This window comes from Pristis pectinata, chromosome 8 (genome assembly GCF_009764475.1).
Source record: "Pristis pectinata isolate sPriPec2 chromosome 8, sPriPec2.1.pri, whole genome shotgun sequence".
NCBI classification, from domain to species: Eukaryota; Metazoa; Chordata; class Chondrichthyes; order Rhinopristiformes; family Pristidae; genus Pristis; species Pristis pectinata.
In genome coordinates this window covers 77,444,785-77,553,056 of record NC_067412.1, presented here as the reverse complement: position 1 = coordinate 77,553,056, position 108,272 = coordinate 77,444,785, and the positions used below count along the sequence as shown (strand labels likewise).

Below are 108,272 nucleotides of genomic sequence, written 5' to 3'. Positions count from 1 at the left end.
AAAGACAAGAAGTGCTGATTGAGTTTTCTGAGGGCTAAACTTCAACTCAATAGTCAGAAGAATATTGCGGACTCCACTTGTGAATCAACAAGAACCACTTTTTTCATATCTGCTTACATTTACTTGCAAACAAAGCCTTTGGTAGTTATGATTTTATTGAGGACAGGTGCCTTGACAACACATTGACAGAAGCTTGTTAGTTAAAAGTTATCTTCTCAATTAGGTTTGAAGCCATTTTGATTTTTTTCCCATATTTCACCACTCTCCCCTTCTAATTCCATTTCCTTCTGTGTCTGCTCATGGGAAAGGTGTGCTGTTCTTACACAATGGCACTTTCAAACTCCCAACCATCTGAATTCTGGCTTTGCTTGTGTGACTGGCAAGAAAATGAGTGTTGGAATCAATTAGGTGGATCGTGGTCTTGCTGAATGATGGTTCAAATGGGCCCTATGACCTCTTGCTGCAACTGTTTCTTACATATTTATTTGGCCTTTGAGCTCTACAAGGAATAGGTGTGGGAAACCGCTGTGTAGTCTTTTGACCCTGTTGCAAAATTCAATAAGATAATTAATTAGACTTGATACTTAAATATGCAGAGAAATACTAGTACAACAAATTAATCCAGTACATGGTATTTTTCTCTGGAGGATATTTTTAAAAACATACCATCTTTTTTTCACCAGACACCAACATCTCTTTCTTTATTTAATTTCTCTACATTCTGCCCCTACATTGGCTTGACCTCTTTCCCAAGTATTTTTCTCTAATTTTGTTTACTTCATTTTAGTTTTGTTTCTTCTGCCAACTTTGAAATTATGTAGATATTTGCATCTAGCTCATTATAGAATGTAGTCTTAATACTGATTGCTGTGAGGAACACACTGTACTTTTCCTTCTGCTCTGAAATAACTAGTCACCTTTACCTTGTTTTACTCCTTAGGATTAAATGGATATATAACAGCTGTAATTTCACTAACTTGTCTACTGCATGGTACTTCGTCAAACTTTTAGGACGTCTATTTGCACCTTGTTATCTCAACTGAAGTGCTGATTTTCATTTATCAACACATTTTTCCAAATACCAATTAATTTAGTCCTGTATTGTTTCTGATGGGTTCAACACGACTGGCATTAGGCTGACTGACTTGTTTATTGCATTCCTTTTGATCTTTAAGAAATCTTATTGAGTGTAACATTTCCACTCCCAATACACCCTAATATTCAAGGAAGATAGATAGATTCTGATTAAAGTCTCTGCAACTGCTCCCTTTTGCTAACAAAGAAACCATCCAACCCCAATGTGATCGCTCTCTACCTATATGGCCAAATTGCCACGCTGGCTGTATCCTCTTTGGTGGAGATGGTAGCAAAGTACTTATTCAAATTACTGTTGTAGATGTCACATGAAGATTGCTTTGGTCTGTAGATTGTAGGCACTGGCAAGTTGAGATCATTTTACTATTAAGGGAATTTGATTTCCCTTTAAATTTACTCCAGTAACCTTTTATTTTTTAAAAAATCAGAAAACACTGGAAATACGCAGGAGGTCAGGTCAGGCCACGCCTGTGGAAAGAGAAACAGTCAATGTATGGTCAAAGATCCTTTATCAGAACGGGGGAGACAAAAGAAGCTTGTTAAACTGCAGGGAGAATGGGGGAGGGGGGTGTCTCTGATTGGGTAAAACTGGGGTGACCGTGGGGCTAAACTGTAAACAAGGTTACCTGGTCACTAGGTGAATGGGCGCAGTCAGTGAGAACGTTGACAAAAGAATGTAGAAGGGGGATGATGAAATAAAGGGATACTGCTTCAGTTTGATTTTTTCACCCTCTGGGAGTGGAGGAAATGCCCACCCTCACCTGCCAGGTATGCCTTCCTGCTCTGCATTTCACAGCTCCTACATTCTTTAGTCTATATTCTTTTGTCAAGCTTTGGATGCACTTTTTGTCAGTCCCCTGTGTATAGTCTCTACCCAAACCACTACCATCATCATTTGTCCAACAATTTTTAATTTCAATTCACCCAGGCCTGGTCCCTTTACGATTTAATTTCTTTCAGTTATATATTTACACTTTGGTCTTAATCATTTTCCATAACAATGCTAAAGCTGATATTTTGTAATCACTGTATCTTTCTTGCCAAACTACCAACATCAGTACACGGTACTTGCAGAATATCCAATGCTAAAGAGCATTCACGGAATCATGAGCTCTCAACCACATTTCCTCAAGTTCCTGCATGTCCTGCAGTACAGAACAAAGATAGAGTTCCCTGATACTGACCTTCCACCCCACCAGCCTTCACATTCAATGTATTATCCTACACAATTACTACTTGCTCCAACATGATTTCACAACCAGTTGTATTTCCCTCCTCCCCTTTCTGCATTTTGCAGGGACCAGTAACTCCCTGATCTGCTCTTCCAATCCCAGTCACCACTCACCATCCCACAGCATCCAACACTTGTCCCTCCATCTGGAGACCCAAATCACACCAGGTGAAGCAGTGATTCACTTGCACTTCTAATCTCGTCAAAATGTGACCTCCTATACATTGGAGAAGCCAAAAGCAAATTCCAATCCCATTGGGGAGGGAGGGGAGGTGCAAGACAATAGACTTTATGGAGATTAGTAAAAATAGATCAATCCCACTCCTACTGCGACCGTTTGTCTTGGTAAATACAGGACATAAAAGGACAATCCATTATTCTGAAATAAAGTCTTCTCTTAGAGGAATTCTCTATCCCATTGAGTTGTTTCAGGTTCTTCCTGGGAGGAGAAATCTTCTTAGCATCTATTGTGTCAAACTTCCTTAAAAACTTGTGGATAATTAAGATAGCCTCTCATTCTTCTAAATTCCAATGAGTATGGGTAGACCTGTTCAGCCTTTCCTCTTAAGAGAAGCCTTTCATCCCACAAATGAACTTCATGAACCTTTTCTGAATTCTCTCAATGCAGGTGTCTCTCTGCTTAGTAAGGAGACCAAAAGTGTAGGCAGTGATCTCGGTGTGCTTTCACCAGTACTCTGTTACATTTGCAGTATGACTTCTCTACTTTTCAACTGTTACCTTAGCAATAAAGGCCAAATTCTATTTGCCTTTACTTGTACTGCGTGTTGCTTCATGCATGAGATCCTTCTAGACATCAGCATTTTGTAGTCTCACCTCATTTAAGCAATTTTGCTTCTCTATTTTTCCCTACAACTTCAGATTTCTCCACACTGCAGTCCAAATGTCAAATGTTTGCCACTCACTTAATCTAGCTATATTCCTATGTCCTGATCATAGCTTGCTTCCCTATCTGACTTTGTATCACCAATAAATTTGGCTACAAGACAGCCTGTCCCTACATTGTTGTCAATCTAGATTGCATAGTAACCAAACCCTAGCCAACCTCTTTACATGCAAATAAATTCTGAGCACTTTGCTTGCACTCCTCCAAAGTATCATCACCCACCCACGAAATTCAGCACTGAAAACCAGTTTGATAATACTACACATCAAAAGGTTCCTGCAAGTTACTTTTGTTAACTAACCTGTATCCCTTTACAGAAGCTATGAGTTATTGATAGAAGAAGCAGAAATGCTGAGCATTTTTAAATGGTGACAGACTGACAAGTGTTAATGCTCAATGTCTTTGTAAATGCCACTGAAAGCTGACCTGGCGATACCACAGATTGTTTGGAAGGCCTTTATTTCCAGAGAATTTGAGTACAATTTGCCTTCATTACTAGAGTACAAGGGCCTATTGAAGTCAGTGGTGGAGGGAGTGCTGCAAAGATTCAATAGGCTGATGGCTGGGCAGGTCTGTCGTACAAAGGGAGATTAAATAAACTGGTCTAAAGTTTATTATTGCAACTCATTAACCTTGAACAGGTCACTCTTGCTCCAGAAATGCAAATTCTTCCTTCCTGCACCAGTTGTCCAGCCAGACAATCATTAGCTTTATCCTGCTATTCAAATGGTTGCATTTTAAACCTCCTCTGTAGCTGTTGAAACTGTAGGGTCTCAAACATTTTCTTGCTGTAGCAGCAATGCATACTCCCTCTAATAACCAGAAACTATTCTGCAACTTCTTAGCCATGTCCTTTACCCTGACATTAGGGAGGTATCACCTCATACTGAATTTAAATTGGGATTTGCAGGAACTCCAGTCTACATACAGTCATAGATTTGTATAACACAAAGATAGGTCCTTTGGCCCATCATTTCCATGCCAACCTTTTTACCCATCTACACAAATCCTATTTGCTTGCATTAGGTCTGTATCCTTCTATGCCTTGCTTTTTCAAGTGTCTGTCTAAGTTTCTCTTAAGTGTAGTGACTGTATCTGATTCCACCATCTCTTCGGGCAATGAGTTCCAGATATCAACCACTCTGTGTAAAATAGAAATCTCACTTGGATCCCCTTTAAAACTCCTTCCTCTCACCTTAAACCTATGCCCTCGTGTTTTCTACATCCTTACCAAGGAAATAAGATTCTGACCACCTATCCTAGCTATACTTCTTATATTTTTATATACTTCCATCGTCACCCCTTTGCTCCAGGGAAAACGAGCCCAGCCTATTTAATCTCTCCCTGTAACTAAAGTGATCCAGTCCTGGTGAATCTCCTCTGCATTCTCTCCAGCACAATCGCATCTTTCCTCCAGTATGGCAACCAGAACAGCAGACAATACTCCAAGTGCGGTGAATCCACATACTATTCAATCCCCAATTATGGCTGCATTTCTGCACTTCGACATCACCTCTTTTATTTATCTCACGATGCTGTTAATGTGTTATAGACTCCTATGAGGCATAATCGAATTCAATCCCCTAGAAATCAGCACTGAAGAACTGACTGAGAATGGCGCACTCCAGAGGATTATTTTAAGTCTGTAAGGCTAAGTCTGATTATTTGTAAGGCTGAATCTTTGTCTCAGCAGTTCGGATCGAGTATTCTTCATGTAGAAGCCAGAAGATTTGTACATCTTCAAATTGAAATAATTTAAAATTGGTTTTGTGTTTATAATTGTTACAGCATCATCACTAAGAGCAGGAAGCATTAATAAGCAACATCACATGCAGCCATAAATCAGTTCAATAGCCTAACTCGTGATCATGTTGACATCATCAACACAGCAGGTAACAGTGCGAGCACAAAATGTGGCATCAACCAGCAAGGACACTATTCATATGTTTCATTTTGCTGAAGGTTCAAACTGTTGCACTTATCATTATGATACGTCTTTAATCGTTTCTAAATCTATTGGAGATCTTTTTATTTAAAAAAAACGATGCTTAGATCAGGGCATTGTATACGCCAAGACTTCTCATTCCAGCTTGTTGCAAATACCTGCTTCCTAGAGGGGCGCGTGATTGCTTTAGTCGCGACATCGTAATGTGATTGGATAATGGAAGAAATTCTCGTGTTTAATTGGTTCATTAACCATTGATTGATTGGCTGGGCTTGTAACGCCGATTGTTCCAGGGACATTGTCACTTACCTATTGGTTAAGAAGGAGATCGCTCACAGAAGACTCCGCCGCTGATTGGCTATTCTGCCCATCTGAGAGCTGCGCCAGAAGCCGATTGGTGGAGGTTGTCGGTGCGCTCACCGATCACGTGTGGTCCTGCGGCGCTGTAGTTGAGGCGGCGAAGCTCTGGGGTGAGGTGTTGTTGTCTCTCCGTCTTCGGCCATGCAGCGACGGGCCGTTTCCCAGCTCGCCTTCCTTGTCCTCGCAGGTGAGTGGCTGCCCGCACGTTCCGGCCAGGAGCTGTCGCCGTGCCCGGCGGCCTTGAGACCGGAGGCGGCGTCGCTCTGGTCCCGAGGTGCTGCAGGCCTGACAGTTGCCCTCTTAAGTTTTCTTTAATTTGTCTGCCGAGCCTGGTTGAAGTGACCTTTCTGCATGCGCTTCCATTCCACGCCATCCTTTTCCTAGTGGTAGGTGGTGGGCGCTCTCTGCGGTCAAAAGTCCTGAGATACTGCACATATCTTGGGACCAGTGATGACTGGGCATTGATCCCGCGAATGTTTGGTATTTCCAGCACTTGCTTTCGTATATCTCGGTTCCAGCGCCTCGGCGCTCTGGGCTCGTTTCACTTTCTCTACCTTCTGTAATTTTATCACTAAATGTATCTTGGGCTAAATAACTGCACCACGTTGAGATGAATAGTGAGCCCCAAATCTGGATAAAGTTGGAAAAATTGGACGCACTGGATATGAATATGCCCCGATGCTTTTGTAAAAGTATTTATACTGACTTTTTTATTGTAACTTGCAATAAAAGGAGAGTAAGATTAAACTTGCCCAATTTTATCTGAGACTGTCCTGATCCTTAAAATCTGAGGAACAGGCATTTGACGTGCATTTTCCTGGTTTTGATGAAAAAGATAACAATGGTTTAAGTTTGTTTTAGAGCTGCTCATTAGCTAGTGGTCTGTGTTGGGGATTTTGGCATAGGGCAAAGTTGTTGCCTGTTTCCCATTTGTAGTTTAAATTTAGCCAACTGATATTTGTAATTAACCTTAACTCAAAATTACTGGAACTTATGGTACCATATGCTGCCTTAACTCCATACTGACAGAAGGAAATGATGAATCTTTGGAAGTGATAGCATATTCTATGAAGATAGGTTTTTGAAATATGGGAGAATGTATTAGATTGATACACTGCATTTTGATTCCTATAGATATTGGTTTTATGAGCAAGGCCCATTTTGTTTTGTTATAAAGTAAGCATTGTCATTTCTGTCAAACTTAAGTGTTTTTTTCTTTAGTCTGTTTGATATACTTAAATTTAGACATTTCAAGTAGGCTGTGATATTTGTTACTGTTTGCTTACTGTTAGATTTACTGTTTATGATTCTGTACCTGTGTTCAAGGGCTTTGTGTCCTCTGGAATCAGGAAGCTATGCTTTAAATTTGAAACACAATTTGTACAATCTGTTGTGCTTAAACCTTTTATGGTTAACACATCATTCAAATGTGTGGCTACTGGAGGTGCAGTTTCAATTGTTTGTCTTAAAGTTCTTATTTCTGGCATATCTACTTGATTTTCACTTCAACTTTTGTCTTGAATATCAAGTTGTGCACATTTTGTTTAATTGTTTTGGAAATTATCAGTATTTCCTGGGTCACACATGTCATTTCTGGGCTTTAATGTTTTTGATCATTTTGATTTATAATCTGCCTTTAGTTTGTATTTGCACCATTGACCAAGTCTTAAATGCAGCAGGGTTCTAGGATTTTGGAACAGTGTCACTTGTGATACTTGATCATTAACCTGGCATCTTAACTAGCTCACTTGTAAAAACTACTGTAACCTTAGATTGGCACAAGTGTCCCATCAGTGGGATTCTTGAGATGTGGCTAATTATTTAATCTGGATGCATGTTGCATTTCAAAAATGATGTTTACACTAACTTGGTATATGATGGACATTCCTGTTTGTTCTTTTATGGGTCTGTGATTCATCATTTGGCAAGTACAGCAGAAGTGTCATCTACTAGATTTTACCTTGCAGTAATTGTTGGAACAAACTAGAGTCCCATATTTAAGCAGGAATTGCATTGAAAAGTTGAATTGTTTTCCTTGCTGGAGTCTGCATAGGATCTGGCTCTGACTGGCGTTGTCATTGTGCCAAGGTTTGCTATTGGGATTCTCGGGTTGGATCTAGCACAGGATCTGTCTCCATTGATTGTAAATGGGGATTGTGTGCAAAGATTTGAAGGGAATGGCCAATTTAAATTATTTTGTTTTGATGTAGTGTATTTAGTAGTGTTTGCTTTAATTTGGGGCAGTGTTCATCCAGAATAAAGAAACATCCTTTGGCACACTGAGTCTGTCAGTCATTATCCATCAATACCATTTCTTCTGTCCATATCCCATTCACTTCCCCACCCCAGCCTATGCACTAGAGCCATATACAATGGCCAGTTAACATACCAGCTCTTCTTTTGGCTTGTGGGAGGAGACTAGAGCACCCAGAGTAAATCTGGTCATAGAATGTGTGAACTCGACAAAGAGCAGCAGAGGTGAGGATTGAACCCAGGTTGTTGCTACTTTGAGGTAGCAGCTCTCTATGTTTAAATATTTGCCAGACACTTCACTTAAGGAGCATCTCCATTCATAAACTGGTGAAGGAGTTGACACCTATTATTGCTGGAAATGCTTGACTGGACCAAAGTATCCAAACCTGACTATTGGCAATATTTTGAATATTTTTTGTTATGACCAAAATGCAATGCTACAAAAATTCTTGGAATCTAAAAATGCACAAAGGACCTTGATGCGTAAGATGAGTTTGTGGATTGACTGACATTGAATGGTTGTTCCATGGTAACCAAATGAACTTCTTATTTTCAGGATTTTTACTAACTGAAGCAGTGGAGATTGAAGTCCATGACAAGGATAACAAAACCTGCATATATGCCACTTTATCAGTCAACTTCACTGTCCTTTATGAAGTAAATGGAACAATGGTATGTCATATAATTTTCCATATGATTGCAACAGTAAGATTGGAGCATTAAATTCATTTATTGTGCAATTTCAGTTGACACTGTTGATTTTCAAGGCCTCTGTTTTTGGATGAGTTAAAAGGTTTGATCTAGGAATTGGGCTCCTATTTGCTTGCCAGCAATTTAGATGTTTGATAGCAACAATGTTGGGCTTGATTGTAATGGTCTCTAGACAACACAAATCACTTGAGTGATTAGTATTGACTACTGAAACTTTAAACTACGAGCAATAAGGGGAAGCAAATGTTTAACTGGATATCATGTATTTAGTGTAATCAGTGGAACAAAACTGCTTGCTGCAAGTCATTTAGCAGCATTAAAAGTAAACTATATTACGTTAACTGCAGTAGCTACTGAGATGCAGGGAATGAGTGCTGGTTACTTATTATCTTTTGGAAATGTGGCAATTGAGGTATATTGTTAGGAATGGCCATTCAGATTTCTGACTTGAGAATACATTGCTTAATGAAGCCAATTGTTTTTTCCTTTTGTTCTAGTTAATTGCATTATCTAAGCAGTCGTGTGATACTTAAAATTGCCCTATTTAAAGAGAAGAAACTAGAATCTTCTGAAATCCTTGCTAAGTACTAGCAAAGCTTCAAATTATCACTAAAAGTTGGATATCTGTCAATCTATTTTGTGTTTTTTCCATTAAATATGTCAAATGGAGGCTGCATTGCTCAACTAGGGCAAATGTACACCTTCTGTGTATATGTAGGGATCTATCCTGGGTACATTCTTCCTGTGGACTATGGTTGGATGGCAGTAGAATAGATGAGGACTGTAGGGACTGCGTGCCTAGATCAATTTAAAATATCCCCAATGATTTGCCTATCAGGATCAGTCCTGTTTGGCAAGGGGCGGGGGGGGGGGGGGGGGGGGGGGGGGGTGGGGGGGGGGGGGAGGAGGGGGAGGAAGAGGGTGTAGGGGGGAATATAGCAATCACTATTTGGCTAATCCTGAAGACTTTTCTCTTCATATTTTAAACTTGCTTTATTTTCAATGCACAAAATTTAATAGGAGCTGCTCTGAAAATTCCAGACTAAATCTGATTTGCAATGTATTCCCAGTTGTGTGCCAAAAGTGTAAGCTATTTGTCCACAACTGCATCCTGATGTTCAATTAGCTCATTGGTTTACATTCAACTCTAGACACTTCATGTACAATCCTTAAAACTAAAGGTTTACCTGGTACTTATTCAGAACCACTGAGCACTTCAGGATAGGTAGCAGTTGAGCTGAAAATTGATCCATCCAGTCATTGTCAAGCTCTTCACTTGTATAAATGTTTAAATTTCAAACTTTTCTGAGAACTTGCAGGTAATCCCAGCTGTAGATATGGAGTTTGTGCCAATGTGTCCTAGTTTATTGCTTGTCCAGCAGAGCCATTGTGGGCATAACTGATCGTACCATCCACATGCCTATCTAATTCCGATTTTTGTTTACTTTATTCAGAAAAATGCTACCTTTCAATTACCTAATTCATTGTCTTCAAATGGAAGTGTATGTGGTGATAATAATTCAGCTCCCTTGTTAAAAATGGACTTTGGACATGGTCATTCCTTGAGCTTAAATTTCTCCCATTCTGCTGGAATATTTAGAGGAGATGTATTGACTTTCACGTACAACACGAGTGATGCAACACTGTTTCCGGGAGCAAAAAACACAAGTATGATTTTTATTTTTACCTTGTATAGTGGGTTGAACAATAAGTCTAGCAATAAATGCTCTTAACCAGGAGAGCATATTTGGCAATCTGTTGCCTAACTATTTCAGGAAGGTTAACAGTACTGGGTAAATGGTATGATTGAAGAAGATGCTAAATATGTTTAATACTCTAGGATTAGTGGAATATCTATAGATTATCTGAAGATGTGTTATGCCTTGTACTGTATCTGTTCTTGCCTTTTGCATTAATACATAGGTTATTTCTGTGGCTCCTCCTTTGGGACTCAGATGTGGGCTATCAGCTCCAAGGAATTTCTGGTTTTAAGAATTTAGTTACTATTTGATTTGTTGTGAAGACAAATTTTTCCTTAACACCTCACTATTTCTTTACTCCACATTTTAATTTCTCCTGTTGTCCCTATGGGAAATGCATGTGTTGCTGTTGCTTAGTTGAAGTTTGTAATCATTTATTTGCTAATGCATCTTTTTCCACTCATCCCTTTTGGTCATTTGTTGCTGCTTAATAAATCTCCCAATCCTCTGGCAGAATTTTTTTTTACAAGCTTCCTTTTTCATCCAAAGCTATCTTTTAACTTAGTTACATTACTGAGGCAGGCTCAGTAGTGTAACAGTTAGCATAATGCTTTACAGTGCCAGTTCAATTCGGGCTGCTATCTGTAAGGAGTTTGTATGTTTTCCATGTCTGTGTGAGTTTCCTCCTGGTGCTCTGGTTTCCTCCCACATTCCAAAGATGTACGGGATAGGAAGTTGTGGGCATGCTATGTTGGCGCCAGAAGCATGGCAACACTTGCGGGCTGCCCCCAGAAGACTCAACGCAAAAGATGTATTTCACTGTTTTGATGTACGTGTGACTGATAAAGATATCTTGCATTAATGTTTTTTCCAGTGGACACATTGGAGCATTGAAATAGCCATCTTTCATACAACCAAGCCCATGTGCCTTAATTTGGTCTAAGAGCAATTGGGGGTGGGGGGGGGTGGGGGGGGAAGAAAGGCAGTTATCATGGTCAAACCAATACTATATAGAATGACAATCTGCATGGCATTTTGACCTTGCATTGTGAATTGGTCGCTAAGTTTGCCTACAAATCCATTAGGCAATGAAGGGTGTACTTGAGGAGATCTTGAGTTTGTTTTCTACCTAAAAATGCTTTAGTTTTTTGACCATATTTTGATAACTTGAGTGTGACATCCTAAGATTTGGCAACATTTTTAATTGAAGTTTATTACTTTCAAAAGTGTGGGTTGTACCTGGCATACTGTTTCCTTAAAAGTCTGAGTTGGCACATGACCATTCTGTCATTGAGGCTGAATTGCACTGTGTACAAATGATTATAGAATCATCTGCTTGAGTATTCCTTCTACATGGAAGGGTACCATGAAGCAGTAACACTGTTCCATTGTTTTATTCCTAGAGCTGCTTGGTCTTGGAATGCTTGATCATTAGTTGCTGTGATTAATGCAGGATAGACCTATTTTGCATTTCATGAATGTTGAGATGCATACTTCTGCTAAAACACAAATTTAAGTCCATTTCCAATGCCTTTCATTACCTCCATTTCAGTGGTATCTCTATTTTATCTTCATAGGTGTAAACAAAGTAGCTGTGGATTCCCTAATGGAGGCTGCACCACTTAACACAATTTACACATGTAGAAGTGCTAAAGCTATTGCAAGCAAGGCAGTAATCATGGTTTTATATGATGTTGGCATTCAAGCCTTTGTGGAGAATGGAACAATTAGCAAAAATGGTGAGAAATGCTCCATTTAATTGTCATATTTTAAATGTCTTCTGTACACAATGCCAGGTTTGAGTTCTATTTTGTTTATAATAGCTCAAGAATTTGTGCTGGGATATTGATTTGAGTTGACACCTAATGCCAATCTTGACCATTAGTTGGCCAGTTCATGCTGCCCACCTCCCCCACCCCCAAAACCATAGCTGCAGTCTGAGGTTATTGGGCACATCCACAGAGAATAAAAGCTGTTCTGTCCCAGACTTGCTATCTTAGCCCACCTGGTTCCAATCTGAAATGTGGTCATTCTAGTTTCTTAGGATTTAATAACTCCATTATTTGCATTTCCAGCTACATGGTGGATGGTGTGCATTTCAATTTATTACTTGAAGGTCTGTTTGGAAACCCTTGCTGCATAATCTATTTCAAAGTGGTAAAGTTAAGAACTTCAATTTCTCTGCTTTTTTTTCCCTTGTAAAAGGTAATTGGACAGCAAGGATTAGAAGGCTGCTTGTAGAGCTGGTGAACCACATTTGATGTGACCCAACCAAATACCTGGTTTGGGTCAATGGTACAGGTTGGGATGAAATGCTTGATATTGATGCATGTCCTCAGTTCTTGATTAATGTTTAGTTTCATCCTTGGGCTCAAATGTGCTGTCAACCTGTATATTTAGGTATATGGCCAGGTCTAGAAAAACATTACATGCACTTTGGATGGGTTTGGTCATCCTGTAGCTGAGTTTTTTGTGAACCCAATTGGACCTCCAAGATGGACCATGTAGTGAATTATTGCCTGAACTACCTAATTTACTTTACAAGTAGTGAGAATCTCTTTCCTTCCCAGAATCCATCTGCAAGGCAGACATGCCTACTACAATGGCACCTCTTACAACATGGACAGCCTCAACCATGACCCCAACTAAACCATCACCACCATCACTGCCAGCAGTGGGCAACTACACACTCAAAAATGGTAGTGATTTTTGTCTTCTTGCCAATATGGCACTACAGCTGAATCTTACCTATACAGATGATAACCAGGTATTTTTTTTTTCTTGCATTGTTCGTTACAATTTTCTTTTTGTGCATTACAAGCAAATAACTTTTCCCTCTTCCATCACCCAACCTATTTCAGACACGAGTGATTAATATTGATTCCAATTCTACAGCAAGTGGACACTGTGGGCATCAAGATGCAGCTCTTGTGCTAGAAGATGCAAGCACAACTATTCTATTTCATTTCATTGTGGTAAGTGTTCAATTTCAAGGGGAGAATGGTTGAATGCTAGATGTCTTGAGTTGTTCTAGACTGGGATATGTTGATCAAGCTTTCCTAGGGTTCAGGAAGCAGCAAGACTTGGCAGTGGTGTAAGAAAACAATGGACTGGTGGTTCCCAGTTAACTTGGTTTGGGACTTAAAAGGGGAAGGGCCAAAATGTTAGAATTCCATTTTTAATTTTAAGCATAACTTCAGTGCATCTTCAGTGAAAAGATATAATATGACTGTAATTATTGCATTAACTTTGTCGTGGGTAGTTAACCACATTCCAGCATTACAACCTGTTTTTCATGGGTAGTACTTTTTTGCTAAATGGCAACTGTCATCTTGCCCCAGCTTGGAACATTTGATGCATTCGTACCCACAATTAGTTCAGTTTTACTGGTGTAAATGTAAGATTGATATTGAGATTTTCTAGGTCTGTATGGTGTCTTTATAATCCTTATGTTCTCCTGAAACTTGTCAGCATTTTTGCATACTTGTGTAATATTTTGTTGCAGGAGCAATCAAAGTTCTTCCTAAAGGAGGTGAAAACTAATATAAGCCTGGTTGTAAATGGTTCAAGTAAGTATTGTCTATTGCAGTAGTTGAAGGTAAGCTTGGCAAGGTTATCAGTTTGACCATCCAGAGATATTTCATCTTGATGGGAAGGGTGACTGAGATGAAGTGGCTTTCTTTCAGATGAAAGGTTATGGATCTAAAATGTTTACTTATTTTTCATAACTTCTACCTGATCTTGGACATTTTTACTAATGTGTAATGTTGCATATGATTCTACTTATCAAGAGGTTAGGCAGAGGCGGTCTGAAACTGTTTGACACAAGCGCCAATGCTCAAATACCCCTTTTGGATGTGTTCAAATTTGAGTCTTAAGTAAAATTCCAATCTGGAATTGGTTTTGGTTAATTTTTATACTTTGATTAGGTTAACTTTTTATTTTCCTTTCCAGCAATCTTACTTCACAGCAACAATAGTAGCCTGAGATACTGGCAGGCATCTGTTGGAAGTTCATATATGTGCCAAAAGGAGCAAAGGCTGAGGGTGACTGACAAATTGGTTATTAATGCATTTAATGTGTGGGTCCAACCATTTGAGCTGAAGTCTGGAACCTTTTCCAGAGGTAAGTGGTTTTTGTGTATGTTAACTGTAAATGCTACCTTTTGCAATCTGTCCCTATCGCTGGGTAGCAGCATCTTGTTCCCGTTCAATGTGAATGCTAAAAATGATAGTGTATCTGGTTAATATGAAACAGACAAAGAGTTTGTCTTCGCTCTTTACCTTCCAGTGCCACATGATAACATTTGTCATCTTGAGTTTACTCAATGCCACATTTGGTATTTATGAAGTGCTGAGCTTCTGGAATCCCCTTTACCAGCAAATAGTTGAGCCTTAAACCCAGCTAATTTGGGAATTAATGTCGAACTCGGTACCAGAAAGATTACAGATGATATTGGTGGTATTGATTTAAGTGCAAATTCCATCATGGAGATGCCATATTTTCTCATTTGTGACACAAGGCAAGTCAGCCCATCAAGACTATACGCGCTTGGAGCATTCCTGTTGGGCTCATTTTCCCTCACTTTTTTTATTCCAAAATAAACTTTATTCATCATAAAACAAACTATATACAGCAATAAAACAGGGCAAACCTTTACATTCGTGTACGGATCAATCATTAGTGTTACCTTTTTACATTTAAAAAACAGCACCAATGCCACTCGTGGCTCTGCTTTGGTAACCCCACTTATTTACCTCTTGGCTCTTCTTATGCCCACCAGCTCTCCTAGTTGCCCGTCCCTTGCATGCAGGGCAATTTATAGTAGCCTCCTTTCAGTGTGGGTGGGAAAAATAGCTTGGCAGATGTTTAACCAACTAGGCTGAACAAACAGCAGTGTCAATATTCTAGCCAGTTGTAAAGTAAAATTAAAAAAAAATTGTCCTTGCACCAATAAACTTTTTAGCAAATGAGAACTTGTATATAGCTGCTGTTTTCCTCCACAGTGTCTGGTAATTCATATTTTTGTTTAATCCACAGCTGAAGAGTGTTCTCTCGATGATGACAGCATTCTTATTCCTATTATAGTTGGCGCAGCTCTGGCTGTCTTAATTGTGATTGTTGTAATTGCTTATGTGATTGGTAGAAGAAAAAGCTACGCTGGATACCAGACACTCTAGATTTTGTCTTGGTTTGCCAAATATTTGGTGATATGATTACATGATGGCTATTTAGTAGGTGGAAGTCCTTGCCCCTTCTACTTAAAAATTGCACTATGCCCTTGCCAAGTCTCCAGGGCTAATGAGCTTGCACCTGTACTACATTTTAGAGATGAAATGTTGAAAGTACATTGCTGGCATTGAAGGATGAAAATTTTTGGTTTAGACTTCATGGCATTACTACAAGGAAATGACTGTTTAGTCCAGTATAGAAATTTGTCTTGGTGACTGCCTATTGAGATTAACATTTATGAATGACTAATACTTGCCAGCAATGATTCTAACATTTCTTCCAATTTAATGAATATAAAATCTAAAACTGAATGTTATACAATCAGTTCTAATTTAGCTTGTTTGGATGTACTGTGGAAAATGTATAAATGTTAATAATGTTTGTGTATATAAGTTTGGAATTTAGCAAAAATGTTTATAGGGACAGCTGTTAGGTGCCTTGAACTGTAGAAACTTTTCCAAGTTTGTAATGTGTTCTAATTGGCATGTGTAAACGTTATCTAATATTAACCACTGATCTTTTTCTAATTTGGCAATCTGGAGTTTTTTCACTGCACTCTAGACATAGTGAAATTTTGGCTTTTATCTTGGTATTATAGCTTGGATAAATTACAATCACTTCCTGGAGTTCTTTTTTATGTAAAGTTTAACTTGCATTTATAATAAAGAATTCTCTGTAAGCTTGTACAATTTTTGGGCTGAGGCTGTAAATTTTACACTTCAATAGGAAGCAACATCCAGACAGCCTGAGCATTTTGGGCATAACTGGAATACACTAATTACATTTTATTGTTTCTACTCATGTATGTGGTTATTGCTAGCAAAGCCATCCATTAATGGAAAGACTTGTCACTTAACAACAATATGCCAACCATATTATCCCAGATTTTTAACTTCAAGATGCCATTCTGTGGATTTGGTTCAATTCCATGCATCACTAGTTTAATAGTCATTAGTATTATTTTGTCATATGAAGGTGATCCCTCTGTTATTGGGGGTGGGGGGGCTGGTGGTGGTGTTCCTTGGAAAAACCCATTTATGCATGCATTAAATGCAAATTGGGAAATTTGATTTCTTTTGTTCAAATTCACTGAATTTTACTCCTTATCTCCTTTGGGTAGTGATTTTTGATTTCTGTTAAGGCAAATTTTCCTAACCCTGAATGACCTTAACACTGGGTTCTAAGTTTGGTCTTACTCTGTGATAATGTCATTCTTTTGCCTCTGAGACTAGGTGTGTTTGACTTCACAAATCACATGTACTAAGTTTTCCAGGTCACTGTAAAACTTGCCAGAGCTGCTGATCTTGTAGCATTTAGAAAGGAGCAATAAAAGTTAATGTCCATAATCTAACTTGGATTTTTCTGAAACTTCATTTAGTTGCTGTTCAGTTAAGATGTACAGGTAGGTTAATTTGGGGGTTTAAAATGGGCGGGGTGGACTCGTTGGGCCGGAAGGGCCTGTTACCATGCTGTAAATATAAAAAAAAATCCACCAAATTTTAAGATGCAACTGTTGTAGCTGTTTCATCTATTGAAGTTTCCTAAAATGCTGTCAGTTTTGTTTGGGCTTCAATTTCAAATCCAGCTCAATTTTGTTTTGCTCAGTAACAGATTTAGACATCTAAATGCTGGGACCCAGCTCTGGTATTGATTTGACAGACCTGAACTGAAGAAACAAGTTGCTGCAGTTCACATTAAGATTAAATTTTGATATGGGTTAATCTGTTGAATGTTGTATTAGTAAGAATTGTTATGGATCCAAATTCAAAGAAAAGGGTTGTTGGTCCATTAAATAGGATGCACATGTAGGCTAGTCATTGTATAAGCTCTCAATAGTGCCTTTTTTGGTAGACTGCTTTCCAAATCTAAAGTTGCAAGTGTCTAATTCTGGGGGATGGAAAAACCCCATGTTTAAGCAAATGGATTTTATTAGATTGGTGTTGATTTACCCTTCAGGCTTTTTGCATGTATCTGAAGAGTAAATCAATTGCATGCAAATCTCTAGCCTCAAGTTTTCTGTGTACTTTTTTAAGTACAGTTCAGCACATTGTATTTTCCTCCACCAATTTCAGCTCTGCCTTAATTATACATTTAAATCCAGTCAGATCTAATGGATATCCTTTCTATTGGAACTAATTTCCAGTATTGACAAATGAGATTGCCCATGGTGGTATATTGAACCAAGTGTAGTATTAATTGCATTAGTACCAATAGGCCAGTGATGTTGCATTCCAAGATGCTATACTAACAACTTTAAACTTCCCAACATTGAGATCAATTGCTGCTTTTCAAAAAAGTGTAGGAATATAGAAATCGGACATGTTCATTTCACTTTATTTCGAAGCACTTGATATTTAAGTCTGCTTATTTTAATTTGGGTCCTGTGGGTTTCTTTCTAGTTTCGGGTTGCTGATTTCACTAACTTTTACCAAATTTCTTAACCCAACTGAAGGTTGCAAAGCAAATGAAAACTGCATCATGCTGATTGCAAATGGTGCAGTGTTGGGAGCTCTGATTTTTGTAGTGATGATTTGCATTGGTCATGAATCAAATGAATGGATATGAACACTTTTAAACTTTCAGCTTTGTGATTGCTGAGCAATGGAACAATAAGCTGTACAATGAACCCATGCTAACTTTGATCGTTTCCATTGGGAGATTAAGTGTGCCTTTGGTTTACCTTTTACAAACTTCTATTGTCTTTGTTTTGTAAGCATGTAGAAATTTGCAAATTGCTTTAGATGGACAGCTAGTGAAATGAACAAACCTCCATGTGTGGTCCATTTCTTCAGGGCTAATGGTATAATTACCTAATTGACTTGCGCAAGGGATTGATTTTTGAACTTGTTTTCCTCTGTTATTGCTTTCAGAAGTATAATGTCAAACCAGCCTAACTTGCAGTTGCCAGATAAAATGTGTATGGTTTTTGTTGCATTAAACAATAACGTTTGGATGGAGTAGAATAAAATCCTAAACAACTTGGTTGTAGGCTTCCACAATTTCTTGTGGTTTTAAATAAGCAGCACAAACCAATGAAAATGGAAGGCCATTAGTGGGGATTGCAGGTGCACTGGAATCTTCATTCTGGTCCCTCCTGCTTTTGTCACTGCTATTGCTCTATGCAGAATGCACTTTGACCATCAAGGCAATTAGTTACCAAGTCTTTAATATGAAGATGAAATTAATGCATTGAGGCTTACAATAAAATTACACTGCAGTCTTGACTGCAAATCTTGATGACCAACTTCAATCTACTTCGTTTTGTGTAATGACTTTGCCTTGTTTATGGTGCCCTGCTGCACTTCAAGTTTGTCTTAAATCTACAGCATTGCATTTCTGTAAATCTGAAACTGTTCTTGAGGGTTTTTCATGAAGATGGAATGGAGCCATCTATTTGCTGGATGTTTCCAGTGTAGTGATTTGCATGCTTTAAAAGATTTTGTGCTGTTTTCATGGTCGTCATTTTCCATTTCCAATCTCAAGTTACAACATCACTAACGTGTAATTAAACTTTATAGGAATTAATATATGATTGGACTAGTGGTTTGTTCATATTAACTGCACCTCAAAGTTTTGTAATTACCAAGTTCTTGTGGATATTTGTGATCATGAAGTCAAACTTGTATTTTAAAGGGCATTTTAGTTTCTGCACTTACTGTAATCCTTCAACAAACATCTACATCATCACAGCTGAAGAATGTCTTTTTTCTGACAGGGATTTCCAATGCCAATTGCTTCTGAAACTGCATTGGGCCTGTTAATAATTGCCATTGTCTCGTGTAATTAGTAACAGTCCAGATAATTTGAGATTTGTCCAATCAGTGTATCACATCTCTTCTGTATGCTCTATGGCTCCTCCTGTACAATATTCCCAGTTTGTGGTGAGGGAGGGCAGCACAAAGAAATTGAGAGTTGGCTAACCTAATTAGTGCACAACAATTTGTGTATGATCATTTATTTAACACAATTCCTTATCACTAGTGATTTGTCACATTACAGATTCAAGAGTGGTCCAAATATACCTAATGGGTTATTCAGTATTGTTTAATATTTACCACCTCAAGGTGCAAAATTAGAAATACAGAAATTGGCTTTATGCCATTGGCATTAAGCAATAAATGGAAAATCAACATGCCCCATGTCCAATGTTTGGAATTTTGTATTAGGCTTGCACTCAGTTTGTAATTCATCTATTCCCCAATGTTCACAACTGCTATTGTATGCATCCTTAAAAGGAACATGTTAAAACATCTTTCAATAAAGAAAAAAACAGCTGTGCAGAAGGGAGTGTGAACAAGACTTTGTGCAGTCCATAACTGGCAGTTATACCTGTTCAAGGTAAAATGAAGGCTAGCCAGGTATGTCAAATGGTCAACTGGAGGTAAGGTGAAAAGGTGAGTTGTGCAGATTTGGTAAAAGCAATATTAAGTTTCCAATTGGCAGTTGGTCTATTTTTGGGCTATTGCCAAGGAAAAAGCTGAAGTTAGTGGCCATGGAGAAATTTGCAGCAGGAATAAAATGGATTTCCTCTTTCCAGTATTGGATAGCGGAAGGAAATCCATTTGTGCAGTAGTGGGTCATCTAAATGGAATATTTAACAGAGTAAAAGTGCTAGATTTGAGATGCATTTTTTAAGCAGGATTAGCAATTGATGTATAACTTGAAGCTGATTTTTAGCAAACCATACGTTAGGATTGATCAACTTTTCCAAAGTACAGCCATGTGGAAGTACTGAGTGAAATGTGGCTTAAGTTTGGCTATACTATCTCCACAGCTGAATAATTCATACTTTAAGAACTTTGCCATTGGTATGTAATTCTTCAGGTAAACTGCTTTTAGTTAAGATGCTATGAAGTACTTATCTGAGAACAGATGTGTAAAGGTGGAGGATTAGCTGATTTAGCAACCATATTTTCCTTTATTTCCACCCCCCCCCCCCCATCTGAATTTTTTTTTCCCCTGGCAAAAAGGAACTCATGAAATACCCTGGTAGTTTTCAAAACAAACCTATTCTTTCATTAAATGGGGAAGATGTTGCTTCCCTACAACAACTGGAAAGAAATTAACTTTACAGCCATTTGCAGCCAAATAAAAGCTCATCAGAATTACGTGCAGTAAGATGTAGTTGTGAAGGGTTTTAAGCTTTTTGCCTTGTAATTCTATAATAGTTGTTTCATTGTTCCAATTTCCCACACACCCAAAGGCCCCTAAATTGGCTTGAGTTTAATGTCAACAAGTAACTTTTTGTCATGCTATAATCTCCAATTCTGGATCATTTTACCACAGCAGACTAAATTCTTAAGGCTTTGGAGTTGAAATTAGTGTATAGGTCAACTATTAATCTCAATTTGTCAAAGAAAGATTTGCCAAAATCCTCCTAGTCTTCTGCACTAACACTTTTGAATTCTCTAATTGTGGCATTTGGATATGCTTGTTCTCTAACATATTAGAGATGAATGACTATTATCCTAATTAAGTTTCATCTATATCATTGACCTGCTTTTCACTGTAACCTCTTTTTGCCACAAGCCAGCTTCTTTTGACCTAGTGGTCCAAATCTAATGCTACATCCACTTGCTCATGAAGTGCATACCCAAATTTACTAAAACCTCAAACTGGCTTATGCTGAGCTCTGTGGTTTGCTTTTTAAGTTCCAGCTATTCTTCAAGTCTCAAGTATTTGGACTAAAAGGATTTTGACATGGTTCAAAGCAGTACTCAAACAATCTTCAACTGCTTCCATATTTTCCTCCAGCTTGGGGAAATATGCTGATAATTAGTGTTCAGTGTTTGCAACTCAAAGCAAAGCTTTTTTTCCCCCAAGACTGGGACAATATGGCATGGGTATGTAAGCAGCAAATAACACTACTGCCAATGTGTTTAGTGATGACTTTCCACTACATTATTCCCCATCTCCCTAAATGTGCAACAACAACTTTTTCCAGAGGACTGCACCTGCCACAAACCATCTGCCAAGAACAGTTCAAAGGTTAGGTAATCTGTTGCTAGTGACTCGGCATCTGATTCTCCTAAAGCCTCTACCATCTGAGGCAGGAATCTTGATCACTGTCACCAAAGAAATAGCCCATGTGATTGGCACCCCTGCAATGTGATTGTTTACTATTGTGCACTATCTTCAAGCTGTACTTTAACAAATTACCAAGGTGCCAAGCATACAACCTTTACTGGCTGGAAGAATCAAGGGAGAGATCCAGTTATAGTCCATGTTGATATCAACATGGTGTGAACTTAAGACATGTGGTCTAAAAAGGCAGAACAATAAAGCTGATAACCTCTGAATTGCCACCTTTGGCCATCTGCAAATTGCTAAATGATAAAAGGTTGCAATTTTAGATTTAGCCATGTGCAATGAGACAAGATTAATAAATTGTAGGATTAAAATGGTAGGATTGCATGTTCAGTTTGGAAGTGGGAAAAAATTAGGTGTCTATAATTTGCCTTTTAGGCAATTAGAGTTTAAGGGGAATTGTGAAAATAGATCAAAAGACAATTGCAAACAGTGCCAAACATTTGAGAATATTTTCAATTTCATTGAGAAATTGCTACAAATAAAATGGTCCATACATGGTTAAGGATATCAAATTGTTTATTTTTATTTTCAATGTTGCAAAGGATAGTGGTGGGCCAGAAGAATGGGAAGATATTAAAAACTAGCAAAGGATTTCTATATTTCATAGAGAAAATAGATTAAGAGCAAGTTATCAGAAATACAGAACTTTTACATGTATATGAAATGGGAGCAGGCAAGCTGAGACTGGTAATTAATAATAGAAAATAAGAAATTTTCAGATTTTGAATAAGTATTTTATATTTATTGTCCTGGCAGGAGTCAGGCAAACTTAACAGAACCATGAACCTTTTAAAAGAAGTGGCTGCAGAGAAAGTGATTGACTTGGTTTAGTTCAAGTCCCCTGGATATTGGAACAGTCCCTTTTTAATTGCTGAGGGAGGGAGGAGGAGAAAGAGGAAACACAGTAATGACCAGATTCAAGGTAGGAGGGTGATAGAAAACAAGAATATCCAAGCCAGTTAACCTAATACCTGTCACCAGGAAAATGTAGGAACCCATTATGAAGATGGTGGTAGCAGTTCATTTACAAAATATTAATGGAAGCAAACAATTATTTTAAGAAAGGAAAATTGTTTGCCAAATTAAGAATCTAATGAGTAGGTTGGATAAAGGGGCATAAAATGTTTTTGGATTTTCAAAAGCTGTTCAGTAGGATGTCACAAGATGAGGTCAGGGCAATGTGGATGATCTATTAGCATGGACAGAAGATTGGCTAACCAGCAAGAGTAGAGATGAATGAATCATTTCAGGTTAGCAAGGTCTAACTAGTGAGATGTCACAAGAATTGGTGGTGGGGCTTCAATTATTTACATGCTATATTTTAATGACTTCAATATAGGGACCAAATTTGCAAACAATACAAAGGTCAATACAAAAGATAAATGGGAAAACAATCTGCAAAGACATTAGGCAAATTGAGTGTTCAAAGATTTAGCAGATTGAGTAATGTGTTGGAAATGAGATTATTCACTTTGGGAAGGGTAGAAATGCTGAATGTTGCTTAATTCAAGGCTACAGAATGCGGCTTAAGTGTGAACTTGTATGTAAAACACATTAACAGGTTCAGCAGGTAATTAGGCAAATTAAATGTTGGCCTTTATTGGAAATGGAATGGAGTATAAAGGTAGGGAAATTACCCTGGAGAGAGAATAGAGGATATTCACCAGGCTGTTGCCTCAAATGGAAGACCTTCATTTCAGGGAGAGATTGTTTCTCTGGAACAGGAGGCTGAGGGTTAACCTGGTAGAAGTATAGAGAGGCATAAGGTTGATAATCAATCTCTCTTCTCTCCTTTCCCCCCCCCCCCCCCCCCCCCAAACATGGTAGGATTATCAAAGAAGTCTGAACAGTTTTATGGTAGAAGTTGAAGATTTAAAGGGGATCTTGGGGTAAGTTTTTTTGCACAAAGAGTGGTTAATCTCTGGAAAGTGGTATTAGAAGAGATGGTGGAATCAGACATTTACACAAACACTTAAATAGGCAAGGCATAGAAGGATATGGTCCTAATGCAGGAAAATGAGAAAATGGTAGATGGGCAAAAAAGTTGGCATGGATGTGCTGGGCTGAAGGGCCTGTTTCTGTGCTCTACAACTGTACAGGGCGTTACAGTCATAGTCTTACAACATACAGATGGACTCTTTGGTCCAATATGTCTGTACCAGCCATCAAGCCTTCTGTGCCTTAAGTGTTCATCTAAATACTTAAATGTGAGAGTACATACCACTCCCCTCCCAGGCAGTGAGTTCCAGGTTTCAATCATCCACTGGGTTGATCTTGTTTTCCCTCAAGTCCCTAATCACAGACACTTCTGCTAAGATGGAAAACTTCCCACTATCTATTATGCCCCTTTAGCATACCTCAGTCAAGTCCTCCTTCAGCCTTGTCCTCTCCAAAGAAAACGAGCCCAGCCTATCTAGTCTCTCCTTGGTGTTGAAACACTTCATCCCAGGCAATATTCTCTGCACCCTCTCCAGTGCAATTACATCTTACCTATAGCATTGTGATCAATATTCCTATAGTATAGTTCCTATAGTACTGTACTCCAGCTGTGGCCTATCTAATTCTATACAGTTGTACTATTATTTTCCCCCTGCTTTTAGTCTGGTCTGGCTATTGAATCTTCCAGCATGTGCTCCAGGTTACTGTTCTCTTTATACAACCCCTGATTTATCTTGACATCCAGAGTTGCCTTGCCCTTCATCATTATAGGAATATACTGACTCTGAATACTCTCATTGATTACCTCCTACTGATCGTCTGCAAGTAACTGCTGCTGGTCCACTTTTGCCAGATCGTGTTTTAATTGGTCTTCCCCCTAAATCAGGCCCTTAACGCCTTCCCCTAATTCAGGCCTTTAATGTCTAGTCCATCCTTTATATAAGCTGGAATGCTGAGTTGCCACTGCCCGTTTTTCAAACACTTCCCCGTGATATTGTTTCCATCATATTCCCTTATCTTCATCATTGCACTCTGTACCCCAGCCTTTCTGGTCAGACTCTTACGTTAAAATGGATGTAGTCCAGTTTTGCGTTCCTCCCACTTGCATTCCTAATTAGTGAGACCCCGCAATGGGAATGTTGCATACGGATTTGGTCTCCTTATTTACGGAGAAGGACCACTAGGTTCACTCCTGAAATGAAAGACTTGTCTTTGAGGAATAGTTGAGCAACTTGTGCCTATGTTAATTGGAGTTCAGAAGAATGAGAAGTGACCCTATTGAAATGTGGGATTCTGAGGTGGTGACAAAGATAGGTGAGATGTTTCCTCTTGTAGGAGAATCTAGGGCACTTTCAGAATAAGGGTTCCTCCGTTTCAAACGGAATGAGGAACAATTTCTTCTCACAAAAGCGTGACAAAGTTGGAAATCTCTGCCTCGAGTCGTAGAGACCAAATTGTTGAATATAGTTGAGGCCAGGATAGACAGGTTTTATTTGGCTTCCATTGGAATGAGGGTTTAGGGAAGGACTGGAAAGTGGATTTGGGCATAGATCGAATCGGGCCTCCGTCTATTCCTTGTGTCCCTCTTACGCATTGCCACCATTATCTATCAGTTAACTATTGATTTTGAGCCCAATGTGGATAACTAAGCCTTTGCTCTTCAAACCTGAACCCCTGTCATTCAAGTCAACCGTTCTGTAGTTCAGTTTCCATCACTTAGAGCAAAACGATTAGGGTGAAATATCATCCGCTTGGAATGTTAACTTTTAATGCGTTCTCCACAGATGCCGCCTGAACTACTGAGTAAATGCAGTACTTTCCATTTTTATTAATAATACGTTCTCGCTAATACATTTCTTTCCCATTTTGAAATAGATATAATTGCAATAACTATTATGCATCTCTATTCAAATAGAAAATTATTCATTATCCACTTGTCATTATGTAAGCGCTCAGCCACATGCGCATGCGTGATTCCACCTAGTGCAAAGAAATTGGACAAGACGCGAGCCAACTATTCCCTTTTACTATTGGATGGTTTAACTGCCACTCTAAAAGGGGCGTGTGAATATCCTTTCCCCATTGGTTGGGAGGTTTTCTTGCAGCCACCACTCCTTGCTCTGTCCGTGTCGTTTCATTATATGATTGTCAGTCGCTGTGCGAAAGGCTCCACCCATATGTCGAGCATGTACTTCGCAACAAACGTAATTAAAAACAGACGGGAGTCTACCCATTTGAAAGTGCATAAGTATAGTAATCTGACCTATCTTGTCTGTGTGGGAAGCAACGCATCGTATTATTAAAAGGAAGTGGCAGAAGAAGTGAATTCTGAACTTACAATCGCTTTTGGTGGGGGGGAAATGAGACAAAATTGCAGTGTGCCTGCATTCTTGAACAAGTTATGGACCTTGGTGGAAGACCCAGGGACGGATGATCTAATCTCCTGGAGTCGAGTAAGTAATACAGGTTGATAGTATGGATTGTATACTAATGGTTGTAAACCAGATTAGACTTTTTAATCAACAGTTTATAATATCTGATTTTTAGTTCATCATAAAATAATGCACGGAAAACGGCGTGACTTGGGGCTCAAAATGTTTTAATGTAAACATCTTACGGTTTCGGAATGCCAGTGAATTATCTGTTGATAGATAAGGTTTTAGACTGTTAATTATGCTTCTGTAATTTCGGTTTTAGATTTGTTCCCTTCACATTTGTACTGCTCAATATTTACATATATCGGGGGGAAAAAGTATAACGTGCCTCTGAAGTAGGAATATTTCTTCTTGACGGTGAGAGTATGCGACACGAAAAAATACATATTTTCAGTTTTTGAAGCAAGTCTAGTTTTATTCTTCGCGAAAATGATTTTTTTCAGAATATTTATTGCATCAGAATTTTACTATTCCTATCACCTACTACTGAGATCGCGAATCAACATTGCAAGTAGAACATATAGTAAGAACTCAAGTTGAATATGTTTGTTTTTTATCAATATTGTTAACGGGGGTGCACACCCGTTGCACAGTCCAGGCCTTTGGGTAGCTCCCAAACCTGTGTCGCACTTAAAATAAAACATTGCAATGTAATTCCTGACGTGTGGCGTAGAAAGAATATAAATGCGGTGGGTATTGCAGAGTTTAGAAACAGTTCGTTGAACCAGTCCGTTTTATTATTTATTTATTCATGAATTATTTGCCTTCCTCTGTCTACAATAAGGGTGTCTCTCAAAAAAAACAGATGGATCGACTGGGGTGAAGGTCCCTGTCTCCACGTGGGCGCTGCCTACTGCCACGCCCCCGGTTCCTGGTTGGCTACTGGGTTGCCGCTGCTCTGTGCTGATTAGGTGGCAGGTATTTTTAGAACCAGACGTGCTCTCCGTGTCGGGGCGGTGATTGGCTGTCGTGCAGTGTTTTGTTCAGGCACTCTGCTGAGCACGTGTGTGGTGGGGCAGGGAGGGGAGGCAGGAGCAACATGGCCTCCTTTCCGAAAAGGAGGTGTTGGAGTGTGTGCTTTGTTTTTATTTTGAAAACAAACTTTATGTATGTGCACACACGCACACAAGAGAAACAGTGCAAAAACTTTTTTTTGCATTCTTAATGTCATTTGGCCAATACATTCAGTCGTGTTAACAGTTGTGTAAACCATAGCACCAGTGCTACTCATGTGGTCCCCATGGGGTGATGCACCCTTTCAGTGTTGGAGCGGCTTCCCCACCTGGTTCAGCTCCTTCATGTCTGCTGGTGGAAGAACTCTAGGCTGTGGTGCTTCCTCAGAGCCTTTTGCATTGGCTGCGCCAAGCTTAAGTGCATCCCTCAGCATGTACTCCTGCAGCCTGGAATGTGCCATTCAGCAGCATTCTCTTATGGACATCTTATTGTGCTGGAAGACCAACAGGTTTCAAGTGTGTGCTTTATATGTCCGTGCAAGGGATGTGGACCTTGCTGTAATTGCAACTGAATGAGTGATTTAAGAGTCAACTACTTTGGTAGGTCTGAATCATATACAAGTCGGACTGGATAAAAGTAGATTAAAAGTTGAAAACCTTGCAGATGATAAATCTGAAACGAAAACAGAAAATAATGGAAATCTTCAGCAGGGCAGGGATCATCTGTGCAGAGGAAACAGTAATGTTTCAGGTTGATAATCTTGCAGTTCCTATGAAAGACCATCTTGGTATTGGTTTATTATTGTCACATACTGAGGTACAGTGGAAAAACTTGCATACTGTTTGTACAGATCAATTCACTACACAGTGCATTGAGGTAGTACAGGGTAAAGACAATAAGAGTACAGATTAAAGTGTCACAGCTACAGGGAAGTGCATTGCAGGTAGACAGTAAGGTGCAAGGTCATAACAAGGTAGATTGTGAGGTCAAGAGTCTACCTCATATAAGGCAACCGTTCAATAGTCTTATCACTGTGGGTTAGAAGCTGTCCTTGAGCCTAGTGGTCTGTGTCCTCAGACTCCTGTGTCTTCTGCCTGATGGGAGAGGAGAGAAGAGAATGACCTGGGTGGGTGTGGTCTTTGATTATTCTGGCTGCATCGTGAGGCAGCGAGAAGTATAGACATGGAGGGGAGGCTGGTTTCCATGATGTGCTGGGCTGTGTCCACAACTCTCTGCAGTTTCTTGAGGTCCTGGGCAGAGCGGTTGCCATACCAAGCCATGATGCATCTAGATAGGATGCTTTCTATGGTGCATCTATAAAAATTGGTGAGCGTCAAAGGGGACATGCTGAATTTCTTTAGCCTCCTGAAGAATTAGAGGTGCTGGTGAGCTTTCTTGGCTGTGATGTCTGTGGTTGGACCAGGACAGGCTATTGGTGATGTTCACTCCTTGGAAATTGATCTCAACACCATTGATGTAGATAGGTGTATGTACACTGCCCCCTTTCCTGAAGTCAATGACCAGCTCATCTTCCCACTGATATTACCTGACCTGAATATTTCAGGGATGGTAGATTTCCATCTCTGAAGGATATTAGTGAACTAGATCAGTTCATGATTACTTTTAAGGAAACCAACTTTTTTAAATTTACAAATTTTATTTAATTACTTGAATTTTAATTCCCCAGCTGGCCAATTTTAATAAATGGATGCAACAAAGATGAATAAAACTTGCATGTATGGGGAAATGAAACTAGAATGATCTGTGTAGTGCCAAGCAGGAGAAAGAGGTAGTTAAATGGCAAAAGTGATTTGAGTGGGAGCAGAGCAGAGGTGCAGTGAGAGAAATGAGACATAAGAGGTGTAGACTGTACAGATAGCTAAAGGGGATTGGTTTACAAAAAGTCTGAGAAATTGCAAGGCCTTGCAGTCTGGTGGAAGAAAAAATATGCACACTCACTGTTAGTGATTTGACTGGGAAGTTTGTGGCTGGGGTGGATGGCCCAATCCCAAAACATTCCACACCCCTTCCCTCAGATGTTTTCTTGGTTTAAATTTGGCCAGTTGTTATGGTCTGTTGATTTATTAAACTATATCAAATGCCCCATATGAATCACTCCATGTGACTATTCTGTCTACAGAAACATAATTCTCTAGATACAGATGTTGAAAGAAACTACATTTTCTTTTATTAGTATGTGGAGAGTTACAGTGATAAATCACATTTCTAATTTAAATTTGGACATCTCAGAACACTATTTATTGTGTCTGTATTTTTCATACCAATCAAGCTCAATGCAACACACTTTATGGTTTTATGTTTGTATGACTCCTTTATGCTGTTCTAAGGATATAAAATTGAACTCCTAGCTGTTTGTTTAGATGGTAATTTAAGATAAATAATGGTTTTTAGTTTCTTGACTGTTAGTTATCCTTCAAATAACCCATAACTGTTCATTTAACGGGACTGCAGTAAGTTTTTAAAGGGAGAACAAGAAATATCACCTGGTGAGCTAGATGCCTAAGAGTCAAGACTTCTCAAATAGCAGATTATTGAAACTTTACTGTAGCTCAAAAATTCAGCTACCTAGTCTTCACAGTGACCACCGATCTTTTGAAGGATGAAAAAAAATCAATGTTCACATCAGAAAAGCTGCTACTGTCTTTGGCAGACAAACTAATGAACATGGAGCAACACCAGGCTCACCATCAAGATCAACATGCTAGTGACAAAAGCTTACACACTTAGTATCCTCATGTATGCCATGGAAACATGGGCAACTGAGGCACACCCAGAGTAAAAATCAATCAGTTTCCGCTATTGCTGCTTACACTGCATACTTAAAATAAAGTGGCAATGTAGAGACACCATTGCAGAGGTTCTTCAGTGCACAGATCTGCTACATGCAGCAGGCTTAGTAAAACAGAAATGATTATGCTGGTTAGGCCATCTGAGCAAATAAGATGGTGGCCAGATTCCCAAGGGTGTGCTGTGCAAAGTCTTCAGAGGGAACAAGAGCAACAGGATATCACAAGCTTTGCTGTAAGGTTACCTGCTAGAGATATACGAAGGTATTGGAATTAATTGTGAACAATAGGGAACCCTGATAAATGATTGGAACAAATGGTGTCATCTCCAGTGGGTCATCAAAGTCCATGACACAACCTGGCTCCAACAAAGAGAAAAAAGTTGCAAGAAGCACATGGTTTTTGAATTACCTAATTATGCCACATATGCTTGCAACCACTGCCATAGAACATGCAAATATTGGATTGGCATGTTTAATCACATAAAACATTTCAACCCAGCTCACAGACGGTTTGCAATATCCACTACCTTCTGCAGATTCATAAACTGTGAAGTGGTTTCGGTTGTACTGAGGGCCTGGCACATACTAATTAAATCCAGATCCTTTCCTTCACTTTCATGCTCTTAATGTTTTGAATATTCATTTTATGAATTGCCCTTTCTATAATAAAGGTAATTTTGCTGTTCAAATCTGGTAATAAACTCATTGGCATCCAAATTCTAAGATACTGACTGCTATATATTGAGAGTACCTAATTTAACAATCTACTGCATTAATAATGATGCTTTTCTATACACTGAACGTTGAACAATACTTGTTCAGTTGAATAATGGCCATTGTTGGAGTGGTCAATGTTAGAGTGGGACCTTGAGGCCTTGGCTTAAGAGGCTTCGGTGAGAAGAGGCGGAGGAAGTGAGTAGAGGCTAAGGTGAGGTTCTGGTAAGGTCTCTTTATTTCTTTGTTATCGCATAGTTAGAGCAGTGGGAATGACAGGGCCGTAGTATGCTCCTTTTGCAGGATGTGGGAAGTCAGGGAGTCCTCCAGCGTCCCTTATGACTACACCTACACCTGTGAGAAGTGCATCTGGCTGCAGCTCCTTGCAGACTGTGTTAAGGAACTGGAGCTGAATGAACTCCGGATCATTTGGGAAACTAAGGAAATGGTAGACAGGAGTTATCAGGAGGCAGTCACACATAATTTGCAGGATGCAGGTAGCTGGGTGACTGTCAGGAGAGGGAAAGGGAATAGGCAGTCAGTGCAGGGCACCCCTGTGGCCGTTCCTCTCGATAACAAGTATATCATATTGGATACTGTATTGGGGGGGGATGAACTACCAGGGGAAAGCCACAGTGGCTAGGTCTGTGGCTCAGAAGGGAAGGGGGGAGAAGAGGAGTACAGTAGTGATAGGGCATTCATTGGTTGGGGGAACAGATAGGAAATTCTGTGGACGAGAAGGAGATTCCCAGATGGTATGTTGCCTTTCAGGTACCAGAGTCAGAGAATTCTCAGATCGAGTCCACAGCATTTTTAAGGGGGAAGGTGAGCAGCCAGAAGTCATGGTACATGTTGATCTGCATAACGATATGACAATGATGTAGATAGGAAGAGGGATGAGGTCCTGAAAAGGGAATAGAGGGAGTTAGGAAGAAAGCTAAAAAGCAGGACCTCAAGGGTAGCAATCTCTGGATTGCTGCCAGTGCCATGTGCCAGTGAGGGTAAGAATAGGAAGATGAATGTGTGGCTGAAGTGTTGGTGCAGGGCTTCAGATTTGTGGATCATTGGGATCTCTTCTGGGGAAGGGATGGGTGAGATGGCCTTGGTGAGTACGATTAAGGAAAACCTCAAGGTGTATGTGAGGAACAGGAGGATGACAGGAGGAACAGGGTAGGACCACTCGGGGATAAAGGGGGAAACGTCCCTGGAAGGGGGTGGGGGGGAAGTGGCATTGCTAATCAGAGATAGTATCACAGCTGCAGAAAGGGAGGACGTCATGATGTGGTGGAGGGATCGTCTACAGAGTCAGTGTGGGTGGAAGTCAGAAACAGGAAGGGAGCAATCACTCTATTGGGAGTATTCTATAAACCCCCCAGTAGCCACTAGGACACTGAGAAGATAAGTAGGCAGATTTTAGGAAGGTGCAAAAATAACAGGGTTGTTGTCATGGGTGACTTCAACTTCCCTAATATTGATTGGCACCTCCTTAGTGCAAAAGGTTTAGATGGGGCAGAATTTGTTAGGTGTGTTCAGGAAGGATTCCTAACACAGTATGTGGACGGGCCGACTAGATGAGAGGCCATACTGGATCTAGTACTAGGCAATGAACCTGGTCAGGTGACAGACCTCTCAGTGGGCGAGCATTTCTGAGATAGTGACCACAACTCCCTGACCTTTTGCATAGCCCTGGACAGAGATAGGAGCAGGTGATATGGGAGAGTTTTTAATTGGGGGAGGGCTAATTACAATAGTATTAGGTAGGAACTTGGGAGCGTAAATTGGGATCACATGCTTTCAGGGAAATGCACAGCAGAAATGTGGAGGCTGTTTAGGGAACAGATAGGTTTGTCCCACTGAGACAGAGAAAGGATGGTGGAATAAAGGAACCACGGTTGACAAGAGAGGTGAAACATTTAGTCAAGAGGGAGAAGGAAGGAAAGCATACTTAAGGTTTAGGAAGCAAAAATCAGGCAGGGCTCTTGAGAATTATAAGGCATCCAGGAAGGAGCTTAAGAAGGGACTTAGAGCTGGAAGGGGACATGAGAAGGCATTGGCAACTAGGATCAAGGAAAACCTCAAGGTGTATGTAAGGAACAGGAGGATGACTCGACTGAGAGTAGGACTGCTCAGGGATAAAGGGGGAAACATGCCTGGAGGTAGGGGAGGTCCTTAATGAATACTTTGCTTCACTGTTCACTAGGGAGAGAGGCTTTGATGAATGTGAAGTCAGTGTAGAATAGGCTAATGTGCTAGAGCATGTTGAGGTTAAGAAAGAGGCAGTGTTGGAGCTTCTGAAAAAGATTAGGATAGATTGGGGGCATAGTGGACAATGAGGAAGGCTATCAAAGCCTGCAAAGTGATCTGGACCAGCTGGGAAAATGGGCTGAAAAATGGCAGATGGAATTTAATGCAGACAAGTGTGAGGTGATGCACTTTGGGAGGACAAACTAGGGTAAGACTTATACAGTGAATGGTAGGGCACTGAGGTGTGTGGTAGAACAAAGGGATCTGGGAATACAGATCCATAATTCCTTGAAAGTGGCATCGCAGGTAGATAGGGTCATAAAGAGAGCTTTTGCACATTGGCCTTCATAAATCAGGGCATTGAGTACAGGAGTTGGAATGTTATGTGAAGTTGTATAAGACATTGGTGAGGCCAAATTTAGAGTATTGTGTGCAGTTCTGGTCACCTACCTACAGAAAAGATATCAATCAGCTTGAAAGAGTGCAGAGAAAGGTTACATGGATGTTGCCGGGACTTGAGCACCTGAGTTACAGAGATAGGTTGAACAGATTTAAGGCTTTATTTCCTGGAGCGCAGGAGAATGAGGGGGATCTTGTAGAAGCATACAAAATTATGAGGGGTATAGATAGGGTGAATGCATGCAGGGTTTTTCCCCTTGGGTTGGGTGAGACTAGAACTAGAGGTCATAGGTTTAGGGTGAAAGGTGAAATATTTAAGGGGAATCTGAGGGGGAGCTATTTCACTCAGAGGGTGGTGTGAATGGTGGAATGAGCTGCCAGCAGAAGTGGTGGATGCGGGTTCAGTTGTAACATTTAAGAGAAGTTTGGATAGGTGCATGAATGAGAGAGGTATGGAGGGCTATTGTCCAGGTGCAGGCAGATGGGACTGGGCAGAAAACCAAGCCAGCATTGCTGCAGTGCTCTATGACTATAAGTCCCCAGGGCTGGATGGGATATAACCCAGGTTACTGCAGGAAGCGAGGGAAAAGATTGCTGGGGTGTTGACAATGATAATTATGTCCTCCCTGGCCATAGGAGTGGTACCAGAGGATTGGAGGATGGCATATGTTGTTGTTTAACAAAGGTAATAGGGATAATCCTGGGAATTATAGACCAGTGAGTCTTACATAAGTGGTGGGCAAACTATTGGAGAGGATTCTTAGGGACAGGATTTGCGACCATTTGGAGAAGCATAGTCAGTATGGTTTTGTGAGGGGCAGGTCGTGCCTCACAAGCCTAATTTGAATTTTTCGAGGAGGTGATAAAACAAATTGATGAAGGTAGAGTGGTGGACTTTAGTAAGACCTTTGACAAGGTTCCCCATGGTAGGCTCATCCAGAAAGTCCTGAGGCATGGCATCCATGGAGACTTGGCTGCGTGGATTCGGAATTGGTTTCCCCACAGAAGGTAGAGGGTGGGAGTAGATGAAGAGTATTCTGCCTAGAGATTGGTGACCAGTGGTGTTCCGCAGGGATCTGTTCTGGGACCCCTGCTCTTTGTGATTTTTATAAATGATTTGGCTGAGGAAGTGGAGGGATGTCTTGGTAAGTTTGCAGATGACACGAAGGTTGGAGGTGTTGTGGAGAGTGTAGAAGGTTGTCATAGGTTACAATGGGATATAGACAGGATGCAGAGTTGGGTGGAGAGGTGGTAGATGGAGTTCAATCTGGACAAGTGTGAAGTGATACACTTTGGAAGATTGAACTTGAAGGTAGAGTACAAGGTTAATGGCAGGATTCTTAGCAGTGTGGAGGAACAGAGGGATCTTGGGGTCCAAGTCCATAGATTCCTCAAAGATGCCATGCAAATTGATAGAGGCCGTATGGTGTGCTGGCCTTCATTAGTCAGGGGATTGAGTTCAAGAGCCGCGAGGTAATGTTGTAACTCTATAAGACTCCAGTTAGACCACACTTGGGAGTATTGTGTTCAGTTCTGGTCGCCTCATTATAGGAAGGATGTGGAAGCTTTAGAGAGGGTGCAGAGGAGATTTACCAGGATTAGAGAACATGCCTTATGAGAAAAGGTTGAGTGAGCTAGGGCTTTTCTCTTTGGAGTGACGCAGGATGAGAGGCGACTTGATAGAGGTGTATAAGATTATGAGGGGCATAGATAGAGTGGATAGCCAGCACCTTTTCCCCAGGGTGGCAATGGCCAGTACCAGAACACATCAGTTTAAGGTCAGAGGAGGAAAGTTTAGAGGAGACGTCAGGTAGGTTTTTTTACACAGAGTGGTGGGTGCCTGGAACGCACTGCTGGGATGGTGGTAGAGGTTGATACAATAGGGACATTTAAAAGGTTCTTGGATAGGCATATGGATGTAAGAAAAATAGAGGGTTATGGGCTGTGTAGGAAGGAAGGGTTAGATTGATCATACAGTAGGTTTATCTAAGCTGAAGAGCCTGTACTGTGCTGTACTGTTCTATGTTCTAATTAGCTGAAAATGACAACTAGTTTGGGCCTACGTGCGCTGTGTCTATTGCATTTGTGCAATTAAGGTTGTCAAAAGTGTTATTTGCAGCTGTACTGTATTTCCTGTTTCTATCCATCAGTTCTTGGATGTACAGCCATTCCTTCTGGAATTGCTGTCAGTTCAGCAGGGAATGAAATAAGGTGACTCAAAACTGCAACGTTGACATGAAATTGTAGCCTACTAATACAGTTTGTCGCTCCGAATTTGAAATGCCTGAGTAAATTTATATTACAGTATTATTAATGCCCAGGCAAGAAATAATCAAAATTATACCACATTCAAAATGCATGTATTGTGGCTGCTGGAAATCTGAAAAAAAAACAACATGCTGCAAATATTTTGATATTTGTACATCAGTGGAGAGAGGAATATAGGATTAATCCAGTTTCAACAAAGAGTAAGAAGGCTTGAAGGAATGTTAAGCCTACCCTCTTCTCTACAAAGACTGACTAACCTCCTGAATGTTTCCATAATCTTCAAAAGGATTCAATGTTAGTTTAGATTTTCATTTTTCCACTATTGCATATGATCATATGGAATCACTAACACCAAACAGAAAATTAAATCTTCTTTAAAGGGTACTTTTTTTTAATTCACAGGACATGGGCCTCACTGCCATTGACAACATTTGTCATCCATCCCTAATTGTTCTTGAACTGATTGCCTTGCTAGACCATTTTAGAGGACATTTAAGAGGCAACTACATTTCTGGAGGTCTTTCCTAAGGTACATTGGTAAACAGATGGGTTTTTACTATTGTCCCACACATTACTTTTTTTAAAAAATTAATTTAAATTCTCAGCTGCCATTGCAGGATTTGAATTCAATCTCTGGATCATGTCCTGGTCTGGATCACTGGTACCTTAAGCACCACACTTCCTTATTGTAAGTTATTGTTCCACATATGTCTCAATTCCAGGATACCCTAATGGATACACCAAGTTGGGTGCAGCAATGGGGAACCATTGAGTGTTCAGGCCATGTTCTGAAGTTTTTAGCAGAGGGCCAAAGGTTTGTTCCTTGGCTGGAGATGACAGGAGTTTGTACATTGTTGGAACAAAAAATGTGCCACCTGTACTCATTCTGAAGGCCAGGTCTGAGGGGACCAGCTGCTCTTCTTTGTGTGTGTGTGAGAGTGAGATTTTCAGGGTGGAGGGGCAGTGACTGAGATTGCAATTGTCATTATGTTTTTGGGGATTGGACTGGCAGAATCATTGTTCAGAGGATCACATTTCTGAAGTGACATGGAAAAAATTAGAAATTATTGTACGTTACTCCAGGAAAAAATTGTTTTCTGCTGTGACTAGCATGGATGCAAACTGCAGCATTAAAACAGAAGAAAATCATAGTTGGGACTTTATTTACAGAATTTTGTGTGTATTGATAAGGAACAATGATACTGTGAAGACCAATAATATAGAATCACACGGTTACTTTATAGGGGTGGTCACTGCTTCAACAAGCACTGAATGACTGGTTCTTAAAGTCTCATAAATTCTAATGGATTTCCCCAGGACTTTGAGGAGTTAATACTAAATGACTTTTTCTTTTTGAGCAAAGTTAGAGGACAGGGAGGTAATTGGTCTCATTCACTTGGTCAGGAAAGTCTTGAGATTAATTGAGAAGAGATAATGCAGAGCAGAGGGTAGTGTGGAAGGGGACAGGGAGGGTGGGGACAGATAAAAGGAGGTGACTAATATGGGGAAGTTTTCTCTAATGGATCCCCATAAAATCAAAGGACTATGTCAACGAGGTAGCGTGGTGGGGATGGAGGGAGACCTTCCATGTTAAAAGAAACAAACAAGACATGGCACGTAGCACGTTACATCAAGACAATTTGCAGTCTGGCTGCTGAATCCTTTGAATGATTTTGAAAGTACTGCCACCCAATGATAGTGTGGGGAAACTGCATGCAAACAAAGATGCTGATTTGAGTTTGGAATTAATTTTCAATGTGATCTTGTTCAATGGGCCTTTTAACATAGGGCAGTAGGTGCTGATATATGGCTGGCAGTTTCATAAGAATGAGGTGACAGCTGACAATTCACTAACTTGCAGGACGAAGTCAGGACTAAGCTGGAGGTGAGATGCTTGCTTATCTCACCTCCCGCCTTGCTGCTGGACTTGGCACTGAGTCCCGTCACAAAGTACAAATGCCCTGAGTTGAAGGACTGGAGGTACTTCGTATCTGTCCCCTGGCTTTGTGTCTGGGATTTGTAGCACGGGGGTTACTGACCTTCATGGGAAAGATAATTGTAGTGAAGTGGTTTGTCTTTATTTTATTTTGCTTAATCTTCATGTCTGTAATTAACTTCCAACACTTAGTGTTTTAACTTAATTATTTTACAAATTTTATTATTTATATCCTGTTGAACATTTTTTTAACCACCTTATATTGAATGCCATGAATCCTTAAGTGCTGCTTGTCTTAACCAGATACAATTGTGGTAGTGCACACAAATTCACTAATTTCATAGTTGTACCCTAAAAATAAAGTGAGATACTTTGTAAAAGTGTCTTGCTATAGCATAGTATATTCTGTGTCTAAATCTTTTTTTGCATCATATCCATTCCATTTAATTTGCATATGCCTCTAAAGTCAAAGTCGAGTTTATTGTCATATGCATACACAAATTTTACAAAAGTTGTACACAATTTTGACAAGAAAGAAAACAATTAGAACAAAAAAACATCCATTGTAGTGCAAAGTGGTCATGGTGTTGGTAAACTGTATTGATTAGGGTTGTGCAGGTTGGCTCAAGAACCATGATGTATTGGGCTGAGTCCACTACTCCCTGCAGCTTCTTACCAGTGAATTTCAATGGATTTTGATGTGGGATTTCTCCAAAAGCATCATGAACCAGGCTTTCAGTTACTTCAGGACTACAAAAATTGAACAGATAAAGAAGCACATAATATTAATGCAGCTAATTGTATGAACTTTATAGGCTCGGTTTTGTCCACGGGATGTAGTTTACATGAAATTGGTGTACCCTCTGATTAAGCATATATCCACAATCTAATGTACATCAAGCTGGTAACTGGATTTTTGAAAAAGCCAAACATAAAAAGTAAAAGCAGGATTGGGCTGTTTGCTCCTGTGTACCTGCTTCATGAATGAAACTAGCTGATTCTACTTGCTGTCCAGTTCCCTGTCTGATCCCCAAGGTACCACCGATACTATCTGCACAAAATCCTTCACATCCACAGCAGGATAAACCAACCAGTATTGGTGTCCTCTCCCAGACCAACATCACCAGCACGGAGGTGCTAATTACGCTCGTCAGCTCTGATTGGCTGGTTACATCATTTGTATGTCTAGCACCAGGCTTCTGAAAAAGGCATTCTATTCCAAGTCCCATCATGGCAGGAGAGTACCAGGATGATGAAATGCTTCAATGATGTTCTCCAGTCCTCCTTGGAAAAAATTGTAACATCCCCACTGCCCCTGACCCATGACCACTCATAATAGAGAAGGACGTTCATGGATGGCACCGCAAATCCCGAGTCCCTCCAAGGAAACCCAGTGAAAACAGAGGAAGGAGTGCATCAGCTCTCAAACTATCCAGATGACATCTTGACTTCCATCTGTTCCTGTCCATATGCCAAAGCTAGCTGAACACACAATGTAAAATTTTCTCTTCACTGCTGCTCTTTGGACAAATTGTTTGCTTATACACATAGCAGCTTGGGTGTCTTTATTCGTTCCATCGTGTACTATCTGAATTGAATCACACAGCTTGCTGTCTTGCAGCACATGTCTGTGTTACCCCAGTTGGGAGCTTAGCAGCCAGTGCTCTGTGTTACAGTTCAGGCTTGGCATCTAAATTTCAGACTTTTATCAAGCAACATGTCTCAGTTTCTTCTCTCATCCACTCGCTAAGATACTGGTGGATAGCAGTTGTTGATACTACAAGCAAAAGTTTATTTGTTAAAAACAACTTGCAGAAGGCCAGGCAGGGTTTCTCTGCAGTGTACTTACTCCACAGAAGCAGGTAGCTACTGGCATGTTCCACTTCAAGACAACGTATTAATAACACAGAGAACAGTTGGTCACATGCTACAATTCTTAAACTAGTACCAACCAGAGTTACATACAAGCATCTACCGTGAAATGGAGGGGTTGCGTTCTTAGAAAACTATCTGTATTGCGCTTTTTTTCTAATGCAAAACACAATTCCCATTGAATCCCAGGAGTTGGTGGTGTGTTTCTGCATGATGTTTTTCTCTTAACAGTAATGATGAATACTGCAGCTGCTTCAGGGGTAGGGGTGGGGGTGGGGGGGCACTTAAAGAGATTTGCTTGGAAACTGACAAGGAAAGCTCTGAAGTGGCCAACAGCTGCGTCTGAAGATGTAAGAGAATGCAGATGCTTATCAACTCCCAGCCTTCAGTTTGAATGGAGTCACACACTTTTAAACACATATCAAATATAGGTAAGACAATTTAAGGATACAACTGAAAAAAGACAGTGGTTGTTTAGGTTTACGATTTGCACTTAAAGTTGCTGGCCTGATTCAGATGTCTTGAGGGTAAATAATATGGAAAACTCCTGGGTAGTGGTGAACCACTAGACAGCAAAGTGCACCTTAAAAAAAAAGCAACGTTACCTGTGCATGCATCAAGAAATGCGAGTTGTAATATATAAAACCAGACAAAATTTATTGTTTCTTTTGCAGTTTGTGATTACTTAATTTTTTCCCCACATAAATTCTATAAGAGCGATTTTACTCCATAGCTTAGATTTTTGGGCAGTGATTTGTGAATTCCATTAGGGTGAACTTTCATTACCTGAATGGCCGTAATGTGAGGTTTACAGTGTGTGACACAATCACATACAAGTAGCAAAGAAATGTTGAACCTGAAATGTATGACTTGATATGTCGAAGTGGAGTGCCTTCTGTGGGAATTGGATTTGGTATCTGTGATGAGATTATTGACTTGGTGTGAGTATGATTGCTAATCAACATGATTTATTCTCGCAGAATGGCGCCTGTTTTCAAGTGTCCAATGAAAGGCGCTTCGCTAAGGAGATCCTTCCCATGTACTTCAAGCACAATAATATGGCAAGCTTTGTCAGACAACTCAACATGTGTAAGTCCATTATATTATGTTGTTGGTGTGGGAAGGGGCTGTAATGAGGATTAATTTTTTTAAAACTAAAAACTGGAATACATTTTCCTTAATCTTGAAAGTTTCTTTAATCCCATGCAACAAAACAATTGAATTTAACAGGAAGATTATGGGCTTAATGATGACACTTGATGGAGGTTGATTCCATTGCTGTTGGCTTTCTACCAAGTGGTCAACAGTGCTGTTTGTTAACACTGCGCTTATCAGAAGGCCATTGAACCTATACTGGTTGTTTAGAAAGCTGGAATGGTCAATGTGCTGAAGGAAGACATGAATACATGTTGGAAAGTCACATTCACATGATCAAAGGATTACATTTGGGCAAGTGCATATATTGAGCAGTATTCAGCTTTTGCATTTAATACTGAGAGAGGGAAAAGCTGTCTGGAGGAAGTGCTGGATTAGGATAGTTGTTCAGAGCAAGCAGCAGGGAAACCAAGGATATAAACTAACTAAATTCAGGAGAGAATGAAACCAAGAGAATGGGCCAAAAGCTGGCAAATGGGGCATCTTGGTTGGCATGGACCAGTTGGGCCGAAGTGCCTGTTTCTTTGCTCTGACTCTATGAAAACAGGAGGATAAGAACTAGAGAGAGTGGAGAATGATTATGAGTGCTGAGGCCTTGGCCGTTTTGGGATGTTATTTGGAATCATTGTGAAAGGCACAGAGTTGAAAAAGGAATAATCATGGTGTAGTGTCTCATCTACTTATACACAAGCTGCAACGTAAACACAAAGAACACGGCATGTTTCACTAGGACAAAAATACGGGAGCTGCACAGAAACATCGGGCTGTATGAGAGCACCTGTGTAGATGGACAGAACTGGGACCGTTGGAATTAGCTGAAGAGCAGGATTCTAACAGTAAGACCAAGGAATTTGATCTGAATGCTCTTATCAAATTTGTTTCTTTTCGGAAATTTGTTTGCCAAGGTTAGTAACCTCACCCTCGTATAGTGGGGGTATTGCAGGTGTATGAGATCTGGAGGTCTGAAACTGGCTTAGAACCTTTGCATTAGGGGATGCAGTACTGTTGCAGCTTAATGCGAGTCCTACTTTATTAAAGAAAAGCGTAGTCTGAAGCTGTAACTTGGAGTAAGAAAATTGTTTATTGACTGTTTAATGTTACCACTTTAGGACCATTGGTGTTTAAGAATATCAATAGCTAAGAGGGTAGGTAAATGAACTGTTGCTGCAACACATGTAGTTTGCAGGAAGTGGAGGCATGTAGAACTGAATCTGATCCTGTTTAATACTTCATTCATACTTTCCATTGAAAGCAATTAGCCGTGGGAGTAACAAGAAAAATGGCAGATAATTGAAACAGGAAGTGCCAGAAATGCAGGAAGAACCTGATGTTAGTGTTACAGGTGAATCAGAACTGTAATGATGAAAAGTCATCAACCTGCAACATTACCTTTGTTTCCCTCTCCACATATGCTGCCTGACCTGCTGAATATTTCTGGCATTCTATGTTTTTACTTCAGCTGTGGGATTAATCGTTTCAATTCCTTTTCCTTTTGTGGTTTCTCTTCACCTTCCTCCACTCACTGCCCCTTCTCCCTGAGCTGGGTGGTGTGGGAAGGGTCATGACTTAAAAAAAACTTTTATCATCAGCATTTTTAAATTTCTTTAATTCTTTTATAACAGATGGCTTTCACAAAGTGGTTCACATAGGTGTAGGCCTACCCCGAGAGTTGGATGATGTAATCGAGTTTCAACACCCACATTTCAGACAAGGAGAGCCTCAGTTACTGGACAACATTAAAAGGAAGGTGAGTGTTGCTCATTGGTGGGTTATGGTTAACTCTGAACTTTTTTTTAATGTAGATCAGTTTACTGTCAAATAGCATTATGGGTATATTACAGCTTTCTGATCTCAACTTTGATTTCCACAGTTTCAGATAATCAGCCATTTGACTCCTGTATCGCACATTTCCAGCATTCTTTTCTCCTCCTCTGGTAAACCCTAATTACATTCATCTTGTCCCTATTTACAACTCCCCCAGATGCACCTTTTGTTATTCATCTGCCAGTTTTTCAGCAATGTGTGTCATTCAGTTTCTCCTGGTTTCCACTCTTCCTTCGACCTTCCCATTTTCTATGCAAATTGGAAATATTAAAAACTAAACAAGTTTTAAGTCTGATGAAAGGTTTACCAACCTGATTTGTTAATTCCGTTTCACTTTTCAAAAATGCTGCCTGGCCTGCTGAGTGTTTCCAGCATTTTCTGTTTTTATTTCAAATTTCCGGCAACATTGAAGTGAAGCCAAATATAAATCAACATTGTATTGCTTGCATGAAAAGATGAGTAATCATAGGTCATTTGTTAGTTAATTTCAATTTATTTCTTATCACTATTTCTAATATGACAAATAGCAAACTTACTATTCACTTCACAAACTGGCAATTCCTGAGACTAGCTAACAGTTGCATTTTATGTCCAGCCTACTATCTACCTCTTGATTTCAGTGGGGATTGTAGGCCTCTGAATGCCATTTTACTTTAATGTTTTTGAATAGCTTCTAAATGTTTTGTATTTTTAATAATTTTTGTATCATTAACTTGCTGTGTATTCATGTATTTTAATAGTTTTTAAATATCTCTGCCACTTTTAAGAGCATCTAAGCTTCTTAAAATCAACAACTATGCAAAACATCCAATTTTCCTTCAGTCAAAGGTGTTCTCGGGTTGTGGCCTCTGCACTGTGCGCCTGAAACCATGCAAAGTATAACCTGGTGGCAGGCAGGACCTGCACAATATGATCCATTAGTGTATTATATATCTTGCATTACATATTCCAAATGAAGGTTGTTTAAGCAAATTAGAAAAGAACAAATTTCACTAGATTGTGAAACAGCAAAGGGCTTTATAAACCTTCTGCAATTCATAGCAAATCTAGATTAATTGATCTATTGTGTCATTGCATGTGAGCAATCAGGACTATATATAATGCTTAGTTTGAGTGCTTAGGGATAAAAGGCTCACGTCGACCAGGGCATGCAGATGTAATCTTGTGTCCATTTTAAAGTCATGGATTTTGTCTTTAATACAGCCTACTTTAATTTTGTATCATTGTTTATAGTATTATAACAAAATGTGTGCGGGGATGTAAAGTATGATGGAGGGTAAAATTTTCTCAGGCCAAGCTGAGAGAAGGCAAAGTGAGGTGCTACTAAACTACCGTTGGCAGATTGGGATGTACATATGGCTTAAGAGAGAAAAAGAAACATCAGCTAAAGGCAGCATTGTACCTAGTGGAAGAGCACATTGTTTTAATCATTTGTACGAAGTGTGGCCAGTTTGCAATCTGGTCAGCATCTAGTTAGATAACACCGCTGATAGTGTAGTAGGTATGAAAGGACCACCTTCATAGATGTTAACTGGACAGTAGAAGGGGCGATTCTGCATTCCTCTCTCTCCTTGGACAGAGAGAGGAAAGTTCATTAGAGTCTTGCTCCTGATTTCTGCTAGAAAATGAACAAACATTGATACTGGGTATGGACAAATCAGGCTTGCACTGCTTCCACAGTGGACAGATAGTCTACTGGCACTGAGGTTTTCAGTGTATTAATGGCCATTTGAACAAGGTACTTGTAGAACCATATAGCAGCATTAGCCACACCTTTAGTTGTGGGGCAAGGGAGAAAATAGAAAATGGGTACATTTAAGCCTGCCACGGTGATGCAGCAGTTGACACTGTTGCCTCACAACTCTAGGTGCTTCCTGATCTCGGATGCTATCTGTGTGGAATTTATATGTTCTTCCTGTCAACATGTGGGTTTCCGCCAAGTGCTTCCTGTTTTCTCCCACATCTTAAAGACCTACTGCTAGGTTAATTGGCTACTGAAAGTTACCTCTTACTGTAGGTTAATGGCAAAAGAATCAAAGGGGAGTTGATGCGCACATTAAAGAAAATAAGCTGCTGGGTTTCAGGGAAGTTAGAGGGGAAATGGGACCTGATCAGTCAAATGGCCTCCTTTTGTGTTGTAATAAGTAATCAAAGGGGACTGTAAGTACCCTGATAAAGATTAAAGCATAAATGAACAAAGTGAAAGCATAACTTGCAAAATCTCCAGTTAGTGTACAGTAACCAGCTTGATCCACAATACCATTGTTTGGAATTTTAGATGCACAGACAACTAAAGCAGTAGAAGCAAATTCATAACATGTGACTTTTGTCCTTGAAATTTAAGGTTTCTGTAAGCCGAGTTGACGATCTTAAACTGAAACAGCAAGAGGTGTTGAAAATCCTGTCAGAGGTTCGTCAGATGAAAGGAAAACATGACTTGGCTGATGGCATGATTCTGGCAATTAAAAGGTTTACATTTTAAAATTTTGATAGTTTCTGACGTAAAGTATAAGTGTTGATTGTCTTTTAAGGAACTGAACTGTCTGCAGATGGGATTTCCCAGCATAAGTAGAATAGTCCTTTTTGCTTTTCCTTTGTAATATGGATACAAGAATTATGAAATATATGGTGCATCCTCAGTCCTGTTTGACCCTATCTCTGGGTTCAGCAGCCGATGGTTCTAGAGCCATTTAAGGCTCTTTGTGAAACAATATGTGACTCCCAGTCCTTTGTAGCACTGTAAGAGCAGCTTCTGTCCTGTTTGAATCCAGGCCATGCTAACTGCTTGAGTTGCAGGTTTGACAACATTTCCTGGTGAACTATAGGATTGTCCCAAATCCTATAATGGAGCAATCCTTGAGGTTGTCAGGCACAAGCATATGGAAGCCAGGAGGAACACTGGAGCCCAGAGAGTGGTGGTAGGACTTTCCTCTCTGCTTCTTCAAACCCTACTATGCACCCAGGTCCCTGGGGCCCACCCAATGCCAGACCTGCATCCCGCGACCACAGATTCTAAGGCCAAGACTTCATTCTTCATTTTAGTCAATAAAAAAACAAAAATGAGCAAAAGAAAGTCTTAATTGCAGGAAATACAAATGTAAAGTAACAGTTAAGCTCAAAACAGGATGGTTGCTTATCCCTCTTGCATGGGTGCTTCCCACTGAAATGCTTAGCAAGCTAGTATTGCCAGAGGTTTGACATTTCACGGTGACAAGGCCTCAAAGAAATATGCAACTCTGAATATATTACGTTTTAGTCTATGTATTTTGGGTAAGTTGATGGAGGATGGTTAAATGAGGCTTGCAATGCGGACTTGTCTGTTTTCACAGGGAAAATGAGGCATTGTGGAAGGAGCTATCAACCCTGAAACAGAAGCAGCTCCAGCAGCACAAAGTTATTCGGAAGGTGCGTCATTGTTTGTATTAACTAAATGATGTTAGCTCGTTTACTACTCGATCCAGTACTCAGTTGTACTTTTATATTGAAAGGAAGTTTTATAGGTGTGTGCAACCAGTCTGCTTTTGTGTGAGACCTTTTTTTTTGTACATTTAATAAGTTTTCAGTGTTGTAATATTTCATCCTGCACTGTTTTGACCAGAAACTGAAATGGACTAGTACAAAATTCCCATAGCAGTTAGAGTTGGCTAGAGGCAGGGTATCTAATAGTGAATGAACGCCTTATCTAGTTTCGCAAAGCCCTGTAGAAGGTGCAAGTTGGGAGTGAGATGGAATATTCCTCTCTTGGCTGGTTGCAGTGCCAACACTCAAAAAAAAAAGGACATAGCTGCCTGCTTATTTGGCATTTTAGCCACTGGCTTAAGTACACATTTACCTCCATCAATGATGTACCATATCTATCATAAATACTATGGGATCTACTGCACCAACTCACCAAGGCTAATTTGGTAGCATCTCCTAAATCTGTGATTGATACCATTTAGAATGTCTGAGACAGAAAATAATATGAACAGCATCAGCTCTAAGTTCTCCAGCTAGGCACTTCATTCTTGACTTGTACACACATTGTTTTTCTTTTACTGTTGTGGTGTCACAGTTGTGGAACCCATTATCTAATAATGTTGTGAGCACACCTTCAAATTATAGACTTAAGCTGTTTAAGAAGGCAGTCCACCAACATCATTCCCTTGAGAGTAATTAGGGATGGGCAATAAATGTTAGTCCTGGCTGCAATTAAGGTCAGTCATGAGCCTGTGCTGTGTTCACCTGGGTTTCTATAATAAACTTCTCTGCTTGGGCTTTGGCAACAGGAGTTGGGGCAGAAGTTGCTGTCCAATGTCTCCTGGTTGGTAAATGTACCTCTGCAGAGTTTGAAGTTGACTGTGATGCCAAACAAGGTTCAAAGCTTTTTGAATGTTTGCTACCTATGCTCAACATGAAGAGTGACCACTCGAATGAGGGTCAGAAAGGGGTCTGGCATCTGTGAAATCATATCCCAAAATGTCATTGTTTTCACTGGTGGATGAGGGGTGAAAGCGAAGTCGAGTTTATATCCACATAAGGATTGTTGCAAAGCATATGAAATGCGTTCTATTAATATTAATGATATTACAAGCATTTTCAAGTCTCTTTTTATACCAACCCTTCATGTTCTTTGACCATTTAAAAGTACACCACTTCACTTTTTTTTACCAAAGTCAATGACTTCTCTTTACAACATTTCATTTCATTTACCATGTCTCTGCCTATTCATTGGAGAAGCTGGCATAGTCCTCCTTGGAGCAGAGAAGGCTAAGGGAAGATTTCAGGGTAATGTTCAAAATTATGGATTTATTTGGCAAATATATATTTGGCAAAGTCTAGGGAGAAATGAGGAAAAATTCAGTTGTGATTCATTGTGGTCTGAACTACTTAAAAAGGTGGAAGCAATAACTTTCAAAAGGGAGGGAGAATTTGCTGAGCTCTGGGGGCAAGCAAGAGACTGAAGCTTAATGGGCAGCTCTTAGAGATCTGGCACAGACATCTTTTTGTGCTATGTGACTGTAATATATTCATATTCCCCATGTATTCTTATCTGCAGATCATCCACTTTATTGCTACTATGGTACAGTCAAACAGCATGCCTGGAATCAAGAGAAAAATGTGAGTATTGTTACACTGGATTCTTGTTTGCTGGTGTTGAAGTTGTGAATTTTTAAAAATTCACAGGCAGAAAGGGAGGTGAGGACTGAACGTGTTCCTTGGTCTGCTTTTTGTCCCCTTCTTGACTGACTGTTGTCAGAGAACAGATAGCTGTTCCTTTTAGGCCGCCTCCACCATAAGTGCTGTGTGCCTAGGGAACTGGAGGGTCAAAGGTACCTTTTAACCTTTCCTCCTGTCCTGTGCTTACCTGTCTTGTGCTTTATCACCTTTGCTCTTGCAGAGGCAGTGATTCTGTTGTTGAAGTGTGCGTTCACAATCTCAGCTTTGGCATCGCTGCATAGTTAGTGTGTGATGGCAGAGTTTTGAACCGTGGGTGGTAATCGTAGTCAAGCCTGATTCATTTCTCCCTGACGTCCAAAGGTATGAGGGGGTCATTGGAAAGCTGTTGTATCCCTGACTCTCTTTCTTCCTAACATAGAGACCTGGAGGCCAATTGCTATAAGACTGTGCCATCTTACTCACATTTCAAGAACTGAATCTGGGACTTCTGTTTGAATGAGTTCCATATTGGGCCCCACACATTTAGATATCATGGAACCTTAACCTCTTCTTTTTCATGTTGGTTTAATGAACAAAAAACTATTATGCAAAAGATTGTGAAATGCAGATTTAATATTCCATTGTTCAGTCTGTTTCTTGAATAAACATATATATGTTCTCATACTCACTGAAAGGTTGCACAATTTTTTTGAAATTCATTTTTTGGGATCTGGATGTCACTGGAAAATCCATAAATGGCCGCATCTAACTACACTTAGGAAAGTGGTGGTGAACTGCATTCTTGAACCACTGCAATCCTTCTGGTGAAGGTGCACCCACATAGTGTTAATGGGGAGGGAGTTCCAGGATTTGAACCCAGTAACAATGATGGAATGTAGATATATTTCCAGGTCAGAAAAATGCGTGTCTTGGAGGGGAACATGCAGGTGGTGGTGTTCCTGTTCACCCGAAGCCCTTGGTCTTGTGGAGGTCGCAGGTTTGGGAAGTGCTTATGAGACTAGGCAAATGATTGCATTGCATTGTGCAGCTGATGCACATTGCAACCTCTGTCCACCATTGATAGAGGGGTTACCAATCAAGTGAACTGCTTTGTCCCGGAGTTTGTTGAGTTTCTTGAGAGTTAATTGACAGACTTTCGGTATTCAGGAGGGTGCCCAAGCTCTGACCTGCTTTTGTTGGGTAGATGCCAAATTGTAACTACTTGGATAGCTTGTCTAGAGTCGCAGCTGGTTCTGAAGTGCAAGTCTTCAGTGCTACAATGAGATGTGGTCTGGCCCCGTAGCCTTTACTGTATCCAGTGTTCTAAACTCGTGATATCATGTGCAAAGAATTGAATTGGCTGAAGTGGTTGCTGTGATGGTGGGGATCTAAAGAGAGAGTTGAGATGGAGTACTAATTCAACAATTCTGACTGATCTATATATTAATGGTTTTAAAACAACATTGTAGTTCACTTTAATGCTGTTTATGAAAGTCCCATACCATGAAGGTTTTCAAGTTCATAACACTACATCATGGCTTTGTCAAGGGCATAACACTAAGTCAGCATGGCTTTGTCAAGGGCAGGTCCTGTCTTATGAGCCTGATTGAATTTTTTGAGGATGTGACGAAGCACATCGATGAAGGGAGAGCAGTAGATGTAGCGTATATGGATTTCAGCAAGGCGTTTGATAAGGTACCCCATGCAAGGCTTATGGAGAAGGTGAGGAGATATGGGATCCAAGGGGACATTGCAGGGTGGATCCAGAACTGGCTGGCCCACAGAAGGCAAAGAGTGGTTGTTGAAGGGTCATATTCTGAGTGGAGGTCATTGACCAGTGGTGTACCTCAGGGATCTGTACTGGGACCCTTACTCTTTGTAATTTTTATAAACGACCTGAATGAGGAAATGGAGGGGTGGGTTAGTAAGGTTGCGAATGACACGAAGGTTGGGGGTGTTGTGGATAGTTTGGAGGGCTGTCAGAGGTTACATAGGGATATAGATAGGATGCAGAGTTGGGCTGAGAAGTGGCAGATGCAGTTCAACCCAGATAAGTGTGAAATGGTTCATTTTGGTAGGTCAAATATGTTGGCAGAATATAGTCTTAATGGTAGGACTCTTGGCAGTGTGGAGGATCAGAGGGATCTTGGGGTCCGAGTCCATAGGACGTTCAAAGTGGCTGCGCAGGTTGACTCTGTGGTTAAGAAGGCATGTGGTGCATTGTTCTTCATCAATCGGGGAATTGAATTTAGGAGCTGAGAGGTATTGTTGCAGCTATATAGGACCCTGGTCAGACCCCACTTGGAGTATTGTGCTCAGTTCTGGTGGCCTCACTACAGGAAAGATGTGGAAGCCATAGATAGGGTGCAGAGGAGATTTACAAGGATGCTGCCTGGATTGCAGAGCATACCTTATGAAAGCAGGTTGAGGGAACTCGGCCTTTTCTCCTTGGAGAGATGGAGGATGAGGGGGGACCTGATAGAGTTGTATAAGATGATGAGAGGTATTGATAGGGTAGATAGTCAGAGGCTTTTCCCCAGGGCTGAATTGGTGGCCACAAGAGGACATAGGTTTAAGGTGCTGGGGAGTAGATATAGAGGAGATGTCTGGGGTAAGTTTTTTACTCAGACAGTGGTGAGTGCGTGGAATGGGCTGCCGGAAATGGTGGTGGAGGTGGATACGATAGGGTCTTTCAAGAGACTGTTAGATAGGTACATGGAGCTGAGTAAAATAGAGGGCTATGGGTAAGCCTAGTAATTTCTAGGGCAGGGACATGTTCAGTACAGCTTTGTGGGCCAAAGGGCCTGAATTGTGCTGTAGTTTTTCTATGTTTCTACCACACTTGAATTCATTTAAATATGGTGCTACTGACATTTAGTTTTACAGCCAGCTCTTAAGGGAACATAATATAGGCATCCCTGTGTTACAACAGCTTGGGTACGGAAATCTACTCTTACAGAGTTCACATATCGCTGGTAAAACATCTGAGATATGGAATAAAAAATATGGAATTTGTGTGGGGGGAAATAAATCAAGTAAATAAACACACCATTTTCTTTTCAACTTGCATTCCTTGATATATGCACAGTTGATGTGGCTTCATGTTATGGAAAGTCATGACTCGGGTGCCCTCCCAATGCCAAGGATTGCCTGTACAAATAAGACTCTTCCTGCTACAGGGGAGTGTGGCTATTTAATGATTGCGTATTGCAGTGACAGAAGGGCTCCCAGGGATTCAGAAGGACCTTGAACAGGTTGGTAGAAATAGAATGTTCTTTGTGCAGGGTGATCATGGAAACCCTCCAACGCAGACAGAAGGTTGGCAGGAAGTCTTGTACATGAGTTTAACCTATGACTGCAAGGAAATACCCAAGCTTACTTTGCCTGCTCCTTTGGGTTTAAAGAAGAATGGATGAAGTATTCTCTTGAATATGCAGTTTGGATGACCTTCTTAATGCAGCAGCAAGCAGCAAATTGTGAAATGTTGCAGAATTTAGGAGTTACTGTCCGGAAGGATCCTAAGGCTAGGAAGCTAGGTGTGACTGTGATCTTGACCTCCATGGGCAGATTAGTCCAGACATACACAGGCTCGGTTTGAGATTACAAGGAGACATTGTTCGTCCTTGCAGTGATCTCATTAAGGACGATAGTATGTTTGTGTTCTGGTTCTTTCTGCAACATGATTTCATGTAACAGGATGGTAAAAACTTGAATAATGAGGACGTTTTCATACCAATGAGAGTAAAAATCACAGTGGTGACAAATTTTGTATCAGGCACTACTGTTGATATTTGGAAGAATTCAATGATGGGAGCATGGGTGCTTTCGCAAGAGAAAATCCCACCAAAAAGTCAGGAGTTTGAATTTCTCAGTGGGTGATAAGATGCCCGGAAGAGGAGCAATGTTACTCTGCCCTGGGTTTCAATGTGCAGTACTTATTTTGCAGTTGTGCAAGGAATTTTTCTTTCTTTTTCAATCTTTTTATTAATTTTCAAATTAATACAGATTAATACATATAAAATTGGTAATTATACACGTAATACAAAGAGATCGGGAGGATAATCATGCCATATATAGTCATAAAGAATAAAAAATATATGCTAGGCCCCACGGTTTCTTGGTAAATGAATATATTACAAAAAGAAAGTCAAAAGGAGAAAGAAAAAGATTTATTATATAAGTAAAGGAATTTTGAAGTCAGTGCATTTTGCAGTTCTATATTCCAGAAAAAGGATATTATCAGGGCTTGCTAATGATTATTAAGTAATTTTGATTGTGTTAATGTAATCCACTTCATACAAATTGTCATCTTGTATCTCCAGTAAATTGTTGCAATTTATTCCTTTAGGCCCCTGATGATTGGTACTTCTGGATTACCTCATTCCTATGCCAAGTATAGTAGGCCCATCACTATGGATTCCAGTCAGGATGGCACAGCAGTACATGGTATTCCGGTAGGTTAAAAGTGATTTGTTTGTTAAGGAATTGAGGTGAAACAGCTGGGCCTATATAGAGGAGTGCAGTCAGTAAGTGGAGGTGAAGTGTTATTAAGGTTGGGCTTTAAAACACTGGAGATAGTACAGGAAACCGAGGCAGTTGAAGAGTTTCTTCCATTTTGAGCTTTTGCTAAAGAATAGGTTAGGATATGATTTCAGAACTGTTTGATGCAAAAAGATAGAAAAAGTAAGCTGTGATATTTGCACATAAGATGATGAATTGAGAGGCTTAAACAGGAAGGGGTTATTATATGACAATTTACCCTGAATTCCCCGTGATCTATTTAGTTTGATTTTTGACCTGTGATTAGTAAGAATCAAACGGTACAGCAACCAAAAGAATTCCTGAAAGGAAGAAATGAGAGGTAGGTCTGTTCTGTGTGCTTAGAAGAAAAACCCTTTTTCAAAATACTCCAAAAAGACAGTAAACGAATATATTTGATACAATTGATGCCTGTGCTGTGTCCTGAAATGTCTTTCAGGCTCCTCGAATCAGTGGCTGTGTGACTCACTCCCTGTTATGTAAACATTCCCCCACTTTCATATCTTGTCACGAAGGAATAATATATTGATGTTTATTTGCCCTGCTGATCATCTTTAATGCTAGAATCATTGATAGTCTCTGAAATATTTTATCATTGATAGTGCATCGACCTTGCTCCTCTTCAGCTTGTCTCACAGGCTGTTCTCTGCTCTTTATACTGTGGGTGGAAGAGGTTCAGTGCCTTTTCTGAAGTTTTTTGTTCCATTGCCCATTCTGTACATGGCATGTAGAAGTGCTGAATTTTTGTTCTTTCTCCAAGTTTGTGTTTTCTCACCCCACAGCACCCCCACCCCACTGCCCTAATACCACCGAGGAAGAATGATGAATACTGTCGACTGAGAGGTTGAGGGTAGAAGGGGGAAGAGAATTTGGAGGAAGTAGGAAAATGTAAAGGTGAACTTGGGGTAAATAGTAGAGAAACCTTGTTAACTGGGAAAGGAAAGTGAATTAATAATCAAATGTAACTCTGAAGGGTATCGCTCCATATTTCCATAAGGATGGGTGGTTTCCCATCAAGAAAATTGGGCAGGTTGGCAATTCCTGTTCCTTTTCCCCCTGTGGTTGATCAAGCTTGAATATTAGTGCTGTGGATTTATGGCTTAGGATAAGTCAGATGAGCTAATGGAAGGACGTGTGTGGAATGAAGAGATTAATGCACTTTGGTTAATATGTTCAGAAATGTGAAACCTGTGAGAAAAGCAGTGTTTATCCTGGAGGCGTTATCATCTCTGAAATCACACATTTGATTGGAAGTCCGGATCATTCTTCTGAAGAACAGCACAGGTAGGAGCCGGTGTCAGATTCAACTCTTCCACTGTGTTTAAGAGCTTAGCCGTTATATATTTTTTATCGTTGAAAAGCAGCATCTCCCTATAGCAGTCTTCTTGGATGGACCTTTCAGGTACAGATATCTCCAAAAACTGTTTCCTGGCTAATTATTCAACGGTCCTTTTGTTGCTTTCTGATGGCAAATTAGTGGCTTGACCTTGTACAATGAGCTCATCTTGTCTGGCACCTGTTAAATTACCAACCACCATCTGGATGGGATCCCCTCACTCCCAACCAGAAGCTGTCTTCTGTGACTTCCAGTGGTTAAGGTTGTCCTAACATAATAAACCTCCAGAAAGAAGTTACATTATCAACATAATGTCTTGAATGCTTTAGCAATGCTTGATGTCTCGGGCTGGAGTGATATACAAGCAGCAAACTCCATACGCTTGTCGTCCAGCTTAAAATAAATGTCCTCTTCCATCCCTTTCATCTGTGAAACTCTGACTGCTGTGGTGATTTTAGTTCGTTGAGCTAAATTTAACTTTTGATGTAAATCCTAACAATAATTGTAAAATGGTGAGAAGTATTGAAAACTGACATGTCTTTTGGTTATCTTTTATCATTGCTCTCTAATTAGTCAGACCACTGCAAATAATTTGCACTTTTTCACAAATTTATCAAACTACTAAGATTGGAACAGTTCTACTGGATCACATAACCTCTGTTCTAATGAAAGGAGTTGCTGCATTGCTTCATAATTGATGCCTGCCCATTTCTGGCTTCATAAAGAAATGAACGTGTGTATCGTGTTGATTCCTGGAGTTGTTGCTCTTTATGTGTTTTATTTATGCCTGTCTGTTTTACTATCTATAGTTTTGAGAGTGGAAAGCCAAGAACTGCTGAAACACTGTTCAGTACGGATACAGACAACCTGGTTGCCACTTCCAGCACAGTGACTTCACCATTTACATCACATGACCTGTATGACACACTTCCTGGATGAAAACTGTCAAATGACCACAGAAGAGAATTCTGGACCGGTGAGATTTTGCTTGAAATTAATCTGAAGAAATTAATGATTAGTTATTCTCCCTCTCCACGTTGTGCATGGCTTTAGAAGGAGTAGTGCTAATGGTCAGTTCCAACCTTCTAACTTTATTTATCTGATCGAAGGTCACACACACCACAGGACAAAATCCCTTCTGCTGGGAACTGGGGTAGTGGAAGTTTGTCCCCATACCCACCTCAAATGCAGTGCATCCATTGGGAATAAAATGCAAGAAACAAAATAAAGAGGAAACCTGACTTGTAACTTAGCTGGCCCTGTGACACTAAATAATCTCCTATTTAGTGGCATACTGTGATCTCAAGACTGGGAATGTCTCTTTAATAAAGTGAATTATTTTAATGATCTTTTTCTGCGTTTCGGAAAAGATTGATTAATAGCTGGAACTGGTCACTTTGAATTGATCATTTAATTCTATTTTATTCTTCCTTTTCACTCTAGGGGTGAAATAATCGACCATTTGGATATGATTGACAACAGTTTGGCTCAGATGCATTCCTCACTCAGCAACAATCGATTAAACATTAATTTGGATTTACTCAAAGCTGTGAGTTGAAATCGAATTTATCTTTTCTAGGGGCAATGTAAAATCTAGATCTGTATAGCCATTGAGTTATAGTGATCTACGACAAGGAAATGGGCCCCTTGTCCCACCAAGTCCACACCAACCATCAAGCATCCATTTACACTGATGCTACACTAAACCCATTTTGTTTTCCACACCTCAGATTCTCCAGCTACCTTTACACCCACCTACACATAATGGACACCTAACTCACCAAGTTGCAAATGTTGGCACATGGGGGGAAATCGGAGCACCCAGTGGAAACCCATGTGGTGGTAGGGAGAACACACAGACTGCACCAGAGAATATGGGCACACATGTAATTTCTCCATTTCAACTTAAAACTGGCCTAAGTATGGTTTTCCCATGAGGGCAAGTCATGTGTTTCCCCCACTTTTGTCTATAAGAGGGGATTGTTTTATTGATAACTCTTGCGCTTCCTTGGTGGAGATTATAAATAGGCTCTTGTTATGGCTCTTTTGGTTCGATGTTGTGCACCGAAACCATACAGATCAGCTGGTTCCAGGTCTGCTGACCACCTGCTCAGTTAGATGTTCTCAGTAATGTCAGCATTTGGTCACTAAACTTTGGTATCTGCAACTCTGGATTGGAGAGAGGAACTCATTTCAGCCTCGATTCCCACTGCTGATCATTAGCATTTCGCCTTTGCTGGAAAATGGATTCGACCCAAATTAGATCTGGATGTGATGATCTCCATTCTAGACCATGTTGCCTGTACTTAACTGGCCTGTTTCTAACGATGACAGTCACAACCGTTGTGATGTGTTTAACAATATTAGTGGTACTGCACCTCAAGAGTCAGCATTTTCCAGCAAGGGGAGAGAAGGAGAAAATTGGCAAAAAAAAAAATTGCCATTATGATCGCTCTTTTAATGGCAAAATTTCAGGTCTAATTCTCTTTCAATAAATATATTTTTGGAATGACAGGCAAATAGGGAGAAATAATGCATGCATTTGCAAGATGAAGTGCAAGTGCTTACACAGAGATCACAAAGAATCAATGCAGGATTAATGTCTACTTTGAAAAGGGAATGTAACCACTGGCACCAGCCTTGCATCAAAATGTCATTAGTTTTTGATAATTTGACAGTTTTGTGCTTATTCATCAAGTGAAAAGAATTTGTTTTTGTTTGGGGCAGTGGGAGACTTACATATTGAGTGTTCTTAAGAATGGGCTTTTTCTTTTTAACTTTAAAGTCTTTCCATCAAGGCCACATTAGAATTTTTAACACTTCAGCAAATTTGCCAATTTTTGCACAAAGCAATTTTTATGTCAGAATTTGCAGAGTCTGAGGAAAAGTTAATTAGTTGTCTTTGCTTTTGTCCCATGAATTGTTAAAAATTAATCTGCATATGCCTCATGGAAAATAAATGGCATTTTATGTTCATATTTAACAGCATTTTAAATAACCTGATCAAGAGTAATCAATTAGAAGTGTTGAATTCTAGCATGCCTAAAATATGCACAATACCCTCAAACTCACTTTGTGCAAAGCACTCGAGTTATAAGATCTTTTACTTTTTAGACAAGGACCACAAGAGGCATTAGGCCACATTGGTAAGAGTGGAGTGTGCCTTCAGTAAATCAGTTACACTTTTGATTACTTCTTTTTTCTCAGCTCTACAACCCATCAGTTGGAGGATTAGTAACAACATTTCCTGAAGTAGGACTGGACACCAGCAAGGTACTTAGCTCATGGCAAATGATATCATTATAAGCAGCTAGCCTTTTTTTTCAGCTGGTTGCAAAAAGTCAGGAGAGAGCAGATTGTTGCCCTTTAGCTGTATATTTGCATGTTTTGTACATTTTGGACATATTTCCATTTCATGGAATCTCATACCAATTTTGAGAACCATCTTGGGGGTGAAACTAGGCTTTGTAGCAACTATCTTATGGGCAATCAAGGAGTATTAAATTATCAATCTGACATTTGCATTGTAAGGGCACAATTCTAGTAGGAAGTGCGCCACACTACATAGTTACAAAGAGGCTAACAGCTGCAGGTGTCATACAGATGGTGCAGATCATGAATCCAGTCAGTATGTAATACATATTTCAAGCCAACATTGCCACTTTGGAGCTCCATGCTCTGGTTGACAGCTTCTCTTAACCCTGTACAGCTGTGTATGCTTCATTGGCTTGAACAGTACCCACACCTGGGCTATTAAAAAGGAATTCAACAATTTACAGGTTAGTTATTGATTTATTTCTTCTGACGCTGGAATTTTGAGTTTCCCATATGATTTAAGTATCAGTAGTCAGACAGTGGTCTGGCTGATGCAGGAGTGAGTTTTTGGTGAATTAAATGCTTGTGCACAAACTATATTTTTTCTGAACATGGGTAGGCTAGTGGGTCTTCCTCCTGGCATTCAGCACGACTTGGAGAATAAATGCAGCCTGTCCAGAGCAGGACAAGATGCTGAAGGGGAGTGGGATGGGCGGGGGTTGGGGTGGGGAGAGACGCACTTTCAGGAATTCTCTTCACCATAATGGCCAGCATTGTCTCCTCCATTGAGTAGGTACTTTCTCCCTGCTGCCTCCTGTTGGGATGGCTTGCTGCTCCAAGACAAAGATGGGTGCATTAGTGAGTGTCACGCAGTATGTTTGGGTGATGCACCTATCATGATTGAATAGTTGTTGCTGTGATGCAGTATGCTTGGGTGATGTGGCTGCCATGGGTGAGTAGTTGCAGTGTGTGCGAGTTATGAGATGTGGGTATGAGACTAACAATGGTGTGAAGTATATGAAGGAGAGATAAAGCATATGAGTATATTGTATGAATCTGTTTAATCAGATTGTTGTTAGGTAAGTGAAAGTACTGTAGTTAATTGAGTTGTGAGTGAGGCACTTAAAGATGCAGTCCCACCTTAAGAACTTGTGTGAGATCACTGAACATCTTCCTGGGTTGCATCTAGGTGCCTGGCTACAGACTGGCAAATATCCCTGCACCTGTCAATGCCACTGCCTCTGAGCATGGGACTGGTGGGCTGTCAGGATGCACAGGACATCTTCCTTACTTTTTCATTCCACTGCCAGAGAGCATTTCAAATTCCCATAATCAGCCATTGTTGAATCTTCCACGGCACCACATTCTGAATGATCTCAGCACCACTGGCAGCCACAGTGTTCAGGTTAAGTTTCAGTAATTCTGGACACTAATTGTATTGGGCATCCTATTGCTGCAGGCAGTCAGTTAACAATGCTGGGAGCACTGGTGCATGCAGTGACCATGGAACTAATGGTATGCATTGTAAACCTTGTGCTCATTTTCAAGGTTGACTGATTTAACCCATCCTTGTCCTTTTAAATAGTTTTATTTTACACTTGTGTTGCAGTTTATCCAGTGGCTATTTGAGATGTTCACCTGCTGTCAAAGGATATGCAGATTTGTAAAAGTATGTTATCTGAAAGTAGTTAATCCCATATTGAAAATTAGAGAGACATCTTTTGGCTTGAAAATAGTGTTGGGAGCAGGTTACTTTTCTGAACAGCATGGCAATTGGAATTCTACAGTTTTGTCAATTTTAGGTTAGCAGATGGAAAATTTGGCCTTAATTTTGTTTTTAATCTACAAAACAGTATCATTCACAAGAACACTAAGTGTCAGTGGGTTCAGGAGTGGGAAAACATTTTCTCTAATAATATGAATTATGTAATTGATACTGTTCATGCCTTATCTTATTAAAGATTAAGAGTTGCAGCTAAGTATTACATGTTCTTGCAGGGGGCAAATGGACAAAAAGATAGTAATGCACAAGAGGAACAAGATTATACAGAATTGCAGACCAAACAAGGTAAGCTGCTCTTGTTTATTTTGTGATTAAATCTTAGAATTAGTAAACTAATAATGGAAGAACATAGAAAAATGCCTACTTATTGGCTATGCAGAAATAGGAGTGAAATACCAGCTCAGTTTGGAGCATTGGGAAGTATCTGGGTGCACTGTGATCATTTGTTTCTAAGGAGCTGATAGTATAAGATTGTTTAGTAATTTGTTTGTCTGCTCTGTAAATCTTTCTCTCCTTCCTTACTCTTCTCCCTCACTCATCTTTACAGGTGAAGCTGAAAGTCAAGATAGCAACACCCTGCCTTTCTCAAAGGAGGAAGCTGAGGGAACGGATGAGACCGATATGTTACCAACCTTGCTGGAACTGGCAGAAGAGGCTAGTGATGTCACGTTTTTCCCCAGCGAGATCTCCATTTTTGACAGTGACACTTGAAACCAAGGATCCAAGCTGATCTACAACCAAATGGCGTCCAGCTTTTGCTGAGATGGGTGTATTCTTTTGAAACAGTAGAACATTGCGTTACTGCTGTAAATCAGAATTTCCTCATTAATGGGCAGTGGATTTCTAGGCACAGTGTGTTCCTTTAGCTTGGGCTTAATGAAGTTAGACTAGTGAGTAGTATTATCCACAAGTCAGTATCCTTAAAGTGATCTTGCATTTCTTTTCTTTTTTGACATAAGCTAACATAATTAGAAAAGAGACTGCTGTGCAATTAAATGGACAGGTCTGCTTTGGGCTGACAAACTGGCCTCCTTGTGTAACATTTCCATTTCTCTCTTCCATAAAGTATTTGAGTCAAGCTGTCACTAAGTAGAAGCAGAGGTATTGATGAACTGAAGGTCTGATTGACTGCGCTTTGCCATCAGCCTGGTAAAGCAGAGCTGTTTCAGTGGAGATCATTCAGGAGAGGGTAGGAGAATATAGGGATATGTTTATTACTAGGCTTTCTTTATTTTCCATTGAAGCTGCTCGTTTTGAATAGACATCAGACATGGGTTTGCTACTGTGCACAGTTGTGTGATTATTAATATTTAGCATCAGCTGAATCCAACAAGAACTTCATAAAAGTTGTGTCTGCACAGTCCACTGACAGAACAAGCCTTGGATATTTGATTATTTAGGTATTTACTCATTATTAGTTCCAGTCCTGCTCCTGATCTGGTTTATTCCCCGACAGTTTCCAAAAGGGTTTAATTTGCAGTTTCTGGCCTTTATTTTCTTTGTTGCATCATATAAGGTACCTGGGAATTTTTTAGTAGCAGGATAGATTCCACCTGAAGCAGGTTGATTGCTACGGAATGGTCAATAGAAGTAGAGAATTAAAAGAAAGATGCAAGGACTACCCAGGAGGTTGGTCAGCATCAGTGCAGAGTTTGATATAGAAGTTCTAAACAAAATATGAGCTTCGCTGAGGCCTGCTGTTGATTTTTCATTTTTTATGTTGAATTCAGAGCAATTTTTGAAAGAAAATTGCAAAATGCAGCTCCATGTGTCTTAGGTTTTTTTTAATTAGTCCCACCTTTTGTTGTAACATCCCACTCCTTGCATTTCTCTGGTTTCTCCACACAAATCACAATACAATTCCATTTTGCATTTCCAATTCTTATATAATTGCGTTCTTATTTACAAGTTCTGGAGGCTGAACTACATCCAGCCAACTTCAAAAACTCCAAACAATTCTTCTGGCTATGAATAGGTATTAACTGGTGTTCATGTTATCGTTACATAGAATTAAATGTGGCAACGTCTTTCATCATTTAATTACTTTTAAAATTTGTAATTCCTGGCTTTGACTTTTTACATGTCCTGCCATCCTCTCCCATAGGTTATAAGGTGCTTGAGTAGGTTTTCACATGTGCTGGCAGCACTCTGATAAGTTTCCAGCAGGAATCACTGGAGAATGATCAGCAACAGAAAGCCCAAGGCCATATTTCCAGAGCTCTTCTACCACTCTCAACTTAACTCGCTACTGCCAGGGTTGTGTGGCAGTTTAGTTCCTCTGCTGTCAAATGGCATATATTTTACTCCAAAGCTATGAACAGGCCTAATGCAAGATCTATTGTCAGTAGAGCTTGTAGGTCAGGAAGGACTGGTCTGCAGATGTATAGTCCAGTTTCTCTAAAGCTAGGGGTGCAGCCCTACAACTTAAAGTGCTCATATTTTGCACAGGCAGCTGGGCTACCCCCAGAACACCCTATGCAAAAAAGATGCATTTCACTGTGTGTTTCGATGTACATGTGACTCATAAAGATATCTTGTGTAAATTGCTAAATTGGCGATTAATTTTAATACAGGTAAATATGAAGTGATTCATTCAGTACATTGTAGGAGAGGCAGTACAGACTAAATGGCATAGGACTTAAAAGGTGTGTAGGAACAGATGGAACTGAGTGTGTATGTATATAAATCCTTAAGTAGTAGGACAAGTTGAGAGAGTGATTAGTAAAGAATATGAGATACTGCCTTCATAAATAGAAGCATAGGTTACAAAAATCAGGGGGATTACAGTGAACCTGTCTGAAACACTGGTAAGGACACAACTGGAGAATTGCATCCATTTCTTGCCACCACTCTTTAGTAAAGATTTATTGGAATATTTCCAGTGGTGAGGGATTTCAGCTGTAAAAATAGACAGGAGAAGAAGTTGTTCTCCTTGAAGCAGAGATTACAAGGAGATTTGGTAATAGTGTAGAAGGTGGTGATAGGTATAGATAGAGTAAATGGAGGGAAGCTGACCCCATTAGAGGATGGTTGGAAATCTAGGGAACATGGGTTTAATGTGCTGGCTGAAAGGTGCAATGGAGAATGTGAGAAAAAAATTTCTTTACGCAGTGTTTTATGATCTAACTCTCCCTGCCTGTTAAGGTGTGGCAACAGAGTCAGTAAAGGCTCTCAGAGAATTGGGCAAGTACTTGAGGAAAAAGAATTTGCACAGAATAGGAGAATCAGGAAATTGGATTGAGTGGATTGATGTACAAAGAGCTGACATACACTTGATGGTCTGAATAATCTCCTATCATGCCATACGAAACTATGATACTAAACGTTGCTCATAATGCATGAAGCTTGATAACTATTTTGGGTGCTTCAGTAATTGCTTATAACACCTGATTTTTTTTAAAGGGCTCTGCTGATTTCAAAGATGGTAAATTGTTACACAGTAGAGGGTGATAACAAAATGCATTGTAAAACAAAAACCTAACAATTGGTGTTCAGCAGCACAGTAGAAAGCACAACTGGTATGATTGGAGCCAGACAAATGAGAAAAATGTAGAACACAAAGCCTAGATCTCTGGTGACCTCCTTGAGATACAACATTTTGAGAGAAAGGTCTGGTGGAATTCCTCTCTTTTGTGGGTCAGGGAAATTAAAATGGCCAAACAATCTCATGAATTAGGGAAGAAGGGAAAAATCCATTGCTTTCTCTGTTACAAATGGGGTTGATCTTGGATGTGTCATTTAGAAATGCTCTTCAGCGTTTTCCAGGCTTCTAGTAGATCTTGGTAAACTCAAAATAGGTGTCAAGTTCAAACCTGGTAAGCATCTCTTTGATCTCAGAGCTTCTATCCAAAGCATAGGTGCATGTTCATGATCTTTTATTTGCTGATGACTGTGATATTGTTGCCACACCTGGTGGGCTAGAAAAAAAATGATTTATCTCTTTTTTAAAAAAAAACTCACTTTACCTTTCCATTATTTTTGAAAACTTCACTTTGTTGCGTGAGTACTGGTCAAGGCAAGAAGGGAAATGGAATATCAAAGAAAAGTGACACTAGTATACTGTGCTAGCCTTTGCCAATCCAAATGCATCAACTTGCACCTGTCATTTGTGAAACGTTCTTCACAAAAAAGAGATTTTTGCATATTCCGGTTATGTACATTTGCCTTAAAATGAAATCTTGATTGCATTAGAAGTGTGCTGCATTTTACTTTCATTATTTTGTTTTAAATGCATGCCTTTGATTCCATTTGGCTGGTTTGCAATAATGCTAATCATCACGAGAGGGCATTACATTGCAGTTAATGTGAGCACCAAGGATTGTATGTTACATGGTGATGCCATTGCCTTTATATTGTCAACTCCGATGTCTACTTATACTCTTGATGACTGAAATTAATGATGGTATCTTGTTACTTCTGTTGCATTCATTGCATGTTTTAATTTCAGAAGTGAATATCAAGATGTTTTTTTATTTTCAACATTCACTTCTGATGTTGACTGTTGTTTCTCTTCATTCCCCCCCCACCACCCAAACTAGGTGCATGTTGGGAAGTTATAGTTTTTTTTGCAATAGTAGTCTACTACAGATACAACTGTAGGAGAAATGAAACACTTGGAAGTCCCATGTTAATATATTGCCCTTTACCATGCTTAATGGTAGCTCAGAATACATTGAGGTTTGTTGCAGTTGTCCCTTGTCATGCACAAAATAAAAAGTAAATTATTTTTGAGAGTAAGCTCCCATTGGTATCACATTATAATAGTAACTGCTTTCTCTCAGCATGAACCTCATGCATTGTCAACTGAATCTTGGTTAAAACGAATGACGCTATAAATAATGACCTTGAAGTTCAAGTGCACCTTAATGTGCATGTTCGATGGTGGTCGCAGTAGCATATCAATGTCTGTTTCTGTTGCAGGCCAGACTCTAAACTCATTAGTTCCTGAGACCCGATGCCATGGATATTACTAGACATCATCGAAAGGAAGCAGAGTGATCAGTTTAATTGCAGGTGTGGGAGGGATAGTGATTGGTCAGTGCAGAGGCATTAGGCCCTAGTCTAATTGAAGACTTGGGACCATTGAGACATTGGGTGACAGGAAGGTGGTGGTTGGTGGGGAGAGTTGGTGGTCAGTGGGGGTGGTGGTATCATGGAGAGGAAGAACTGAGGGATAACAAAGCAAGTATTGGGGTTTCCTGAATGTGGTCCCAGACAGGTCCTGCAGTATGAAGACCTAGTGCCAATAAAAGTTATTCCTACAACATCATAGATTAATTTTCTCTGCACTGCTGCAGAGCTTTGTATCTGTAATGATGTAATTTGTTGCGTGTCCGATAAGATGTTCCTAGATGAATTTTGAGATGGTCGTTACTGTGAGTCCTCGTACTAAAATTAACAGCACTACACAGTTTTAATTCTTAATGTTTTGAAATTGAAATTCCTTTCTCCCCTAATGCCTCTGCAATCTTGCAGATGTGATAATTGAAGAATTCGAATTGGGCAGCAACTGACTTCCCTGTGATTTGCATGTCACAGTAACCCAGTAATATAGTAGCATTTCCAGTATCTCTGTCCATCTGTGCTCCCCATTTCCAGCTTCATAAAAGATGATGAGGCTTTTACGGGGAAAACATCTTCATTTTAACAGAAGTACAGATGATGGAAACTGAAACTTATCTTTATGTATTACACGATCAAAGGTGATTTTTTTTCTCAAGAATATGTTTACAGAATTGTCTCTGTTGGCACCAATTGACAAATCAGTTAGCCACAGAATGGTTAGTTTGGGAATTTTTGCTTAAAATCAGTGGGACAACAAGGGAGGCTTTGAGGTTGTCTCAAACCATGTTGGAGCATAATAGATAGACCTTCTTCCTGCATCTGGCTGTGCTACCTTGACCTAGCTGAGCTTCCTGCTGATATTGAAAGGCAGCAGGTTACTTTTGCTAGTGCCAACATCTCTTATCTCCATAAGCTTGAATTTTTGGAAAGTAAATGAAAGGATACATTGGGAAGATGTAGAAAGAATAACATTGCCTGCTCAGAGATTTGATTTATTAGAGTGCGTAATCTACTGCCTTGCACTTTTTTTAAGAAGCTGTATATGAGTCACGGTTCTGAGAGTGATGAATTACTAGTAACAGTGCTCTTTCTAGAAAAGCAGTGTTAAAGAAGCACAAGATGGGGTTATAGTTAACAGTTTAAGCCCTTAATTCTTAGACTGGCACATAACCACCACTTATGTGTTAGTAATTAAGCACTTAACTGTTAAATCTTTAATCGGTACCATAATAATTTTCTTCTTGATCTTGCAGCATACAATATTTTTTTAAAAGGTCCTTTGTGACCTTTTCACTAGTGCATGGGAACTATTTTGTCTTTTGCTTATCTTTCTATGTGTAAATAGGATTTGTTTCTTAGGACTTTTTTTTTAGAGAGTATGTGGTTTTTGTACAGAAAGTCTGAAGAAATGTTTAAGGTATCAATTTTGCACACTTAATGCTGTTCACATGCACTACACTAACAAAATAATGGACAGATTTAAATCTATGTTATCAAATGTTTGATATTAAGTATATTTCTTACAGTGGCTATATATTAATAAATGCATTGTCAAATTCCAGTGAAATATCTGGCTTTCTACTTGTGAACTGTGTTTTTTAAGCCAATTGGCAATGTTATTGTCATTGTGCAGAACCTTGTTCTTCTTGTACCAGTGAAGGCTTTGCAAACTGTCCACAGTAACAGATGCAGAGTGAAGGTCCCTTATTCCCAGGTGACTTATAGCACCTTGTGAGAAATGGAGACATTTCTTGCTAAGCCATGCGAGTTTTAAAATAGCTAGAATTAAAATGGAAACTATAGTTTGATTTACTGGAGGGAAGCTGGTGATCTACCTATCGGGAAGTGGTTATTGGTGAAAATTTCTGAAAATTAATTTAGTTGAAGCAGCTAATTTGAAATGGTAATGAGAGGATTTTTTGAATGATTGTTCTGGAATATTGACTCCTGAGAGCAATCCATCACAAGGGTAAAACTCCTATTTTGATAAAAGGTGTGAAAAAACTTAACTCCATAAAGTCGGTCAATCTCCATTTATGTGAAAACAGATCATAAAAAGTAAAGCAGTAGTGGGGGATAAATGTCATGCCATGTGAGAAATAAGGAAAGAATGCAGCTTATTAGCTCCATCCAGAGCGATTCTACACCCTGATTTTTTTTAAGCTCAATTCCTATCTCTCTCATGTCTTTCTCCCATCCTTTATTATCAGGATAATGCTTTCCACCTACCCAAGCATCCTAAAATGTTTAGTTACCAAACATTCTAACTCTGCAACCAATCTCCATGATGGATATTAAACAATTTTGTTTCAATCTTTGCAGTTAATTCATCTAAAGCAGGAAACACTTTGTACATTTATTCTGTCATACTGTCTCAGTCATTGGTGTTTGTTAAGCTGTATATCCCTCTGTGTTTATCTAGATTGCTACTCTGCTGTCCAGCTTTGATATTTCTTTTACTGCTTTTGAATTTGCCCATTCTGAATCTTCCCTCTCCCCATTTTATAACTTTAAAGCTCTGTGTGTAAAGGAATGTGGGGAGAGGGCAGGGGTGTGTGGCAAATTGGATAGCCATCTCAAAGCTGCTACTGTCACAATGTGCAGATTAGACTCTCTCTGTGCTGGAAGAATAATTCTAAGCACTTCCCATCATGGATAATGGAAAGCAATCCAGAACAAGGCACAGGCCAACTAAGGGGCTCTGTGATCAGTTGTAGTAATTACTTGTACTCCAGCTATGGCAAGCTATTAAAATGCAAACTACGGTTTGGTTCCATGTTTTATTGAGATGGGGCACTGATTTTATAATTGTTTTAGCATACTACTATTCATATTTGCTTTGGTATTATAAAAGCATTACATTCATTTCATACCTGAATATAGTTAGGGAGCTGTACTGTGTGCAGGAGGAGTATCAGATCTAAAGATTAGCGTGGGGGAAAGCAGCTATGAAGAGTTACTCTTTTTTTTGGATATCTGACTGTTCATTACCATTATCTTTCTTCCATTTTTCTTTTCTGTATTATTTTACCTGTCTTCTAATTGGTGTTCCTAAATTAGCTTTTCAGTTATTCAAAGCTCCACAGGTGAATGTAACCAGACTGCGTTCTCAAAGTTCTCCCTCTGTCACTAGATGGCCCTGTAACACATCCACTAAAACACCTTGTTATTTCAACACTCAGTAATGTTATGGTACCTTCTATTGGGCTAGAGAGATGCAGTTGGATAAACAAAGCTGGTCCATCAAGATTGCCAATGATGGGGTCCTTCCATTTTGGAGATCAGACCATATTTATATTTTATTGTGAGCTGCCCACATATTAAAAGAACTGACAAATTGTTAGATGATGCAGTAGAGGTGGCGAATTTGCCTTTCACATAAAGTGACCTCGGAACTTTTAAGCTGTGATATTTTCAGAAGAGAAGATTATCACAGTGGAGTAGTAAAATGATGAGACGAGACTGCAGTTGTTTGTTGCTTCAGATTCCAGCATCTGCAGTCTCTAGCCTCTCAGAAGATTATCACCTTTCATAGCTTCCTGTTCTTATACCACAGTGGCATGCATGGTATGGATGTCCTCTGCTAGTAAATAAGATATCTTATTAGTCACATGTACATCGAAACACACAGTGAAATAAACCTTTTGCGTAGAGTGTTCTGGGGCAGCCCGCAGGTGTTGCCATAGCATGCCCACAACTTCCTAACCTGTATGTCTTTGGAATGTGGGAGGAAACCCACGCAGACGCAGGGAGGACGTACAAACTCTTTACAGACAGTGACCGGAATTGAACCCAGGTTGCTGGCACTGTAATAGTGTTACGCTAACTGCTACACTACCGTGCCTGCCCAATGGATAGCTAAGTAAATCAGTCATCAGACACTGAGAGAGGTTACAGACACTGGTAACTGCATTATATCCAGGACCTAATTGCAGTGCAAAAGTTTTAATTGGTTTGACTAGGACTGTTTAGCCAATAATCTTTTGTCTGAATGATGTCATGCAACACCTTGCACCCACCATTCCTAATCCTTCCCTTTCCCTTTGCACATGTTTCTCCTCCAGCTGCAGTGATCCACATGACTTCCACCTCCTCCTGCCTAGTTGCACATTTATTACCTGCTCTCAGACCAACACAAACACTCAGCTGCCATTAGAATGCATTTGAGTTGCAAATTACAACTAAATATAATGAAAAAGCTGAGAAGACCAGTACAGAATATTAAGGGCCACCTTAAACACTGCCAATTAGAGTGTAAGTATATGAGAAGTAAGAGCATATGTAGACCATCCACCCTTTGAGTCCACTCTTTTAACATTCATTGAGATCATGGCTGATCTACTTCAGCACCATTTTCCATAGTTTTTGATTGCCTTAATGTCCAGAAAACTATTGATCTCTGTTTGAATGAATGCAACAAACCTACAGAGACCATACAAAGATTTATCACCATCCAAGGGAAGAACTTGTTCTTCATTTCAGTTTTGCACAACCTACCCTGTTTGCTGAAACTGTGTCCCCTGGTTCTACTCCTCATCCCCCCCCTGCACCTAGTCTGTCAAACCCTTTAAGAATTTTGCGTATTTTTGGTGAGATTCCTCTCATTCTTCTAAACCCTAAGGAGTAGAGTCCATCTACTCTATCCTCATTAAGCAAATCTGCCATCCCTGAAACCAGTTCAATGAACCTTTGCTGCACTCTCTCCATGGCAAATACATCTCTTTTTAGTTAAGGAGACCAAAAGTGTAAACAATACTCAGGTGCAGCCTCACCAAAGCCATATACAATTGCCTACAGTCCTGATGCAGGGTTTTGACCTGAAAGACAACTCCTTCCCCTCTCCATAGATGCTGCTGATCACTAAGTTCCTCCAGCCAATTGTTTGTTGCTCCAGCATCTGCAGTTTCTGTGTGTGCAATAAGGACTACTGTATTCAAATCCTCTTGTAAGAAAGGCTAACCTACCATTTTCCTTCCTGCTTGCTGCACCAGCATATTGGCCTTCAGCAACTTGTGTACAAACACACCCAGGTCCCTTTGAACATCTAAATGACCCACTCCTTTAACATTTAATAAGTGCTCTTATGTGCACCAAAGAGGACAACCTCACATTTTTCTACACTATATTACATCTGTCATGTTCTTGCCTACTCACTCAACTTGTCCATATCCACTTGAAACCTAACTACATCCTCTCCTGTACTCACAAATCCAGCTAGTTTTGTATGTTCCTCAAACTTGGAATAAAGTGTTTGGTAACCTCAACCAAACCATTGATATCCATTGTGAATAGTCAGGGCTGAAGCACTAATCCCTGCAGTACCCCACTAATACTACCATTAGTGAATTAATCTGATAATAATGGAATTCTTCCACCATATATGGTGTGCCCCACTCACAATGAGACAGACCATCATAAGTCCTGTTTGAGTTCACTTGTAGGTTACACGCCTCAGGGAATGGACTCTGTGGGATTCTTCTCCTGTATAAAACTTTTCCTTATGGATACATATCCTGAAGATTAGTTTTTATAATACAAATTTTGTCATTTACCAGTTGTAATTTTGAAGCAGCAACTATAAGAGATACATTAAGGATATCCTAAATCTTTTGCTTCCATTGTATATATTATTCCTCACTAAACAATTCATGGTGTGACTTACGTGGGATGCTAACATGATGTTTTACATGATTTAGGCTTTTATTTCATCATATCCAGTGTTATCTCAGGTGGATTTGAATGTAAGACTGGTAGGTAAAGCAGAAAATGAGTGGGAGCCTTTCAAAAAGAAGTTTGGTTGACATAAGAGGAAAGCTATTCAAAAACAGAGATTTAACAGGATGATAAAAAGAAGCCTGAAGATAAATCAGAGGTTGAGAATTCAGTAGAGAACCAAGCTGAACACAAAGTACTGAGGAGAACTGAAAGGTAAGAAGAGTAAGGAGACTGCAGTAGAATATATAGCAAGTAATATATCAGGGAAACCAATAACTTTGCATAAATTCTGCTTTACCAGTCAAGAAAATCATGACTGAACCTAAGCAAATCTGCTTCCTACCTATTCCCATATTCCATGATTCCCTAAGTGCCCAAAAATCTGTTTGTCTCAGCCTTAAATCTAGTGAATGTCTGAAATCTACAACCTTCTAGGGATAAAGAATCCCAAAGATTTACAGCCCTGAATAAAGGAGTTTCTCCTTGTATTAATTCTAAATGACTAATCTCATCCTGAGACCTCGCTATTGTTCTCATATGGTAGTCAAAGGAAGGGTGGGGATGGTGAATGACAAACAAAAAACAGCTAGTGGAGACTGAGTGCATGGCAGAACCATTAAATGAGTACTTTCCAATGTCACAATAAAGAACAAGGTAGAGAAATTGGAGAGGATTAAAAAAAAGGTAATGAAATGGTACTCAAACAGTTGGTGGTGTTGAAAGTGGAATCTTGATGTTGTTGGGATACATCCTGGGCTATTTAGGATGCAGCTGGTAGATGTTCAAACTGCAGCTGCCTTGGCCTGCTCAAATATGATAGGGGAATCAAGGGGAAATTTAGTAAAAATGTTCAAAGTCGTGAAGATTTAGATCTAGAGAAACTGTTCCCAGTGGCAGAAGGACCTATAAGCAGGGGATAGAAATTTATTATTGGCAAAAGGACGGAAATGAGATGAGGAAATTTTTTTTAACATCAGAAATTGTGATCTGAATTTCACCTCCTGAAGATGTGGTGGAATCAGACTCAATATCAGCTTCCAAAACAGAATTGGACAAATGCTTGAAGGGAAAAAAAATTGCAAGGGGAAGGGGACTGTCAGTCTACCTAGCCCAAGCACCAACACCCTCTGTGTAGTGTCATTCATTAATGACTAATGTCAAAGGACTAATTGTGCCTGGAAGTTTACTTTCTTGGATACTTTGCATATGTGGTCGAGGTTTGAGTTTTAAGAAGCATATAGGTACCCATGGAGTCAATTACTGTAGTGAATATCTGAAACTACATCAGGAGAGTGAATCATAACATTTATCAGTAAACTTCTCCACCCTAAAATGATTTCTTTGGGGACTGTTCATGGGTTTCATACTCATCTGACTGCAGAGTGTATATTTGGGTGAGAGGTGTAAGAGGGAGTGGTGCTGGTCTAACTATTCTTTTGGAATGACTCATATTTGTTCAACTGATTAAAAAGGATCCAAGTGCTGCCTGCCACAGTTTCACGTAAATCTGAGACAGGGCTCCCCTATGTAAAATTTAAGGTCTGAGTCACTATAAGACCTACACAAAGCTCTCTACAAAGAACGAAATCACTAAGAACATTAAATTTTCCAGTGGATTGAATAGGTTTACAATGGTGGTGACATTATCTTGTTGACAGATTTGGAGTGCCTGATATTTATTGCGTTCTCCTTTATTACTTGATCCCCCTTCTCCCTCCCAAATTTTCTTCTCTCCTTTGGAAATCCCATGAATACTCATTGCCCTTTAGAGTCATACAGTCACAGAGTCATACAGCACAGCAACAGGCCCTATGACTCACTGTGTCTTGTGTGAACCATACTGTAGTTATCTATAAATCCATTTTTCCAGCGCTTGGCCTCTTGCCTTCCAAACATGGTGTTTTAAGTGCTCATCTAAATACTTAAATACTGTGAGAGTACCTCTCCCCCCCCCCCCCCACCCCCCCCCCCCCCCCCCCCCCCCCCCCCCCCCCCCCCCCCCCCGAGCAAGTGTGTTCCAGACTTGAACCACAAACTATAGGTGAAAACATTCTTCCCTCGAATCTCCTACCAATTATCTTAAACCCATGCCCTCTGATTTATAGGCACCTCTATTGAGGGGAAAAAATTCACTATCTTACCCTCTCTGTGCCCCATATAATTTTGTCTAACTCAGGTTATCCTCTGTCTCCTCCACTCCAAGAAAACAAAATTCAGGCTATACAGTAATGGATATGAAAAAACTGTAGATGCTGGAATTCTGAAATAAAGACAGAAAACGCTGGAGATGTTCAGCCGGTCGGGCACATCTGTGGAAAAGAAATAATTAAGGTTTTGGGTCCTGGACCCTCCTCAAAGTAGGAAAGAGAGGAAATAAGTTAGTTTTCAAAAGCAGAAAAGGTGGGAAATGGAAGGGTAGAGTAAAGGAATATCTCTGATACAGTGAGACCAAATGATCTAATGTGGCAGTTAGTACTTGACACAAGAAATTCTGCAGATGCTGAAATCTGGAGCAATACACAGAAAGTGCTGGAGGAACTTAGCAGGTCAGGCAGCATCCATGGAGGGAAATAAACAGTCGACGCTTTGGGCCGAGACCCTTCATCAGGACTGGTAAGGATGAGGGCAGAAGCCAGAATAAGAAGGTGGGGGGGGGGGGGGAGAGCACACGCAGGCAGGGGATAGGTGAGTTCAGGTGAGAGGGGGATGGTGAGTGGGGGAGGGGGAGAAGATGTAATAAGCTGATAGAAGAGGCAAAGGGCTGAAGAAGAAGGGAATCCGATAGGAGAGGGCAGTGGACCATAGAATAAAGGATGGAGGAGGAGAGGAGGTGGGCAGGTCATCAAGGCGGGGGAAGGGAGCCACAGGAATAAGGGAAGACAAAGGAGTGGTGGGAGGGGGGAAGAAAAAGAAGGGATGGGGTTACCAGAAGTTAGAGAAATCAATGTTGAGGCCATCAGGTTGGAGACTCCCAAGGTGGAATATGAGGTGTTGTTCCTCCAACCTGCGTCTGGCAGTAGAGGAGGCCGTGGATAGATATGTCAGTATGGGAGTGGGATGTGGAATTGAAGTGGGTGTCCACTGAGAGGCCCTGGCTGTTGCGGCGGGCGGAGTGAAGGTACGTGACAAAGTGGTCACCCAATCTGTGTCGGGTCTGACCTATGTACAGGAGGCCGCACCGGATGCAATAAATGACACCCTCGGTCTCACAGGTGAAGTGCTGCATCACCTGGAAGGAGTGTCTGTGACCCTGAATGGTGGTGAGGGAGGAGGTGTAGGGACAAGTGTAGCACCTAGTGCAGTTGCAGCATAAGTGCTGGGGGGGGGGGGGGGGTGTTGGTTATCAGTCTGTGGTTAATCTGCCTCTGGAGATGGAGACAGAGATCCAGAAAGGGGAGAGAGGTGTCGGAGATGGACCAAGTGAATCTGAGAGCGGGGTGGAAGTTGGAGGCAAAGTTGATGAAATTAATGAGCTCAGCATGAGTGTAGGAACAGCCCCAATGCAGTCGTCAATGTAATGGAAAAAGAGTTAGGGGGCGTTACCAGTGAAGGCTTGGAACATGGGCTGTTCCACATAGTACTTAAGACCAGTTTTATCTGTGTAATATGTTGCTATTAGCAACGCTGTGTAGATGCCCAGCAGGCCAGACTATACAAATCGAAAAGGAAAAAGAAGAGAAAAACTGAGCCAAAAGATGATAGGAGGAAATGGCCAGTCTGACACAGACAGAAAGAAAGAGTGAGTTAACTAAAGTTGAAGAATTCGATAGTCCTGACGGCTGCAATGTGCCCAGACAGAAGATGTGGTGCTGTTCCTCAAGCTTGTGTTGGGCCATATTGTCACAATGCAGGAGGCCACAGACAGAAAAGTCAGTGTGGGGGAGTGGAGCGTGAAGTAAAGTGACAGGCAACCTCGAGTCCTCTCCTGCAGATCAAACCAGGCTGTACACTCTTTCCCCACAGCTGAGAAGCTCCATCCTAGGCATCATCCTGTGAATCTCCTCTGCACTCTCTCCAGTGTAATCACTTCCTTCCCATACTTTGGCAATCAGAACTGCACACAATACTCCAGTTATGGCCTTAACTAAAGTTTTATCTAGTTGTTTCATAACTTCCTCCTCTTATATTTTATAACCCATCTAATAGGGACAAGTATCCTGTTTGCCTTTTTAACCACATTGTATATCTGTGCTGCTGCCTTCAGGGATTCTTGGATACAAATGTTAAGGTCACACTGTTCTTCAGTACTTCCTAGGGTCTTACAATTCATCTATCTTGCTAGTTCTTCAAAAATGCATCACCTCACATTTTTCAGGGTTAACTTCCATTTGTTATTTCCCTGCCTGTTTTTAACATTAATCTGTATTATTCCGTAGCTGAAGACTAGCTCTTAACAATCAACTACACCACCAATCTTTGTATTATCTGCAAACTTATTAATTATATCTCCTAATTCACATCCAGATCAATATATATACCAAACAGCAAGGATCGATCCCTGCAGTACACTGAGGCATCTAATCGATAAAAACACTCGACTATCACCAAGCCAATTTTCAGGCACAATTTGCCAAATTACCCTGGGTTCTTACATTTTGGACCAATTTCTCATGTGGGACCTTGTCAAAAGCCTTGCTGAAGTCCACATAGATTACATCAATCTCACTATCCTCATCAACATACTTGGTCACTTCTTCAAAAAATAAAATTAGTCAGACAGGGCCTCCCCTTAACAAAGCTATGCTGATGAGTGTTGATTAATCCTTGCTTTTCCAAGTCCCTTGGAAAATTTTCTAATAATTTTCTCACCATTATGGTAAGACTCACCTGCCTGTAGTTACTTGGCTTATCCCTGTTGCCATTCATGAATAAAGGGAATTATATTTGCTCTCCTCCAGTCATCTGACATCTCTGCTGTGACCATTGAAGATTTGAACCTTTATGTCAGAGCCCCAAAAATCTCCTCCCTACCTTCTATAGCAGCCTGAGATACATCTTATCAGTCTTGGTGAAGCCAAACAGTATTCAGTATTTCCTGATGTATGTGGTTCTGTGACATGTGCTTCTCTGGAAATTCGTTGGTAAACTTTCTGCACAAGACTAGGCATTGAGGGGTTACATTGGATGGCATTAGCAAACAGGTACTGGAATCGTGATGTTTGATTGACCCTGGAGCTCTGGAGGCCCTTGGCCATTGATGTGGAGAGTTCTCATTCAATGGAGGGCCAGAAATCCTTGAGGCAAGTAATCAACTGGCAGATGAGGAGGCAGCATTCCAGGTGAACTGAGGGAGGCAAACCCTAAGGTCACAGATGCAGTGGCAATAAAGTGTTTAGTGAGCTCACACACGTGGCTGACGTCAGTGAAGAGGTAATCAAATCCCATCTCCTGGCAATGGCCTCACTCGCCTCACATATCTCAGTGTTCAATACACACCTATCACTCATCAACTCAAACAGTTCGAGCTCTTGCCGAAAATTCACTCCATGTGCTCATATGCCAGCTGTCACCTCTGAAGGGTGATTCATCATGCTGTAGGGTGATTCACCATGCTAAAGGGTGAGGGGACATGTGGCATGTCCCATGCTGGCCATTATGGTTTGCTCACCAGAGCACTACAGAGACTATTGAAGCTGCAGTAATGCTCTTACCTAATCCTCCATTTCCTACCCTCTCTACTCCTCATTCCACCATCTTCCTAACTGCAGATAGTCTTGTCCCTTCCCCTTCACCCTTGTGTCCTTCTCACTAAGAAACTACAACATAACCAGCAGGAGCACCTGGGCAGCAAGGCAGTGATAATGAGGCTCACAGACTGTTTGATATAAATATCTAATCGCCATTCTTTACATAACATAGATTTAATAAAGAATATATGTATCAACTTCCACTTTAAATACTTCTAATGGTCCAGCTTCCACCTCTGGTCAGGGCAGAGAATTCCAGAGATTCACAACCTCCTGTGAGAAGACATTTCTGTGTACTTCAGTTTTAAATGACCAGGCATTGTCTTGTAGTTGTGTCCCCTTGTTTGAGACCCTCCCACTAGTGAAAACATCCCATCATTTACCCTGTCAAGCTCCTTTAGGTTCTTACATGTTTTGAATAAGGCCACTCCTCATTCTTCTAAACTGGCAGAAACAGGCCCAAACTATTTAGGCTCTTTTGGTAGGACAACCTTCTCATCACAGGAATTAGCCTGGTGAGTCTCCTTTGTACTGCCTCAATGTTGTTAAATCTTTTTTTAGGTAAGGAGACCAAAACTCTATACTGTATTATAGGTGAGGCGTCACCAACATCCTATACAATTGCAATAAAACCTCCCTATTTTTAAACCTCCAACCCCCTTGATATACCAATAGTATCCATCGGTATATCTGCAAAGTTTAGTATAATGAAAGGTAGATAAAAATTAGAAAAGGAACAAGAGTTTCATTGAAAACTAAGACTCAAACATGACTACATGTCTACAGTTTGGAGTTTGGTGGGGAAAAAAAATACATCCACGCCCCGGAAAATGAAACGTATGTTTGTCATGGAGATCAAGGACTGATAAATGACTGGACTAACCTTCCTTGCACAGCCTTCTGCACTACGGATTGAGAAGTCAAGCAACCCGAGACGCTCAAATCCACATATTTCATGGTTCCAATTAACACAAAGATGTCATCACTCAGACTGCAGTTGTTAGTGACTTTAATCGCATTTTCAGGTATGTATCACAAGTTGATTTATTTCTAGTCTCGACTTGGATGGTAAGGGGTTGAAATCTGAGCAACTGCATTCTGTAAGGTTGTGAGTGGTTGGTTACTTTTCTCATTATGTAGAAAGAAACTGCTTTTAGTTGTGAGATTCTCAACCTAGTAATGAGTACAAAGTCAGATCTCTCAATTGAGCTTGTATAGTTTTTTGTATTTCCCAATCCTGTATGACTTACTTTTGTCCGTAAAAACAAATAGTAAAAATAAATAATTAAAGTGACAATCTGGAATTAAAACATCAGAAATAGCAAATATCTACTTATTTTTTTACGAACTATTTTATCATTAGTGCAACATGTCTAATTCCCCTTCTTAAATTTCAAAGTACATTGATATAGTCTTGTGCACGAGGACAAAGAGAGAACATGGCAGTTCACATTAACAGGGAGGAGCTCTGCTCTGCTTTTTGTGAAGACTGCCTATTTGTTTTTCTCACAATAGTGGTCATGGTGTTCCCTCGCCATGTCTGGGATACCCTGAATACAATTCTGGTGTCAGATTGAAATTTTGGAGTTGTTTAAGGTGATCTGTTCTTTGAGTTGATGCTGAACATAAAGCAAAAACAACTGATGTGTGCACCTAACAACGATGCAAAATTACTAATTTTTCATTCAGCTTTGCTAATTTCCTTTGCTTTTAGCTTTCCCTTAAGAATTTCAATGAAAGGAAAGAAATGAGAATTATCAAGCAGGAAACTGATGTTAAAAGTAGAATCAGCAGCTAAACAAATTCTAGGATTTTATTGGAGTGGAAGGTTGTTTTATTTAAATAAAATTCATTTTCAGGATGTGGTTTATCAATGGCAAGACCAGCACTGAATGCCCATCCCTACTTGCCCTTGAGAAACTGATGGGGAGCTTTTGTGAACATTTGCAGTTTATGTAATAAAATATTTCTAGTATTTAGACCCAGTGACAATGAGGTACCAGCATTATATTTCCAAGGCAGAATGGTTTGTTACTTGAAAGGACATTTGTAGGTGGTGGTGTTCCCATCTGCTTGCTGGTATTACCTCTCTAGGTCACAGGATTACCAGCAATATGTCTTTTATGGATTTAATAAGAAATTATCTCCAACTATTAAATTTGCCTTTTTTATTTGTTCAAAATGCTTTCATTTATAACCTATAATCTAATGATTTACTGTACATTGACAAAACTAATTTTCCTATGATGAACAGGTGATATTATCTTACACTCCACTTTAAATCTAATTTTGTTCCTTTTATCTCTTGGAAGGATATGAAAGAATTTGCTTTATATGCAGAACTATTAACACTGCTCAAAGCCAGTTGTAGCCCAGATCGAGGGTAGGAACATGCTTCCTTCATTTGAGAAGTAGTGTGCCTTCTCGTTGCTGACTCTCTTTTTCCAGAGCCTGGCCAAACAGAGGTGACTGCAATGTGGGGGAGTTGAAAGAGAAGTAAATTTATGCAGACATTTATATAATCTTACAACTAGACATGGGGTAGTAGAGTAATAATTGTGAAAAAAAACTGCCATCACTTTTTTTCCTCACGAGTTTAGCTTGTTGCTATTTGGTATTTTAATGTCTTATATTTATTGAGACTTTGAAATGAAAGACCAGGGACCATGACTCCAGGTTTGAAGACAGTGGTGAACACAAAGCAAAATAACCTGCACTTTGATATGTTTTAATCTTTTTTAATTTATTTACCAAGCTGTGGATGTCACTACCAAGGCCCCATTTATTGCTCTTCCTTAATTGCCCTGAGAAGGTGGTGCTTAGTCATCTTTTTAAATGGTGGCAGTCTGAATGGTAATAATATAGTTGAAGTATTGTTTGGCATGGAGTTCCACGATTTTGACTTAGAGATAATAGAGCGAGGCTGTGTTATTTCCAAGGCAGGATAGTGTGTGACTTGAATGGGTATTTGCTTGTGATTGTGTTCCTTTGTGTCAGATACCCTCGTATTTCCAGCTGTTACAGGTCATGAGCTTGGTGCATGTGTTGGAGAAACTTTGGTAAGTTGTTGCAACCATCTTATTGATGGTGCACACTGCAGCACAGTGTGCTGGTATGGAAGGAGTGAATTTTTAAAGTTGTAGAACTGAGTGACAATCAAGAAGGTTGCTTTGTCTTGGAAGATGTTTCAGTTTCTTGTATGTTATTGGAGCTATAATCATCAAGACAAAGCAGGAAGTATGGACTTGACCTGTTTGTGTAGATGATGGAACACTGGTTTTGGGGAGTCGAGACATGATTCAGTCACCCAGAATACCAGCCAGGCCTGTTCTTGTAGCCTGTGGTATGTATGTGATTGGTCCAGTTTTGTTCCTGGTCAGTGTTAAGAACATACCAAGTAGAGGCAGAGCTAGGCACTTCACCCCCCTGTTCCCGTGTCACCATTCAATAAGATCATGGCTGATCTTTTACTTTAGCACCATCTTTCTGTACAAACTATAAGTAACTTGATTCCCTTAATATTTAAGAACTCTCCAGGATGTTGTAGTGAGATATTCAGCAATGGGATGGAGGAGGTACTTAAACTCTCTCCTATTGGAGGTGGTCATGGCCTGCCACTTGTGTGGCCTGAATGTTACTAACCACTTATTTGAACATTGAACTCTCTCCTGTTGGAGGTGGTCATGGCCTGCCACTTGTGTGGCCTGAATGTTACTAACCACTTATTTGAACATTGTGTAACTTTGTTACCGTAGTAAAGGTTATTGTAAGGCTGATGAAGATGGTTGGCCTTGGAAACTGCCTTGCAGGACTGTCGAGGAGCACAGATGATTGCCACCCCTAGGAACCAGATTCATCTTCCTTCTTGCTAGGAATAATTAGAACCAGTGGAAATTCCTCCTTCCTCCCCCAATTCCCATGACAATTTTAATAGGACTCATTGAAGACACCATTGATCAAATACTGCTTTATATAAAAATCAGTTTTTCTCACTTCATTTGGAAGTCCATTCTGTTCCAAGGCCATAATAAGGTCTGGAGCCCAGTAGTCTTGGCGGAAACCAAACTGAGCATGATTGAGTAGATTATTGGGAAGTAAGTGAACGTAATTGCTCTGTCCATGTCAGTTTGCTGATGACTAGGTATAGCTTGATTGGCTATTAATTGCTGGATTAGATCTGAGCTCCTCTGTGACTGAGTGATATTGAGCAATGTTTCATGTTGTCAGGTTGTGGCTAATAATGAGCACCTTGACTAAAAAGGCATGACTAAATTTAGGGTTCAGTACTACAGGTAGGATGTTATTGGGGCCCTTTCTTCTTACTTATCCGCTTCTTGCTATCCTGTGGAGAATACTGACTGTCCGAAGAATGGTTTCTGTGAATGGGAGAAGCTAAGGAGGAGCCAAGGATAGTTCATCACACTCAGATGCAGGTTTTTGACCCAAATGTTGACAATTCCTTTCCCTTACGAACGCTGAGTTCCTCCAGCAGATTATTTGTTGGTTCATACATTCAGCACATGGTTGCAAATGTCTCAGCCTTGCCTTTACACTCATGTGCCCTTAGGCAATATTGCTGAGGTTGGGAATCTTCATGGATTTGGCTGGTTGTGTGTCTGATGTATCCAGCAAATAGAGTAGTGTCAGTGGTTCATTTTACCTTGTTTGCACTATTTATTATTGACTTTCATTGTAATTTTGACACAATCAGTACTTAAAGTCAAGCCTCATTGCTGTGGGCCAGGAATAACATTCAGACCAGTCTTGTTAAGGATAATTCTTCCCTCAGGGGCATTGGTGAACCAGATTGTGATAATCCAATAATTATATGGTCTTCATTACTGATACTTTATTTTTATTCCAGATTTATTTAACTGAACTTAAATTTCCCAACTACTATGTTAGGATTTGAACCTTCCTCTGGATCAATAGTCCAGGCTCTTGATTATTAGTCATGTAGCTTAATCACTGTGTTACTACAAAGACTGAAAGTTGCAGGAATGGTGAAGGAAGATGAGTGTAGTGACTTTCAAGTAGGGCAGGAGTGTAAAATAAGCAGTATTGGATAGGTCTGGATGTATAATGGGCATCCAGTCTGACCCTCCGTGAACTTGAAGGCTCCACCCAAGTAATTTCACAATCTCACAGTTCAAGGTAAAAAGAGCAGGAAGTGTAAACAATTGGCATTGTGAGCCAATTTTAATATAGTAATGGACAATGGATAGAAAATGAAGCCGAAGGCATATAGGATGTTTTTTCACCAAGGATAGTAGCCAATTATCTGTGAAATCTGAACATTTTTTGGAAATTGAAACATTAAAAATAAAAATATTAGTAGCTGAAGACACAAGGATGGATTACTGCACACAGGGCATTAAAAAACATCTGTTCAATACTGAAACTGTGCAGAACTTTTGAACATCTTGCAACTTTTAAGTTGTTTCACTTTATGGATATTGATGTCTTGGTCGAAACCATAGTATGTATATTTTCATGCAGGAAGATCTCCAATAATTTTGCTCAGTTTTTAAATGGATGATCTGCTTTATACCTTACAGTATACAGAATATCATCAGTGCCATCATTCATGGTGAATGAATAAGTCATATTTTTATCACATAGTATTTTGGGAGTTATAGTACTAGGGTTAAGACTGAATTGTTTGATTCGTTCTTGTGGAAATTGCAGATTGATGGTTTTCATCATTAATAATCCCATCAGGGTCCCAGCACTTGCTCTGCAGCCAGACTAGATTTTTACAGACACACAGCTTCAAAGACCACGTGTTCATACTGTCAGAAAGTCTTTTCACTGATTCCAACTGTCTCTGATTCTCATAGACATTTGGAAGTAGTTGAAACAAAATTAAATCATAAAAAGGTATGTTAAAAACTATTATTTAATTAAAGGTAAATATACATTGAAATAAAAATAAATATAAAAAATTACCTTTTAAATGATGGTCAGTGGCCTGATTCAAGTGAACAGAATTGCATTGGAAGTGTTAGCTGTGGCTGGCATAAAGCTGAGGGACAAATACATTGCTGCACTTGTGGAATATCCTGAATTCAACAGTGAGTCCAAGCGCAGAGTGAGGAAGCCAAATGCATGCATACCTGACCTCCAGCATGTTCCTGATGCAGTGGACAGGCACAGAAGTCCAGAATGTGCTGCTGCTTTCTCTGCAGCTACCTGGTGCTTCTCTACAAACCTGCTGGCTAGCTCTCAGCTTGTTTTGAACCATTATGTTTGTTGCAGTGGATTCAGGGGAAGATCAGAGGTTTGTAAAACAGTTATGTGGTTTGATGGTCTTGGGATATGCCTATAAAAATGTATGGGTGAATTTGTGTTAAGACAGATTTCTGCCATCTGTAACCCAGGGAACCCTTGTATTTGGAGAGAGAGCAAGATTGGGGACAATAAATGGAACCATTCTCTATAAGATTGGAGCAGCCTGGCATTGTTTAAGGTATCAGATTAAATGCACAAACTAGCAACTGGGAGAACTCAGGTCTCAGATGTGTCATGTGGAAAGATTGCAGCAATCAGGCCTGAAGTAGCAAACTTAGGCATTGCCAAAAAATTCGTGTGATGGAAATAGTGCCCGAAATAGTATAATGAGAAAAGCACGACAAAAATAGAATGATGGAAAAAAATATGACAAGTGTGGTGCAATGAATTGTTTCAAGAAGTAAATAGGATATGTGCAGATGAATAAAATATTGGATAACACAGACCAGATACTCTGGACCGAATTCTGAACTTGTTTTGATATATAGAGAACTGAATCTATTTATTAATTACAAGAAGTATGATTCTAGGTCAGTAGCTGCAGCACTATTTCACTGTTCTTTACATGGAATCTACAAGCAGATTATACATTGCTGCATTTTATAGGGAGAAATGTTACTGCCAGATGTAAAAAGAGGAAGTGCTGGAAATGAAGAGCCAGTCAGGCTGCACCTGTGGAGAGAGAAACAGAGCAGTGTTTTCAGGTGGACAACCTTTCATCGTTGCTGGGTCTACAAGCTGGATTTCCCCAGTCAGCACTCCGGGAGTGCTTACACCAGATGACTTCAATGATTCAAGATGGCAACTAATCATCATCTTCTCGAGGGCGGTTAGGGATGGGCAATAAATACGGGCAGTGTCAGTGATGCTCACGTTCTGAAAATGAATAAATAAAAGCTGGTAAGATACTGTCCTAAACACTGCTCCATATCACTCTTGCCTAGAAGGTCAAGTGTGGAGATCACTGTACCCCATCATAGGCAGGCATGGTAGCATAGTGGTTAGCATAATGCTTTACAGTGCCAGTGACCCGGGTTCAAATCCGGCCACTGTCTGTAAGGAGTTTGTATGTTCTCCCCGTGTCTGTGTGGGTTTCCTCCGGGTGCTCCGGTTTCCTCCCACATTCCAAAGACGTACAGGTTGGGAAGTTGTGGGCATGCTGTGTTGGCGCTGGAGGCGTGGCGACACTTGCGGGCTGACCCCCAAAAATCACTATGCAAAAGATGTATTTCACTGTGTGTTTCGATGTACATGTGACTAATAAAGATCTTATCTTCTCTCCTAACTTTGAAAACAAAGATTTTCTTGAGCTTTTCAGCCTTATTGCCATCCTGTACCATGGCTCTTATACATTCAGTGAGAGTGTTTGATCTGTAAAGTCTACAAGTTTAGCTTCCCTAATGTTAATTTTTCAGGTGCAAAGGTCAGGAAAAGGGTGGAGACTGAAAATGCTGAGTCCTTCTTCCCATTGTATTGAATAGGTTTGTCTAACATTCTCTACCTCTATCTATTGTCAGCTCTGGCAGTTGATGATCTGGGGATGAGAAAGCAGGTTGGGAATGTGATGCACGTAGAGGGGTGTTGGCTTTCTCTGCCATGTCCCAGTTTGCTGGATCTCCACCTATGGTGTGGCTGACACATGGTGCTGGGCTTTGGAAATAACACTGTAAAGGAGCAGCTGGTGGCCAGGCCCAGCTCTGGAGATTAGAAACTCGTTGCCAAAACACATGAACAAAGAAACAGATGGTGCAGAATGCTGAAGCAGTTGAGATTTCATTCACAAGATATTGTCAGGCCGTGGATTAACTATTAACCAACAGCAGCTCTAATTGCCAAGCTTCCTGGCGATTTGTGAGCTTGGGTGGAAAACAGAAGTGATTTTTTTCAAACTGACTGCTCCACACTTGATCCCTCTGCACTTGGGAGCTGAATGTTCAATCCATTTGATTTGTGGTCGGTGACAGCAGTCTCAAATTTCAAACTTCCTTTCATATGAAATTTTAGTGAGGACTTTATTTCTAATTTCTAATTTAATACTCTGGAGCTGCACGTTCACACTCATGCTGCTTTTATCACACTAATCCAATAGTGAACAATACATTTTATGTGATTGTATATGCATCCAATCCAAGAATAAAAACAACAGTTTGCTGCTCAACCCTCCCCTACTTTCACAGGATTAGGGTTAATAAATGGGGTCCTTTCTTAAGAATTTCACTTGTCACCCCCTTTCTGGATTGTAGAAGTCGAGCACTGAATGATTGGCTGTTAAACTAAGAGGAATCAGTTTTTCATTCAATTTCAGTTTTGTATCTTAAAAATGTAAAAGAAAAGCATTCTGCTTCTTCAGATTGTGCAACAGAATTTCTACAGTTGTAAATTTTCCAATGTGAAGTGTTATATATTATCTCTCATAGGACACATTCTATTTACCTAGATGTATTGAGCTCAGTAGTAGATTATCAGAATCAAGTCTAAAAGATCTCTAGCTATACACAACTTACAAGCACAGAACAGTGGCAGTCATCTGATCTTGAAGAAGCTTAGGGTCTTAATAAATTTGGAGAGCATCAAATCTAGCCAGTTCCTTCCATTGGGCTTCATAATTGACAACGGTCTCTGGGAAGTCAATGAAGAACACGTACAGATCCTACCTTTGTTGCTGATATGTAACAGTGACCATGGTTCGAAAATCACACAGACTGGGGCAGGATTTCCTTCAAAAGGGGAAGTAACCTGTTTAAGAAGAAGTGGGGATGGATTATTCCTGCTGTAGAGAGGAAGACATTGCCAAATAATTTTCCACGTCCCGACATTTCCTTTCTTAGAGGTTGTAACAACGATAGTACTTCTCAGCTCCTCTGGAATCTTCTTATTGGACCAGATTTGAAAACAGTTTGTGGAACTTAAGCTTCTGTACCAGTTTTCAGAGTGTTGAGGGATGGATTTGATCATTTGACTGTTGACTCATGGTTCAGGAGTATCTCAAGGTGTTTCACCTTTCATGGCTTTGCTTTTCTTCAGGAGTACTGCCCCATCTTTGGTTCAGAGTGAGTTGCATCCTGGGAGTTCAGCCATAGTGGCTTCTGTAAACTTTGTGAAAGCTTCTTGTTTCATGTTCATCAGCAAAAAGCTCGACCACCTTGACCTTCAATTACTACTACTTATTTTTGATGACATAGATCTTTCTTTAGGTTTCGTTAATGCTAATATAACTCTTCCTTCTGCTGGTGCGAGACGTGTTTTGTCATATGCAGTGGGCTATTCTCTACCGACTGATCAGGCACTATATACCATTGTTTTCTGCAATGGATTTGAGATGATCCCATTTTCCATCCAACTAAGTTCGCCACCTTCCTAGCAATGATTCTGGCCCTTATTTCAGACTGCCATCCCACTTGAATTGACATTCAACAAAGGATGGATGGTCAGTTGCCTTAATCACCATCATCTCTGTATGAATCTCCAAGGTATTCATTGTATGGCAATGACATCCTCACATACATTGAAAATTACATTCAGTCTGCGGTGGATGGTTTTGCAAACACCTAACATAGACTAGGATTCTCACTCATATTAATTTTCAAGGTGCGCTATCATCTTGCCTTAGGTCGTCACACAGTCCATCACAAATCACCGTGACATGGGAGGCTATTACTTCAGTAGCCATAGAAACCAGGCTGCAAGTGCCTCCCTTGGGAAAATGTTGTGGATCATGATCTACAATAAGTTACCAAAATCCAGGGCGGTAATTAGTCAACCATCCATACACACCTTATTGATGTGAAATCTGGGTGATCTTCTGATAAAACCTCAAAAGTCTGAAGAGGTACCTTCAGCAATGTCTTCTGAAGATCCTTTTCTTCAATTGGTAAGATTGCTGTACTAACATCACCATCCTCACTCAGGTCAATGCCACCAGCATTGAGGCAATGATCCCCTCCACCACTCCACTAGACCAGGCATTAAGTATGGGCGTCAGACTCCCATTTCCCTAAATGAGCCCTCCATTGCCAGCTCACCCGTGGTTAGAGACCCTGTGGCTATTGGAAGAAATGTTACAGGTCTCCAACCACTGATAGCTAACCTGCAACAAGCAGATGTAGGCATCACAACCTTGGAAGAACAAGCCATCAATTGCACCACCCCTTCTATCATGCAGTGACCTACTTTGAGGAGAAAGGCTCTGCTCTTGATGCTGAACAGATAGAAGGAAAGAAAGGGAATGAAACTTCAGGTATCAGGCAGATGTACTGGCAGGCTTCCTATACCTTGTTGAATTAGGATTATTCAAGCTATTGGACCTACAGTTTACAGTGTTATCTGGAGCAAAGTGGAAACAAATCCATCCCTGCAAATTCACTGGTGAACCAAATGGGCTGGTTAGTCATCAACAGTGTAACAGAACACTGCTGCGAGTTCTGGTTCTGTCAGATTATCAGGTCTACCAACGTGTGACGGTGTGAGTGCCAATGTATTTGGAATCTCTTTAATGCCAACACGAATTGAAGTTCTCACTAAATAGAATGTGGATACCAGGAGCATCTCTTGAGTGGCATACTTCAATAGTTACACTGTTTATCTGTAAAGGTGCAGTGCAACTCCTCTCCCTCTCAGGTTTCATACTCTATTGAATCAGAATGTGAGAAAAATAACTTATTTTAGTGGAAGGTTTTTCAATTTTGTTGTCTGAATTTTATCATGGTGCAGTATGCATTGTAAACTAAAATAAAACCAGAAAATGTGGGAAATACTCAATGGGTCAGGCCACATCTGGGGGGGAAGAAAAGGTCCACATTTCAGGTCAGAGACCCTTCGTCACAACTGGAGGAAAAAGAAAGATTGTTAAGCTGCAGGGAGGGTGGGAGATAGGGATGTCTCTGATAGGGTAAAGCTGGGGTGACCATGAGGATGAACTGGTCCTCTGGTAATCTGGTCAATGACTGAGTCAGTTAGAGAGTGAGAACATGGACATAAGAGTGTAGGAACTGTGAACTGCAGAGCAGGAAGACCTGCCCGGTAGGTCAGGCTGGGCATGTCCTCCACTCCTGGAGGGGAAAAAGAACGAAAGGAAAAGTATACTAACAAGCTGAGCCAATATCACAGATGGGTGACTCATACAAACAGAGAAATCAAGTTACCTTGAGTTGTAGAATTCAATATTGAGTCCAGAAGGCTGTGACGTGCCTGGATAGAAGATGAAGTGCTGTTCCTCAAGCTTGTGTTGGGCCTCATTGTAACAGTGCAGGAGGCCACAGACTGATGAGTGGGGTGGAGAATTAAAGTGGCAGGCAACGGGAAGCTCAGGGTTCACCACTGCGAACTGAATGCACGTGTTCTACAAAGCAATCACCCAATTTGTGTTCGGTTTCTCCAACGCAGAGGAGACCACACTGTGAACACCAAATGCAGTGCACTAGGTTGGAAGAGGTACAAGTGAATCACTGCTTCAACTGGAAAGACTGTTTGGGTCCCTGGATGATGGGAAGGGATGAGATGAAAGGACAAGCATTGCATCACCTGCAGTTGTAAGGGGTATGGTTGGTAGAACAGAAGAGTGAATCAGGGAGTTGTGAAGAAAATAGTCCCTGTGAAACACTGCAAGGGGAGAAGGGAAGATGTGTCTTGTGGAGGAATCTCTTTGAAGGTGGTTATTGTGGAGAATGATCTGTTGGATCTGCTGACAGTGGGGTGGAAGGTGAGGACCAGGAGAACTCTATCCTTCTGTCCTGGAGGAGAAGGGTGAGAGCAGAAGCTCAGGAAATGGATGAGCTGGTGTCAAGGACTTTGTTAACAATGGTAGAGAGTTCAGGAAGAAAGAAGACATTTCAGAGGCACCTATAAAGAATATCTCATCATCAAAGCAAATATGAGGGAGACGAAGGAAGTGGGAGAATGGAATGGAGTCCTTATAGGAGGCATGGTGGGGTAAACAGTAGTCAAGATAGCTTTGGGAGTTGATAGGCTTGCAACTGATGTTAGTAGCTAGCTTCTCTCCTGAGATGGAGATGGAGGGATCCAGCAAAGGAAGGGAAGAGTCAGAGACTGACCATTTGAAGGTGAGGGCAGGGTGAATATTGGCAGCAAAAGTAATGAAATCATCAAGTTCTGTATGAGTGCAGGAGGCAGCAGCAGTGCAGTCACTGATGTACTGGGAAAAAAAGTTGAGGGAGTGGGCCCAGGTAGGACTGAAACAAAGACTGTTCCACAAAAAGGCAGGCATCACTTGGACCCATGTGGGAGCCCGTAGCTACATCTTTGATGTGGAGAAGGTGAATGGTGTTGAAGGAGAAGTCATTCAATGTGTGAACAAATTCAGCCAGGTGAATGAGTGTGTTGGTAGAGGGGAACTGGTTGGGCCTCTGCTCCAGGGAGAAGTGGATGGCCCTCAGACCATCCTGGTGTTGGACGGAGGTTTAAAGAGATTGTACATCTATGGTAAAGACTGCATTTTGAATTCTACAACTTAAGGTAACTTTGATTTCAGTCTGTATCAGTCATCCATCTGTGATATCAGCTCAGCTTGTTTGTATATTTTTCCCTTTTCCCTTTTTCCCTCCGGGAGTGGAGGACATGCCCAGCCTGACCTGCCGGGGATGCCTTCCTGCTCTGCATTTCCACCTACTGCATTCTTTTGTCTCTGTTCTCCCTCTACAACTGCTCCCATTCACTCAGATAACCTTGTTTACAGCTTATCCCCATGGTCACCCAGTTGTACTCTGTCAGAGAAATCTCCCTCCTGCACCCTCCCTGCAGCCTTACAAGGTTCTTTTCCCTCCTTCCCAGTTCTGATGAAGAATCTTGAACCAGAAAAGTTAGCTCTGTCCCCACAGATGCAGCCTGACCTGCTGAGTATTTCCAGCATTTTCTGTTTTTTAAGATTTCCAGCATCTGTAGTATTTTTTTTATTTCCATGCATTGTAAACGAGTTTCACTCAGAGAATCCTTCTCAACTTTCCAAGCTCCGAGAAACACTCAAGATCTTTTACATCTTCAATGTCTGTGTAGCTGTTCGGTTTACTTTAAGTTTCTTCATGACTCCTTTGATCCTTGAATTATTGATTTGCAAACTCTGCTCCCCAGGATGATTCTCAGCTCCCTAAGCCACTAACAAGTGATCAGTTTGCCTTTTAAGTTACTTAATCACTCCTGAGACCAGCTTATCAAGGCAATGTGTAAACTGTATTCCTGGAATCATGGATCAGTGCACTGTGCATGCAAATTCACGATTTCCCAGCACCTGAACCATAATTCTAAAGTTGCTTCTCTATTCCTGAGCTCTGAACAGCTGTACTCAGCAACTTTGCAATGTGTATTCAGTGGGAAAATATTTCTCTAGACGCCTTTTCTTCACATGCTTAACAATGTGACCTACATTTTCCAGTCACTGCAGTCTAATTATTGGCATTAATCTGTGCCACATTTTTGGGATTTCTGACTCTGCTGTGTTGGGGTCCATAATACATTATAAAAGTATTTCTATCATCTTAAACTTGACTCACAAGGAGTTACAGTCACAGGACAAAAAAAGCAGGGAATTTTAAAGTAATAATCAGATGATTGTCAGTGGAAAGGTTTCTTCGGATATTTTAAGGATTATCCATGCTATTTCTAATGAAATGACTTAAGAACATTAGAGATCAAAACAAATGTAGACAATAAGACCTGTTCCAATATTCAATAAGATCATGGCTGATCCTTAACCTCAGAGTCCCTTTTTTACTTGATCTCACTATCCCTTGATTTGATCTGAGTCCAAAAAGGTCTTGAAAATACTCAGTGACTGAGCATTCACAGCCTTCTGAGGCAGAACGTTTAAAAGATTCTGTGTAAAGAAACCTCAGACTAAAAAAATTAACTTCCTTATCCTATGGAGACATATGAGACTGCAGATCTTGGAATCTGGAGCAAAAAATGAGCTGCTGGAGGAAGTCAGTGGGTCGAGCAGCATCTGTGGAGGCAAAGGGATAGTCGATAGGGCCTGATGCAGGGTCTCGACCTGAAACGTTGACTATCTTTTGCCTCCACAGATCCTGTTCGACCTGCTGAGTTCCTCCAGCAGCTTGCTTTTTGTGTCTTATCCTATGATCTTAGTTCTAAGCTGTCCACATAGGAAATGGCCTCTCAATATCTGCCTTTCATTTACTCTTGGAATCTTTAACGTCTTGGTGAAATCATCTCGCTTTCTCCAAACTCCATTGACCAAAGGCTAATCCCAGGCTCTCCTTGTGGATGTCTGCCAGGAAGTTCCATTACTCTGCACCTAATGCAGGTATCTTTTAGCTCAGCAGAAGTGGTTACCTTACGCACTGCAGGATTCCACTATCTGAGCTCCAAAATCAGAGTTGGTTCACCACCATCTTCTAAGGGACAATCAGGATGGATGGTAAATCTTGGCATTGCCTGAAAAAGTCACACCCCATAAATGAATTGAAAAGAAACATTTGCAAATTTTAGAGTAAAACTTGTGCTCAGTGGCAGTCAAGAACAAAGACAGCAGTTGATTTTAAATTGGCCCATAAAGTTTAAAAACTCGGTGTGTGCCATTGCTGTTTAGGTAGAGAAAGTACGTGTTCTTGTTTCATATTCTAATCAGAATCATTTAAGGAAAAAATAGTCTGGAATTGATGTTTTTGTTCATTTGAACATATTCTGCAAATTGATTTATTGTGAACCTGATCTTTCCAGCATGCCAATCAGTTCTGTCTATTCTACCCTCCTTCCCCCCCCCCCCCCCCCCCAACCCACACACATTTTCAACACCATTCATGGAGTAAGTGTGCTGTCTAAAATAAAGGAAGAAAATTAAGGCAAAAACATTCATGTTTAATCCTGTAATAGTTGTGTACTTTAAAAACCTGTGTACGCACAATAAAATGTACTTATTCTGTTTTTATTGTTTAAATTATGTTCAAATCTATATGTTCTACTGTGTTAATTAGAATGAGCTGCAAAGAACTCTTGGTCATCAGTGAATTTGTTTGTCCTCAGGATGTGCGCTTGCAGTTCAGGTAACAGTGAAGGACAGCCATGTGAATGGAACAGAAGGAGGGAGTGCAACCTTGCTGTGTACATACAAAACTACGGACGGTGACTCAACTGACCTGAACATCCAATGGACTTTCATATCAAGCCACTCCAATTCACACAAGCAGGTAAATCCACCTTGAGCATCGGAGGTAAAATATTTGGTCTTGCCTTTTGCACAGTGGTGAGCTCTGCTCTTGGCTCCCCTGGATGGGTCAGGGTAGGGTGACATTACTTGTATGTCAGCAGCATTTACCTTGGACTTAATAGACACATCTTCAATATATCCATGTTGAAGAAAAGAAAGGGAGGAAAAGATATGGTAGAACAAGCCCGTCTCACCACTCCCCCACCCCTTCCTTCACCAGGATAAGCGCTCTCTACATATTTACTTTAATATTTTAAACATCTAAATTAGATTGTGCTTAAATCCCTCAAAGTTAACAATAGAAGTGATGTTTTAAATAAACGCCAGATACATGCAACTTATTCTCACAGTTTCAGCCCTGGTATCAATTTGGTGGCTCTTCAGACAGTGTACCCTAAATCAAGCCCACTACATGGGGTCTGGTCAAGGCTCTATACGACATTGCTTCCTCATTTTTGATTTCCAGTTCCCTTAAGGCTAACATTACTTTGGACTTTTTAAACAAACTTTGCACCTGTGGACTAGCTTTTAGATTTTAGCTTGTAGGTTTAGATTGGACAGCTAAATCCTTTCCCTTCTACACAGCTATGAAGTTATCACTCTTCAGAAAGTTTCTTGTTTTGACTTACTTGGTTCTAACAGGTAACATAATTCTTCATTACATTAAGTTTCAAATGCTGTAGTTCTGTGCACTCACTTGATCAAAAGTAATGCAGGTACTGGAAATCAGAAATAGAAAGAGAAAATGCTGGAAAGACTCAGCGGTTTGGACAGTGTCTGAATCAGAATCAGGTTTATTATCACTGATATATGTCATGAAATTTGTGTTGCAACAGCAGTACAGTAAAATTACTAAGTTACAAAAATAAATAACTAGTGCAAAAGAGGAATAATGAGGTAGTGTTCATGGGTTCATGGACCGTTCAGAAATCTGATGGTGGAGGGGAAAAAGCTATTATTTTATGTTACGTTATGTTATGTTATGTTAGAATGTTGATGTTAGACTAAAATCTGAAGTTCCCTTGTTTGTATCTCACTTTTGTCTTTATTAAGGAATGATACTTGCAATTTTTAAATTCAAAAGCATGATCCCTAAATTAAAGATCTTAGAAAATTCAGGACTATTGCGTGTGCAACTTCTGCACTTTCTTTTCATACTTGTGGGTGAAAATAATCAAGTCTGGAAGATTTGTATATCTTAAGTCCCATTATTATTTCTTTTGCCATTGTTTTACTTAAAGGACTTAAGTATTGAAGCAGGTAGTACAGATTATTTCAGGGAAGAATGATATGTGTTGTTGAAGCAATACATTACAAGATCAGTTAAAAGATGTTGATAAAGAAAAGTACTTGTTTCCCACTGCTGTTCCCCTTCCCTCCATCTAACCTGTTCTTCAGTCTGATGGAATGTGGAGAGGAAGAATTAAGATGCTACCAAAAATAACAGGCGAAGTAACCTTTTACAGTTCCTAAGCCTTTGTTTTTCACCTATGCTTTTTCATGTTGAGACGTATTTCAGGTTACGTAACATTTCTAGGTTCATGCATTGAGTATTTATTTATTCTGACAACATATAGTATTGTTAGTAGGTTGGGATGAGCCTCAATATTTGTTGAAAGTAGTGGCTTGGACAGAAGAGTAAAAATAGTTTAGAGCGTAGGGGTCCAACTTGTTCCACCCTGGGCAGCTAGTTGGGTCAATTCAGCAGGCAGGCCCTTCCAAGCAGTAGTTACTGTTTAAAAGAAAAACAAATTGCTGGTGGATCTTTAAGGCCAAAAATGCTGAAGGTTAATTATTCATTCACAGTTTGCATTCACTGGTCATTTGCTGGGTGATAAGGAGGTGCATATTATTGATATGATTGTAAGTGCCTCCAAATTATTTAACACATTCAGGGGAAGTCAGGAGAAAATGTTGCAGAGTGAGATCAGAACTAATACCAACTGATTCCATCTTCATTAATCCAAAGCAATAAGTTTAGTTTAATCAATATAAAGTGGGATATTCAATTGTATAGCATGACAGAATATAATCCTTTATACAGCAAGCTGTCCAACTAGCACGTTTCTACCCAAATCCAGCAGAACTCCTGTCCTACTGGTTATATTATGGATGAGAGCAGCGTGATGCATTGCCCCAAGACGGCACACATATTTGATAAACGAGGATTGTGTAGTCAACAGTTAGAGGTAAGTTCTGTCTCTATGTTGATGGACAGACTTTGGTACCATACAATGTTGTAAAGCAGCCCTCCAAATTCTCCATTTTGAATCTTGTGTCCATGGGGTAAATACTTTGTTTGCAAAGTGTGCACAAATATGATACTTTTTAAGTCAACAAACTTGCCTTCCTATTTATTAACAACCCAACTACAATGGAATAGTCATCTTTGGAAAATAACACATGCAAACATGTTCATAGTCTAATGAAAGGAAAGTAACAATTCAAGTTTCCCTTAATCAATGTCATCCAGATAATAACTCCCTTAAATTATTTGTAAGTTTTTGTTACCTTATTTTAAAAAAATCTTTATTTCTCTGTCATTTGAGTCGGTTACATTTATCTCGTCAAATGTGGACAGGATACAGGGTAAGAGCACAGTAAGAACTGATAGGATTGTAAGAAACTGAAGAACAAAAAAGAGGTATTAAGTTTTGAAACTGCACTTTTAGAACTAAGAAAAGTTTGCCAGTCCAACACAGTCCAGAAGTCATTCTACAGTTTACAGCAGAAATTAGGCAGCCTGCCACTGGAGGGAATTAACTGTGCATTCATCTCATTCAATTTTGTTGCGTAGCAGAGAGACAACTCTCAACGGCAATAAAGTGTAAGCTAAAGTGAATGTTTACATTCAAAATGGACAAAGTGAATATCCTGTATATTATAAAATACTCTCTTGATGAATGAATTGTTTGTGTTCTTAAATAAGAGGATGGGGAAACTGTTTGAATGTTTTGGGAAATCGCCATTTCTGTTGATAGTGCTAGTAAACAAGGAAAGACTTGCATTTATTTAGTGCCTTCATGATTTAAGGACATCCCCAAGAACCTTACATCCAATGAATTACTTTTGAAGTGAAATCATTGTTGCGGTTTAGAAACTGTAACAGCCAATTTGCAAGGACCAAGGCCCTACATGTAGCAATGTGTTAATAACCAGATAATCTGTTGGTTAAAATACTAGCCAGTCGATTTGGAAGCACTCTGCTCTTCATTGACTATCTGGTATTGTTGTTAAATGAAATGTGTATTGAGAATTTTCTTTTGCATTGAATGCAGCTTGTGTTCAGCGATGTGAATAGAATGAGTTACACTTTTTCTGGAAAAGCAGTTAATTAACTTTACCAATACTGTGCAATGCCATTGGAGCAATGACTAATCAATAAAACTAGAGTTTATAGCAGGGGACATGACTGATGCCTTTTGAAAAGAGAAAAGCTAAACACAGAAGGAGATCAAAACAGATGGGAGAAAGGAAAATAAAAAACATCAACCTGTTTTTATGTGTCCATGCCCCTGAGTGGGATCTTTTTATTGTAGCTGTGTCATCTTCCAACCCAAAAAGGCCCATTCCCATACCTTCTAATCTTGCTATGATTGATTCCTTTGAATGCTGAAATAATGGAGGGTTATCAAGTTGGGGCTTGTTACAGAGATGGAGGGGAAAGACCAGGGAGGGACTGAAAACAAGAGCAAGAATTTAAAAATCAAAGCATTACCCAAGGTTCCTCATTCCAAATGACCACTTACTCCAAACTTACTATGTTCAAAAGTAACAATAAACAAATAAAATTCTCTCAAATATTTGTTGGAATAGTCTGCGCAATTTGGAACTAATGGGATACGTTCTGAGTATCAGTAAACATCAGTATAGTGTTTTATGCCTTGAGGTATCTCATCACAAGGTAAACTATATCTGTGACTTTGATGATATAACAATCCTTGCAATTCTACATCACCTTTATGTCTGGAATGTTTCAAAAAATCAATTGCTAGGTGATATGTTCCAATTTTCCCTCCACTTTTATGACCCACTTGTTGATAAAGGAGTGCAGTTGTACGCCACGCAACAGGTACCTGACAAAAGAGGGAATGGCGAGTTCAGGAGAAAGAGTTGAAAACATTGAAAATACACTATAAATTTTACAAAATTCTCTTCATTTGGGAAAACTTCCTTTGGATTGGAAAATTGTGCACTTTAAGTTGCTTTTTAAGGTAGTGAGAGGGAGATTCAGGAATTTACAGATAACATCTGTTGTTAGGAAAGTTATCAAAGTCTGTAGTTAAGGGTGGACTGAACATCTTGAAAAAGTTACATTTAGAGAGAGTGGGCATGTGTCTATAAAAGGTAAGCCACCTCTGACTAATTTTAGGTGACTGGTGTCATGGAAAGGGGTATATCTATGAATATTTGGCCAGCAGCAGCCTAAATAGGATACTGAAATTGACAGAATGTAACTAGTGGTGACCTGCAAGAATCTGCATTAAGGATGCAAATATTCACCATATTTATTAATAACTTTGAGGTGAAAAGCTACATATTCAGGTTTTCTGATAACAGAAGATGATGACTATTGTAAGTAATATTGATGAAAAACGACACTATGAAGAGATATTAATAGACTGGGGAAATCTGTGGCAATGGATTTCTCTACAGGTACATGGTCTTAAAAGGATAAAATAGAATACTTTCTAAATGTTGAAAATCTAGCATTAATAGAGTTTCCAAGAAACTTAGAATCATAATGCATTGAAATGGCATAGGAAGGAGAAAAAAATAACAAAAAAGGCTAATGGAGTGCAGGGTTTTAGTGCAGAGGAGTAAATTGGAAAGGGGAGAAAGTTATGTTGCATTAATATAATGCATTAATTGGACCAAACTCTAAGTAATGCAGACAGTTCCAAGCACTATGCTTTAGGAAGGAATTATTGGTCTTCGAGTGCAACAAATAATCTGAACTCCAAGGCTAAGATGCACATAAAGATGACACCGAGATAACACTCCTATTTCAGGTAACCCTTTCCTCCTGTGTACCCCTTTCTCTCTCCTTCTGATACACTCCAGTCCTCCCTCTTCTGTTCCTTGGCCATAACCCCCTCCAGGCCCCATCACCCATTTTCAACCCCATCCCCCTCCTGGTCCCATCTATCTACTACCTGCACATTTCATGCACCAGATCCCCTCCCCTATCTAGTTCTATCTGCCCTTCATCTCACCTTTAATAGTGCCCATCATCACCTTTCTTACTTACCAGATTCCAGCACTGGTAGCCTTTGTGTCACCACTTATCACCCTCCTGCAGCTGTCTCCCTCGTCAGCCTTGTTGGTTCCATTTGCCTTTTTTTTCATCCTTGTCTGCTTCCACCCATCTCCTAGAGTCTCCGTCTCACTCTCCCCTTACCCCCCCCCCCCTTTATATTGGCTATCTTCCATCTCCAATTACAGTCCTGATGCAGGGTCTCAACCTGAAACATGGACAATTCCCTTCCCCCACAGATGCTGTTCGACCTGCTTGAGTTCCTCCAGCAGTTTGTTTTTTTTTCGCTATAAACTAGTTCTGTACTCCCTGGAATTTAGATGTTTGAGGGGTGATAATCATGAATTATCTAAGTTATTAATTGGAATTGATAAAGTAGGTAAAGAGAAACTATTTTGGCACAATGGAGAGGGGAGTTTAGCACTGGGCGACGTGGCCTAAAAATTAGAGTCAGACTTTTCAAGGAGTTGAGTTACAGAATATTCACATGTGCAGTGTGTGCAACTTTATTTTGCCAGCAGAAACCCTTGTCAGCTCAATTGTTGACTTCAAATGTGTGATTTATAGGTTTTATCTAATCAAAGGTACTAAGATGTATGGAGAAAAGGCGAGTATATGGGCTTACATCATACATCAACCATGATGTCATTGAACGGTGAAAGAGGCCTGATGGGGTAAATGTCTATTCCTCTCCTAGTATTCCTGTCCGGGCCAGTGAAGGGAAAATCACCACAGATGTCTATATGAGAGGCCACTGCACAACAGCCTGCAGTAGGATTTAGTGGCTTGAAAAATATGAGAGTAACTTTGACAGTTTTTAATTTTTTAAAAAATGTATGAGTTGGGAAGTTACAAGTTACATGTTTCATCATGTTGGTATGCAGAATACTGTGTGATTAGTATTGTATGAGGCAAATACATTGCTGATTACAACTAACCACTAAAATTAAAACCAAATTTGAAATTGTTGTGAGCATTTACGTTTCAGCAGATGCATCAAAAGTTTGTCAGGTTGGACAAACTTGGGTTGTTTTCCCTGGAGCGTCAGAGACCGAGGGGAGCCCTGATAGACGTTTATAAAATTATGAGAGGCACAGATAGGATAGTCAGTCTTTTCCCCAGGGTAGAAATGGTGAATACCAGAGAACATTGTTTTAAGATGATAGGGAGGAAGTTTAAAGGAGATGTGTGGGGTAAGTTTTATTTTACAGAGTGGTAGATGCCTGGAATATGCTGCCAGGGGTGGTAGTGGAAACTGACACAATAGTGGTGTTTAAGAGGCACTTTAAGAGGCACATAAACATGCAGGGAAGTGAGGTATGTGGATCATGTACAGGCAGATGGGATTAGTTTAATTTGACATCATGGTCAGCACGGACATCATGGGACGAAGGGCCTGTTCCTCTGCTGTCCTGTTCTGTGTGTCGGTTGCACTTTTACATTAAGGCACAACATACAGTGAAGGGTTCTCTTGGCTCTGATGAGCAACATGACTTAACTACTCAGCTGAATGAGTGTGACATTTCTATTTCTTGCACAAGCAGCCTTGTGGGTTGATGATGTGTCAGCTGGTGCTAAATTAGAGCAACTTCGATTTCATAAACTCATGGCTTCCAGGAATTAACTGAGAGAATCTACTAATCAGAACTGGATTCAACCCATTATTCCTCAAGGTGACATCCAGGACCTGCCTTGAGTAAAAAGGGTAGATGTAACGCAAACCATCTCTTTCAAGGTATATAGTGGGCTTGGCTGACCTTTAAACCCATAGCTTTACAGCTCCCTCTGAAAGCACACCTCTTAATGGTTACTCTTATCTTTTATAGCAACGAGCCAGTCTCTGTGGACTTACTTATGTAGAGTGGTCTCTTTATCTCCTTACGAGGGAGTTGTCATACAAAGTGCCTTGCACGAAGAGAATATTCAAACAATAGTATCTTTTCACAGGAGAAAGCAAACACTGCTGTTATTTAATTTGGTTTAAACAAAGAAATTCTATATAACACAGCCATATTCAGCAGCCCTTTTATCAAACACTCCTGATCGCATTTACAAACGATTAATACATTGGGGTGTGTTATGTGCAATTAACACATGATGCTAAATTCCTAACTTCTGCAAGCACTTCACCATCTTTGTGTTTCTTCAACTCAGCCAGTTTAAGGTTAAACAATGTCTGATTTTTTTCAGTCTGAAACTCTCGTCTGAAGACCTTTCTGAAGATCTGAATAAATGATGAAAGTGTTGCAAATCAAATATTTTTAACTGTTAATTCACAAATATTATGATAATCTAAAATGTTTCCATTAGCTACAGATGGAATAACAGAACTTTTGATTTAATTAAGAACAGTTTAAGGGTTCCAGTCTTCATGAAACAAGTTTGTCTAATCTCTTTATTTGGAATAAAGGTGTTAATTTCTTCAAATTCACATTATGTTTGAGTGATTTGACATGATAACACAGTAGATACCAATTGCACTGTAAGTTTAGAAGCAAAGGCAGCACCCTTTAATTGTTCCATGTCATAGGCATATTAACTATTTTTATTAGAAGCTGCTTCTTTCCACTGAACGGATTTTAGTCTCAAGAACTGCATTGACATCTGTTGATTCTTTCTGAGGATAAGAATGAATTTGTTGATGTCTAATTCTCACTGCTGTAGGCGTCAGTTTTACATACATACTGATACTTAAGGATGACTCTTGTCTATTGTGACTTCTTGTTTTCATTTACAGATCTATTATTCTGGGGGCAACATCACATTCATAAATTCTGAATTCAAGGGCAGATTATTGGCAGGACATAAACCAGGAAATGCATCCATCACCATTGAAAAAACTGCGTCCTTCTGACTCTGGGAATTACATCTGTGAAGTTGAGAACCCACCGGACTTCAAAGGCAACAACATCGGATCAGTCATACTCACAGTTTTAGGTAGTGCACCACTCATCTCCACTGCTATAAACCTTTTTCTCCCAATTTTAAATGTTGTGCTTTTCCCACTGAAGGATGTCAATGCTAGCATTTGGAATGCATTTTATGGCAATTATCCAGTGTTTGAGCAAGTCCTCAGAGCTCAAGTATAGTATGCATTTATCTACTTGGCCTTAAAATAAGTCTCAGCTCTAACCTCAGAAGATCCAATATAATGAACCAGTGCATCATCTCTTCTACTTCACATGGCAACCATCCTATTGCCTTTCTGCATGACTTTGCTAACTATCATCAACTAGGAACATTTTTGTGCTGTAGATCTGGAATTGGGTTGAGGATCTCCCAACTCATTTCACAAAGGACTTTCGTACTCTTTAGATAGAGAAGGCTTCTGTGGATTCGAAGCATATGTCTAGTAAAATTCAAAGCCCAAAACACCACACTGCACAATTACAGACTTCCTTCTTATAATTTTAGTCTACCTCTTAAAACAATGTTTGCAAGCTGATGTTCAGGCTGGACTCTGCATGTGCAGAAGGAGGAACGTTGATCATAGTGGAGGAATGGGCTATTTCTGTGGTTTAAAGTGGCACAAATCAAGCAGTCAAGCAACAAGTTACTTTGGAAAAGGTTGTGTGTTCCAATGGCGATTAATCTAAGAATCCTTATAGCTTTAGGGTTGCTGAAGCCAGTGCAGCAACTCATCAAAAAATATCTAATTCAATATTGATCAGAGGTTATACTTAGAATATTCTAGCTTAATTACGCAATTATTTTTGCCAACTCAGCCTGCAGTGAGGAATTTGAAACCATTAACTTAATCTGTTAATGTAATGGTAATTTATGCCAAATCCACAGATTCTCCTAAATTGTCCAATGCAGTTCTCACAAGAAGGAAAATATTTATCCTGTAATTTTGTGAAAATTGAGGTCACAAATATAAATAAATAATAGCTTTGATATTCCTCTCCATCTTTGCCTGGTTCCAATGTGCCCTGCCTGTTTGCATCTAATGTAAAATATCTGCATGCCTTTCTTTTCAAGGCATTTGGGAATTGAGTGCTCCCCAGGTTTTTTGAAGCCAGTGTTTCTAAATCTTAGTGAGCTCTTATTTACTGTAGAATTTTTGTAGATATTTACTTGTTTTGGCTTGGCTTCAGACCAATGCATGCCTTTCAGTTGGTACAAGGTGTTTAGCATAAGGTTCAGAGTGATGTTTATCAATCAAACAAATATTGTACTACCAATAAAAATGCTGTTTGCTAGTAATATGGGTGAAGTTCACGCAAAAGTATTAAGTGAAAATCTCACAATTCTCCCAGTCAAATGGCCAAAGTCTGTTATACAGCAGTCAGGGTACTTGAGAAAAATTTTCAGGACCATTTTGTCAACAGTGACGTTACTTTTGTATTATATAATATTGACCATGTTGTTTCCTTGTAGTTCACAGTTGACATTCCAGAAAAACATCAAGGTCATTACTCTTTCAGTGTGGAGATTGATTCAATAACATGAAGAAAAGGTTCACTGACAGTGTACAAAAAAAGGCCCAAACAAATAAAATAAAGCCATTTGAATCATGTGATCACATTGCTGCCCTGTAAGCATTTCCAGATGCCTACTATTTTCCAGCCAAATGAATGGTCACACCTAAACAAACTTTGAAGCTTATTGTCAAACTAAGTTGTTGGTTCTGTGTATGTACCCAGACTGATTGCCAAAGGTGTTCAAAGGAGTTCCAGTCAGTACATGTATTTCATGTGATTATAGTCCACTCCAAATTTATATTAAATTTCAACAAAACTGAAAAAAATAGAGATAAAGCAAGTTTTAAGTTTCAGAGAAAGGGAATCCAGGAGAGGGTAAATGGCAGAGGGGCAATGGTACAAGGTGAAAAAAGGTGGTGCTAGAACAAATATAGAAATGATTATGAACTGATGATTGCGAAAAGAAGGACTTGGCTTTTATAACGTGTATCTCCATATTGTGAGACTTCAGCCAAACAGGTCTGTGATTCAGAGGAGATCCAAAAACAAAAGAAATATAGAGAAAAGATCTAAATTAGATAAATAATTCCACCATACAAATCAGACTTGGAAAAACATCAATTCCCCTTGTACTCAATTGGTCAGTTTCCAGGAATGTAAGTACACAATTGTCTCTGTGTTATAACTAGTTCCATATTTGTTCCATCATCACCTTTTTACACCTTGTACTATCGACCCTCTGGTACTTAATCTCTCCTGGATTCCCTCAAACACAAAACTTGCTTTAGCTCTATTTTTTCTCCCTAGTTCTGTTGAACTATTCATTGACCTGAAATGTTAATTCTGTTCCCTTCTGCAAAGAATCTATAAAGGAGCATAGGAAATAGGAACAGGAGGAGGCCATTCAGCCCCTCCAGCTGCTCTGTCATTGAACAAGATCAAGGCTGATTTTTTACCTCAAACACCATTTTTATGTCCTATTCCCATATTCCTTCATTCTTTTAAAAGCTGGAAAATCTATCAATCTCTCTTTTGATTGCAATCAACGACTGAGTCCCTACAGACCTCTAGGATAGAGACTTCCAAAGATTCACTACCCTCTTTATTTCAGTTCTAAATTTCCCTTTGTTTCGGTCCTAAGTGGCCTGAGGATTCCCAAAGTTTAATGTTTTGATTTTAGCTTTCCAATGTCTGCAGTATTTTGCTTTTTTTTAATGTTAAGAAGCAGGAGATTATAGCCTCAATTTCCTCTATGTAGAGTTCTGTCAAGAGAATGAAGAGTTTTTGTCACTGGAAGGGGTCAGAATATAAAGAGTCACTGCCAGGCTAATCCTGTACTTCCAAGCAGCATCTTTCAGGGCAACATAGATCAAGTTCTGCCCTTACCATCAGGTGGGGCAGGTTCCCTTTGCTTAAGTGACCTTAGAGAGCTTGTCGAATTTTTGTGACAACCAACACCTTCAAGGTTACCTTTAATGGTACTTGCTTTTTATTTCTATATTTTTTTAAACTGACATTAGTCTCAAATGGCCACAGTGGGATTTAAGAAGATGCAAGAGACTGCAGATGCTGGAATATGGAGCAAAAAATAAACTGGTGGAGGAACTCAGTGGACCAGGCAGCGTCTGTGGAGGGAAATGGACAGCCAACATTTCGAATTGAGACCCTTCATCTGCACTGGATGTCCAGTCCAGATGAAGGGTCTCTACCTGAAATGTTGAATGAGAGTGGGCTTTAAACTCAAATTACTCTGAAATACAGTAATTCAATACAGAAGCATCTTGGGCTCAAATAATTTCATAATTAGCTGTTCCTTACATGCATCCAGTCCTTTTCAGCTCTGAAAATAGTTGCAAAACATGCAAGTCAGTTGTATAGAGAGTAGCCAACGATCTCCTGGATAATATTCAACATCAGCTAATTGCCCTAAAAATGAAAAAGAAATCCACAAAATACTATTTCAGGTCTATTATAAATAGCAGTCCACTCACCCTAGTTCAAGGTTGTGCAGATTATTTCTGTTCACCACTTCTCAGCCTCATACTCTAACATCCCACCTGTGAAGTCCAGGCAGTTTAAGTCTGGTGTTGTTTCTTCTTCAGCACTTATCACTTCTTGAATTTTATGATTTGGAAATGGTTCATCATGGTGCCATTAGTGGATAAATCCTATGTCACAACATCTGAATCCTTTAAAATTAATAATGGGGAATCCAGTAGAAAATATTTGTCCCTTTTCATCCATGGTATATGCCTAAAAAGGAACATACACTTAGACAGTTCTGGTTTATAATCTTAGATCTAAAGCTGTTCTCCTTTTTTCTCTCTCATTTTACCATCATCCTCTTTTTGCACATGCCAGCCGTGTTTATCTCTGTCTTAAATGAGGCTTTTGGTTGCACTGCCTTCTAGGCCACATGAAGGTTCTTGAAAAAGTCAATTATGACCATAACACATGTTAAATGGCTTAATAGTTTTGACCCAATTCCCTCTTGCTTGCTGGAAATGACAATCGTCCTCACAACTTATACAGAGGAGAAAACATCTTCTCCTATTTTACAGCTGTTTCAACTGCTTCTTCTTCCTACAGGCAGCAGAAATGATCAGAAATACATTTCTGATAAACCATTGTTTGTTGATTAAATTTAAATATTTATAAAAATGCCAGAGGGAATTATTTCCTTCCTTCTAATCTTCACAGTTTGTGGACTCCTTTCATGCAGAAACGTTGCGCAAAAAAAACTAGAGTTTGCAGAGAAAAATCACACCTTGCAAGAGATTTGGATAATATGAAATAATCTGTAGCTTTACTTCCATTGTATTGTAGGGCAGAGGTTTTAATAAAGAAATTTAATTTTTATTGCAGTTCCACCCTCAAAGCCAGAATGTGGCATTACACCACATCCTGTGAAGGCTAGAGCAGCAATCCTAACCTGTCATTGTAATGAAGGTGTCCCTGACCCCACGTATCGCTGGGTGAAAATTGTAGACCATGTTCACCAGAACATTACTGGTCATCTTGGTAAGAATGGAAAAAAAATTCTTTTGACCATTCTATTTCTTTAGTATTTAAGTTGCATTTTATATCTGTCAGCTTTTCCCATCTATTTTTTTTCTTCATGATTCTTTGTATTCAGTCATTGAACAGTTTCAAAGACTTTATCTTGTTTAATATTTCAGACCCAAGGACTGGAATGCTGACCATTTCAAATATTTCTGATGATGAACATGGTATTTACCAGTGCATAGCATCCAATAAATTGGGAAATAAAACATGCACTGTTGACTTGTCAAAACTTTGTAAGTATCAACAATAACTTGTCAAGTTTGGGATAAAATACAGAAACTCAACAGGTAGACAGCATCTGTGCTGAGAGAAACAGAGTTAATGTATCAGGTCAAAGACTCTTCGTCAGACAGAATGTTAACTGTTGCTCTTTACACAGGTATTGCTTGACCTGCTGAATGTTGCTTGAATTTTGTTTTAATACAGATTTTGCACCTTCTGCAGTTTTTTTTAAACTTTCATTTGTTAGGGCATGGATTGGGAGTGGCATAGTGAGTTATGATGACCTTTGATAATAGGATTGAAATGCTGTTTTCAAAGAGCAAACCCAGAGATGGAGAATGATAAAAGCAAGACTTCTGCAAGCAAATTTATGACCCTAATTTGCTGTGAACATTTTAGTTAGGATGTGAGTGAATGACAGGAAGACAAGGAATGTTAGAGGATCCTTAACTGCAGTACTGATTTCCACAATGAGAACTCAACTGCTGCACATCCTAAAGATGCAAGCCACTTTGTAGGATAATAGGCAGAAAGAAGAATGAGAGTTTGAACTGCTGAGAGTGTTCGAGCTGGGAAGTGCATAGCCAGGAGAAGAATGAGAACTTTAACTAGAAGAGAGGAAAACGCTGGATTGGAGGAGAGTGCTAGTGTCAACTTTCATGGTGAGCTGGGAGAAAGGGTGGAGACGTAAGGGTGGTAGATGAATGCCAGACCAATCTGATTTCAAAGTGGCTTTAGCAATTTTGGGATGGGAGTATTGAAACTAGGAGAGTGAATGTTCAAAAGCTTATGGGAAACACTAGTCTTATCCAAAATCTCAATGCCATGTCACTTTGCTTGACCATTTATCAACTGTGCATATTAATAACTGGAATGTAAAATCCTAATGTAAAAAAATCATAATCTTGCATACCCAATTTTAAGTCAACAACATCTTTATTTTCCTTTCAACCTTTCATGCACTATCCTTTATCCTCTAGTACAATTGAAGAAAGGTTGGTATCTCCCACAGTTTATGATACAAAGTGCATGCTATAATCTTTTCCCATAAGATTGTAATATTGAACATTTTATAAAACTATTTAGTGGTGTTTGTACAGATGTTTTGCATCAATGTTACTAGTTCATTTAATAAATACTAGTTCACATAATAAATAATATTTAGTAACCTTTACATTACTAAAGGTATTTTGGGACATAATCAGAGCACAACTATTTTGCTAATAATTCCGGGTCTCCAGCAATAAAGGAACACAAAAAGGATAAAATGCTTGGTTATTTAGTGGGCATAATTATTATTATTTGGCTGGAATTATTCTGCCTGACAGTAGTGTTTGGAAGTTTTGAGTGTAAACTGAAGTGGATCTGGGCCGAAATGACACAATAGTGTCACTGTGGAATTTTGTAACTTTACGGTGTGCATGTTGGTTTCTTGTTCATTGCACTATCTAAACTGAACTCCTAATATCACAGTAGCAGATCAGAGAACATTATGTGAAGAGTAAGAAATTCTTAGAATTTTGCATTAAGCAATTCCATCTCTGAACGGACCGATTAGGTGGATCAAATGATTAACCATTGCTCTTTTCTCTTTTTTGCTCCAGCTTCTGAGAGTGATTCCATTATAGGAGGTATTGTTGGGGCAGTTCTGATTGCATCGATCATTGGAGTTATTATTTGGGTGGTTACAAATAAAGTAAAGAAAAATGCAAAGAAAAATGTGCAAAAGATACTGAACTACAGTGAGTGTTACTTTTACTGTGCTGTTCCAAAGGTTTTATATTTTGTCCTTGAGGAAATGCTTGGTTTTCACCATGTGTTGTTGTCTGTTTTCATTTGCGGAAGGGAAAAGAATCAGGAATTGGCATTTTCTGTGACTCACCTGGTGCAATCATCAACTGAGCTTTTGATTGTCTGGGAACATCCTACAAATAATTACCAATTGTAGTCTGTTAGCTGATCTCCTCCTGGCAACTGCTAGGTGCCACAACTGGCTTAGGTTCCAACAATGACTGAGGGAAATAGCTAAGAGCATTGGATGCAATCAAAGGCAGGGGAGCAGACAACACCCCAGCCACAGTACCAAGTATGTGCTCTCCAAAACTAGCTGTGCCTTTCAGTTATTCTAGTACAGGTACGACACTGACCTCTACCTGACAATATGGGAAATTACCCAGATATGTCTTCACAAAAGGCAGAACAAATCCAATCTGGATCCAACCTACAACCCAATCAGCTTAACCTCAATCATCAGAAAAGTGCTTGAAGGTGCCATTGACATGTAATAAAGCAGCACTTAGTAATTAGTGTCTCTAATACTTAGTTTGGGTACAACTAGGACCACTAGAGCCTTGAACCAATCATGAACCAAATAGTTGGATTCTAGGAGTGAAGGTGACACCATGGCAGCAGTTGATCAGATGTAGCATCAAGGAGACCTGGTAAAACCAAGTTGATGGTCAACATGGAGAAAGCACTCCAATAGATGGAGTCATACCTTGCACAAAGGAAGATGGTTGTGTTTGTTAAGGGTTAACTTATCCCAGTCCTAGGACATTTAGGGTCATTGAGTAATACAGCACAGATACAGGCCCTTCGGCCCAACCACTCCATGCCAACCCTGGTGCCCACCAGCTAGTCCCAATTTCCTGCACTCAGTCCATATCCCTCTGAGCCCCACCCCTCCATATACCTATCCAAGTGCTTCTTAAATGAAACTATTGTACCTGCCTCAACCACTTCATCTGGCAGCTCATTCCATGCACTCACCACCCTCTGCGTGAAAAAGTTGCCCCTCAGGTCCCTTTTAAATCTTTCCCATCTCATCCTAAACCTATGCCCCCTGATTTTGGACTCCCCTACTCTGAGGAATTTCTACAAGACTGTGCTCTAGTCCCAACCATCTTCCAATGCTTCAACAATAATCTTGCTTCCATCATAAGATCAGTAGTGTTAACTTGCCCTGATGATTGAACGTTCATTTAATTTACAACTCCTCAGAAAGTGAAGCAGTCCATTTCTGAATGCAACAAATCCTAGACAACATTCAGGCATTGGATGTAACAGTAACATTTCAGGCAAGTAATATTTGTATACACAATGATGATCCACAACAGGAGCGAATCTAACCACCTACCCTTTACATTCAATCATATTCCCATCACCAAGTCCCCTACTATCAATAACTGGAAACTCAACTGGATTGCACAAATTCTGTGGCCACAAGAACAGGTTAAAATGACTCACCTTCTGGCAGCCCAAAGTCTTTCCACCATCCACAAGGCACAAGTCAGGATGGTGATGGAATAGTCTCCCACCCAGCTAGATAAGTGTAGCTCCAGCAGATTTCATGAAGCTTGAAACCATCCAGGACGACATCCACCCTGTTTGACTGGCATCCCAGCCACCACCCTAAACAATGATTTCCTTCACCATCGGAAAATGGTGGCTGCCTTGTGTACAGTCTACAATTGGCATCATAATTACTTGCCCTGGCTACCCCAGCACCACCTCCCAAAAATGTGACCTCTACCCACAAGAAGGCCAAAGGCGGCAGGTATATGGGAACACCACCATCTGCAGGTTCCTCTCTATGTTGCACATTAACCTGACATGAAAATGTACTGTTGTTCTAAATCCTGGAAGCCCCTGTCCAACAGAATTGAAAGGTTACCTTCACAAGAAGGACTGCAGCTGTTCCAGAAGGTGGCTCACCTTCTCCTTCGCAAGGGCATAGGTTTTGGCCTTCCTCGTGATCCCCCGACTAAAAAAAATGAATCAAGGAAATGTATAAAGAGCTCAAGGATGAAGGCCCATGGTATATTGTGGCTCCTTGTGATTCTTGATGTCTACAAACCATTGACATGGTTGACCATTCTCTTCTTTCAATGATGCATCTCAGTTGTCCACCCTGTGGGAGTGTGCTCCATGGTACCATTCTTATCTCTCCAGTCAAAGCCGGAAAATCAGTCATAACAGCCTTTCTCCTTCCATTTTTATCTGATATTTCACAAGAATCTGTCACTGCCCCTCTTCTCATTCCTACCAACATGCTGGTCCCAGAACAAAATGAAGTGATTTCATTACCATAGTATTACATGGTCGCTGACGGTGCCCAGCCCCACTTCACCATCAGTTCATTCAGCTCCTCCACTATCTGACTAACAGATTGCTTGACCGACAGCAAGTACATGAACAGAAACTTAATCCAAAGAGTTATAGAGAAAGCTGAAGACATTTTCTTCGGTCCCAACTGACCTCCAGTCATTGATTTCCTTCCTTCTCCCTGGCAACTGTCTGAGGCTGAACTGAATTGCTTGCAACTTTGGTGTCATATTTAGTGAATATCATTACTAGTGATTGTTTCTTTTCTTCCAAGTGTCAAACAAGATGCCGGGAAATCACCTGCTACGTATGTGGCTGTCCCCACTGATGCTGCAGCAATGGAAAATCCAAATGATGCTCAGTTGCCAGACATAGGCCAGAACAGCATGGAGGCTCCTGACGTTCATGAATCTCCAAATGAATCTCTGCCATTGAATGAGAATGCTACTCCCTCGGGCACTGAGAAAGCAGTAAACAAGGAGAGTGAGGGAGATGGTCAGCAGGCCACATAGTCAGCCAGCTAGGTCAGAATCTGAAGCTATCATTTTATACAAAAAAGAGCTCATGAATGTTTTCTACTTAACTCATCAAAAATAATTTATATTATGAGCCCAATGTTATGAATAGCTCTGTAGAAATAATCAAAATTCCCTTAAAATGCCCATTGTATGTGTCTAGGCTCAAAGCCATGCTCCATCTTTATTACCACGAGGTGTAAAACCACTAGCATTCAAAGTTTATATACTCTGATTATTAATCTGTTATCTGAACAAAACAATAATTTTAAAAAAGAATTTACATGCAGAGCAAAATATTCACCTGATGATCCCCTTTGTATGAATAGTTTGTTGCCTTAAATTTCCCATCTCAATGACCAAAATACATCATTTCGCATTTGACAGGCTCATTAGGTCGGAGAAGGATGCCTCACTTGGTCTTTGAGTTCTTCAACCATGGAGGCAAAAATTAATCCAAGTTCCTATTACACAGAGCTCAGTATTTTTATGTTAGTTGAGAACAGGATCAGTGTTGGTCATAATCCTCAAGAAAGTAGGTAGGAAATTGGCATTCACTTGTAAATAACAA

General features: G+C 40.0%; 3 protein-coding genes across 3 annotated transcripts; all 3 read left to right on the top strand.

Annotated features, from left to right (window-relative positions):
• Window positions 1–5,103: 5,103 nt before the first annotated feature.
• On the top strand, window positions 5,104–19,163 carry lamp2 (lysosomal-associated membrane protein 2). The gene is made up of 9 exons (XM_052022204.1): window positions 5,104–5,722; window positions 8,345–8,460; window positions 9,954–10,167; window positions 11,777–11,938; window positions 12,770–12,966; window positions 13,061–13,174; window positions 13,705–13,768; window positions 14,154–14,324; window positions 15,240–19,163. Exons 1-9 carry the CDS (start codon window positions 5,677–5,679, stop codon window positions 15,377–15,379), a joined length of 1,224 nt encoding a protein of 407 aa, XP_051878164.1. The 5' UTR covers window positions 5,104–5,676; the 3' UTR covers window positions 15,380–19,163.
• A 6,462-nt stretch (window positions 19,164–25,625) lies between these two features.
• On the top strand, window positions 25,626–54,048 carry LOC127573504 (heat shock factor protein-like). Its single transcript, XM_052021791.1, has 9 exons — window positions 25,626–25,912; window positions 40,071–40,179; window positions 41,868–41,992; window positions 44,414–44,538; window positions 45,399–45,474; window positions 47,108–47,169; window positions 51,557–51,662; window positions 52,925–53,031; window positions 53,893–54,048. Exons 1-9 carry the CDS (start codon window positions 25,820–25,822, stop codon window positions 54,020–54,022), a joined length of 933 nt encoding a protein of 310 aa, XP_051877751.1. The 5' UTR covers window positions 25,626–25,819; the 3' UTR covers window positions 54,023–54,048.
• Window positions 54,049–75,590: 21,542 nt separating this feature from the next.
• LOC127573812 (V-set and immunoglobulin domain-containing protein 1-like) lies at window positions 75,591–98,224 on the top strand. Its single transcript, XM_052022319.1, has 3 exons — window positions 75,591–75,672; window positions 89,930–90,093; window positions 98,108–98,224. Exons 1-3 carry the CDS (start codon window positions 75,603–75,605, stop codon window positions 98,222–98,224), a joined length of 351 nt encoding a protein of 116 aa, XP_051878279.1. The 5' UTR covers window positions 75,591–75,602.
• The last annotated feature ends 10,048 nt before the right edge of the window (window positions 98,225–108,272 follow it).

Bases quoted from the DNA above. Each gene is read 5' to 3' on its own strand.
- lamp2 (XM_052022204.1), top strand. From the start codon at position 5,677: ATGCAGCGACGGGCCGTTTCCCAGCTCGCCTTCCTTGTCCTCGCAG. The intron at 10,168-11,776 runs GTATGATTTTTA...TTATCTTCATAG, and splicing joins TCCGGGAGCAAAAAACACAA to GTGTAAACAAAGTAGCTGTG. The intron at 12,967-13,060 runs GTATTTTTTTTT...AACCTATTTCAG, and splicing joins CCTATACAGATGATAACCAG to ACACGAGTGATTAATATTGA.
- LOC127573504 (XM_052021791.1), top strand. From the start codon at position 25,820: ATGAGACAAAATTGCAGTGTGCCTGCATTCTTGAACAAGTTATGGACC. The intron at 25,913-40,070 runs GTAAGTAATACA...TTATTCTCGCAG, and splicing joins ATCTAATCTCCTGGAGTCGA to AATGGCGCCTGTTTTCAAGT. The intron at 40,180-41,867 runs GTAAGTCCATTA...CTTTTATAACAG, and splicing joins TGTCAGACAACTCAACATGT to ATGGCTTTCACAAAGTGGTT.
- LOC127573812 (XM_052022319.1), top strand. From the start codon at position 75,603: ATGGTTCCAATTAACACAAAGATGTCATCACTCAGACTGCAGTTGTTA. The intron at 75,673-89,929 runs GTATGTATCACA...GTTTGTCCTCAG, and splicing joins GACTTTAATCGCATTTTCAG to GATGTGCGCTTGCAGTTCAG. The intron at 90,094-98,107 runs GTAAATCCACCT...TTTCATTTACAG, and splicing joins ACTCCAATTCACACAAGCAG to ATCTATTATTCTGGGGGCAA.